The 123,196-nt window shown below is 38.5% G+C and overlaps 2 protein-coding genes across 5 annotated transcripts; one reads left to right on the top strand and one right to left on the bottom strand.

The window, feature by feature from the left end:
* Positions 1 to 540: 540 nt before the first annotated feature.
* On the bottom strand, positions 541 to 17,887 carry LOC18446706 (uncharacterized). The gene is made up of 3 exons (XM_088849745.1): positions 14,562 to 17,887; positions 14,030 to 14,162; positions 541 to 895 (listed from the first exon to the last, which is right to left on the bottom strand). The coding sequence occupies exon 1, from the start codon at positions 17,583 to 17,585 to the stop codon at positions 14,727 to 14,729; it is 2,859 nt and encodes a 952-aa protein (XP_088705871.1). The 5' UTR covers positions 17,586 to 17,887; the 3' UTR covers positions 541 to 895; positions 14,030 to 14,162; positions 14,562 to 14,726.
* Positions 17,888 to 46,252: 28,365 nt separating this feature from the next.
* Positions 46,253 to 116,303, top strand: SIK1 (Protein kinase superfamily protein). Of its 4 annotated transcripts, XM_006856819.4 has the most exons (18): positions 46,253 to 47,247; positions 47,919 to 48,007; positions 48,365 to 48,472; positions 51,450 to 51,557; positions 79,705 to 79,795; positions 80,485 to 80,537; positions 94,329 to 94,391; positions 94,782 to 94,826; positions 95,109 to 95,144; positions 101,864 to 101,919; positions 103,769 to 103,850; positions 109,732 to 109,866; positions 109,966 to 110,077; positions 113,415 to 113,559; positions 114,891 to 115,131; positions 115,233 to 115,436; positions 115,577 to 115,662; positions 116,101 to 116,303. In XM_006856819.4, the coding sequence occupies exons 1-18, from the start codon at positions 46,584 to 46,586 to the stop codon at positions 116,198 to 116,200; spliced, it is 2,418 nt and encodes an 805-aa protein (XP_006856881.1). In that variant the 5' UTR covers positions 46,253 to 46,583; the 3' UTR covers positions 116,201 to 116,303. The 4 variants fall into 4 exon arrangements, with proteins under 4 accessions (XP_006856881.1, XP_088705870.1, XP_088705868.1 ...); XM_088849744.1 differs by lacking the exons at positions 46,253 to 47,247; positions 47,919 to 48,007; positions 48,365 to 48,472; positions 51,450 to 51,557; positions 79,705 to 79,795 and adding an exon at positions 80,038 to 80,140; XM_088849742.1 differs by lacking the exons at positions 46,253 to 47,247; positions 47,919 to 48,007; positions 48,365 to 48,472; positions 51,450 to 51,557; positions 79,705 to 79,795 and adding an exon at positions 82,575 to 82,690 and having other exon boundaries at positions 80,511 to 80,537.
* The last annotated feature ends 6,893 nt before the right edge of the window (positions 116,304 to 123,196 follow it).

Below are 123,196 nucleotides of genomic sequence, written 5' to 3'. Positions count from 1 at the left end.
TGAGCCAAAGTACTCGACACTTCTAATATTTAGACACTGCCACTGTTCATATAGCACAACATGCAACAACGCCACATCTAACAAACAGAAATTTTATGGTTGTTAATGGGTATAGAAACAAATGTTCAAAATACCTAGTGTTAACTCCAGCTGCAGTGGATCTAATGTCAGTGTTAGAAGCAATGATATGTCATTTTCCATTGCACTTTTTTATCTTACAGTTTCTTCTTTTTATTTTTTATTTAACTTGGGACGTTACCCATCACCATGGTAATGTGTCTTACCAGGAGAAGAGGCCAAACCACAAGCAGGTACTCAATCCTTGTGCTTGAAAGCTCTAATCCAAGTCTCATAATGGTGTTATGGTCCCATATACACTGACCACCGAGCCAAAAGCTCAAACATCAAATTTTTATTTTGTGTGCACGCGTGCACACGAGAGAGAGAGAGAGAGAGAGAGAGAGAGAGAGAGAGAGAGAGAAAATGGCCTCTCAAAATCTGAGACTTGCTTGTAGCCACTCCAAGTAATTGCTTTCAACATTTACAAAATTTTCTTGCATTCGAATTTTGTATTCAAAAACGACCTACATGGCTTAGAGCCTTAAAACTTGAGAACAGAGAAATTAAACAATTTTTTTGGGGTAAATATAATAACAGAATTTTAATTTACAGAATGAAAAGAATTTGATAAATGGAGTGATACAAAATTGTTAATTAAATAAAAAATCTTACTCAAAGAATTCATTTGATATGCTTGCGCCCACAAACAATTCAATTGGTAGGAAACTGGTCACTTCTACAGTGAAGATGGTCCCTCCACCTTATTATTTGTTATATTCATTCGATGAATAATCCTCCAATGTAGAATACTTGGGTAACTTATACGAGTAAGGTCCTGCAAAAAGTATAAACGCAAGATACACAATGTTTAGACCATGTCCATGGAAAAGCCTAGCACTTGGGATCTACAACGAGAAATATGTAACCAGAAAGTTTACATGGAGAAGTGTGGACTCTCTCTCTCTCTCTCAAAGTAAGATACACAATGTTTAGATCATGTCCATGGAAAAGCCTTACTTAAACAAACAGTCTCTCTCTCTCTCTCTCTCTCTCTCTCTCTCTCTCTCTCTCAACCATGGTTGAGATAATTATTAGGCATGCAAGGGAAACCTATAGTACTGCGTTTTGAAATAGGATTTTTCGAAGTTTAGATTGAATCAGGGCAGTGGAAGGTGTTCTTTCACTTTTGGTAGCTGAGCATGGAATTTGGGCTTGGGCTTTATCGGCTGTTTCGGGCCAAAATAGCCGCTCTCTACGCTCTCCCTCTTGGACACAGGTGTCTTGGTGACTAATGCCAACAGATCCATTGCATCATTTGCTCCACACTACTAGGTTTTGATAGTATTGAAAACTATTATCAATATTAAACATTTAATCTATTATCATCATATATCCATACACGGTTTAAACAAAAGAAAATTTATCAAAAATACCCCATTAGAGATGCACCATTTAACGTTCTACCCATTTGCAACTATTCCAACACAAGATCATGTATTTTTCTATGGGTATTTTGAAATTAAATTAAATGATATGGGTAAGGTGTTAAATTGTTCCCCTCATAGGCAATTTGATAAATTTCCCTAAAATAAATAAGCAGAGATATTATTAGCAAGTAATTTCTTTTGGTTTTCTGATGGAATGGTTTTTCATATTAATAAAACCAAAATTTACAAGTATTTATTAATGAATGGAAAAAATTGTTATATTTGTGTGTGGTTTGTACAAAATTGGAACCAACAATTTCACTCCTAAGAAGAGGGGTCTAGTAATAAGAAGGTTAGGTAATGAGACTCCTTTGGCGAGGGAATCTGCTGAGGCATTTGCCTCTCTCCATGATTGTCTGAATGATACCTGTAGGAATCGGCAAATGTCAACGACCCGATCAAAAATAGATTCCAATCTCAAGGGGTGGATAAATATTTCCTTATCACAATTTAGAAAGGTGGTTCCCAACTTCTTTCGAACACATTTGAGACCAACGAGCTATGCAATTAGCTGCATTTGCAATGCCTATTGGGCCTGAGTAAGTGATTGAGGTCTCGGCTGAATGATTTGTGAAAATGCCCCTGATGCCAGCTGGTTCTGGATTGCCGAGGGAGCTATCAAGGTTGAGTTTGATGATGCCAAGCTCGGGTAGGATCCAGTAGGAAGATCTATAGTATCAATTCTTGAGCGCATTGATGTGACTTTTTATTCTCTCTCTCCCTCTCCCTCTCCCTCTCCCTCTCTCTCTCACATATCACTCTTAATGTAACAGACAATGTCGAATGCATCATAATTGATCTAAACAAATAGAAAATGCAGAAGGGAAAAAAAATTGACCTTTTAACCTCCCCCCCCCCCCCCCCCCCCCCCCCTCCCCTCCTCCGGGGGCAAGAAAAAGAAAAAGAAAAGGGGGCGGTTTGGAATAGATAAATGGAAGACTTTCCTAATAAGAAATAGATGACACCTCTAAGGTCAAGGGTTTCATAGAAAAACAACTCAAATTTACATGATATCTTAGGCCAAGGAAAATCACACTTTCGTCCAAAAAAACTGGGTTCATGAGGCAATGCATGACATTTTCTTTTCAGGTCAGTAACTTTGTTAAATGAAACGTTGGGGGCAAATAGGGTTGATTTCTCTTCCTCAAACATCTGTTCATTCAAATAGTTACACACTTGGGAATGTTAACCACAGGGTACAGCTGATTTAAATGATTCCAGATATGGTGAGCCTAATTGATTTTTCTACTGCTGTTTCAAAGAAGTAAAACATTTCCAGTAAGAAGTGGATAATGGTAGCACTATAAAATTATATGTCAAACCATAGAAAATCGCAATGATGCTATGTTATGATTCCCAAGTCCCAAGCGACATGTTAGTTCTTATCAGTCCTGTATTTATTTATTAAAAGAAAATGAATATTTGACTTGCATAAGTATTGGAATATTGAGGGAGATGGAATTGTTAGACAGAAAATGATCAGGAAAGACGTGTAAAACAGAATTCAGCAAAATAAAAAGGAAACAGCAAGGAACTGAGGAAATTAAAGTTGGAAGGCATGAGTAGTAGGTAGGTTCTGAAAAAAAAAAACCATATGGGTCGGTGACAATGTAAAAACCTAGAGAAAACAGCAGCTTACAGGATCAAAGACAAAGCAGAAGAGATTGAAAAGATGAACACCAATATTTACGAACTCTGTCACTGATGTGATGACATCCACAGGAAAAGAGGAACAATGGTTTCACTATGGAAGCTCCAAAAGGTACAAGACAACTCCCCTTGCTTTTTAAGTCTGGGTACCCACCCTAGGGCCCCTTCGATTCATAAGGCTGCCCGGACCGCCTAGTTGGCCAGGCGGCCGAATTTTTAATTACTGATTCGTTGCAATCTCTAGAGTACTATAGAGGGACCTTTTTCTATTAATTTTATTTTTATTTATTTAGTTTTTCTGTGTGTTTTTTGCAGGATGGTAGCTCAGAGTTGCCATATGAACTTAGGATGTAGAGTCACTATTGCCAACATTCACACCATCAATCCATGTACCAGATGCTCCAAATAGGGTATGTTAGCATGGTTTAGTTATTGGAACAAACTTCAAAGGTTTGAACCCTAGACTAAAGCCTAATTACATACTATAAATCGACCTTGAACCACGAACAATAACCTATGATTATCATAAGCCCCAATTCTCTTAAAAGCTCCTCTCTTGGGGACATAGAGTGTTATCAAGGAGCATCAACATGCCACTAAACTTGTCAACCGCTGAAGGGAAACAAAAAAGGAGAAAGCAACAACTTAACATGCAAATGTAGGGATCAACAATGATCCCAAAAGTTAAGGGGCACAGCCCAACAATTGATTCCCAAACCACGTCTTTATAAAATTAATGGCCAGCGGTTTCAAACACCTCAAAAAAAGCCCACATCACATAATCTCAGCAACATAGTGTATCGCCTCCACTCCCTAGCTACGAATCCAAACGCACTGAGCCTATGCTACCCCCCTTGCGATTTTCAATAGACCACCAACTTCTTCACATATGTCCTGTTTGAACATCCACTTTTTTAGGCTTAGGGATAAAATTCCCTTATAGTGGTGTTGGAATAGGCCACGTTTCTTGATGCCCCACCATTCATTCCCACAACTCCAACAATCAAACATAGTTTATCAGAAAAATGCTAACAATAGGGAGATTTCGTGGATAGTGACAAAAGCGAAAAAGCATCTTTTGCTGCTATTGACAAAAACAAGGATACCTTTACTGGCCTTTTCAATCATTTTCCCCTCCAAATAAGGGCAAAAGGTGTTGGGGGATTTTCTAAACTCCAAAATTTGTTTTGAGCCTCTAGAGACACCCAAAAAAAGAATAAAATAAAGTAAAATTCTGAATTTGATTTGATTGAACTTCGAATTCGAAGTTTCTTAAAAAGTTGATCCAAGCATCACCCGTTTGTTTGAGATTCAATTCTATCCATTTTGGAAGCTTATTAGAGGGTTATTAGCGAGCTTTTGAGATCGGTAAACATCTCAAATATTGAAGATTGAACATCGAGCATAAAAGTTAGTCAAGAATCTTCGTATTTGTGATTTTATTTGTTATTTCGATGTCTTCTTTGGGTTCTTCTAGAAGTAGTGATTAAGGTTGGCAGTATTGTTATAACCTGAATCTGAAGAATAAAACTTGTATAAGGTGTAAGAAAAAGATACTAATGGGAGTATAAACTGGTTCAAGAAACACCTTGCCGGTATTAGGGGTCATGTTGCCTCTTGTAAGAAGATTCTTAATGCTATTGAGGAGAGATTAAACACTATTTGAATTTGGTAAAACAACATAAGGATGGAAAAGGGGGCCCGCGTAGCAGATTTAAGAGCTCGGGTTCATGTATTTGATGATGTTAGTGAGGATGAGGAGGATATTGAGGTGGCTCAAGGGGCTTTGTCCTAGTCTAGAAGAGTAAAGGGAGTTGTCATCTGGTTTGGGCCCAAGAAGCCTCAGGTGAAGGGGCCTATGGATTGATTTTTCCCCCCTAACCCTAAGATTACAATTGAGATAACAAACAAGCAGACCATGATTGAAAATTGATTCAAGAAGGAAGAGAGAAACTGAGTAAATCAGTACATTGCTCGGTGGATGTATGTGGCGGGCATTCCTTTCGCCGTTCATATAAGCAGCTTCTACACCATGGTGGAAACAAGTGGCCAATTGGGGTGTGGGATGAGGGCCCCACCCCATATGCACTTTCAGAGCCTCTTTTGAAAAAAGATGTGTAACTCAAGAGGGGGTTAGTCAACATACATGAGGCATGGGCTAAATATGGGGTATCTATTATGACCAACTCTTGAAGCGATAAGAAGAGGAGTCTGATGAATTTGTTGGTCAACTGTCCTTTAGGACAATCTTTTTGAGATCTATTGATCCCTTTGATGACACCACGAAGTCTCCTATATACATAAATTGATTGAGATGGGTATTAAAGAGGTTGGGGGGCAGCATGTTATTCAGGCAGTCACAGACAATGCTACTTCTAATGTAGTTGCTTCTACTATGTTGTGCCATAACATATGTGGTCTACAATAGCCCCACCAAAAGTGCAACCTTTTAATTGGATAGCATGCCAAGAAAAAGCCCTCACAGTTGACCAAATACAACAGAGGGGAATTCCCATTCCCAAATCGTTGTGTTATGCGTCTCTGCGAAGAAGAGAGCAACTCCGACCTTTTTATCCATTGCAACCTTGCACTCAAACTTTGGCGCCAACTTCTCCATCTTTTCGGCCTCACCTAGGTTACTCCTGCTTCCCTGTCGGTCCTCCATAATTTCTCGATGGACTGTCCATGGCCAAAGGCGGGCAGGCTTTTATGGAAGGCCTCCATAGCGGCAACGATTTGGGTCATCTAGACCGAAAGAAACTCATGGATCTTCCAAGGTGTCAAGAGCGAAGCTTCGGCCTCGGCCCTATTCCACAAAATTACCTCTCAAGTCATTTTCAAGGCTTCCAACCACAAGGCCTTCACTGGCATTTTGGCTTGCAACCTTGCACTCAAACTTTGGCGCCAACTTCTCCATCTTTTCGGCCTCACCTAGGTTACTCCTGCTTCCCTGTCGGTCCTCCATAATTTCTCGATGGACTGTCCATGGCCAAAGGCGGGCAGGCTTTTATGGAAGGCCTCCATAGCGGCAACGATTTGGGTCATCTAGACCGAAAGAAACTCATGGATCTTCCAAGGTGTCAAGAGCGAAGCTTCGGCCTCGGCCCTATTCCACAAAATTACCTCTCAAGTCATTTTCAAGGCTTCCAACCACAAGGCCTTCACTGGCATTTTGGCTTCGTCATTCCTACAAATTTGGGAAAATGTTCCATTTCCACTCCCCTCGGGTCTCACGAGCTAACAACTGGTCTCCTCCCCCAAAAGCCCTCAATAAACTCAACTTTGACTGGTGTTCCCTAGGAAACCCAGGACCAGCAGGAGTGGGTGGGGTCTTCAGAGACCACCATGGCAACATCCTGGTCTCTTTTTCAAAGTACATTGGCCATGCCAACTCCCAGCTTGCCGAGTCTACGGCTCTCCTCTCGGGTCTCAAAATGTTCGACCCCATGTGGGGACTACCACTGATCGTTGAAGGAGAAGCCAGAAACATAATCACTTGGGCTGCTGGAAATGCCCCTCCCCCCGGTACCTTGCTTTGATTTATGATAAGATTATGCATGTTTGCAAGGATATAGCCATCTTATGGAGGCATACCTGGAGGACATCAAACACCGTGGCCGATCAAATGGCTAAGGAGGGAGCGGTTGCATGTGTGGCAGCTTCATAAGAGCATGGGATTTTTTGGCGCATCTTTGTTTTTCGGTCCCATCTTTTCTATGGACTTATGGAATCCTTGGATCCACATTTTATATGTTTATATGTTTTTGTAAATCCTCTGTAAATGGGCAACTGTTATAAGCCCCACCAATTTTTTGTATAGGGCTACTCTTTTTGGAAGCCTACTTTTTTGCCGAGAGGCCCGGCCTGTGGGCTCTCTCGATGGACTACTGTAATCTTTTCGTTTACTTAATACAATAGTTAACTTCATCAAAAAAACCTTGTTGCGCCATAACTACCCTCATATCGTTTGGACACCATGCACAACCCACTGCATAGACCTCATGCTTGAGGCTATGGCAGTATGCTTGAGATTGAAGGCACAACTAGTAAGGCTAGGTCAGTTACAACCTTTGTTTTTAGCCACACCCTCACCACCCTCAACATGATGCACAAGTTTACAAAAAAGTGGGTGAGAAATAGAGAGCCCAGGGTTACAAGATTTTCTACCCAGTTCTTATGTTTACATAGCATTCATAAGAGGAAAAAACGATTGAAGCAAATGCTTACCTTTGCCGATTGGTCACACTAAACGTGGGTCAGGCATCAAAAAGGGAAGAAAGGAGAAACCATCCTATCTAAGCATTTTTGGCGTGGGGTCAAACACGCTCTTTAGGTATTTTTTTCCACTAGTCAATGTCTTGTATATGGTTGAAAGTGACACACCCTCTATGGGCTATATGTATAAGAGAATGAAAAGTTGCAAGAGATAGATAGTTGAGAATTTGGGAAATGATGAACTATAAATCAATTTGGAAGATTATTGACGAGAAGTGGGATAGGAAGCTACACTGACCATTGTATGAAGGTGGTTATTATTTGAACCCAGTTTTTTTTTTATGTTGATATGGACATTTAGACAAATGACACAATAATGACTTTGAGTTTAATTATTGTCTTGAGAGGTTCGTTCCTATTTAGGAGATCAAGGATCATACATGTGCCGAGGAAATACTCCAATACATGTTTGCATTGACATCATTTGGGCCTACCATGACAATGAGGCAAAGGACCAAAATTGATTCACGTAATATATTTAAATCTTTTCCAATACTTTTTGTCTAAATCAATAAAGACCATCTAGAGGTTTTTTCTCTTCTCGCTAAACTTCTCAATCAACTTCCTAATTGGGAAAATAGACTCATTTTATGTCATAGTTATTGCTTAATCACTCTCCCACAACTTTGTAGTGTAGCTCATAAGTTTGATCCCTTGATAGTTCGTACAATTCTATATGTCTCCTTTGTTCTTATAAATAAGTACCACAATACCTTTTCTTCATTCACTTGACATTTTCTTTGTTCTCAACATCTTGTTGAATAGCTTGGTCAACCAAAGTATGTCAATTTCTCCCATGCACTTCCAAACTTCTATTAGGGTACCATCTGATCTTAAAGTCTTTCCAATCTTCATCTTTCTCAAAGCTTCCTTCAACTTTAGATATCCTAATCCTATGAATGTATCTATGGCTTCCGACCGCAACGCTGTGCTCCTACAGTAGCCACCATTTAACAATTTTTGAAAAAAAATTCTCCACATTTCATTGACCTCATCATCTTTCAATAAAACCCTCTAATACTCACTCTTAATGCATTTAACATAATCTAGGTCCTTATACTTCCTCTCTCTCATTTTCGCTAATATGAAGACATCTCTTTCGCCTTCCCTTGACCCCAATTTATCGTACAGATCATCATATGCCTTGAGCTTAACCTTACTCGCTATTTTCTTAGCGTTCTTCTTGACATTTTTATATTCTTCTAATTTTTTATAATTTCTACTCCATTGCCAAATCTTGAAATATAATCATTTTTTGTTAATAGACTTTTGAACCTCATCACTCCACCGCCAAGTTTCCTTATCTGGATGTCTTTCCCTCCAGATTCTCCTAAAACTTCGTTTGCCACTTTCTCAAGGCAGTCAGTCATCTCATTCCACATAACATTAACTTCATCCTTAGAATTTTAGTTTCCTTCCTTTATCATTTTATTCGTAAATAAGTATATTTTCTCCCTGTTTAAATTTCATCACCTAATTCTTGGACACCAATTAATTTCACTCCTCTTCCATCTCTTTATGCAAACATACATAACTATGAGAATATGTTGCATGGTCAAACTCTCGCTTGGGATAACCTTACATCGTTACATGATGGTCAATGTGCCTTCTTAACTAGAAAGAAGTCTATCTGGATTTTATATGATCCATTTTGTAAGTTATTAAATGTTCATCTTACTTTTTAGAGTAGGTATTTGCTATTGTTAGGTCGTAAGCCATAGCAAAATAAAAAATAGCACCATTGATCTCATATCTTTCCCTAAATCCATATCCTCCATGTACCTTTTTATATCCTCCACTATCTTTTCCTATATGACCATTTAAGTACCAACCTAAAAAATTCCTCTCTATTTGGCATTCCTTGGACTGGTCCATCCATGTCCTCGTAGAATTATATTTTAATTCCATCCTCTGGTCCTACCTGTGGTGCATAAGTGCTAATTACGTTAATTATCTCCTCCCTTAACACAAGTTTAATTAATAGGAGTCTACGACTTACTCTCTTAGTATCTACTACTTTATCCTTTAAATCTTCGACTACTATTATGCCTACGCCATATCTATTATAATCTTTTCCTATACACCAAAGTTTATATCCATCAATTTCCTCAGTTTTTGTCCCTTACCACTTAGTTTCCTGTAAGCAAGTATGTTACCTCTCCTTCGTCTCATTGCTTCCATTAACTCGATACTCTTCCTGTTAGAGTTCCTACATTCCATGTGACTAAGCAAATCCTATTTCTCTTGGACTAGCTTCTTCATCACGCTCGTCTAAAATGGCACAGGAACCCTTGCCTACTTATCACCGCAACTGGGTGTCATTGTGGCATGCCACTTTTAGGGAATGCCCTAGCTAACCCTCGCTAATTTCTCACTACACCCAGGTGTTGGTACAACGTGTTGCTTACAGGGAACTGCCGAGCATGAGTATATAACATCGCATCAGGATTCATGAAATAGATGTGGCAAAAGTTTTATGATGGCTGCCACCTCACAAAAAACTTCTCCTTTCTCCGGGCTTGGGACCAGCATATGACAGGCTTGTGATCGATCCTATATCGTAATTTATGATTATTTCATAATTAACTACAGACATCACACCCAATTTGCAACCTGTTGGTGGAGCCAGTATGGGTGTAATGCTCCAAACTTACAGAAGATGCCCATTATCATCTTGATCATAACAACTACCTCAACTGATTGTGAGTGGAACTGGAGTACTTTTGATATAGTATATTGCTTTAATTTAGTGAATATAACTTTATTACTTTAATTTTTTATTAACTTATTTACATATTAAGTATTTACTATTTAAAATTTAAGTCCTCAAATTATTTTTAGTTTATTACTTAGTAATTTAGTAATCAGTATTAGTAATAACAATGTAAGTATTACATTTTCATTTTATGTGCATGTGTTTCATACAGGTTCATACAAAGAAAAGAGACAAACTTTGAAGAAAAGAGGCTCAATGACTTAATTTATGTGAAGTTTAATCGAAGATTACAAGAAAGATTTGCTAAGCGTGATAAAAGAGCCTCCCCCCCACCCCCCCCAAATCGAACGACAAGGAGAATGCCATGGAGTAGTTGGTTGGTGAAAATGATGAAGTCCAAGAGCATGAGGGATTGACATTGTATATAGCTTTAGAGGCAACAAGTAGAGCAGCGGACCTTCCTAGGGCCACTAGATCATCTACACAGAGGAGGCAAATTCAAAAGAAACGGAGGAGGACCGGCATAATGTTGATGAGGGAGATGATTCTAATGATGGAGTCAACTCTGATGCATATAACGAGGCTGCCCGTACTTTTTTTTATGATGACTGAAGACTCTTGAGTCTTTCAGTCCATGGTTCTTTTCTTTTTTTTCTCTTCTTATGTGTATGGACTATGGAGTATTGTATATGGATTGTGAGTTTGTAACCATATCATATTTTACTTTTGGTTGTGCTAGTATTAGTAATCAAGTACTTTGGTTTGGAACTTTGGAGTTTTGGACTATGGGATTTTTAATACTTTATGATGTGTTAATGTGTTATTGTCAATTTGTCGTATATTGTTTTTTTGATAATCAATTTGTCACATATTTTGGTTTGGATTTGGCATAATTCCACATAAAAATGTATAAACAATGCCTGAACATGCATTTTTATACAAAAAATTTACCTAAAATAGGATTCATTGACATCCCTTGCCCCCCTTTTGAACCCGGGAAATCCCTGTCTGCCTCAGCGTTGTACAGCCTAGAACCCCTTGGACGCCTAGGCGCTGCGCAACGTTTTTTGAAACGCTGGTTGCCCATAATGGCATGTAACCATAATGTTGGGATATGGCTATCAGGATTTCCATATGGGCCTTAGAAGCCAGTGCCATTCGCCTCATATTGGACTGTTGGTTCCTTGTTATTTAGATGCTCATGCCCCTAATCTTTTGGGCTTCCACATATCCTACCAATCTCTAAGGCATTATTTATAACCTTGAAGCATGAAAACTCTTTGCACATGCTCCAATTTCACTAGAATGATATCTCACATCTCATCGTAACATAAGGCACACCAAAATATTGGAGATAGTAGATTTAACGAGTATAATTCTGCCACCAGGATGAGAAAGTGGTTCTTCCAAGGGGCTAGTCTTCTTTTAAACTATTGAATCAGTCCATAGGCTTCTTCTTAACCAATTTTAAGCAAAACTTGCTTTTGGGAGAAAAAGAAAAGCTTGAGATAGTTGTATGAAAGGAAGGAAGCAATATGTCTAAAACTACAATCCAAAGCCACAAGCTTATTCACCACATACAACCTGCAATAAGAACTCTTGTTTAGCCCAATCTTGAGACCCAAAAATCCTCATAGCACCACAAAATGAACCGAATACGGTCCAACTAGTGTACTCACAGATTCCTCACAAAACATTATTTGTGATTAACAAACTGAAGATGAGTGTCTAAGACCTCCAGATACTACAATAAACCAACTCAAGAGGATGATGCAGGGGCTTGTGTCCATCTAGCAAGTGCAAGCTTCTATCATGATGGTGCATAGAAATGGTGAGAGGCTCCACTTGCCTTAGGTCCTTGAAGCACGGGAAGGAACTTTTTTCCCTTTTTTTGACTAAATAACTCCCAAAGAATCCATCAAGAGGAGGAGATCCATTGATTAACACTGAGAACCATGGGTCAAAACACACGTGGCCATCTATTTCCTCCACTTCACACTAAACCCCATATACAGAAAAGTTAACCTGGAAATTCCTACTCCACATGATTGTACATCTTCTCCATGTCAACTTCACAGATAATTCCTAACAGGCATTTGGACCTACAATCTAGGAATTTGTGGAGATCATAGGAGGACTCGCCAAGATCATAACTTGGTGAGTCCTCCTATGAGGTATGTGATGTGTCCCAGCTAGGATTCAATTATATTGATAGAAACCAGCTGGAAGTTGATTTTGAAGTGAGAAGCAGCATGGGGATAGGACATGGGCAATCTACATATAATACAAAGAATTTTGGGTATTATTTATGCATATTATGTAGATGTGATATATGTAGATATCACACATATACATGTATACAATAACATTCACCATACATACATAACTAAGCGTATTCTTTAATTTTCAAGAAGCCAGCTCTTAAAAATCCATATTTTTGGGACCACCACCGCCCTAATCACTTAATATATTTCCAGAAAATCATATTACACAAGAAAATCTTATATTTTTCCCATAAGTCGTAATACTTGAGCTAAACAAACTATGATTTACCCAAATTTTTCTGGGGGGAACTGAAGTTCAGTTTTATGACTTGTATGAATCACATAATCCTGCTTCATGTAAACTTGACTTAGTCCAGCCATTTCCACAGATGAATAAATTTAACAATACTTCACAAACTTTTCTGTAATACAGTTATCATTCACTTCACATGTTTTACTTCTCCATCCAATTTTGGAATACCAGAAATCCTTATGCAGTCTTGTCATATTGGGATGCTTTCACTGTACCCTTATGCATGTCATGAGATTAGATAATCAAGAAACCCATGATGCAACAACTCATATAGGCCCAGCCATGGCCTCCTACTTCTTCTCCCCGGTCCAAGAATCTTCTTCTCAATAAAATGGTAGCCACACAATCAATCTTCTATTAACTTGAATCAGAAAAATAGAGAAAACCTAAACTTGCCTTAGTTTAAACACAACTTTAAGCTTCTGTAAGCAAGTTCCTAATATGGATATCTTGTATTCTGCATATATTACATATGGTGCTGACTATATGGCTATCTGTGGACACTAAGTGTTAAGTAAACAATAGTCCATTTATGTGATAAGGTACTAATCGTATATAAAAGAACACAGATAGATTACTTGATTTAAGGGGCAACCAGGCAACCCTACACTTGCATTAGATCCCATAGAACCATGTCTTTGTTGTAAATGTATGATTTTCATATCCAAGCCCTTTTACCAGGAGCACATGATTCCATTGTTTCTTTCCTTCCACATGCTCTGAATGGTGTCTAATAATCTACTCAGCCATTAATGGTCAAGTCTAATTTCAACAATAATTTGTAAATTCCTGCTGCCACTATACTTTGTGACATGCATGATCTATTTCACACTAGTTTTTCCAACATGGAAGAACACTCCTAATCTCCATATTTCATATTGTCCTAAGCCATCATAGTAAAAATATGAAGTGTGATGCAGAAGCGATCTAATGAAAACTGAGCTCATCTCCTCCATTCCCAATAAAATAAAAGGAAATTTAGAAACGAAATATCTAAGAATGACTACCGGAACCAGATATTTTTAATTCTAACTTGCACTTCTTTTGACTTGTAATAAAAAATTCTTGAAATAAGCAAAACAGAAAACCAAAATACCACTACCTTTATCTGACCAAAAAATCCATCAACAATTAAACGCAGTTATTGTAATTTGTAAGCTGGTATGCAAATCCCAAAAAACTCTTCAATTGATTAAAAGATGAAAAACCCAGAATTATTGGCATGAGTGCTAAATGGCAAATACTTATGCACCGAAAACTGTACCTAATATTTGGGATGCATTTATAGCATGCCTCTCATATTAACATCTAAAGCTTTGTCTTTATAAAGTTGCATCCCTTCCATATCTCCAGTAATTGTAAGCATCAAGTTTCAAATTTTCAATTATGTATTTCAGCTGCAAAGACAGGCAAAAACAATAAGTTAGGAATTAATTTCTATACAATCAATAAAAGAAACCATCACCCCATAGATATTTATTTTCCCAAAAGATTTATTGACTATCCTTTCCATGACAGAAACTATTGCCCATCAAATGATCCATTAAAAAAATTACCCACGCTAAGTATTATGTATACATGCACATAAAATTTGAGAACGAAAAAAGAAATTTAATCATATTTTGCCTTCTTACCATGTATTACAAGATATAGAAACTCTTGTTTTACATATGTAAAACAGAAACTATTGCCATCGAATGCTCCATTAACAAAATTACCCACACTAAGTATTATGTATACATGCACATAAAATTTGAGAAGGTAAAAGGAAATTTAATCAGATTTGGCCTTCTTACCATGTATTACAAGATCTAGAAACTTTCTTTTTACATATGTAAAATTCCCCACTTGCTTCCTCCCTTTAGACAGGAATTGGTTCCAATCCAAGATCAAATTAGAAGCAGCTGTTGCCTGTTCCATTCTGAAGGAATTTTATTTCAAACCCATGATTTATCAGTACTTTACCCAACGAGTGCAGTCTCATGTCTTTGCTTATTAGCAAGCAACTCGGTTTCAGGAAGCTTATCTTCCTTGGACATTTCCCTAGCCAGAATAACATAAGTCTGAAAGTTGGGGGTGCATCCCTTTTCTTCCATTTCATGAAGAAACTTCAAGCACATCTCTGAATTTCCTTCCTTCAATAAGCCATCTATGAGCACAGTCCAAATAACCTCATTGGGATTCCATTGCGCCCCAAGCATGTTATTGAACAAAGCTTGGGCCTCTTCTCCCCGATTGTCTTTGCAAAGAGAAAATAAAAGTGCCTTATAAATTGCTAAAGAAGGTTCAAAGCCATTAGTTATCATTTCATGGAACATTTCCAATCCAGATTCTACCCTCATCTCTTTACAATATGCATCGATTAAAGAAGCATACATAGCTTCATTCAGAAAGAAGCCATTCTCTCTCATTCTCCCCAGCACCTGATCTGCTTCATACAATTTACCTTCCCTACACAATCCACACACAAGAACACCATAAGTGTCGACAGTATGTTCGATATTGTTTTGGGATAATCTCTCTAAGAGACTGAAAATTAAGTCAATATTGCTACGTTGGATTGCCTTCTCAGAGCCCATTAACTGTTTCTCTTTCTGCAACCCCTTTATTAGCACCCCATAAGTTCGGTAATTAGGCTTGCAATTAGCATCTATCATTCTCTTAACTAGCTGAAGTGCATGGTCCATCTGACCCAACAAAACAAAACCATCAATAAGTGATGTATAAGTCACTTCATCAGGATTCAACCCGATTTCCTCAATCTTTTTAACCATCATCTCCGCCTCTTCAGCCTTTCCTTCTTGACATAACCCGTGAATGAGAGCACTGTAAGTGTGCAAATTGGGCAGGCATTGCTGCTTCACCATTTCATTGAAAACCCTAAATGCAGAATCGGTATCCCCTATTCTACAAAGCCCATCAATCCATGTTGTATAACTAATAACATTCGGTTTCAGCCCTTTTTCAACCATCTTATTGAACAACTTCTCTAGTTCAGATACCCTGTTCTCCTTACAAAAACCATTAAATATGGCATTATATGTCTGCAAATTGGGTATGCAACCATATCTTTCCATTCTCTCCATCAAAGAGAGAGCAATTTCGAGCTTCCCAGACTTGCAATGGCCATCAATCAAAGCAGTGTATGTAACCTGGTTTGGGTTCAGTCCATTTCCCAACATTTCATCCATTACTTTAGAGGCCTCTTCCAGCATACAAAATTTGCTAAAGCCAGAGATAAGTGCAGTGTAAGTCCATTCATCTGGTGCACACCCACTCTCTCTCATCAATTGGATCAATCTTTTGGCATTACTAAAATTACCCACTTTACAATACCCATTGATCAGTGTGTTATAAGTCACCTGCGATGGAGATGGACCAGCCTTGAGCATCCTATTGAAGAAAACCATGGCTTTATCCATCTTATTTACCAAGCAGAAACCCTTCATTATCTCATTATAGGTTTTGGAATTTGGCATACAACTATGCTTCTCCATCCTATTGAAAATGTCTAAGGCAGAGTCAACTCTTCCTTCACTGCAAAACCCATTAATCAATGCATTAAACGTCACCGTATTGGGAACCAAACCGTTGCTAATCATTTCTTTCAACAAATCACAGGCATCTTCCAGCTTTTTACATCTGCACAATCCACTGATAAGTGTTGTATAAGTCTGTACATTGGGAGGGCAACCCCTATTCTTCATATCCTCCACCAAATCAAAAGCTTCCTTTACTCGACCCAATGAACAAAGAGTAGTTAAAAGAACAGTATAAGTATAAACAGTGGGTTGGCAGTCTCTCTCTACCATTTGATTTAGCATAACCAAAGCTTCATCAATTCTCCCTTCTTTGCATAGCCCATTAATTAAAGTAGAATATGTCACAGAATTCGGAAGGCATCCTTCCTCTTGCATATGATTGAAAACCCCAAAAGCTGCATCTAAATTACATTTTCTACAATGTCCTAGAATCAGTGAAGTATACGTAAACGTATCAGGCCTAAAATCAGCCTGCAAAATAAGACCCAAAAACCCATATGCCTCCTCTACCTTCCCCTTCTTGCACAAAACATTGACCATTGTATTGAAGGTAAGAAGAGAGGGTTTAACCCCACTATCCACCATCTGATAATACACATTTTTTGAAACCGTGTCCATGTCGAACTTCCCCAAAGCAATTAACAAAGTGTTATAAACAGGAAGGAAAAGCCCAAATCCTCTCGATCTCAATTCATTCAAAAATTCAATAACTTTAAGGATTTCTGCCTCATCTGAACAAGCTTTGATCATAAGAATCTGTATTTTCTCAGCTTGTTTGAGCAATTGTTCCCTTAAAAGAGACTTCAACAATACGAAGAAGGTATCCAAACTGTGTTGGTATCCGGGCCTCTGTGAAATCCAGTAAAAGAATTGAAGAGCTGATTTTGCATCTTTATGTAAGCTTAAAACATTGGCTACATGGTGATGGGTCAATCTAGGGCACAAGTTCTTCAGTTCTACGCTGTGTTGCCATCCAAATGAACGAATAATAATGCAAACTCTATGAACAAGGTCCGAGAATTCTTCTTGAATAGGTTCATGGTCAGTAGATTGAGAAAAATCAGCAGAAATATCACTAGTCATCGGGTTTTTCTGAGACCCACAATTCGTTTCCGAGGAAAGAACCGAAGATTGACGAGACCCAACAAAGGAGTTCAGTTTAAAGAAAGAAAATGGAGATGGGTTTTTCAAATGATTCAAGAAAATGGCATTGGTAGGAGTGTTGAAGGCTTGCCTGTACATTTCGTTCATAGGTACGTGTCGTGGCCATGGAAACATGGATCGGGAGGTAGCTGAAGATCAACGCTTGATGGAAAGCTCGGATTTTGAATGCATTGTTGCAGAGGAGAGGGTATTTCTCTCTCTACCATGGCGAAGGGCAAGACTCTAAGAGTGGTCTTTGGGACGCCACATCTTGGGCTTTTCGAGAGAGAGGTGGTGCTTTTCTAAAGAGAAAGAGAGAGGTGAGTAGTAGCACATCACGAGAGAGGGAGATGAATGTTTTGATTCCACCAGTCTCTACACTGTCAAATGAATGAAGCGAAGCTTACGCAAAATAGGGTGAAATGTTTAGGTGGGGTAAAGGACAGTAGATATGAAAAACCGATTAATGGCTGGCGATGGATGGGACCTGACCCAGTACGAGTTGATATCAAAACCGATTAATGGCTGGCGATGGATGGGACCTGACCCAGTACGCGTTAGGCATGGGGCCAATTTTTGAACCTCCAGGACGGTTGTGGGTCCAAAGCTTGGACCCCAATATTGTTTAGGTCTAGGTCCGATTGGACTTGATCCGTATCTTAAAAATAGTTAGAGATAAAATATTTGAAACCCTATTCATTTGGATGGATTAAGGATGATTGTATATAATAAAAACTCCTACTCATTTTTAGCTATTAAAAGATAAATCATATCGCTTGAAATCTAATAGCAGGTGATTATGACATTGTTGCCAATAATATAAATATATGATGGTAAGAGAAGGGTAAAAAAAAAAAATTCATAGTGAGGGTGGCAATAGATCCGATCAAACCCGAGACCCAACAATATAGACTTGAGACTTAACGGGTACAAGTATGGGTCTAACTTTTGGACCCAACGAATTGGGTCTGGGACCAAAGCCTGTTCGGGTCTGGATCCGGTTTAAAGTCCAACTGCACCCGACCTATCACTAATTCTCAAATAAATGGGCAAGCTTTCTAGGCTTCCCCTACAGCATAAAACTTATATAATTCCCCTTATCCAACCCTCCATTCTGAATGGAGGGTTAAGATTGCCCCAATCACAATGTCACGTCTTTACACTGTTTTATTTTTATTTTTTTTTCTATAAACTATTTTAACACCAAATTTTGGACGTCCAATCCTCTATTTAACTCGTACTAACGAAAAATATATAAAAAAAAAATTCAATAAAATAAAATGATCAAAATACCCTTGAAAATTTTAAAGTGTATTTTGGTCATTATATTTTATTGAAAAAATATTTTTAATATTTTTTTTGGGTGTGCCCCCATGAGAAGATAGCACGTACCAAATTTTATATTAATATAATTTTTTATTAAAAAACTAAAAATAAAATATTTTGAGACGTCAGATCTAAGATCAAATGATGAGTGGCTCGCTTGATCAAAATTGGATGGCTGGATGGTAGGGGATGCATAGAGGAAGCATAGATCTTCTATGCTATAGGGGAAGTATAGAAACCCTTCCCCAAATAAATTACAAGGCGGCTGTCGAGAAAAGAAAATCATAATGCGACTTTAAACTGCAATTTAAGTGGAATGATTTCACGCCACCGTACACCATGTCATTATAATGTATTGAAACTGAAAATCATGTTTATGGCATTTGCACGATCCTAAATTTTATACAAACATTCTATTTATCCCAATAATTAATTTTTAAAAAAATAAAATTTAATTTGTGTCATAGATAGGTCAAAATGAGTGCCCTCCAACAATGAATATCGACTATCCATTTAGTAAATTTCAAAATCTAGGCATTTAAGAATTCAAAATCAATTTTTCTTTTTTTAACTGTGTTAATCTAATAATAATTAAGCTATCTAAAAGTTTTGAAAAGAAAAAAAAATTTTCTAAAGCCTACAACATAGAATATCATTCAAATGAACAATTTATATTCATTGGGGTTAAAAAATACTTTCTAGGGTATGTTTTCAAATTTTACTTTTTTTTTATTGTTCAATAAATAAAAAGTTATATTTAACAACTAGAGTCAAACACTTGTAACATGGTTTTTGGAATATAGACCCATTGCATGAATTCACTCCCTTTAAATGAATAGCGATGGCCCAGTGAGATCAGGATCAGAGTGTCCCGTGCCTGAGGCCTTCAAATCCATGTTATGTAACCATACTAGTGTTTTAAAACCCTTCAATTTGCAATGCATAAATCAATTTGTATGGGAATTGATATGGACCGAACCTGTTTGCAGATGGTATTAGTACCAACCAGTTAGCCTTATATATTCTTTTTCATCTTTGTGTGCTTATATGATATTTTCTTGGGTCGCCTGTATATCTCCACCCTATAAACCCCAATTTTAATTTTTTTTATATCATTAAAACTTTTAATACTTTTTGGATCATTAATTTGGACCGATTCAAATCTGATTCGAATTACTGATCCTTGCAATCCGACATAAATCTGTTGGTGAACGATTTGCACCACTGATTCGGGTTTTGAAATATTGGATCATACTACTAAGGAGTTCAGTACAATCAAATTCATCAACTTATTGGCCAAATTTGTTAGATTTGAATTGTAGAAATAACTAAAAAATCCATCATCATCACCATGGCCTTTTTCCAACTATTTAAGATCAACTATACTATTTAAGATCAACTACACTACCAAAGGCCATACCCTCAGTGAGACTCTAAATCGCCATATATTTTCTCATTATTACCAACCAAATCCTTTTGGCCTTACTATTTGCCTTTTTTTAATCTTCCACTAAAAACAACTCACACATCCTAATACGTTGTATTGAATCTGCATTGCATATGGCTAACACAACTAAATCTATTTTTCTTATAACCCAAGTTCTCTCGAATGTATTCATATGAAATTCTACCCTTCTTGTCTTGCCACTCATTCATCTCAACATCCTCATCTCAGATACACTAATCTTATGGGTATGTTATTTATTGACCTCCCAACATTCTGTCCCATAGAGCAAAACTAGTCTCACGTTACCCTGTTTTTCTCACCTTCTCATGTAGGGAAAAGAAGTCAATCGGTGAATCTCATTTTTTAAAGTATTTTCACTGCCATTGAAGCCGATTTTTATTTTACCCAAAGAAAAATAAATACGAAAAGAATTGAGAATAGGAGAAAGGTAATACTTCATTCTTGCATAATCTCAACAAGCCTTCTGTTAAGAACAACCAATCTTTCATGAATTCAAACTAAACTCTTTAATGTAAAACTTCGGTTTTCACTTTATAATTTAAATTTCTACCGTAAAACCAAAACCATATTGACTAAAACATGGCATTCTCACAAACTTTGCATCTTCAAAAAAAAAAATGCAATAAAAGTAGACTTATTTATCACTTCTTGTCTTCGGCATTTGAGAGAGAGAGAGAGAGTGAGTGAGTGAGCGAGTGATCACTTGAGGGGGTAAAGAGGAGAGCTCCTTAATCCTTGAGGCAAACCTGTTTCCACAGGAATTAACCAAAAAAAATACTAGCCCAAGCAAACAACCCAAAGCGATTTTTTCTCCCTGGAAACATATTTCCTGGTGATCAAACGTACCAAATTAGTAAATAAAATGAGGGCTATGACCTGATATCTAATTGAATGAGTTAAACCATGAATATACAATGAAAATGACATGCATAGATCCCTTCAACGATTGTTATTCCTGCCTCAAGCCCCATAGAGAACAGAGAGGAGCAAAAAGTGAACAATAATGAAACAATTGATCACATTTTCATAATCGAGATCATGAACGCCCCATTTAGGCTTTCAGGCTCTATTTGAAGAGCAAGAGGGGATCAACTTTCTCATTTAAATTGAGACATTCCCATTGAAAGCTCCAAAAAGAGTCACAGTATTCTTGGTATATTAATGCACTAGATGTTGACCGAGGCAAGCATCAGTAAGTCCTCAAAAAAAATGTCCTCATTGGCTTTGATTGTGAGAATCTTCCTTCCCATTTTTCTGCAAGAATGATAATATCAACATAAAAACCAGAAAATTGAATAACTGTTACCTACCCATCGAAACCACATTACCTAATTGCGATAGAGAAAACATAACATAATTGCCGCTTACAAGTTCCCATAATTAAGATCTCATAACATACACATTAACAAGGCTAATTGTGATAGAGGAAACATAATATAATTGCCGCTTACAAGTTCCCATAATTAAGATCTCATAACATACACAATAACAAGGGTTGAATTTATTGCAACATAAAAGAATTGCCATCACTCTTTTAAGTGTGAATTAGTGCTTTAAACACTGAATTAAGATTTCATCTGAACTTTTGACCCATTAATGCTAGGATGCCTTTGCTATAAGGCCAGGCTTTATGAGAAAAAGTAAACCCTCACCTGAAAACTTCATATGGAAAACACTTTTAGCATGGAAAACCCCTATGATGGCTCTAAAATCTATTTCCACTATACTGATTATGAAATTTGTAACTCAAAAAATAGTACAGATCTCGCTCTGCGAGATCTATGAATACTTGAACATGGATGGTCCAGATATGTGTTACAATATACATTATTTTTAAGGCATGAAATCCTAATCTTATTCATATCCATAATGATCAATATCGATATGATCGATTTGAAGGTTTTGGGACTCCGAAACTACAATTTTGTATAAGATTTGAGGAACTGCTTTATTTTTTTTTCATAAGGCCTAACCCTTATTTTAACCTTTTCCTTAATGCAATGGTCATATTGGTCATCAATGAATTTACAATTATGTATTATTTCTAATATGATCTGTGAAAGACTCCAGGTCATGCGAATTAACCATGGATTGAGGGGAAAAAACAGAAATAAATACATGCAAATTGTATGGGGATTTTAGCATCTCTTCTTAATCTACATGAATCATGGAAACAACACAGACACTCTAAATAGGAAAATACAAAGACAAATCCCCTACAACCCTCCAATTATAGAATTCCGTGCTTGCTACTTTTTTTTAAGAATAAATGACTTTTGTAATAATAATAAAAATGGATTTATAAAATTACACCTCGAAAGAATCTATGCCCAAACAGGAAGGGCAAAAAGCAAAAGTTTACAATCACAAAAAGAAAAAATATGCCCTGTTTCAGACAAAGGCCTGTTAATTACAAAGGTGCAGCTGGCAACCCTTTCCTTTGCAAAGGCGTCAAATCACCAAATTTGCCTCATGCCATATGTGCTTGTATGAGACTCGTATAGTACCAGAGCTAAAAAAAATTTGGTCAAACAAATGTCCCAAATATCAGGGGCAGGGGAGCTCCAACTCAAGAAATTGGCCCCAATTGCAATCAAACAGTTTTCAGGCCCTCCAACAAAGCTTCCACCTTCATGGAATCTGCCAATGGGGCCTGCATAGAGAAAAAACATCCCACCACAATGCTTCTAATAATGCCAAAATTCCCGCAGGGCCCGGGATGCATAGAGAGAGCAATCAAAATTGAGTATCATGACCTTGGGAGGCGAGGGCAACCGCTGATTAGATCTGGAAATAGCCAACGCCCTAGCACCTTGGATGATAACCCAATTTTGAATAAAACCCAATTTTGAATAAAACCCGAAGGAGACCAACCCAAGAATCCGTTATGATTGCGAGCACAAAAGGCGACAGTGGACCCTATCTTGTCCTCCAAAGCAACGAACCCCCTTTCCATGCTCTAAAAGATTTGAGAGTTGCCGTCGATACCAAGGACCACATCAAAATTCCGGGTAGCTTGCCAAAGGAAGAGCCCTACAATAGGGAAACCCATGTTGCGGTTGTGACCTTTCAAGGCCTTGACACTGATATTTTCCATGGTTCTTGGTCGCGGTGAGAGTAAATGAGAACGTGTGACTTACCAAATCTAGGCGAACTAGGATCCAGAGTTGGTGTCCATAAGGTCATAAACCCCAAATCACGAGGCTCAGTTTAAGGGGCATTGTATCGAAAAGGATTTTAGGTATTCCCTTGGTTAGGATCGGTAAGATCGCCCCATGATCAGTTTATTATTTTTGTTTCTGCGTATGATTGGATATGGATTGAGAATCTGAGATATGCGTATGAGAGATTTTGTGTTGAGACCTTGGGAGAAGAATCGACTATGAGAGGACATGAATCAAATCCCTGACAATGATCATACTCACATCATGTGCATATGACAGTCACAAAATAGGAAGCCGCTCTCACTCAAGAAGATCCATTGAGGAGAGAAAAGTACATGTGACCCCACATCCCGAGAGTGTGTCCTCGAGGGTCCACTTGCAATCCACTATACAGCCAAGACCTAGTCATCCATAGGGTTAGCTTTGATGAACCAAGCATAAGCCCTTACCAAAGACTGTGGGTCATGGGCCTTGTTAGGCTAATTTCAGGAGTGACTGGGGATTTCGCATCTAGTTGAGTGGAGTACCAAAATAGATGAGAATAACTTGTTAAGGATCCCAAAAGAGAATTTTGGTATGCCCTAATTTCATTGAGAAATATCAAGAAATACTGGAAATGATTTTTGGGATTTTTATATATTTTCTTGGATATTTTTACAAGGTAAATTCTCTCATATAGCCAACTTTCCCTGAATTCCACTTGAGGACACACTCCATGGGGCCCAAAATAGCCAATGGGCCCCACGGAGAGTCCACGTGGCTGATGACTTCAGCCACACATCTGTATTGCAACTAACGTGTGGGTGACGTCAACCACAAGGTGGGACACCCCACCTCCCCTTCTCTCTTAAGGATGATTTTGTAATTTTGATAATTGAGTGGGTGTTAGAAAGAAAGGAGTCACCAGAGGCTGTATTGACATAGTGAGAGATATGAACGAGGGACCGCTAATTAGTATGTAGACACTAGTGGAGATACAAGTGAATTCTGAGTGACAATGGGCCTACATCAAGGGTTAGCGCCGAGCCCTTATCTCTTTGTTTTGGTTATGGATGAGTTAACCAAGCACCTACTAGATGAGGTATCGTGGTGTATGTTGCTCGTGGATGACAGTTTTGATCGATGGGACTAGAGGCCGCACAACGGAAAGTTAGAATGTTGAAGGGATGCTCTACAATCTAAAGGTTTTAAAATTAGCCGGACTAAGACAGAATATATGAAATGCAAGTTTAATAATAATAGGAGTAGAAACGAGGAAGCAGTTAAGATTAATGGTCAAGAAATACCTAAAAGAGATTCTTTCTGATATCTAGGGTCAATAATCCAGGAGAACAGAGAGATTGAGGAAGATACCGCACATAGAATTAAACCTGGGTAGGCAAAATGGAGATATGCATATGGAATTTTATGTGATCACTGCATACCATTGAGATTGAAGAAGAGGTTCTCTATGACGGTTGTAAGACCAGCCATGCTTTAAGGGACAGAATGTTGAGAGGTCAATAAACAACATATATATAAGATGAGCATAGCTGAGATGAGGATGTTGAGATGGATTAGTGGCATGACAAGAAATGATAGAATTTGGAATCAATATATATAAGGAAACTTAAGTGTAGGTTCAATAGGCAATAAGATGAGAAAAAGTAGACTTCGGTGGGCTGCCCATATGCAACGACCTAATACAGTACGGGTAGGAGTTTCATGGATTTAAGAAAGCTCTAAAAGGCCAAGTGGAAGGCTCTAAAAGGCCAAGTGGAAGGCTCTAAAAAAGCAAGGGGAAAACCCAAAAGGATATGGATTTAAGAAGTGAGAAAAGATATGGTGACTTTTGGTCTTATAAAAGATATAGCCCATGATAGAGAAGAATGGAGGAACAGGATTCATGTAGCTGACCCCAAATCATTGGCATAAAGGCTGGATGATGATGTTGGTATTTTAACACGTGTGGGGTGTTAAAATGTGTGTGGGGCTTGAAACTTTGAAGTTGATATTTTCCTTAAATCATGGATTTTAGACAAATTAAATCCTAGATCTAAAAGGGTTTTACCTGGTGTTAATCTCTCAGTGCTCAAATGTGTGGAAATATGACATGAAGTGTCATATGACACCAAGTGTGTCTTATAACATACCACGTGTGAACGGCATGAGGTGTTGACAGAGAACACACCTTTGTTTCAAATAAAAATTTAACTTTCTAGAGATAAGAATTTTATAGAGAACAGAGGGGTATGCCTCCATATGATTTTCTCTTCACACTTAATTTAAAAAGAAAGGGCAATTGTGAAATTGGTTTTTGTTGAATTTATGAAATTAATTAATTTGGAAATTTTGAAGATGTTCACACGTGGGGTGAAGGTTGGAGAATTACAACCACCAAAAAAAAAAAGATTAAGTAGATATGTATTTAGATATGATCTTACCTCTCTCCAAGCCTATGATACTCAAGATTAGAGGTCTAGATTCAATCAATCAAAAAGGCAAACTCAAACCCTTGCTTATTCTAATAAATACCTTTCATTACCTAAACCCCATCACACGTTTGAAGAGAGACAAGACCCCAACATGAGGCCTAGATGGGCTTCTTAGAGAGAGAGCTAGAGAAAGAAAGAGAGAGAGTTTGTGAGGCACACCCCCCTTACTTCACTTAGCCTCCTACCCTTTCACGGTGCATGCATGGAGCTTCTTCCCTAAGGTGCAAAGGTGACTTCCATGGTGTTTTAGGCATTCTTTTCTTGATGTCTCTGAGCATTTACAGCAAGGTAACTTTTTATTTCAAGACTTATTTCTTGAGTTTAGATTAGCCTTTCTATGCCTCTCTGGTTGCTTTACATAATGGCCTATATATAGTATCATTAGCCCTAGTTTACATGAGATTTCTTTGAGTTTTAATGGCTGTAATTTCCTGCACTTTTCATCCATACAACAGCCAAATATTTAGCTCCCTTGTATATTAGAAGTTTGATTTACAAGGGCATATTATGCCAAAATTTACTCATGCACTGATGCACCCCATTGATAAATTCATGCTCCATAGTGCCTAAGTTAAGCTCCACACACCTCTCTTCAATCTTACTTTGACATGCTCCATCTATGTTTGGTGATGATATGAGGTTTGCCTTCGAACTTTATGCTCCCCTTTAAATTGGATTGAAATTAGACTACTTGTATCCCACTATCAGATTGAGCAATCGAAAGGGTTGTTACTAAGACCTTAATCGGCAAATGTTTGTTCATGAAATCAGCTTCCATTATTAGAAACTAAGTGCACAACTGTGGTAATGTGTATGTAGCTTGAGATTGGCCTACTTTGTGTGGTCAATGGTTATGTAATGTGCATTATTCAAATCTTTGTACTGGGGATCGATTCACATGCAATTTGTTGTTTTTGGCCAATCTCTATGTTTTAAGTAGAACTAGTAAGGGATCAATCAGGAGTCTTCTAAGTTGCAACTTGGAATGTATTTAATTATGTACTGATAAGTTAAAGGGACTTGTTTCTTAGCGTAATCTCAGTCTTAAGGTTGTAATTTTGGATATTTTGTTGAAAATTTTAAAGTTGTAATACCTTGAGCATAGAATCTTGACACACCAACAACCCACTCTAATTCAAAAGGACCAAGTATGAATACCCATACCTAGACTGCCACTAGGTAGTAGATGAACAAACAGTCCATTGTTTCCTCCTCTTCGTTACACATGACACATCGATTAGGTAATGGTGCTCCTCTCCTTTAAATCTGGTCTACAGTATGTGCTCTCTTAAAGATACCAGCCAGTTAAAAGCCCGAGTCTTTGGGTCTACAGGTGTAATCCAGGCCTTGGTGACAATGACAGGTCTATTGGTAGTGGATGTACATACATGCCCATGGATTCAGGGGTATTTTATCCCTACCCACTCAAGATATGAACTGGTTGTTAAGGAGGTCTAGTAGAGCCATCAAGGCAGGGATCTGCAGGTCACAAATGTTTCACCTAAACCTAGGAGGCCAAACCAGTTGCCCTCCAAACTCTGCATATGATTCCAAGATCAAAAAGTTTTGGTCTAGAACCATGGAAAAGAGTCTTGGGAACATGCTTTCAAGAGTACTATCCCCCACCCACAGGTATCTCCACAGTCTAATTCTTTCCTTTATCTTCGCCACGAAACAAGTTCAACAGATAAAGTCACCATCCATGTAATCAGCCTTCTATCAAACATTTCAACCACCCATCTCATTGTGCCTTTCTAAGCCCAAGTTTGGGCTTCCATCCCACATCGCCTCTTGGCCTACAATTGTTGGTCATTGTGACTAACACAAAACCCCATCATCTTTGTCCTAGATACATTAATCTTGAGTCATGTTGAAAGCTCAAAGCCATAGTCACCGGATCTTCTACAGAGGGGGATGCTCCAACTCCGGAAGCTTGATCCTACACTCCGACACATAGGATCTCGATTCCCGGCAATTCCTTGATATTGAGGATCTCAATCTGGGAAATCGTGGAACTCGATCCTAGTTAATGGCATCTAGATCTCTATGACAAAAACTAATGGTTCCAAGAGTAAGCGAAACCGCGATTCCACCAACTTGGAATTAAGTATCCTCTACTTTGGGAAAGAGTTTCACCGGCACATTTTTTGGTTCATATACAATGGAGTGTGGATCTCCAATTTTTCATGACCTACAAACTTTTTAAATGCCATGATTTCCTACATATTTTATTGCTCACAGCTTTACACACCTTGTGAATTGTGACTTATTCTCGTTTCACATAAATGCAACGAGAGGGCAAGGAGAGAGAACAAAGAAGATGGAAGGAGATACAAAAGTTAGTTGCATTATGGTTCTATTGAGGAATGTGAATACAATTAACTTCCTTGGTAATTCATTGGGTCCTGTCTGCCTCCCAAAAGATTTCTATCGCTTGAGTGTTTAGTACAAATCGAGCCTCTCATGGGGTTACCTTATGGGTGATGGAATAACATGTATGCATAGAAATGTCAAGTCTCTCTTGTGTATGTCTTTGAGCCCTAGGCAATATTTGACAGATAAGGGTTGTTGGGAATTATATATGGCAATGACTTCCCTTTTTTCTTGTTTTGCAAAGAAGAACCTAGTTATCACGACATTTCTTTTTTGGAAACAACCTATCACAATATCTTCTATGTAATAGTCAATCAATATTCAAGTGAGAGTCATCCAATCCAACCAATTGGTGCCAAAAATGAGGACGTGTGCACATGTAGGCAGACCAATGTAGGTAGGTGTGCAAGTTTTGTAATGGGCCCACATGAGTAAGTTTTATAGTGATCCTTGCTTAGGTAATTGTTTTATCATCCTCCATTCCCACCGTTAACATGGGATCGAGGACTTAGGTATTACATCACCATATTGGATTTTTAGCATCACAACTTGTGTGAAATCATACTCCAATGACAACAAAATGTCAAAGGGAATTTCAATAACACAATTCTCGTTCACATTGATACTTGGATTTGTGAATTTGGAAAAAAGTTGATCATATTTTTCAATGGAATTCACTCCCAAATTACAATACAATAAGTGAACTTTGGGAACCTTGATCCTAATCACGACTGTACGCGCTCCCATGTAGTTGAGAATTCATTCTTGTGCAGATTAGAACAAGCTCCCTGAAAGTCAAGGATGTCGATCTGCTTACCTGACCAGGTAAAGACCTCACTCCACCGACCACGGATCTTAGAGCCTACCTCGCTTCACACTCCCAATCCTGACCCCGGAGCTCTTGTCTCTCCCGTTCCCATTAACTATCCTCGAAACTCCTTCAGAACAACCAAAGTTTGTCCACTTGTTGAGGATCCACATCACAAAACACAAGTGTGTTGTAGACTTGCCCAAAATCTTCCCTAGTATAGCAAACAGAAAAGGGGAAAGGGGGTTGCCTTGGTAAAGGTCCTGAGATGAGGAGAACTACCCCCAGGACAGCCATTGAGAAAACTGAGAAGTGAGAAGATCAAATGCACCCTAAGATCCAACTTCTCCACTTACTGCCAAAACCAATTAACCCTAAGACCAGATCCAAACTGTCCCACCTTCTCCAAGTCCAGCTCGAACACTAAAACCTAGGGTTTGGACTGGTACTGCATATGGATAGATTCAGGTGATAACAAGTTACCATCCAAGGGCTCCCGAATACAGGGACACAACATAACCTAGCACATGCCAAATGAGGGTCATTAACACTTAAGACAGAATCATGTACAAACTGTTAAGAAGGCAACAGGCATGAAGTCCTTGAGCTCTACGCCTCCCTCAACTTTTCGAAACAGGTCGATAAATATAGAGTTCATTCCCCAATGAATGATACTCCTACAGTAGAACTCCGAAAACAGCGCCAGAACACTTGGTGCTGCTGGGTCCTACAACAGGTGGAACAAAGCCACTGGATAGCCATCTGATAGAGGCATCTTCTCGTGCCCAAAGATCAGTGATCGCCTTACAGATCTCCATTTCAGAGAAAGGGCACTCTAATCACTTCAGGATCTTGAAGGGGATGAACTAGAAAACCAGGTTCGAAATTATAGGCCTTACATCGGACGACAAAGAGAATATATTTTGGAAGTACCATTGCCTAAATTGACTTCAGTATGTTCATTCTAAGTCCACAACCGTCTCTAATCTGCACTATTTATTGGCTCTTTTTTACCTGCAATTTGCAATTCGATGGAAAAAGACTGTGTTATAGTCGCCTTCTTGAGCCATTTTATTCTGGACCTCTAGTGCTAGTAAATTTCCTCTTGCTTGAGGATGAGTAGATAATCGACTTTGGCCTCAAATCTCCTCCCTCTATTCAGGACTTACATCTCTCGACTTCTGTGTAAAATCGACCTTTCCCTTTTCTGGTAGTCACCAAAATGCTGGCACCTCCAGTTTCTCAGTTTAGACTAAAGGAGTTGCAACCTTTTGCTTAACCTAAAACCCGCCCAACCTTCTACACAAGCTACATCCTCTCAAATTTAAAGGGTTTCTAACCACCTAGAATAAGTGCTCTCTCTAATTGTATTGGGGTATGGATAAATGTAGCCATTGGAAGGGCTCTTGAATGAACTCCTTATTCAGGCTGTCTACATTGTTTGACCAAGTCAAAGAGGCAACATTTAGAGGAAGGTCAACTAGGTTATTGTCAACTAAGTTATTTCTAAACACAAAAGCAGAGAAGGTCAACATGCTGACATTGATACTGCTGTTCCTTTTTTCTCTAAAGTTAATCGACTCACATTGAAATCTCCTCCTAGGGACCATAGAGTGCAGTGAGTGAAGCTACCTCCTCTGGTTCAGCCCAAAAAGCATCCCTGGGGTAGTGGCTCTTAGGTCCATAATTTGCCATAAACTTCCAGCAACAATCGTCAAAACTCCCACAGAAGAAAGTTGAGACAGAGAAGACCTCAAAAGGCACAAAGGGTCCCATTGGACCCACATTCTTCCCGAGGCCTCCACCGGCAATTAGCGCTTCCCATTGGCATGGTCTTCTGTCCCTCAACTAGCGTACTAAGGCTAGGGCAGAGGGACCAAGCTCAGCTTCAAGAATTGCAAAGATCTCTAGGGAAAACTTGTGAGAGAACCCCAATACAGCACTTTTCATCAATGGGTGGCCAAGACGCGGAATGGTACATAACAGGATTTTCATTTCAGGGGAATTTGGAGTTTGGAGATGTTCTATGAGCATCTGTACATCTGTTCTTCTAAGGCGAAAGAGGCTTGGTTAGGAGCAACTGAAGAGGGTTCCCCAGACTTCTCATAATTAATAGAGCTGGGGAGGCTTTTTGAGCTTCCTTGAAGCTCTCCCAGCATCCCTGCTCCTCCGAGCATTGCTAATATCAGTGACAGGGTCATCGTCCACAAGGTCCATTACTCTCAACACTTGATCCATACTATATTCCAACCTATCAATCCGTCTAATCTCTGTTGGGTCCACCATCAAGAACAGCTGCATCCAAGGAAGAGGAGCCCTCTGAGAATAGGTGTTCTGGAATCGTAGAACTGCTAGCCGATGACTCTCATGGTCGTGGACGTAAGGGAACATTGGTAGGCAAGTCAAAGTTGGAAATCAGATCTATATATTGAGATTCACAGGGTCAAGATTTGGGGTACTTCTGGTCACAAACAAAAAAGTTAGAATTGATTCCCGTAATTTATTAGCTTTGGTTCTTTGAATTCATTCACGTAGGTTATGGAACATAGAGATAGAATTATGTATAAATATTTGTATGTACAAATATTTGGATAGTTTCCTTAATATTATATAAGATCAAGATTCTTGAATCATTTTATTTTATTCATACTGCTTTTTTGTTTCTCATCTCTATTCTCCTATCTTTGTATGGCACAATGCTATCTTCATAAGCCATATATCTGACATGTATTTGCGACACATGCATAATCCGCTAGTATTTTATGAAGAGAAACCTTAAAACAATAAAAACATCCAAAATAATAAAAGACATAATTGCTATTAAAATCTCTACAACACTAAATGACTTAAAACTCCCAAAATCTCTACAATTCTAACAGACCAAACTAACACTACTAATTCCTAACAAAACAAACACCATCCACATTAGAAAGTTAACCTTATCCATCATTCTCTCGGGTTTAGGAGAACCTTGTTCTTGAGCGTAAGAAATTTGAAAAATTTTCGTCATTGTCGTCTTCAATTTGTTCCAACCAGAAATATGAGAAATCTTCACCCTTTTTCTGTCTAACTTCTTGGATGTTGAAATTGATCCGACAAAGTTGTGATATGCCAATATAGCCATGTAACCGAGGGAGGTTGACCATGTTACTAGAGCCTCTTTCCAAGACTTGTACTTCATGCCTTACAACCAATTCAACTAATAAAGCTTGCTGTGGTGTCGGATTAATGCAATAAGCAGTGGTCAATTTGTTTTCTTCCTCCCTTTCATGTTTTTCTTCCATATTTAGCTTCGATCTGCCAAATAGTTCTTCCACTTGTTGCATTAATTTTGCCAAGGATCTCTCGCATGCCTTCTTGGCATTGCTCAAATATCTAATCCACGAGCTCCAAGATGGGATCTTTTTTGTCCACATGTGGTTTTGATGATATCATGCTGTATGGAACTAGAAGCTTTGATACCACTTGTAGGAAGGAGAGCAAAATAAAAAAATAAAAACCAAAAATCTTGATAGAATATACCCTCTCTTTGGGTTTGCAAAGGATATCACCCCAAAAATTGAGAGATTGGTGCTCTCTCTAGCCAGGTAAGGGAGTCCACACCAAATTTATTTTCACAAGACCTAAAATCGAACTTCTTCTCCTGTCTTTCTTTACAATTGTTCGTATATTTATAAAACCGTGAGAAGTCTTAAATAAGGACGTAGCGTCCTTGTTTATTGAGTTGTTCACATGAATGCTTTATTAGCACCAGCCGCAACAGCAGGGAACTATGACGAATACAGTCAAAACAATTAGCCACATCAGCACACAAAAGGAATGTGTATCTAGTTGAGGCTTTATTCGCAGGGTGTTTGCAGAGTCACTGCCTTCTGTACAACCACAAGGCCGGTCATGCTTGGGCTGATCCTCCCCTGAAAATCTCGAAACGCTAGATGGCTTGAATACCCATAAAATCTCTACAAAATAAAACGCCAAACTAACCTTATTGCTTCCTAGAAAAACAAATCCTAATCAAATCAGAAATCACTAACCACCTTAAAACATATTCACTTCGCACATTCACATTTTTCTTTTACAGTTGAGATTTCATTTGAATGTTTGCCGATCCCAAATAATTGGGATAAGGCTTGGATGATGATAATTTCATTTGAACATTTAATTTATAAATAATGACAAAATGTACAAAAAAAGTGACATGTACAACAAAAAGGTTAAAAATCGAACATGTAGAAGAAAGAACAAAAAGAGGAATAACACCAAGTAAGAGTGAAATAGACAGGATTAACAAAAGCCCCTAGCACTTAACCATCTAACTGCATTTTGTCGTTTGCCAAGCAATCAAAAACATTGTTAGCTTTCATACTGACATGGCAGAGAGTAACCCAAGCCAACTAGCTAAGGCAAAAGACCTTTCCATGAGGTTAGCTAATACCTAGAGCTATACCATGTCTCATATAGCCCTCATAACAATATTGAGTGATTCTCCCTTTACTACTGAAGGATATTGTTTGCACGCATTTGACGCACCACACCCCCCATGTGAATAATAGAGGCAATAATTGCAACCGCGGCTTTCAGGTACCAAATACACCTGAAAAAGCCATGGAAGCATGGATGACCTCCGCTCAAAATTCACTTCAAAATAGTGGTCCTCACTTTTCCCCGGTCAGGGACTCACCGGATAAAAGCCACAGCATACCTGGGCTTTCCAACCCCGAACCAACATGGAGTGCACAATATTCTGAAAAGCATAACAACGACCCCAATTTGATGCCAAGAAAGAGCACAAAGATGGGTCCTATTACCCCAAAGACACCCCACCACGTGTATTGGTGAAGAAGGTAAAGATTACTGTAAAATCCTTGAAATTTGATCTCGGATGGCCTCTAGACTGCCACGAATGAACTTGGAAGGCCGAAAAACCCCTATCCCCAAGTCCCGTGCCAAACGGGCCTTCCTAGGCCTTACTTCCCAAAAAAGGGATGTTTTCATACTATTCCGGATTTTGAAGTTCATAGTTATTATCAAAAATAGCAAAATCCTGCAACTCTCCCTAAAACTTGGGTAAACGTTACGCCCTTGAATCTCATGATCTGCGAATCTGATCAAGCTGAAATTCAAATATGACGTGCTCCTTGACAAGCACATTCTTTTGGTATAGGCCAAGATATCCTAAAGAAGTACGTAAGTTTTCATGTTTATGCAAAAACCAGTTTGCACGACATCTCTATGCTTCTCTGGCCATAACTCGCCGTCTGACTATCATCTCGGGCCCAAATAGGTGTGTTTCGATCATGACTCGAAGACCTTCGAGATGGTATAAACAAATTCACGATCGGGGTAGGAATCAAAAGCCGTTTTTGGGCCAATTTGTATCCGATACCATGAACATGGGCAATTTTCAGACTTTCAAAGAATCAAAAGTGTATTTCTCCCTCAATATGGGATCTTCTGGAGAGATTTTTGGTCTGAAATGTTTGTGGCACCACACTCTACCATTTTCCAGCCATTATCATAAAAAATCCAGCCAAAATCTGCTGGGATATGAAGACTATGCATATGAAAAAAGGCACATGATCCAAAAAACTATAAAATGCTCAAAACTCACTCAAATCTTTGAGTTTTTGAGTAAAACTTATTGCAAATGGATTGTGGTAGCCCAGCATACATTTCTACAACAAAATATCACTCATTTCGCTGTCGGAACATCAAGATTCAAGATCCCATACCATAGGTATGAGATGACGAACCTTTGGGAATGACTAATGGAGAATTTGGAACTTTCTCAACTCCAAATTTGGTCAATTTTCCATTTCACCGAAAATCACTTTTAATTTTCCATCCATCTTTCCCCTTTTCTTTTAATTATCCACCTATGTTTGTATGAAGCCTTTAAAAGGGGTTGAACCCTCATTTGTTAAAGATTAGAGGTTTGGAGTGCATTTTAATTAAATTTGGGAGTTTATTCTTTTAGCATGCTTGAGAGGAGAGAGAAAACATTCTGCAAAAGATCATCCCCCTACCCAAACCCTAACCGACCAAAAGTCACACCTTAGTTACCCTGACCCAAGCCAAACCCACCTTGGTTAAGTCTATACACTTAACCAAGGGTCCCAAATCCTAACCCTAACCTAACCACCCTCTCAACCTTACCAAACCCAACCTTGTCCATCTTAACCAAACCCAACGTAGTTCACTTTAGCCCAACCAAACCCATTTAGCCCACTCAACTCTAACCTAGCCCAATCGAACTCACCTAGGTCCACTTGAGCCTAGTCTACCCAAACCCACTCGAGCCCACTTGACTCAACCCCTATCCACACACTTAGGATAGCCCACTTAGGAGGCTCTTCCAAGGCGGCGCTCAGGTGGGCTTAGTCCCGTCAAACCCCAACCAACAGATTCCTCCAAGGTGCTTCAATTAATCCACCGAACACCTATCTCTTGTCGTCCATATCCAGTGTAAAGGGAAAGTGCTACCGAATTCTGCCGGATTGGGATTAGTCCTCTTCCCCTTCTTGCTCGTACGTACCTTGGCCTAATCAACCCATCTAGGTCCACCCGCCCATCCTTGCTTATACTTGCCTTAACCCTGTTAACCCATTCGAACCTAGTTAAACCACTGCAACCAACCCAAGCTTATTCAAGCCCACCTAACCCAAGTCCAATCGAAACCACTCGGACCCACCTAAACAGACCTAGTTGAACCCACCCAATTCAACCTATCTCAAACCAAGACCACCCATATCCATACAAGCTTACATGTAGCCCATACCGAGGTATCTTACAAATGAAATTATGACGAACCATCGTAACCAGTGAGTGTGAAACCCCTAAACCAAGTGTGAGTACGGCTGCCAATGGACAGGGCCCGGCCTGAGGCTCGAAAGCCCGGATCTTGGTTCGACCCACCCCAGTAAGGCCCTACCCGGAAATAAGCCCAGACCAGCCAGGTCTGATAAGGCCCAGAATTTTACACAAAAACCGGGCCCAGCCCGGTACGGGCCGGGAAACAGTGCAAAGGGCCCAACTCGACAATGAAGGCCCATTGGGCCTTGCCCAGTCCAATTTTTTTTGTTAAAATTTCTCTAGGGACTTTTCTTAAAAGAAAAAAAGTTGAAAGGCCAATTAGGCCTATTGGGCCTGGCCCAATAAAGAATGAATACACCTTATGCACTTTAAAAAAATAATCCTTCAAGATTGAAGAGACACTTCCCACTTTTTTTTAGTCAGAGATCAAGGTGTCAGAAAACTTAAAATTCATATTTTCTTGCTTTTGGTATACTTAAAATTCATATTTTCTTGCTTTTGGTGCTTTCTGAAATTTCGGATTAAAAAAAAAAAACTCTTCTGCCCGATGGAGTAGGCATTCAGTATTGGAGTAGGCGTACAGCATTGCACCTGTGGGAGCATAGCATAGTTTCAGAAAATGAGAATGATCGTTAAGTTAGTTAGGAAAGAGAGGATGGGATTTCGGTATTCCTTATCTCGTAGCTTTAATCTCTATCTCTCAATTATCTCTCTATCTCTCAATTATCTCTCTATCTGAATTAATTATGGGATTCTATCGAACAAATTTCAATTATCTCTCTATCTTGATTATGCGGGATATTATCACACGATTAAGTTTTCAAATTTCAATTTAAGTTTTCAAATTTCTTCAATTATCTCTCTATCTTGATTTCCTTTTTTTTCTATCTATGGGAATTCTATCGAACGAATTTCAATTATCTTTCTATCATCTTGCAAGTAATTAGGGGATTCTATCGCACAATGAAATAGAGAGATTCATGCTTGCATGAATTTAGAGAGAAACCAGTAGAGAGTTTAATCTAGAGCGAGAAACCAGTAGAGGGAGAGATAGAAGACTTCTTTGCTTGCATCAAGGAGAGAGAGAGAGTAGATTTTTTTGTTTTTCTTATTATAAAAACTTTTCTTTTGAAGTGAAATTAAAAAACAAAGTTTGGAGACTAAAAAAAAAAAAAACTACTAAATGGGCCGAGCCATGGCCTGATGTGGGTTCCAAGACCTGTCTGGGGCAAAACGGGCTTTTCCGAGCCAGCCCGTTACCAGCCCAACCTGTGCCCATATCGTTGTTTATGTTGTGGCCCGGCCAGGAGCTCGAAAGCAGGTCCGTCTAGGGCCCGAAACCAGGCCTGGCCTTGTCCATTGGCAGCCCTAAGTGTGAGGAAAAGTGCAAGGGAATGAGATTCAAATCGCACTCCAAGCGAGCATCATAAGCATTACGTGGCATCAAAAGCCAGGATCTAAGAGGCTATGGCCCGGGCACATCCAAAAACCCCTTTCTTTAGTTTCGAGGTAACTCTTCTAGTCCTCATATTTTGTCTACCTTGAATAATTTGGTTGGCCATTCGCACTGCAAGGCACGCCTTATCCACACACATATCGCACCTTGGGGTCACACCACACGCGAGCACAAATGTGCACGTGACGCGGGGCGAAGGACGGTGGGCAGCGACCAGACATAAAAACATGTCAAGTAATACCCTTATATTGGTCAGTAGGGTGGTCACATTACACCATAGAGTCTAAAATTCCAGCAAGGCCAGACAAGGTGTTCAGTATATTCTCAAAAATGCCATCAGCCATAGCAAGAATAGCATCTCAAAAAAAAACCTGCCATAAATGAGTAGAAAAGGGTACATGTGGTCCTCTAGAATTATTCATAGGTCAGGACCTTTCTCTTCCCCACTTATTTGTTGAGCAACGGGTAAACAACGCAAAACGCTCCCCCTATATCATCATTATCATCAACAACGCAAAACGCTACCCCTATATATAGAATAAAATTTTGAAATGCACTTATTCGAACCTCAAAGATAAACTGCCATAATTATTTAAAAAAAGAAGTGGAAATACACTTATTCATCAATATTTCTTAATAGCTATGTTGCGTTGAATCTTCATTTTAGGCTCCGTACCAGTGTCAAACACAGTTGGATACTGGTACAATTATGGCAAAGGCATTGACATAGCTATATTATCCATTCTTCTTGAAGAAATGATTCTTGAAATACATGGACACATAGAATCTGATACATCTGGGTTCTTCACAATATGTGTCAAATTCCTCTCCCAATAGAATATTGCAATATAATATTTTAACGTGTATTATCTGGTTGGAATACATACACAAACCCACACATGCATGTGTGCGTGTGAGTGTGAATATGCATGTGCATGTGTTTGTACGTGTGCATGTCCAACACTAAAATGCACTCATTTGTTAAATGATGAAACTTACAATGGCCCATGTAAAACATAATGCACATCTTCCAAAATTTATAGAGCTATCGATGATGTTCATGTCAAAATACATCACTATAACAGTTTCTAAATATGATCCCTTCAAATTTTTTGTGATTGTTAAATCATCGGTCAAACAGTCACCAACTTATTCTCACATCATCATCATCCGCACCTTGTCCCAACTATTTGGGGTCAGCTACACGAATCTTGCTTCGTCATTTTGCTTTATCAAGGGTCATATCCTCAATAAAACCATAAGTCACCATATCTTTTCTCACAACTTCCATCCATATGCTTTTGGGCCTTCCCCTTACTCTTTTAGAGCCTTCCAGTTGAATAAAGTCGCACCTCCTAACCGGTGTTGTATTGGGCCTACGCTGCACATGGCCAACCCACCTAAGTCTACTTTCCATCATCTTATCGCCTATTGAAGCCGCACCTAAATTCCCTCGCTATATTCATTCTGAATTCTATCCGTTCTTTTCTTGCCACTCATCCATCTCAACATCTTCATCCCAGTTACACTTATCCTATGGGTATGTTGTTTATTGACCGCACAACATTCTGTCCCACAAAACATGGTTGGTCTTCCAGCTGTCCTATAGAACTTCCCCTTCAGTTTCATTGATATGAGGCAATCGTAAAACTTTGGATACACATCTCCACTTCGCCCACCCATCTCTAAATTTGTGTGTGACATCTTCCTTAATCTCTCCATTCTCTTGGATTATCGACCCAAGATATCAAAAATAATCTCTTTTAGGCATTTCTTAACCATCAATCTTAACGACTTCTTCGTTTCTACTCCTATTATTACTAAACTTGCATTCTATATATTCTATCTTAGTCTGGCTAATTTTAAAACCTTTAGATTCTAGAACATCCCTCCAAAATTCTAACTTTACATTGATACCGCCTCTAGTCTCATCAATCAAAACTACATCATCAACAAACAAATACCCCACAGTACCGCATCTTGTAGGTGCCTATTTAACTCGTCCATAACCAAAACAAAGAAACATGGGCTCAGTGTTGACTTCTAATGTAGGCCTATTATCACTGAAAACTCACTTGTCTCTCCACTAGTTGTCTTCACACTAGTTAGGACTCCCCTGTACATATCTCTCACTATGTCAATATAGCCTTTGGAGACTCCTTTCTTTTCCAACACCTACCAAATTAAGTCTCTAGGTATCTTACGGCATGCTTTCTCTAAATCAATAAAGACCACGTGGAGGTCTTTTCCCTTCTCCCTAAACTTTTCAATCATTTGCATAAGTAGAAAAATGGCCTTAGCTGTTGACCTCCTTGGTATAAAGCCGAATTCATTTTCCAATATGCTTGTTTCATGGCCTAAGCAGTTGCTCAATAACCTTCTTAAATTGTTCAAATTCAAGTGACAAAATCCAAGAAACAACAGCTAAGATAATAAAAAGAGCATATTTTGATACGTTAATATAAAGCAATTTTCATTATATCATCTCCAATGTAAACATTCTATTCCATGTTGTACTCACATATGCGATCAACACATTATGTTGGTCAAGTATAATGGATGCATCACATTATTTAAGAAAGAAAAGATATCGCGGATCAATCGAGGAGAGATATCGCGGATCAGTCGAGGAGAGGGTGGCATTACCAAGTCTCCAGTGGGGATCCATATGCCTCAGGAAACTGAGGAAACAATTTCTCCTCTTGCCTATTGCTTTGCCCCTTTTTGCTTTTGTTCCCAGTTTCAGGCATTGATGAATATAAATTTGTTTGTCTATACTCTCGAGTGCAGCTTGACATTTACTCTTTCAACAAGAGAGCTTCTACAGTATCAATGAATGATTACCTCCCTCCCAATATTTATAATTTTTGCTGATTATATTTTCTCTACAAGGAATTTGTTCAAACATTTAGTACACTAACTAATACTCCATTTTTCTCCCATTCTAGAAGTTTAGTGAAACAATTAGGGTGAGTATGGATTCACCAAGTAGGCGTATTAGAACCAGCAATAGCATTAGATGTGACTGGAAACAAAACTTTTTTTTTTTTTTTTCTGAGGTTAAACAGATTTAGGATCCTATCTGCAGCATTTTTCAAACAAGCAAGTTTCAAAACTGGACATAGATAAAGGTGTTCTGGAGTGGTTCCCACATTCATGTGTCGAGAAGCCAAAAGTAGATGCATTTAGTGGTCCATAAAAGGCCTTGGTGCTGTTTAACAACCCCAGTAACACAGACTTATTTTATTTTGGGTTAGTTGAGATCAAACCTTGGTCTTTGTGCTACCTTCCACTCACGATCTAAAAACAAAAACAAAAACCACGATCTATTTTACAACCAAAAAATCACCTGGCTGTAATTGCAATATGGCAGTGGTTTCAATCTGCAGAGTTCGGAAACTTATATAAAATACTTCCAACAAGTGACAAACAAAAAGCAGGAGCTTACAGCAAAAAAATTATCGATGAGACACACCTCATGACTACAAATTTTATCAACAAAATTCAAGAACACCAAAATCATAACGCTATAATTCACATCAATCTTTTATCCGACCAAGCATCTGATTGTACAGATATGTGGTTCAGGGCATAAATCCACGCACCAATAAGAGATTACCCAATTTCAAAGAATAAAACCATACACGATAAATTTAGCAAAGAGTCTGCTGCCTCTAGAACTTCAACGTTCAAATAGAAATGAAAACAGTAATCCAGAATCCTGGAGAAAACGAGGGCAAAGAGGCATACAGAATGAGCACTGCGGCAGAGGGAGAGAGAGAGAGAGAGAGAGAGAGGAGTTGAGCAGCATACAGATTGAGCGCGGTGCCAAGAATAACCTCTGTAGACATTAACAGAGAAGGTGGCAGTGAGGTAAATGGTGGCGACGCCAAGCCCCGCCGAGAAAACCTTGAAAGCCACATCTCCTACCTTCCCCATGCCTGCTCTCACACTCACACTTCTAGAGAGAGAGAGAGCCGTTGTTATGGCAGTCTAGAGATTGTTATGGCAGTCTAGAGAGAGAGATTTTAAGCAGCAGGGTGGGGAAATTAGACCACGAGGCTATACAGAAACTTTCATAATAACGCCAGGCTCGAACTGCAGAAATGAAAACCAGCGTTTGAATTTTAATACTTTTTTAGGAGACAGATAGAGATGAAATATTTAAGGTGTGAATGACTCATTAGGGGCTTATGGCTTACGTGAAAAGATGTAAAAAATAATTTGAAATAAATAAAATGATCCAAGTACCTCTTAGAGTTTTAAGGAATTTTTTTTTTTTTTTGTCATATTTTATATGGATATTTTGAACTAGCGCTTCATCACGAGAACTATAAATGCGAAAAGTTGTGCTCAATCTCATGTATAAAAAAAACAATAAAATTGAAATGTTAGATGTGCTCTCAACTATCTAATCAAATCATTGGTTGAGTACAAAACTTTTTTTTACTGTAAAAAAATATTAGCCCTTTTTCAATATTTGGATTGGCGCTACCCCAACCACTCATTTATATCATATGGCTGGGAAAACCAGTTGCAAATCTTTTATATGTGGTGCCCTGTATAGAAGCTTTAATCTATTATTTTTAATCGTTTTCCCTCATTTATTCATTGGAAATCATGAAATTAGTGTCACAGTATTAATTTTTAGGGAAAATATCTTCATATCTCCTATTTTTAAGTTTCATATCTCCATGAACCAAAATTTCAAAACATATCTTTAGCCAAAGATATCCTAAGTTTTATATCTCCTAACCCCCCCCTTAAACTAACTTTTTTCACTTTGATCTTATTTTTTAACCCCAAACAAATTATAAAAGGACAAATATTTCTAAACCTATATTTTCACTCTCATTCCCAAACTTCTCCCTCTCACTCTCCCCAAGCCCCTTCTCTCTTTCTATTCCATGTATTACCCCAACTCTCTCTCTCTATTACCTCTCTTCCTGTCACTCCTCAAGCTCTCTCTCTCTCTTTCTCACCCTATATAGCCCTCTTTCTCTCTCCCTCTCCATTTGGCCCCCTCTCACTCTCTTTGACTCTCACTCTTTCTCCCTTGTGTTTTCCCAAACCCCTGTCTCTCTCCCCCAAATGCCGTAACTTATACCACACTTATAACTGAAAAAGAAAATGGCCCAAAAAGGATTGATTGTTGATGGGTTCGCTTATGGTGCTCTTGTTCAAGGTTTGTGCAAGGAGAAAATGACTCAAGAAGCAAAATAGGTTATCATTGAAATGCTCATGAATGGACTAAAACCTAACTGTTATATTTACAGTAGTTTGATTTATCGTTTGGTGAGAGTATAAGAAATTGAAGAGCCTTTCAGTGTAAAAGATAAGATGATGACCTCGTGTATTCAGCCCAGTGCTATAACATATAACATGCTTATTCGTGGGGTATGCAAAAAAGGTATAGTGACAAATGCTGATAAGCTCTTGGATGGGATGGTGAGGATGGGTTATACCCCAGATTCTATGGCTTATACTTTAGTTATTGAAGGGCATTGTAAGAATCAGAATTTAGCCGAAGCTTTCGATCTTCTTGCCAAGATGAAGCAAAGAAGAGTGAAACCATATGTATGTCGTAACTTATAGCATTTTGATAAATGAGCTTTACAAAGCATGAAATTTCCAGATGGTCTTGACTGGATTTACCAACCAAACCTCTAATTCTCCACTGCTAAACTTTCAAACCTTAATCAATCAACATTTCACCATTGAATCTTTTAAGCCCTAGCCAACCTCCTATAAAACCTGAGTAAGGGTTTCACATAGCATCAATCAATGAGACAACTGATGAGTATTTTAAGCACTAGGCAAAGATGGAAGGCTTTTCCCTTAAATTGAGAAATTTTGGAGTCGTGTGAGGTTCCATCGAAAGTGGTAGTACCTCTGCAAATGGTGTGAAATATCTACAAATGGAGATCTTTGTGGTTTGGAACCTCTACAAATCGACTTCTCTCAAAGAGAAGAGGGGTTTGGGGATGGGTTTGGGAAACATGGGGCAGAGAGAGAGTGGGGTAATACGGAGGGAGAGAGAGTGAGAGAGTTGGGGTAATACGCAGAGGAGAGAGCTTGGGGAGGGAAAGAGAGAGAAATTTAGGGATGAGAGAAAAATATAGGTTTAGAAAGGTTTGTCATTTTATAATTTATTTGAGTTAAAAAATAGAATTAAAATGAAAAAAGATAGGCTAGGGGGTTAGAAGATAGAAAACCTAGAATTCCTATGACTCAAAATATGTTTTGAAATCTTGGGTCTACGGAGCTATGAAACTTAAAAATAAGGGATATGGAGATATTTTCCCTAGTTTTTAAGTTCCTTTTCCTGTTTATTCAATGGTTTTTTATCAAAAACCAAAATATATGAAATTGAGAGTCCAAACATTGGGAGTTTTTCCAAATCCAAGCGATAAGCTTTGATTTCTTGCTCATTGTCTCACCGAATTCAAAATTAACTTACTTGGTAATTGTATGCACATTTATTATAGAGTCATCTGATTCTTTACTATCATTATTTTTATTTGAACCAATATCCATACCAATCTCTTGAATGCCACGTGTTGTTCAAACCAAGTTGTTATCGTCATTAAAGCCTTTTCTCAACTATTTAAAGTCAACTATACAAAGTAGATTATGCCTTATCAAGGGTCCCTCAGTGAGGCAATATGTCCTATATATTTTCTCACTCTTTCTAATCATGCCCTTTTAGCCCTACTACTTGTTATTTTTTAGCCTTCCACTTTAACCAATTCATGGCTCTCAACAAGTGTTGTACTAGGTTTGCATTGCAGATGGTCAGCTCAACTAAGTTTACTTTATCTCATCTTATCGCCTATTGAAATTACACTTAAGTTCTCCCGAATGTATTCATTTCTAATTCTATTCCTTCTTGTCTTGCCACTGGTCTATCTCGTCACTGATCTATCTCAACATCGTTATCTCAGATATACTCGTTATATGGTAATGTTATTTCTTAACAGCCCAACATTCTGCCCTAAAAAGCAAAGTTGGTCTCACATCTATCATTTAGAATATCCCTTTCAGCTTTATTGTTATACGGTGATCACATAAAACTCAAGTTGCACATCTCTACTTTGCCCACCAACCTCTAATTTCATGAGCGTCATCTTCCTCAATTTCTTCATTTTTCTGAATTATCGACCTAAGATATCGAAAGTGCGTTCATTTTGATATGTGTTGTCCAAACCATATGGCTATATTCAATAAAGCCAATGCATTCCAAAAAGAAGGCACTTTTTTATTTTTTGAAATCTTGTGTAGGTTATGTTTGTTTACGGGGAAAAACTTATAAGGATCAGACCCTTAACGATCTGCCTCCAAATCTAAAAGCGTGTCCTTCATGGATTCGTTTGCATGATATTTAGTTTAGGTTTTGTTGGCCGTCTTGAGTCACATGCACAAATGCTTAGTCCGAAGGATAGACTTTGAACGAATATCAATTCTATTTACCATTGCAGACCTCTCTAGTTACTTTTGGCTAAGTAATAGAATGTCACTATGGACCATGATGGTCAAAATTTAAGCTTTCGAGTTTTTTTTAAAGAAAAAAACCATAATGACATATTCAAGGTGGAAGATACAACTTTGGAAACCGCATCTCCCCTAGATTTTCCATGTGGCGAGAAAGCATGAAAGCTGTCGATCCTCATTTTCTAACTTCATTTTGGAAGCCACGAAAGTGGGAGCTTCCAAAACTGCATCGCACTTATTATCTATTTAGGAGATGAAAGTCAAAATTCAAAATTTGAAACTTAACAAACCTACGGTGGAAGAAAAAACTGCGAATCTCATCTTCCCCACTTCTACGAGGACGAATGGAAGCTACCAATTTCTTTTTCTAACATTACCTTCAAAGCCAAAAAGTGACAACTTCAAAAACAACATTGTACTTCATATGAAAGATACATTGTCAGCCTCAAACATGAAGGGGAGGTATGACCTAATTTTACCTCACATTTTTAGTGAGTAGAGAAAACAAAATGAAACTCATTTACAAGGGAAATATATTTACTGTGATCACGGCGAGGTGCCATGAGGAGAGAGAAAAACATTTGAATTTATTTAGAAAAAAAAAGTAGTTCATGCGTCAAGCGACAAATTTCTACATTAGCATCCCTTGATGCACAAGGTGGATGCTAGAAATGGTCATCTTACAAAATTTAAAATTGAGTCAAAATTCATATAAAAAATTTAGTTTTTGTTTTATTTTTATTTTTTTCATATTCATGCATATCATGATCATGATGGAGATTTTCATTCCTTAATATTGAATGCAAAATCTATCTCTAAAATAAGGTTTGGAGAGATGACTCATTTAAATAGATGAGCTGGCCATTGTGGAGACCATGTCCATCAGAAAATAGATGGAGAAGCAAAGAGAAAGATATGTGAAGATCCAAAAGATAGTATACTCCCAAGGGAGTATATTGTCCATTTATTCCCTCAAATAAAACCTCCTCTATGGTTAATTTTATGTGAAGATTCAAAAGATATTATACTTCTATTTACTCCCTCAAATAAAACCTCATTTATGATTAATTTTAGTACCCAAAATTTGGGAACGTAACCTCTTAAAGCATAAATCAACCTCAATAAATTTTTTTTCTTGATGGAATCTTTCATATACTTAAAGAAAAAAAAAAAAAAAAAATACAAACTCGAGCTTGAATAGTGACTGTCCAATTTTTAGAGGGTAAAAACTAAGTGTGTTACAACGCTTAAATTTCAACTTTTCTTGAAATATTGATTATGAGGTTGTTCCCAAAATTTTAAGATTGAAAAAAGAAGAAAATATTTCAAATAAATCCTCTGATTGAGGGAGTAGATGTACAGTACGCTCCATAAGGAGCATAATGTGAGATATGAGAAAAGCAGTGAAACACGATCATGACTCGAAGTAAATCAACTGCGACCCATATCAAAACAGGGATTCATTTCTTTTCAGAACTTTTTACGATCAAATCATAAATTTTTTGAACTTTTACTCCTGCTGGGGTGAACCCCTCTCTCTCTCTTCGCCTTCCTCATGTGCTCGGATTTCCATTAATGGAAGTTTTCAATGTTTGCCGGTGATACCTTCCTAGAGAGAGATGCAGCTGTCTGCATCTTCTGCGCGTCACGCGCGTTTTGTAAGTGAGTTCAGTTTTAGTTGAATTCTTTTGGTTTGAGAGCGAGGACAGAGAGAGAGCATAATGGCGAAGCCTAGAGCGTGAACACTGACACTCTGCGGTATGGCTTCCCCTCGTCCATTTTCTCGAAAATCCAAGTCCTCGAACCAGGCGGACATGTACTCCACAGTGGTCATCCATGGCGACACAGGAGACTCGGACCAGAGAGACCCCGACCCTCGAAAAGACGAGGAGGAGGAAGAAGACATCTATGCAACCATGATCACAAAAGATCATGAGGACCCATCTCTCCCTCCTCTGTTAAAGCGCCTCCCTAAGGATTTTGGAGCCGCCATTGATTATGAAGAAGAAGAACACAACTATTCGGGAAGTGTAATTGTGAGATCGAATCGATCTTCTGTCTCTAAATACCCTAGAAAACCACCAGGCATCGATCCTAGGAGTAGAGGGAGCCTGAGAAAGAAACCAGAGGTTGAGGATCCTTATTCAACGTTTCTGGTTAAGTCGAGTGTTCGTTCTAGAGGGGGAACCTTTAGAGGTTCGCCATTTGGGACTATGCTGAGTAGGACAGGGAGCAATTTCTCAACATCGATGAGCAAGGCAGTCGAGAGCATCAGGGGAGGAGCAGGCATGGAGTTTACGCCTCAGATGAGGGATTTCCATGTTGAAGAGGGGAGAAAAGCAATGAGGAGATCGGTTAGTTCACTTCCTGATAGTGTGACAAAGGAAGATCCTACAAACAAGTACGAATTGCTCAATGAGCTCGGTATGCATGCACTCTCTTTCTCTCAGTAAAAAAAGGAAATGTGGGTTATTCATGAATCACTGGAAGAAATGAAAATGAAAAAGAAAATGGGTTCTTCAGAGATTTGTTAAATTGTGGTTAAAAGCAACTTGGGTTCCTTGAAAATTATCAGAAAAAGAAAAAAATGCACTCCTTGGAACGATAGCAGCACGGTTCCATAACAATGATCAAAACTAAACAAAAGGTTTTCTCAGAACGCTATCATATGATATACTTTGTGTATTCTGCTATGTTGATCAGTGCTTCATGGCATGGAAAGAGATGGTGAAATGAATAGTGGGCTGCATTTTAAAAAATAAATGTGCCAAGAACTCTCAAATTATGAAGGAAAGGAATATGGTGTTCTATTCAAATTATCAAAACATGAAAAATGGGATTTCCTCATTATGCTACCATATGAGCTATTTAAGGTATTGGGCTATATTATTCAATGCTTTATGGCATGGAAATAGATTACTTATAATGGGATAGTGTGGCCCATTTTCTTGTTCAATTGAATATTTGCATGCTCTGGCCAAATGCAAATGATTAAATTGGCTGCAGATTGTCCTTGCTTGTTTTACTTGCTTACCTACCCAAGGTTGCACCAGATTTGCTGTAACGGTTAATAGACTTTTTCTTTGATACTCCAGGGAAGGGTTCATATGGAGCTGTATACAAAGCTAGAGACATAAAGACATCAGAGATGGTTGCCATCAAAGTTATATCCTTGTGTGAAGGGGTGCGTTTATGGCGTGTTTAATGTCCTAGTTGCTCTTGGGTCGATATATTGCTATTATAAATATTATATCATCATTGATTGGCAAATTATAAATACCATATCATCTGCTCCATCACACTTGTTTTGTTGCTTGGAGTTTATCTCTCTCCCAAATGAAGAGGTTATTGGGGGAAACATTCTTTCCTTTCAACATATATCTTGAAATACACGAGAAAAAAATAATATATCTTCAAAGATATCTGAACCACAAATTTCAACTGGCAGATATTCATAGATTTCAGGTTTGGCGAAGGGCAGACGGATATTGTTTTCCATGCCATGGATATGTGGTCTAACTTGTGCACTTATGTGAATCAGGAAGAAGGATATGAAGAAATTTGTGGTGAAATTGAGATGTTGCAACAATGTAATCATCCGAATGTGGTCCGGTACTTGGGGAGCTACCAAGGAGAAGATTACCTTTGGGTATGTGCCAGAGCACACATATGGCTTTCTTCTGGGCTTACAAGTTGACCCTTTATACTGCTTTCATGTTTCTTGTTGGCAAGCAGCTTTTTGAGTTGCATACGTAATGACTGTTGTAGAGAAATCTATGTTTTGAGGGTTGAACTCAACTAGGAATGATAATGGCACCAACAAAATTACACAAAATTAATAACGGCGTGAGTTGGATCTTTAAAGTTCACATGCACCTATGTGAACTTTATAAGTAAATGTACTAGGTGAAATTGCATTGCAAATTTACATAACATAAAGACGACATGCATTCATAGTCTGAGGTTCTTCTTCTCATTGCAATTTATAATTGTCTGCAACTAAATTTCTTTCTTCAAAAATCAAACTCCACTCTTGCGAAATAGCATGTGGAGGCTATTTCATTTTACCTTGGGGTCCTTCATGTTTTGTTCTCCATTTCTTGTCCTTTATTCTTGGCTGTAAGGTTTGATTTTTCCAATTCTTTTGACTTATTTAGATGTTTCTTGATTCTTGTTTGCACTTATTCCTTGTCATTCTTTTAATTATTGTTGCTGTTATCATTACTATTACTACTATGCTGTTATCATTACTACTACTACTACTACTACTACTACTGCTACTACTATAACTACTACTACTACCACTACTATTTATCCAATGACAGATCTCAGATACTTACCTAAATAATGTCCGATATCAGTTTCCTTTAATTTCGTATTCCTGTATTTTTCTTAAATGACTATGCTTCCGTGATAAATAAAACAATTAACAAAAGAACTTAAAAAATGACATTACATTGGCAAAAAATTGCACAAGCCTAACCCCCACTTTGTAAATTATCTCCACAAAGCCTCCCGAGTCTACATGGTACAGGACCATAACTGCGAACTAGCATTTGGCATGAAGGGAATTATACTTTCTGGTGATTGCTTGGAAAAGTTTTTCTATGAAAATCCATGTGGCAAGAGGATCACATGGAATATCACTCGGAATTATTCCATGTTGAAGCACTCATGCCTTGGTTGCCTCTGTTAAAATTTGTTTCCACGAGTTATTGATCGTAATCAATCAATTCTGACAAGAATTTGGATTTCGAGTGGAGTGCTTGTTAAATTTCTGCTCTTACGAGGATAGGGTATGAATTCCATTATGGGTCTTAGTAGTGATATCATAGAGCACATTTAGGGACCTATATAAGTCATACATCCTTAAACCTTCCAAGGGGTGTGGAAGTCATGGAGGAGCTAATATCTTGTTTAAGAATATCAATGAATCTTGGTTCGTTTGACCTTTTTCCTCCAAAAGTCTGGTTGTCATCCCCACCTATTTGATCATTGTCAGAGTGCATATCCACTAGACTCACGCTGTCTGATTTCATATTGTTCTTCCATGCCCAACGCTAAGAACCGCATAAGGTCTCACACACTTGATTGCAAACATGTCTAGAACATGGTTTAAAGATTTGCCACAACTCAGAAATCCCCCTGATTGACCGAACCCGCTGCATCACCTGGAGGACGCACTCATTCACCTTGTTTTAAACTCTACTATTTTTTTTGGTCAAAGTTATTTTGACCTTTTAAAGGTAAATAGAATGCTTACTAATAAGGTGCATAAATTATGGCAATCCTTTACATGGTTACCCCCTTATTTTTCACATCCTATTTGTGGGCATCTTGATTATTAGGAAACATCATCTCTGGAATTATCTTCCCAAATTCAGTATCTTTCTCACTCAGATTGGATGTTTCTCTTGCCAAAATTAATCTCTCTCTCTCTCTCACATACACAGATACACACAAACATTAGGCACACATACATACCTACACACATAGCCCTCCCCCTCTAGACACACATGCCGAGTCATTGTTGCTGAGTCCGGTGAACTAATATGTAGGCTGAGCTGAGTCTTCCTGAGTTTTGGAACTGTGGTTTAGAACACTTCCCGATGCTTCTGAAGTACAATCGCCATTCACTCTGACTTGCGGCATGAGACACGTGTTTAAATAGAGTTTGGTATTTTTAAATCATTGCAAAGAAACAGTTTTGGATTCTTGGCAACCTCAACTATCTAGCTGTGTTTCCTTTTTTTGGTAAGCCAGAATAGTTGGTTAGCTTGCTTTGTTTTTGGGACAAACTTGAAGGTTCCTTTGACCTCCCTCATGCAAACCGGGTGCCTTCACCATTTGATCTTTTCTTATCTATTGGAAGGGGTGTAAGAAAGAGCAAAAAGGTCAGTCGCAGATCCTGTGGAGAGGTTGCAAAACTTGGGTTGGAATGGGGTGCCATTTCCCATCCTATTAATAATCTTGCCTGAGGTTTCTTAACTTCAGAATTCTTATGGAATCAGCGTCTTAGTGCTGGTATGGCCACACCTTGACTTTCAAACCATAAGGAGAAAATTATGCTTCTTGCTTTCGGTTCTAGATGTGTCCAATTGCATGCTCATATTGGGAATATGACACGTACTGCGTATCATAGAGCTATTGTCTACTTTACTTAATTACTCGTTTTGTGTCTTGTTGGGTAAATTTAAATCTAATTTTGATGCATTGGAGCCTTTATATTAAACCTTTTCTTTTTTAAGGTGAAATGCATGGACACCCTTCTTAAAACTTCCTTTCTATGCGATTTTTCTGCAGTAGTCAAAATTTGCTATATATCAGTTTTGAGAATATGTTTTGGCATTCCATATATTCTTAATTGATCCAATTATGCATCATTACCTTTAGCTTTAGTTACATTATAAAGTGGATATTATCCTGTAGTCAATGGAGGTTTAAGTTGTTTAATAGTTTAATGCAAGCATGTATCAGGTTACTATGATCATATTTTCGTTTCTGAAAGTTAGTATTTGTATTTTTAGATGTTTTAGAGTCAATAAAGTGTTGCTATTTGATGAAAGTGCTTGATATGAAACTTTGTCACCATGGTCACATGTGGGAATCTTTACTTGTTAATGCAGATAGTAATGGAGTATTGTGGGGGTGGAAGTGTTGCTGATCTAATGGGTACTACTGAGGAGACTTTTGAGGAGCATCATATAGCCTACATATGTAGAGAAGCTTTGAAGGTAAGATACGTTCTGTTCTATGCCTCTCATAATGATTATGGGACTATAATAAAACACTAAAACATTTGTTTTTGATATGTTTTATTGGTTTAATATCAGATTACGGAGGTGCGTTAGGCACATGAATATTTTGGACATTGTCTCCAACACCTTGAGGGCGAATATTACATTGAAATTCCACTGGTGGACAGGGACGTGTCCAACAGTGACAGGGGCAGAATGATATTAGTATACTGTGATGTACATAGGATGTTGATTTAGGCTTAAGGGCATTGAGAATAGTCGTTTGGGGGAAGGATGGCACTTTCAGGCTGTTTGTGGCTATGAGTAAGGAGAATATGTGGATATAAGTGGTGTTCATGAGGGGTTCTTATGTGATTGTTTTTTTATTTGAAGGGTTTATTGGGTCAATGTTGAAAATAGAAGCTTTCTTATACACTTAAGGGGCAGTTGAGTGATTCAGTGGCAAGGGAACCTAAGTATAGTATAGAGAGTTTGGAGGGTAGATTGTAGAAATCATGGTAAAGAAGGTTGTGAGGGTAGTGTCTCTAGTTTAAAGAGGATGTCGGATGATGACAATGGCAGGTTCATATGTAGGACACTGGGTATAATTTTGTTTGATTTGGGAATTGGGGCAATTTTCGAAGGGGCCTATGGAGATGCAGCAGAAGGTCCAGCTGAATATTTTGTAAGGTTTGTGGACTATTGAGTTAATGGATTGGCCAGGAGGGGTATCTCAAGGGAGTGGGAGGGTAGTTGCGGGGAAATACACAATGTGATGTAGCCTATGATCAACCATTCTGTAATCTTTAATTACAAGACCTTAAAGCACTTCTAGAGAACAATTTAAATTGAAATAAGATCATATATCTACAATTTTAGCATGTAATCATCTACAAAACTCAATATACTTGTGTAAATCAACATGGGAAATGAAATTTTAAATCCATGATGGATTGAAATCTGTCTTAAAACAAAATCAGCTAATTAAAAATTGATCCCGATCAAATTTGAAGTTAAATTACAGCCTAAAAAGAAGAAGAGGGGGCTGGAACAAATGTTAATTAATTCCGGAGGGTCTCCACAACTAATTCTAGGATTTTGAAATTAAGGGTGTGAAAAGTAGATGCTAAAATAGGGTTAGGGTTTCAAGGGATATTATATGAGGTTAATTCCAGGAAGGACCTATGGGTTATTTTAAGGTTTTATTGAATTTTTTTAATAGGGAGTGTTTGCTGGCTTGGATGGTTAGAGCAAGAAAGTTAAAGAAAGAAGAAAATAGGAAAAATAAGGGAGAGAGAAATTAAGAAAGGAGGAAGAATACTGAAGAATTCAAGGAAGGAAGAAAAGAAATAAAAGAAAGGAGATGATGAAAGAATTTAGAGAGAGGGAAGAAAGGAGATGAAGAGAGTGGAGGGGAAAGAAGAGAAGAAGTTAAAGATTACCTTGGAAGGGAGGGACCTTGGGAGGTGCTACCAAGCATTCTCTGTGACTTCAATCAAAGAATTCAAGACGCACTTCTCTAATGGTTTTTCTTTTCTTCACAAAGTTCTCAAAATCAATCACCCAAATTGGCTGGGCATCCCTTACTCCCCTTTTATACAAGTTAACTTTAAACGAAATGATATAATTAATCTTAGCTAAAATAAAATAATAAAAGACTAAACTACCCCTGAATTCTCTACAATTTCAAAAGCCATAAGTACCCTTAGGTAACTAAAATAAATTAAAAGGTTAATAACAGTAGTTTGCACTCTTCAAAAATAAAAAGAACTAAAGCCCTAATGCATGATTTCCTCATCAATTCTTCTTGGGTTGGGAGGAAATCGACCTGGTCAAGTATGCCTTAACGTAAAGTTGATAGAGATCCACCCGCCTCCTTTGTAACTCATGCTCATCAATACACGAACAATCAACCAATGGGTGACCCTTTCAATGAACCAAGTATCCCCTGTATGAGCCACGATTTTTATCGACAAACATTAACCACATCTCTATCTCGTCGACAATGTCTCTTGGTAGCTTTGCAGTCTGTAGTGTACCAACATCCAAGTGTATTGATCACCTCTACACTCGTAGAGATAAGCAATATTGGAGATTAGGGAGATGTTAAGGTTCTCATAAAGGTCTAGGAGATAAGCATTATCGCCTAACTTCTTGACAATCCTTTGCTGCCCCAACCTTTGCTGATGTGACTTGATGTAGGTATCAATTGGAAACCTCTCTCTCCTCGGATGTACCATGATAATTTTCCCTAAGAGAATCATCTGTCATGTCGATGCTCATCTGCAATCTCTATATACTTCGCATTGTTGGCTCTAAACTTGTAGAGGACTTCCTTCCATACTTCATTTATGTGTTGGGCATAGTAATTGGCTTCGACACTTCTCCCCCATAAGGTAATGGAACACAGTCTCGAAATGGAACACAGTCCAGAATGTGTGAATTGGCATGACCATACACTATCTTGAAGGGAGACTTTCTAGTAGATTGGTTAACCGAGCCATTATGAGCAAATTCTGCTTGGGAAGACCCATATCCCACTAACTCGGCCTCTCACCTACAAGACACCTCAATATATTTCCCATGCTACAGTTGACTGCTTTAGTCTGTCCATCATTTTGAGGATGATATGCATTGCTAAGTTATAGAGTGGTACCTAGTTTTGACTACAATGTCCCCCCCAAAAAGGACTCAGGACGCAAGAGTCTAGTATTTCTATTAGAGGCGATTGACTTAGGTACATCATGAAGACGAACAACTTTAATGAAAAGACCTATGACATGAGATGTATAAAAGGCCTTTTGATAGAGAATGGAATAATCCATTTTCAAAAAACAGTCGACTACTACAAATAGTAAACAATACCCCCTAGCAGTTTTAGGCAAACCTAATACGAAGTCTATGTTGACATTTTCCGAAGGAGAATTTGGGATGTGAACTGGAGTGTAGAGGCTGGTATTCTGAGATTTGATGGGGTTTGTGGCCTTTAAAGGCCGTGAGATCATGTAAATAGAATTATAGTGAATTCTGCACTTCAATGGGAGTGTGCGCGTTGGTTGACTGACCTAGGGTTAGGTGGTTTCTAGCCGTGATCATGTCCAAAAATCCTTACCCCTTGGGCATATAGCTGAAGAGGGTTTTGAGAAGGTCATCCCTTATTGAGGTCAGAGAGATGCCCATAGATGGTTTGTAGGCCAGGAGAGGTTCGTGGTCTCCTGTGTGCAGAAGTAGGCATGTGAGAGCGAGGGCTAAATCTTTAACAAACATCCGCACGACATGTTCATATGATAGCTGCAATACCGGGAAGCAACCATGAATAGGGATATGTATGCATGTGCATAGAGAGTCCCCTTGTATTATAGTGATATGTGCATGTGTCATGCTCTTAAGGGGAGAGCTTGTAATTTACATTCTGGAAACGTGGTTCTATTATTTATTGGTCTGCTTTGACGAGCCAATCATGAGCCCCTGCATAAGACTGTGGTTCATAGGTCTTATTGCATTGGTTTGAGAAGATAGTCGTGTTTTTTAGACCAGGAGAGGTTCGTGGTCTCCTGTGTGCAGAAGTAGGCATGTGAGAGCGAGGGCTAAATCCTTAACAAACATCCGCACGACATGTTCATATGATAGCTGCAATACCGGGAAGCAACCATGAAAAGGGATATGTATACATGTGCATAGAGAGTCCCCTTTGTATTATAGTGATATGTGCATGTGTCATGCTCGTAAGGGGAGAGCTTGTAATCTACATTCTGAGAACGTGGTTCCATTATTATTGGTCTGCTTTGACGAGCCAATCATGAGCGCCTGCATGAGACTGTGGTTCATAGGTCTTGTTGCATTGGTTTGAGAAGATAGTCGAGGTTCACAATTACTAGGCTGGTTAGAGTGCCATGACAATAACTTATCTTGACCCATTGGTAGCAGTCTATTTCTAGATATCTTGTTTTCAATGTAAGAGATGTTTTTGTGGATTGTAAATTTTTGTTTAAGAATTTGTAAAATTATTTTCAATAGTAAAATATCTTAAAAGGACGTTTTAAAAATTTTTGGATTATGGAGGGGCCAGGTAGGACATGTGTGGGCCTTTGGATCTAGGTCACACATACACCACCCTCACATGTGTGGGGCATAGGTCCCATGGGGACCCACACCTCAGCCCCCTCCCCCCATTCTCTCTTTTTTTTCTTTTTCTTTTTTCTTAAACAAGAAAGTGTTTTATTAAATTGGGATATCTAATATACTCTTTGGAAAAGATTATGTCCTTATTTTATGGAAGAAAAATATTTATTTATTTGACAATCTTTTATCTTTTGAATTCCTACAATCTTGTGAGAAGTATGGGAGTTCTAGAAGATTAGGTTTTGATTAGTCTTATCCTTGTTTGACTAGAAGTTGATATGGGTTAAATATTCAAGGGTTAAGGTTCCTATATTCCTTCCTAAATTGTGATGGCTTATTCATGAGATGGATGACTCATGTATAATTCTCGCTCACCTCACAGATTTCCTAAAATCAGTCATTACTATTGGATAGGCATACCTGGAGCCCTTGATGCCCATATAAGGAGGGGACCCCTCACATTCTCATTACCAAGTTCTAGCCTCTCTCTCACTCTCTCTTCCTTCTCTCTCCTCCACACTCCACTCTCTTTTTCTCTCTCCTCTCTAGTCACCAAAGGATCACGCACACCACTCTAGGCTCCTAGGGGTAGCACGTTACTTGAAGATAATAAAGAGAGCCACACCTAGCCCACAGTAAGACCAAGGGAGGTGCCTTTCAAGGCATGCCCTAGAGAGGTCTAAAATGTCTATAAACCCTAATCTTGTTTATGCTCTGAAAACCCTAGATTTGAAAGGTATTGCTCAAGGAAGCTTCCCGACTCGGAAAATTCAGCAAGGCCAATAGGATTAGAGTGTGCCATGGGTTAGCAAATCGGGTGTGGGGTGTACCAAGTTTTAAGGGGGTGACCCTAGGCAAATTCAAGTAAGTCTTCCTTGTTGTTTGCTTTTATTTTTAGTCATTCTTTGCTTGTTCATTTGAATTTCTAAGAACATTATTTGTACTAAAATTTATAGTCAAAGCTTCTTTTTCAATCCTGGATTGTGTCTATTCTATTTGGCAGTAAAAGGAAAGATCCTAGTTTGTATTTGGGGTTTTATTTCTTGTTTACAACACTGTTTGGTGGCACTTGTAAGTGGAATTTAGATCCATTAACAGAGAAATTTTTTTATTTTACTTCCTTGAATTCCACGTAGCGACTTCTTTCAAGATTAATCTTTAAAAACTTTACAAACACAACAACAATCCACATATCGCTTCGCATCACATCTCAAGCTAGGCCAAAAATAACTCTCCGCTACCAAAGCAATAGTCTTAGCCCAACCAAAATGTCCACCAAGACCCCTACAATGCCAATCAAGAATCTTGTTCTTGTGAAGAGAACTCTTTGGTACGTACACTTGAGTGACATGGAACAAACAACTATCTTGAACAAACCTAGAAGTAGGATCTCTACGATTAGACCGACAAGACTTCCATATAGGACCACAAAATGAATCAGTAGTGTATTGGTCCTTACGAGACTCGAAACCCACCATTGTATGAGACAATGTTTCGAGGAGGAACGACCGACAAATCAAGGCATAAGCCACTTAAATGTAAACTCTGAATTTGTGTTTTAATGGAAAAAATGCATTCTTGTAAGAATGTGACCCATTTGGCATTTCGATTATTCAGTGTACGTTGAGAGTTACTGTCTTAATGCCTCAATAGGGTGAATATAGCACAAACTCCCTCTGAATCAAATAATGGCTCCATTATTGAAGAGCTTGAAGGATCACATAAATTCGACATTGTTGAGTAACCGGAACAAGCATCAGTCAACTTTTTATTGAAGAATGCAACTATGCATCCCTCCTAGCTTAACATAGCTTCTATCCTAGCATGGGAGGTATCACAATCCACTTCTAAAACCCTTTCAAAATCGGGAGGGGCTAGCACTGCTGCACTTGTCATTTTTGTCTTTACTAGTTGGAAACTCTATTATGCCTCTAGAGTCCATTTAAATTTCCCTTTCTTCATGCAAATAGTGATTAGTGCAATTGCGGTATTAAAATTATGGATAAATCTCCCATAGAATGAAGGGGCATCGTGAAAACTGTGCGCATCACAAATGGAACTCGGGGTCATGGCCAGCTCTTTATGGCTTCCACCCTTTGCTGGATCAACTTTATTCCCTTTTGACCAAACAAATAGCCTAGAAAAATGAAACCTTATTAAAACAGGTACACTTCTTAAAGTTGAAATGCAACTTGCCCTCCTTGAGGATCTCTCGTACTCGTTGCAACTATATTAAGGGATCATCCTGGCTAATATCATATATTGAAATATCATCAAAGTTCATGATCATAGATTTCCCAATGACTGGTTGTAAAACTATGTTCATACACAAAAATGTGCTCTATGCATTGGATAAAACAAAGGGCATGACTAGTCCTCGTAAAGACCTCTCACGATCTTGAAGGCTTTCATCATCTCCAAGTGGAATGTGGATTTAATGGTATCTTGAGGTCAATCTTAAAGAAAATCTGAGCACCATTGAACATATCTAGCATGTTGTCAAGCCTAGTATGGGAAATTTGTACTTGATAGTAATCTTATTGATTGCATGACTGTCAACACACATTTTCCAAGTACCATCTTTTCTCACAGTTAAGAGTGTAGAAACCACACATGGACTCCAGCTTTCTCGAATATGCCATTTTCTTGGCAATTCCTTGACTTGCCCAGGCAACTCGCTGTGCTCTGCTGGACTCATCCAGTAACGAGCTAAGTTTGGGAGGTTTGATCCAAGAGTGAGATCTATACAATGTTATCTATCTCTCATAAGAGGAAGGCTGTCAAGAACATTATATGGAGTTTGCTCCCTAAATTTCTCCAAAAGGAGCTGGACCTCTTTTGTAATTTGACTCTCCTCCTTTTCTTAGCCACAAGATGTAAGACTACTTGTATCTCTTTACTCTTTATTTTATCCTTGATTCGCTCTTTTCTATTGTCCTATTTTTTGGGTAAGTCAGTGGGAGAGAAGGCCTCCTACCCATTTTTCCATTAATAAAAGAGCAGAGAAAAACGATTATCGTACAACCCCATAGTAGGGCAATTGTGTCAGATCATGTAATAAAAGAGAGGAAAGAAAATCGGGTGGTCTATGGCACCACACAGTAGCACCGGGGTGAGCAGATGCCCTCTTAGCGAGGGCATCGGCAACCATGTTGCCTCCCAAAAAATATGTGTAATAGACCATCGATGAGAAGAAAGTCTGGTGCAACAATTATCTGCGATCGTCTTAGCCGCCATTGAGCACCGCATCGATTATGAATATGACATTCCCAAGCAAGGCCGAATCACTTTCTATCTGTATTGGAAAGCAATTCCTTTGATGAACCAATTGAGTTCCTTCCTCAAGTGCCAAAAATTCTGCATGGTTATTAGAAGCAAAACTAAAATGCTTTGCAAAAGCAGCAATGAAACCGCTCTTTATGTTCCTGATGACTGCACCACCACCTACTAAACTTGGATTTCTCAAGGAAGCACCATCAATATTGAGCTTGTAATTTTGAGCTTCAGGAAAAGACCACACCACCGTAATAGGGATTCTGACCTCTGCTGAAGCCAAGTTATGGCCTTTTCTAGTAAATGAAAATACCACTTTTTAACTTCTGCTACTGCCTGAACATGTAAGATAATCTGTTTCATAGTGCCTGAACATGTAAGATAATCCGTTTCATAATAAGCTCTCTCCTGGTGGGTCTTGACTTAAAGACTCTTCTTATAGAAACCAAATAGCAGTAAAAAAGATGGAAGACCAAATATTACGAAGTCCATGTGATTTAAACCTGAAAAATCAGGGATAGAAGTATCGAGGACAAACCGTTTTCCACATCTCCAAGCTAATGATCTCCATATTCCCTGCGCAAAAGCACATTGGAATAATAGATGGACAAGGCTGTCATCATGGTTGCTACAAAAGGGACATAAAGAGTCCAGTTGCATACCCCGCTTTTGCAATAAAAATGAGGTGGACAATCGATTATGCAAGGCCAGCCATGAGAACCATTTCGCCTGTAAGTGGCATTTAGAGGACTAAAGTGCACGAAAAATAGGCTGTGATGAATCTTGATGCCTAATAAAATCCCATGCCCTTTTAATAGAAAATAGGCCATCAACATAGTGAATCCATACCAGTGAATCCTTTTTGGGCTATAGAGGAAGAGTATAATTCTTAACCTCCCTCCATATATTTATCAAAAAATCAGATGTGGGATGTGGTAGAACTCAAGACTGAGGTGAACCTCTAATGAAGTCTAAAACCCTCCTCCTTGCAGTAGCCCCTAAATCCTCTTGAATGTCATTATCATGCAAATCTGAAAGTGACTGACCTGCTAACCATGGATCCACCGAGAAATCCATCTGACCATTACCAATATTCCACTGTACATTGCCTTTCAAGTGAAATAAGCCAAGTAAAATTCCCTTCCATGCATGAGAACATCTTCTTCTTCTCTCAGCCTCCCATATAGAGGAATTTGGAAAGTATCGATGTTTGAAGAACCGTGCCAGCAACGAGGATGGATTTTCCAAAATCCTCCATGCTAACTTCATCATTTCTGCGATATTGAAATCTGCCATTTCCCTTACCTTGAGACCTCCTTCAACTAGAGTGAGACACTGTTTTCCATTTTATAAGATGAACACCTTTTTTCTCTACTTCACCGGCCCATAAGAAGTTCCTCTGTAGTCTCTCTATCATATTTTTTTGAGAAAGGTTAACATTGTATTACTGTTTTAAGAAGTGTACAATAGAGAGGAGGCCAAGTTCACCCCCTAAGGGGTGGATTGGAAAAATACAGTAACTGTATCTTATACAAAAAGGCTTATAAGATCGCCCAATGTATTGTTTTACATGAAGCTTTCAAAAAACCAAAAAATGAGGAGGCCGAGAGAGGCTAGGTGATGTGCTAAGGAAACGAGCTGAGCCAAAGGTCTTGTACAAAAAAGGAGACAACCCCGGCTTGGTCTTGTAATTGCCTATTAGCTCCCTCTTTCGCCTAGTGATCTGCGTATACGTTGGACGTCCTCTAAGTATGCCGCCATAACACAGCCATATCCCTACAAAGGTGATCAATTTCATCGAATGTAGAGGTTAGGTACCCTGACCGAGATGAAACCCTACTAGTCCATGAGAGAACATCCTTTGAATCTCCTTCAATGATGAGGTGTAATCCCCAAGAGGAATTAAGCTTTTTCAGGCCTTGAAGGAGGGCCAAGGATTAAGCTATATGTGCTTCCATGATGCTAAGGTGCTCTGAGAAAGAAAGAAGAACATTGCCAAGGTGGTCTCTAAAGACCCCACCAGCCCTCGCCGGTCCAGGATTCCCTAAGGAGCAGCCATCAAAATTTAGTTTGATGGTTCCTACTGAGGGTGGTTGCCAAAAGTTTGATCTTTGTGGCTGTCTTGGATAGTGGAGTAGAATATTCTTCCATTGGGGTAGGAATTGGGTCCTTTGTATCCGCGAGAAGGTTTTCTGGTTTGAGGCCCAAAAGGACACCATGGAGATTACCTTGCTCAGGAGAGAGGAAGGCTGTAGTTTTGAACCTCGGAAGGTATGGTTGTTTCTTTCCACCCAAATGTTCCACAGGGTTGCCTTCCACATGGCTCTGCCAGCCATTGGCCAAGGGGTATGGACCTCATAGGAGATGAGTGCTTTTACCGTAGGTGGAGTGACCCATTCGATGCCCAAAAGTAGCAATATATTACTCCAAAGTTCAGAAAGGAAATCACAGTGTAAGAAAAGGTGACTGTTTGACTCCTCATCTTTTAGGCATAAAGCACATCTGTTAGGGATAGGGATCCCTTTCTTTTGGAGGTGGTCAACAGTGAGGGCTCTGTGAGAACTGGCAAGCCAGTTGAAGGTTTGGATCGTGGGTGGGGCCATAGTGGACCACACTTTTGAAACCGTCTAGATGGGATTGGCCGGAAAGGTGGGGGGCTGTGATAGGATTTTATAAAAGGAGGCCACCGAGAATGCTCCTGAAGGAGTAGGTGTCCAGAGCAAAACATCTCTCCCTCGGTTTGGAATAAAGTGAGAATGAAGTCCTGTTAAGAGCACTTGAAAATTGGTAAACTCCTCATCAGTTAGGTTTTTTCGAAAAGAATGGTTTCTGACTCTACGTACTTCTGTAAGAATCAATTCCTCAGCCACTGTAGCTTCTTGATTGATAGCTAGCGAATAGATGTCTGGGAAGGCCTCCCGCAGTGGTGAAGATCCTAGCCATAAGTCTAACCAGAATATCACATGGGAACCACCTCTCGGATGAAATCTAATGAGTTTCTTGAAATGAGGCAGAACCGAAGAGAAAGAATTCCATGCTCTTGAGATATTATGTCTTGGGGACGTCTCAGGCACCCAAGCTCCTTCTGGTATCCTATACTTGTTTCTTAAATCCTGAGCCCACAGGGAATCAAGCTGGGATGCCAGTTGCCACCACCACTTGCCTAAGAGGGCAAGGTTATACTTTCTGAGAACCCTGATACCTAAACCACCTTGGTGTTTAGGAAGGCAGATGTTATCCCAAGGAACCAGATGGAATTTATTCTTCTGAGCCTACCCTGACCATAGGAATTTTCGCATGAGCTGGTTCAAACGGCTGGCCATTAAAACCGGCATATGGAAAAGCGACATTAGGTAAACTGGAGAGTTAGATAGGGTCGCTTTAATCAAAGTCGACCTGCCTGCCATAAAAAGGCGACGACCTTTCCATCCAGCCAGGCGTCTGTCCACCCTATCAATGACTTGCGACCATTGACCTTTTTTGGGTTTGCTTAGTCCAAGAGGGAAGCTTAAGTAGGTTGTAGGGAGGTCCTCCACTTTACATTCCCAATTGGGAATGAGCCCTTTAATCTCAGCATTTGAAATAGCAACCCACATCATTTTTGATTTTTCCATATTGACTTTGAAGCCAGTTGCTTCTTGAAAGCATTTCAGGAAGAGATTCAGGTTATCGACTTCCTTAGAGGAGGCATCTAAGAACACCAGACTGTCGTCCGCATATTGAAGATGGGACACTATTGGGCCGTGTCTATTGCTCTTGAAGCCGGAGAGAAGACCAGCCTGAAACACCCGGGAGATAGAGCGGCTGAAAGCTTCAGCTGCAATTACGAACAGGAAAGGTGAGAGGGGGTCTCCTTGGCGAAGACCCTCGAAGAAGAAAAGATGCCCTTCGGGGTCCCAGTTATAAGGATAGAGAAGTGTGGACGAGAGTAGCACCCTCTCATCCACTGTCTCCAGCGATCTCTGAATCCCATTCTGACCATAGTCTCTTCTAGGATGGACCAATCGACATGGTCATAAGCTTTCTCCCAATCAATTTTGAAGATAAGGCTAGGTTTCTTGTCGAGGTGATGAGAGTGGATGCACTCATGAGCCACTAAGGCTCCATCAAGAATCTGTCTTTCTTTAATGAATGCGGTTTGGGACGATGAGATAATGGAAGGAAGGACCTGTTGAAGTCTGGATACTAGGACTTTGGCAAGAATTTTGTAGGAGGAGCTTAGCAGGTTGATGGGGCGGAAGTCCTTGATTTCATCTGTCCCTTCCACTTTGGGGACTAGAACTAGGAAGGTAGTGTTAATAGCTTTTTGCAGAGTTCCCCGTAGAAAGAATTCATCGAAGAAGAGTTTAAAGTCAGGTGCAAAAATGTCCCAGAAAGCCTTAAAGGGAGCTATCGGGGCCTGGGGCTTTATCTTTGGGTAGTGCATCTATGCCTTGCAAGATCTCTTCAATAGTAAAAGGTTTTTCTAACCACGAAGCTCTATCGTCCGAGAGGCTCAAAAAATCTAGGGAAGACATTCTAGGTCTTAGGCCAGGGGGAGCAGTGTAGAGGGATTTAAAGAAATCGACTATGGCCAGATCAATTTCATCAGGAAGGGTGAAAAGGTAGTTGTTATTTCTAATCATCGAGATAGAATTGTCTCTCCTACGACAATTGGCTATCTGGTGAAAGAAGGTTTTTTTTTTCTGCAAGATGTAACCTGCTCTTTCAAAGACGAGTAAGGAATAGGAATTCCACCGATTTTGGATAAGGGAGTGTAGGGATTCCTCTTGCAGCCAGAGGAGCTCAAATCTGAAGGGACTCGGGCCCCTCTTGACAGCCAGGGTATCTAAAAGAATGGGACAGTGGTTTGACGTGGGTTTAGGTTGTGCCTGAGCAGAGGATCTAGAGAAACGTTCTTCCCAATTCAGGGAGAGAAGAAACCTGTCAAGTTTAGAGAGGGTAGGGTTGGTTGCGTGGTTGGACCAAGTAAACTTGCTGCCTTGAAGAGGGACATCGAAGAGCTCGTTTCGCTCTCGACTAACAAAATCAGAGAAATCCCTCATTCCCTGGAAAATAGCATTAGAGGTGTTTCTGTCGTAGGACCAATAGATAATGTTTAAGTCACCACCCAAGCACCAGATGGGATGAGGCAGTGACGCAACCAGATCCAATTCTGATCAGAACCTATTTCTAAGAGAAGCAGGGTTGGGACCATAGACCGCTGTGAATTTCCAAGGTATTCCATCAGAAATGCTGGTTAAGAGAGCAGTGACAGAGAATTCCCCAATGTGAGAGGAATTGAGAGAGTGGTTTGAAGGGTTCCACACTATCCAAATATCTCCAGAGGCCCCATTCACTGCTAGGGAAACCCATTGGCTAGGTCTACTACCCCAGACTTGACGAATGAGTTGGAGATCAAGATCAGGTAGTTTGGTTTCAAAGAGCAAGAATGGCAGGTGAATGTTTAGGGGTGAGATCCTTGACTGCAACCTTCTTGGAATGGTTGCCTCGGCCTTTAACATTCCAGACTAACAACTTCATTTATTTAAACTATGAAGGGGGGAGGAGGCCAGTCTGGGAGACCTCCGCAAAGAATTTAGGTTTGAAATCAGGGGAAGACTGTCTGTAGGCTGACCCTCAAAAGGAATAGAGGAAAAAATATTACAAAGTACTCTCTGTCCTCTGAAATTCACCTACATTTTGCTTTGAGCGTCAACTGTTACGAACTTGTGGGCCGGTCCTTTAGGTCCATCATAGGCAAAACCCATAACTCTATACATATCGCGCATCCTGGCGTCGACCCTGTTTGACCCATCCCCGTCGACCTCCTCTGTCTCAACGAGAGCTAAAGGGGGAGAGATGGGATTTGCACCATCGTCCCTAATTGTCCCATCCCCGTCGACCACCTCTGCCTCAACAGGAACCAGAGGGGGAGAGATGATAGTTGCACCGTCGTCCTTGTTTGTCCCATCCCCGTTAACCGCCTCTGTTTCTGCGAGAGGGGGAGAGATGGGAGGTGCCTCTACCACTCTGTGTCCCCCATCCCCGTCGACCACCTCTGTAGCAAGAAAGTCCAGAGGGGGAGAGATGGGAGTTGCAGAGAACACTGGATCCTCGTTAACCAAATTCTCGGGAGGAGTGAAAGTGGGGTAAAGGTCTAGAGGAAGAGAGGGAGAGGTCAGTTGAGAGGGTGCAGGAGGCAGCTGATAAGGGGAGAAGCTAGAGAGGGTATGCGATTGGGTGGGAGAATCAGAGAGGTCCGGGGTAGCCTGAGGAGAGGGGAGGGCGAATAAAGGGGACTCATAGTAAACGGACGGAAGGTAGGCAATGTAGTGGTAGGTCTGGATCGAGGAATAGGTAGACAACACCACAGGTGAGGAAGGGGGCCAGGCCATCTGAAGGTTGTGCACACTGTGGATCTGAACCAGGTGAGGAGTAAAAGTTAGGTGAGGAGCTAGAAGGTTGGCTAAGGACGAAGGTTGGGGGGGAGTATGATCCATGGAATGGGCTACTACAAAACCTAAAGGATAGCCGTCCGGAAGCAGGGAAGGGGTAACAGAGCTATGATTAGGGACAGGTACCAGGGAGAAGGGGAAAAAATGGATGGAAAATGGAACTAGAGGGAGGCTAGAGGATGAAGGTAGCGATGGGGTAGGCAAAGGAGAGAGGGCCTCAGATTGCTAGGGAAGGAAAGAACAGGGGAAGGTAGAGAGGGAGTTCCCACTAGAGGGAGACCGGAGGTCTTTTCCATCAGGGGAGGACGGCGGCCGAAGAACTGCTGAGGCATGCAACGGCTGAAGGGATTGAGGCTGGGACAACTGGGGTGTCGGCAGTGGCTGTAGAGGCGACGAAGAGCCAGATGCCGCAAGGTGGTGTGTAGGCAGGTGCTGCGGAGGTGGCGAGTAGGTAGGTGGCCCAGGCATAAGGATGGCGGAAAGGGGCGGCGAAGGACAGACATTAAAGGCTGAAAGACCCTGTATCGGGGGAGGACGGGGCAAAGGCACGTGAAGGGGTAGGTGATCGCTCTGCCCGAGAGATGAGGTGACGGGTTCAGAGGGACGCATGGTGGCAAGGGAGGGGAAACGGGCAGAGGGGAAGACAAAGAGGAAGGGCCGAGTTCAACGTTGAGACCCGAGAGGGGAGGAGAGGGTGAACGGTCAACCCATACCTCTTTACCGAGCTGCTGATGATGAAGGGGAAGACCCGCTAGAGAAGGCACTTTACTGAGTACAACCGCTAGGGTCGGGTCTTCGGGACGCCTATGAGAAACAGGCTTCAGGGGATTTAGCATGTGCCTGCTAGCTCAGCTTCGTCCTTGTGTTTCGAACCTGGGACTCTTAGACACCTGAGCCGGGTTGGGCGGATGTCGGCGTCGCTTCTTGTGATGCCGTTTTTTCCTGTTCACTTCAATCCTGGGATGAGAGGAATTTTCCGATGAGAGCTCAGGAGTCGGAATAGGTCAGAAATGCACAGATGGTGGGGAGGCCGGGTCCCACGAAGTGTTGATTGGGTAGAGCAGACCTTCTACCTTCAGTCAAAGAGTTTGCCGAATTCGACCAGTGTCTAGGACTTCCAGTAGTAGTCGAATGGATCCCAGTGGAAGGTTTCGAGGGAGATCCAATGGATGGAGATAACAGTGCCACAAGCAGCGGCGACTCTCCTGAAAGTCACTGGAGACCAAGCATGTAGGGGAATGTTATCGAGAGTTTGTTTCTTGAATGAACCCTCCTTAGGCCACCATGGCCCAAGTCGTCTGCAAGTTGTTTCAGGCTCCTTCAGAGAGATTCTAGCCCAACTTTCGATACCGTGAATGCCATCCCTTGCGGGTTGGAAGCTCCCAACTAACGACGCCCGAAGTTTCGTCCTGTTCACCAAAACTTCCTCTGGAAGGGGTTGGACAATGAAGGGGAGAAAAGGAGAAGGTTCAAAAGGAAGGGGCCCTGAAGGGGACGACTGTGTAGTGGGGGAGGAAGAAAGGAAGGGATTATCAATGGGCAAATCCCTTCTAGCCGGGTTGCTGTAAGGTCGAGCAGTGACCTGAGCAAAAGAAAAAGGTTGACCAGAAAAGCAGGAGGGTTATGCTTAAAGGTAAGAAAGGAAGAAGAATGGTTGAGAGAGGAGGGAGGAGAGAGCACCGGGCGCAAGGGTCTGTGTCTATGGGTTAAAGGATACAGATTGTAGATGTCGTTCCAAGATAGGGGAAGGGGGCGCTGAAAGCGTCGAGCCATTTTTACTGCTTGTTGCTTCTTGAGTTCCTGATGCTGTTCTTTTTTGTTGATATTTTTAATAGAGAAAGGAGAGAGGGGGGGCTCATTTGAGAGTGAAGAGAAGGGTTGGTTAATGGTACAATGAGAGTGGAGAGAGGGCTTCTTGGAGGGGATAGGGAAGAGAGACAAAAGGTTCCAAAAAAGGGTTTTCTTAGAGAGAAGGGGAAGTGCATAGTGCAGAGTGCAGAGTGCAGAGAAGAAAGTGGAGTGGAGAAAGGCTCTATCATATTACATGTTTTCTTCGGAAGAATGAAAGATTACAACCAGAAAACCGTTGATGCTCTAAGTATAGACTTAAGCAACTGAAGTCGACCTACATATGAGAGGCATAAAGGCTGCCATGACCCAATCTTACCGAACACCTTACCCACTAGACTATGGCAATAATTGTGACTAAGATGTCTACGAAATAATGGTGGGCCCAAATAGCGGACTGGGAGGACTCCTTCAAGAAACTTTTAACTCCCTAAAGTTATTATAGAATCCCAACTTTTTAGACCAAATATGGCTCAACTCCATAGGAAGCTTAGTTTCCAATAAGAAAAGAAGACCAATGTTATGTTGTCCTTTTAAAACCCCAATATCCGATATTATGCCCCGGCCCAAAAGACCCTTGATATTCCAAGCTGCAATTGACATAAATAAAATTAAAGGTTTGATCATTTGGTAAGAGAAACCTTACCTTCAGAAGATGCAATTGACATAAATAAAATTAAAGGTTTGATCATTTGGTAAGAGAAACCTTACCTTCTTGTCACCAGTAGCTACTAGAGGTAATCCTCTCATATCACCTAAAGCTGATAAAGAATGCCCCTTCTTGTCACCAGTAGCTACCAAATAGGCTTTTAATTGTGATCTAGTTTGAGCTTGAGGGAGCTTCTCACTACTCGCATGTGCTTGCAATCGCTTATTTAAACCTTCCACCTTATCAACTTCCTTTTCCAGAGATTTCCCATCTTCTAGTGTGTTGGGATTGTGACCACCAACTTCTTTTTCCAGAGATTTGTTGGGATTGTGACCACCAACAATATTCCCCATGCCATCCTCTAGCGTGTCCCCCTGTGGCTCAGTCACTCCCTTCCCATTACCACAGGTTTTCGGATCCTCCATAAGCAAGGGATCCAAAACTGCCCTCAACATCATACTCCTCATCTTTCTCTATGTCAGGAGTGACGTTAACTTGCTTGAGACTGTACTCACATTCCTTCTGATCATGGCCATGGACTGAGGAATGCATGATTGTAGGTGTAACAACTGCTTTATCAGTCACCATAGTCGAAATGATATCAACAGGTGTGGTCATAGAATGGGCAGCATTGTTTACATCAGCCTGGTTGTCCATAGTCAACAACGAAGCTTCATGGTTCAGAATTGCATTCTGTGGCAAGAGCGAGGATTCGCCATCCTCAACTGGTGACGAAACATGCCCAGTCACTGGCGGCAGACCCTCGACATCACCAGACACATCAATATTATTGACATTAGTCATAATTGTAACCTCATACTCTTGTTGCACATCAGAATCACCCATAGGAATACGACTGTTGACGGTATTTTGCTCATAAGAGCTAACTGCCTTCTCAATAAGAGACACTTCGTTATTCTCTTGGACATTGACTAGAATTTCAAAAGCATTAGAAATGATATCCTTTGGGTCCACTTTGTTATTAGTATGAGAACCAACAGTGTGGTCGATAATCAGCACATTATGTTCCTTCGGCACATTGGAAAGGGTTAGAAAACCACCGTTCGATTCAGATTGAACAGCTAAGAAATGGGGTCGCATATAACCTATATGTTGTTGGGTCACAAAGAAATATATCCCTTTAAGTAATTAGCTATATACCACCAATAAAAAGGTATAAAAATCATTTCAAACAAACAAGAAATAAAAGGAAGTGAGAAAATATTTCAACCGTCATAGTTTCAACCGTCATAGTCGCCAAACAATGAAGATTAATGGACCGACACATTTTCAAATGTTTAACCAATCCGTAACTCGAACTCAATGTCATGCGGACTTCTAAACTAATATCACTAAATTCTTTAACAGCTTTTGTAATATAAGGAAATCACTTCTAATCATACCTCTTTGGAGATATCCATTGAAAACAACTTTGTAGGAATTGCTGAAAGCTGAAAGGAGATCACCAATCTTGCAATGAATTGATGAGAGTGCAATGCCTGTGCAAAGATTACAACAAAGCCCATATTTTAGAGATTTAGCATGGGCCTGCCGAAAAGCTTCCATTCTATATAATCGTCTTCTACACACTTTTTTATAACAATAATACCAAGAGTACATTGAGAAGACCAAAATCCAGAGCTTTTCATCTCTTGGAAATATTGTAATTCAACTTTAAAGATATACAATTCAGAATAACTAGAGATCAATGTTTTCCAAATCATGGTACCTCTCACAAACATCTCATCCATCATATTTTGTGCACATTGAAAACTACCACTACTGTGATTCAAGTGAGCAACACTATCGATCATAAATCCCTCCTGAAAAAAAGTCATCTCTTAGGATTCAATGAAATATTTTAACCCCCAGGCTTGTTCTTGCTAAATTTTATGAGGTCAAGATGCAAATATCAGGTTCCTTAGGTTTAGGTTTTGCTTTCCTTCACCCTCCTTTTATATACTAACTGCTGTCTCCCTTTGACTACCTTCCAAACCTCTTCCCCTGAGGGTAACTTAACAGAAGTACCACCATTAGGAACAATTGTTGCACTAGCCTTGATGGGAGCCTTTGCACTTAAATCTGCTCGACATAATTCAGGGTTATGGGCCACCCTCCGACATTTAGAACAGATCGAGGGTATGAACTCATAGATTATCTCTTGCCCATAATCCTTCCCATACATGTCCAGCCAAACTTCAGTCGAGCATATCGTATCTAGATCCAATGCAACACACACCCTTGGCTCAGCACTTGATCTTAATTTGTTGGTTTGTCCATGAAGATGGGCTTTCCAACACTGGAGGCAATACAAAACAGAATTTCTGGTTCCCAATACATTATTGGCAACCTTGGCAATTTGTTCCAAACTGGTACAATTTGGCGAGTATATTCTTAGAGGGTTGAACTGATGGATTCCATTCTTGAAGCACCAAACACTTTTTGTTGATAAACCATGGCCCCCCCGTACGGGCAACCTCCATCTCCTTCCTAGAACGGAATCGAAAAATCAAGAAGCCCCCATCAGCAGAGAGTACTTCAACATCACGCTCAAGCCTCCATATTTTCTTCAACATCTCTTTCATATAATTTCGATCGGATCGGTGGCCCAAGAAGTACCCCAATAAGCGGTTTTCCCACCTACTCTGACATGAGTCCAACTTCTTTTCAATTTTGACAAATGTTTTACCATTAATAATTTCAGTAGGTAAAGTATCCATCTCCTCAAAGTAAAACACTCTGTTTTGAACACCCTTGGCACCAAATAACAGGTCTGAGGACCTACCCAAGTCCCAACAGCTCTTAGCTAAGCTTCCATTCTTGTTCTTTGAAGCCAAGGATGGAAACTCCTCCCTTATGACACCTTCACCATGAGAACCTGAAGTAGATCCTAGGTTGTTCTTACTACCAAATTTTTTTTTTCAAGGAGTAACATCCACCTCCTTGCCTTTGCCAGAACCAACAATAGGTTGACTTCCTATGTTGCCATCTATGGCATGTTTCAACCCAACCACCAAGGGTGGAAAGGCCTCCCTTACAGAACTCTTGATGACCCCATCAAGATCAACATCAGTAGATCTCTGGCCAGGGCTGATACGAAGATTTTCAAGGTCAGAATCTTGAACAATCATTGTCTCTCGGTTCATGATACTTTGAGCAATACCATCAAGACCAGAATTTATGGACTCAGGAATATCTCCATAGGGAGAAAGAGCTGGCTGTTCAGTATGCTCACCCATAGCCGTAGGTGCATGCAACCCATAACCATCATGAATAACATAACTGCGACCTTGACCGTACTCAGCATTATTGGCAACCCCACCAGAGTCAATAACATGATCAATATCATTGTAAGGGACAGAAATTCGAACACCCAAAACTTTCCCAATCTGGGAAGCTTCACGACTATCTTCTATGGAACTAGAAACACAACCCAAAAGATCGTGACCCATAAGTTTAGCTTGCACATTAGCATGGCTAGCAAGTAAGCCATCCTTTTTTGATAAAACATTACCAGCAGGAGACACACCGAAGCAAGAACTAGAATGCACAAAAGAAGCATTCTGTGAATCAATGCAAAAAGAGATATTGTCCTTCGCAGGCATTAGAGAATAACCAGAATTGAAGTCATCACCATAGGCAGCTACCACAAGAAAGGCAGCACTATTATCCTCCTTCATATTATTATCCTTTGCAGGCATCTCTGCATAACCAGACCCAGATACCACACGATAGGCAGCACCAGAATCTACCTTTGAAACTAGATCACCAGAAACACCCTTAATACCAGTTCCATCTCGAGGTGCAGGGTCAAGGATTATAGCCTCTTCATCCTTTCTGCAATCTCCAGATCTCATGAAACGAGATCCACTATCATCCGCGTGCAAAAGAGTATGATCAGATCTGTTAGATCTAGGTTTATCTTCGCCATGAATATTGTGACCAGAAATTAATGGATCATAACCATATTCATCCCCATCAAGATGATCACCACCATTAAAAGAGGATCTTATCTTATCAGTATTATCCACATATAAAATAGCGTGAGCAGCTCTTTTAGAGCCAGATACATCTCCGCCAATAATGATGTCAATATCATCCGCATGTACAAGAGCATGATCAGATTCAAGATGATCACCACCAATAAAAGAGGATTTTCGATTATCAATATTATCCACATGTAAAAGAGCAGATCTTTTAGTCCCAGAACCATCTCTGCCAAAAATTTGTTGATCATAAATGAGTGGATCATAACCAGATCCATCCCCATCACTATCGAGATGATGACCACCATCAGAAACAAAGGTAATACGAGCAGATCTGGTCATAGCCTCTAGGGGACCAGCACCACCATAACAATAAGCGAGACTACTATCACAGAAACGAGAAAGAAGCTCTCGAGGATCAGAAGGTTCCCCCTCCACAGGGAGAGGAACACCAATAGGGGGTGAGGAAACCACCACTGATAGACGTGACTATCGATCCATTCCAAAGTGGTATGTCAGTGGGGATTTGGGCCCCTACCCTGGAGGAAGTGACGGGACTTTAAAATGGTGTGGAGTCAAATTATCCTCATACTGTCCATATCCTCCTCTTCTAATGTTTGTGTCCTCTCAAAACCGCTTACATTGGCACCTTCTTGTGGTTTCTGCAGAGGCCAGGAGGAAGCATTGTCCTTTCACGTATAATTTCCGTAATTCGTGCCAACAACTCCTTGATTTTCTGGAGGTAGTCATAATGATTAGCAAGTCTTTGTAGAATGGACTGGTGCCAACCACCCCTCCTTGACCACACCTATGGTCTTGGCCACGGTCACGACCACGACCACGACCACGACCACGACCACGACCACGACCACGACCACGACCACGACCACGACCACGACCACGACCACGACCACGTTGCCTTCATTTGCCATTGAATGTGAAATCACCTAGACACTCACTAGGATAGCTTATTTGACTTGGGAACTTTAAGGCAAGAAAACATGTAGAGCTATGCAATAACCTTAGTACAACACCTAAAACAGTAAGAAACATTATATCCTAGAAGACGACAGTAACAACAAAGGGATAGCACTTTAAAGACCTAATGGATACCATAGAACTCTAGGACAAACCATAATATAGACCTCTAGCCCTAGGGCAGAACTTGCTCTAATACCAAACTGATGTAACCATAGATTAGCCACTTACTAATCTTTGATTACAACACCTTGAAATACATTTCGAAACACTTTAAATTCAGATAAGGCTAAATCTTCTACAATTTCAGTCGGTAATCATCCTCAAAACTAAATAAATAGCCTTGTGTAGATCAACATGCAATTTTTAGGAATTTGTTTTAATAACCTAAAAATAAGATTTCAAATCCATAATGGATTGAAAATAGTCCTTAAGCAAAATCAGCTACATAAAAGTTGATCCCGATGAAATTCAAAGTTAACCTACAAATCCAAAAGAAGAAGAGGGTGTATAGAAACTTTAAATTAACTCTGGAGGATCCTCACCACTAGTTCTGAGGTTTTCCTCACCACTACTTCTGGGTTTTTTTTTTGATAACTGTTGACATTTGTATTAATAAGAGAAGAGATACAAGATTAGTCCAAGGGAGCCTTAGGACCGAGGCTCGTGGTAAAAAAGAATTGGTCAAAAGACCATATACAAAATGGGGTTATAAAATATCCCCTTACACAGTATTCAGCACATGTACAAAAAAGATACTAGAAAAAAAGGGAAAAACAAAACCCTGGCCGTGAGAAGCACCAGTAAAGAAGTAGATAAAAGGCCCGACCCAAATAAAGCAGTGGTAGGGCGGCCTATACTTCTTCTTGGGCCAAGGCTCCGTCCTTGCCTAGCAGATCGTCGAATCTGTTCAATGTCCTCAAGATATGTGTCCATGAGATAGGCGTTTTCCTGCAAAGATAGTCAATCTCATCATAAATAGGTGAAAGGTACCAAGGGGGGGGCGCAGTCCTGGAAGCCCAAGAGATAATGTTCCTTGCGTCGCCCTCCACAAAAAGGGAGTGTCCCCAAGATCAATCAAAACTCTGTAGACCTCTAAGGAGGGCCATAGATTCAGCAAACTGCGAGTCTTGGATGCCGAGGTATTCAGAGTAGGAGAAGAGAATGTTTTGATGGTGATCCCTAAAGACCCCTCCTACAACAGCGTGGCCTGGGTTACTTTAAAAAGCAGCCATCAAAATTCAGTTTGATAGCTCCTTGGGGAGGGGGTTTCCAAAAAGAATTAAATTTGTTTTGCTTTGGATTGTGTAAGAGGATAAGCTCCCAATTGGTGAGGAAAGAGTCCATGGGGATAACGTTGAAAAGGAGGTGTTGTGACACCCAGAAGGTTACTAAGGAAGTACCCTTAAAGAACAGCGCAGGACCAGGGTTGACCATTCCCCAAAAAATACGGGCGTTTCTTTCAATCCAAATGGTTCAAGTTGTTGTAGCCACAGTTGCTTTCCAGAGGATTTTACCCGCCTTCGGCCAGTGAGCAGCCAAGTTTAATACAAAGAGATCCTTAACAATTGGGGGTACTACCCAAAGCACCCCGAACAGTTGAAGGATAAGACCCCATAAGTCGTGTGCCACATTCCAATGCAGGAACAAGTGGTTATTAGTTATGGGGTTTTGAAGTTAAGAACGTGTAAAGAAATCAGGGTTTTGAATGTAGATGCTAAATCAGGGTTAAGATTCAATGGAGTTATAATCGGTTAATTCTAGGAAAGACCTATGATTACTTTTAAGGTTTTAGTGGATTCTTAAGGGTAGTGTTTACTGGTTTGGAGGTTATAGAAATAGTTAAAAAAAAAAAAAAAAGTGAGAGAAAAAAAGTAAGAAATGAGGAAGAATACTAAAGAATTCAAGAAAAGAAAAAGGGAAGAAAAAGAAAGGAGAGGATGAAAGAATTTAGGGAAAGAAAAGAGATAAACGGAGAGGAAGAGAGTAAGAGGGGAAAGGAGAGAATAATTTTTGAAGATTAACTTGGAAAGAATAGACCTTGGGAGGTGCCATGAAGCCTTAACTATGCCATCAATCTAAGAATTCTAGTAGCCCTTCTCTAAGGGCTTCCTTTTCTTCACAAAGTTTTCAAAACAAGTCACCCATAAGGCCGGACTATCCGTCTCTCCCTTTTACATAACTTTAAACAGAATGACTTAATCGTAACTAAAATAATAAGGACTAAACTTTACAACTCCAAAAGGCATAAATACCCTTAGGTAACTAAAATAAATTAACAGATTGACAACCTTAGTTTTCACTCTCTAAAAATTATAAAAAAATTAATTCTCTAATGCCATGGTGCTTTCATTACAGAATGTTAAGAAAATGAGAGGATGGGCAATGGAAACTGTTAAAAGTCATTTTTAATTAAAGCCACAGGATCCAAGTCTCCTAAGTCTATTTGTATGGGCAGTTTTGTCCATAACATATTCTTTGGGCAGTTTTGTCCGTAACAAACTTGTTGGGCAGTTTTGTCCATTACATATTTGTTTTGGCAGTTTTGTTCATAACATAATTTTTTATTAATAATATAAAAAGTTAAGAGGTGCATGAGGATTGATTTTTAATCCTTTCACATGTCTCTCATATCTCTCTCTTTTCTCTTTCTGTCTCTCGTCTCAGATATCTCTCTCTGCTTTTTCTCTTTTCTCTCTTCGCTCTTTAGATTCTCCGACATGGTATTAGAGCAAACTCCTTAATACTTGCCTCTATCATCTTTGTCATTCTTTCTCTGTCTTCTTTGCCCTAGTTTGTTTTTTATTTTTTTAATCATAAAACCCTAGGACTGTTCGATCTAAATCCTACTGTTGTTTCCTAGGGTTGTGTGTGTAGAAGGCCATGTGGATCTGTTGTTAGTGTGGTGATGCTGATGTGTAGACCAAAATCTATAAAGAGATCGTGACTCAGTTTCAAGTTACTGCTAGTCTATGTTACTGTGTGTGTTCTCTCTTTCGATATATACAGAGATATCGTGACCTAGTTTTAATAATGGCAGCCTAATGAAGGTCAATGTGTTCAATGTGGTGTTGCCCTAATTCGTTCAAGTTGAGAACGTGACTACATCTGGAATATAAGTATTTCTCTCCTCTTTAAGTGGTTCCTAACATTGTACTAGGCTTGTGGGAGCGATTGAAATTTGCCGATCCTGTCGTCCTCTTTCCCCTTTATTTTATATGCTCATGGACAAAGAAATTAAATCTAGAATCCTTAGTCTTCTAAAAAATGAAGAGGTACAAAGCACCTCGGTAAAGTTAAATGAATCCAATTATGTTGTATGGGCTCAATTTGTCAAAGTATCCCTTATTGCAAGGGGGAACTGAAATACTTGACTAAAGACAAGCCTAGTAAACCTGATAGTAGATATGAAGAGTGGATGACTGAGAGTTATATAATTGTGATCTAGTTGTGGAGTTGTATGGAATCCAGTTCAAGTGGTTATATTTGTGGCTGCCAACAGGGGATGGCTGTTGTGGCAACTTGATGTCAAGAATGTTTTACTCGCTGGTACTTTATAAGAAGAGGTGTATAGCGGGAGTTGGATGGATGTGTAAGTTGAAGAAAGCCATTAATGGCCCGAAATATTCTCCATTGGCATGGCTTGCAAAGTTCAGTGAAATTTTTATAGCATATGGATTTCGGGCGTAGTCATGCCGATCATTTAGTATTTATTTGGAAACTAGACTCTGGAATAATTGTTTTAGTTGTCTATGTTGATGATATTGTTGTTACTGACAATGATCAAGAAGGAATCAGTCATTCGAAGAGACATCTAAAGCAATATGTTCAGAGTAAGGATTTAGGCCAGCTAAGGTATTTTCTAGGAATTGAAGTAGTTAGATCAAAGCATGGCATTAGTTTGTCTCCAAGGAAAGACATGACCAATTTTTGATAGAAACTGGAATGTTGGGTGCTAGATCAGTGGATACGCTTGGCTGTTCAAGGTAATTGTATGAGGTTCTAGGAAGGTACATAAATCTGGTAGGCAGGCTGTTTTATCTGACCATCACCAGGGCTGATATTGTTGTTGCAGTAAGTATTGTGAGTCGATTTATGAATTATTTGAGGATTCCTCATTGGGATGCAGTTCGTAGAATTTTAAGGTATCTGAAGGGAGCCCTAAGTCAGATGAAGATGTTGAGATGGATGAGTGGCAAGATAAGAAGAGATAGAATTTGAAATAAATGCATTTGGGAGAATTTAGGCGTGGCACCAATAGGTGATAAAATGAGAGAAAGTAGACTTAGGTGAGCTGGCCATGTGCTGTGTAGACTCAGTACAACACTTGTTAGGAGGTGCGGGTTAGTTCAAGTAGAGGGCTCAAAAAGGGCAAGGTATGGGCCTGAAAGAACACAGTTGGTGAGAAAATATATGGGGACTTATGGCCTCATGGAGGGTATGGCTCTTAATAGAGCAAAATGGGGGACTAGGATTCGTGTAGTCGATCCCAATTAGTTGGGAAAAGGCTTTGATGATGATGATGAAGGGAGCCCCAGGTCGTGGTTTGAGTTACAAGCCAAATAATCATTTAGCCATTGAAAGTTACTCGGATGTTGATTGGGCAGGTTCACCATCTAATAGGTGGTCTACCACAAATTATTGTACATTTATTGGTGCAAATTTGGTAACATGGATAAGCAAAAGCCGAGTGTTATGGCTAGATCTAGTGCAGAGGCTGAATACAGAGCGATGTCACATACTATGTGCGAATTTTGTTCGGCTAAAAACGCTGATGCAGTAGATGGGGTCTACTGTTGTTGAACCTATGAAGATGTATTGCTATAATAAAGCTACTATCTCTATAGCTAGTAACCTAGTGTTTCATGTATGACCAAGCATATTATAGCAAACTGTCATTTTATTGGAGACAAAGTTGCTAGTAAGCAGATGGCTACTACATATGCGACATCTAAGGATCATCTGGCATACATCTTCACCAAAAGGCTTGGTCATAATGTGTTCCAAACAATTTGTTCCAAGCTGGGCATGGGCAACATTTATGCTCTAGCTTGAGGGGGAGTGTTGAAAATCATTTGTTCTTAAAATCCTAGGATCTAAGTGTCCTAAGTCTATAGGGCCCATGTCTAGGGGGGAGTGTTAAAAATCATTTATGCTCCAACATACAATATGTTTTGTCCATAACATATTTGTATGGGCAGTTTTGTCCAATAACATATTTTCAAAAAATAGCATATAAAGTTATGAGGTGAATGAGAGTTGGTTTTTGAGCCTTACGTCAACCTTTTCTCTCTCACGCGTCTCTCATATCTCTCGCTCTCTCTCACATCTCTCATATCTCTCTTCTTTTTCTCTCTCGTTTCTCATTTCTCTCTTTAGATTTTGTGTCAGAAACATTTGCAAAAGGGCTGGGGACATCAATAGAAAGGAGGTAACTAGCAGTTGACAATAGATTGTGGTGAGAGAAAGGAACAATACAGAAAGATCACAATAACTGTGGGAAAGAAGTGGAAGAAGATGGTTTGAGGATGTGGAGGAACAAGATAAAAACAGCATTATGGAGAACTATAGCAGTCTGAAAGCCCATCTGACAATATTTTGGAAAGGTTTTCAATGTTATACTGAACTAGTCCAAGCAGGTGTATGGGAGCATTTGCATCTCTAGATAGAGGTCAATACCCCCTCAGGAAGTGCCCTAATTGTATGGCAAATTTTGGCATATCGATTACGCCTTTAAGCTCTTGAGTACGCATTGAAGCAAGGATGTCATGTTATGCATTGTATTTCGTTGCATACACACATAGTGGGTGCGATCATGTTGACTTGCGAATGCTTCATCGAATGATAGTGGATAACATGTTGAGAAACTATTTCATTCTAGCTTTCAGGGCGTGCTCAGGTCTCAAAAGTATTAAAGTTGGTAAGGAGCTCTATGCTCATTCTATGATGACTGCTCCCTCATTGGACTTTCTCAGTTGGAAATTTCTTATTGACTATGTGTGCAAAATATGATGAGTTCGTAGTCGGATGAAAGGTATCTATTACATTTAATTGGATGCATGATTGGGATATCTCATGGATAGCGTGCTCGCATGCTATGTGGATTGGGTATGGGGAAGATGCTTTTTCTGAGAAGAGGAAATTTGCTCTGTGGCGTTCACAGTATGATTGAACATGTGGACTGGATGGTGGCATGGTGTAGCTTGTTTAAGTAGGAGTATGTTACCACAAATAGAATGGCTTAGGAGAGAGAGTGCTCGAACGTATGGAGCATGTTTGTGCTGGAAAATAATTTAGAATATGAAAATAACACTACACAGTCCATCTTAAGAATATGAATCTGGGAGATTTTCTTGCCAATATATGTTTCATCTTCTATCATAAAAAATGCCACTTTTAGCTAAAGCTTCAGCAAATGACAACTCACGCTAGGAGACACCATCCCAATGGTCCTTCCAAAAGCAAACTGATCTGTATGCTTTACATCAATCCGTATAATATTGCAATCCTTCACCCCTCAAAACCTTGTTACCATCCCATTGGAAAAACACATTTTCCTTCATGTGCTCATTGTGACTTCTATGTACCATTCAAACATAATCGATGGAAACTTAGTTGTTGATGCCTCTGTTATGTATAAAGTCCCTCTACATCCTTTCATTTTTCCATGCCATGTATGTATTAAATAGGATGGCATTAATCCAGTTCATGCTACCAAGTGACAAGAGACTAACGTTTCAAGAATGCTAATTACCCATTTTTCTTGTGTCAAACATATGCTATTTTCCCTTTTATTTAAAGCAAAAATATTTTAGATTTGGAGTGCTGAAATTTCAATTTTTATTATCCAGGGTCTTTCTTATTTGCACTCCATTTTCAAGGTTCACAGAGACATAAAAGGGGGTAACATTCTACTTACTGAACAAGGAGAGGTAAAGTTGGGTAAGCGTTTCTGCACAATATTAGCTCAATATTAACTGCTAGATTTGTGTAATGATTCCTTTTGATTTTATTATAGCCATAAATTTCCATGGCTTCTCAAAATGCTTGAATTAAGTCTTGTCCAATGAGTAGTAGTTGACTTCAAATCCTCCATGCTTTTATATTGGCCATTCTATTGTAGATTAGCATTGATTCGGCAAGGGATGACCTCTGATTTTTAGTTCTCATTTCAAATTCTTTAGAAAGTGGGATAATGATGTCCAACTAATGGAGGGGAAGTATGAGGAAATCAGGGGGGAAAGGTGCATCAATAGGGAAAGAGGAAAAGAGGGACAATAATTAGAGGTAATAGGATGCATAAGTAGTTGGTGCTATGGTCATCTTGCCTCAAATTTACACTGATACTGATTTGACAATTGTCAAATTCAGAAACAGAAATGTTTTGTAAAATATGATGAAAGTTAAGGTTCACAAAGGTCATGTGCATGAGGATTCGTATCCACAGTGTAATTGACATTAATCTACTACTCTACCCGAGAGAGTGGCTCCTGTGAATTGTTTTTCAAAGTCTTTGTTTTTATTTGATTGTTTACTGGATCATTCTTGTATGCTAACGTTTGGATTTATTTATAATGATGAAGACAGCTTTTTGACTTTAGCCGTTTCTTCTGTGTTGCATACTCAAACAGGTGATTTTGGTGTAGCGGCTCAGCTTACTAGAACTATGTCAAAACGCAACACGGTACATTTTCTCAAAAATTAGTTGCCATGGAATTTTTTTTACATTATTGAATAAAAATTAATTTTTGTTAACTGTTAACTGGTCATTTCTTGCAATCTTTCTTCTAATGTTATTTCTTTTTAGCTTCCCTGTCCCTATTTTTTGGCTGTTAGTACTGGTTATTCCTTGCTATTGCATACAATTATGTTATATTGAATTTATGATCTCTGCTTGGTGCTTCTTAAACTAGCAAAAACTGGTAGTCCTTGAGCTGCCTGCTTGATTAACTCCAATAGATTGCTGTACTGTCAGCAGAAAGTAAATCTATGATTTCAAGCTTGGTATCTAGCTTTAAATTTTTCAATTTTCAGCTTCATTATTGAAGCATACCGCTCCTCGAAGCCCTAAGTTTTTGGATGATATGAAGCTCTAATTAAAAATTTTCTTCAAGATCTACCATTCTTCTCTATGAATATTTCGAAATTTGGGCATCTCGGGCCTTAAGTCATGGTCTGCAGTGTGGTGAAAAAGTTAATTATATGTTTTACAATTTTTGTTTTCATTTGGGGTGGTGGTAGGGGGGGGGGTGGCGGGGGGTGGTGTTTTTTTTTCGGGGTGGGAGAATACTTGACTTGTATTATGTAGAAACTATTTCTTTTCCAGTGTACCAAACATATGCATTCCACAGGTTGGGTGCTCTTATAACTAAAGAAGTAAAAAAAATGGTCTATATGATAACTTCAGCTTTCCGAAATGGTAGATTCTGATGCACATCTACTAAATTACAAAATAATGGCTTTATAATCCTATCGTGGCAGAAAAACAGTAGACTACTACTATACTAAGTACCCCTGGGGTCCACCTGCTGCCCCCTTCTAGGCCAGGGAATTGGCCACTTGGTTGGCCTTCTGCAAGATGTGTGTGAAGGTGACCCGGATGTTCCTGGAAAGATAAACGATGTGATCAAATAGGGGACTAATCTTGAGGGGCATGGGGTTCTTTTAGAGGCCTAATATAACAGTCTTGGAGGCTTGGAGTCATCTTCAATGATGAGGGAATTATTTGCTTTCCCAGTTTGGCGTACCCTTTTCAGTCCTTGAGTAAGGCTATGGTTTCAGCCATTGCCAAGTCGACAATGCCAATGTGTCTGGAGGTAGAGAATAAGGTATTCCCCTAGTGGCCTCCTAGGATGCACCCCAAACTTGCTAGGCTGCGGTTCCGATGGAGCACCTGCCGATGTTCGACTGGATATGCCCATGGTCCTGTGGTCACCATAGGGTCAATCTTGAGATCGTTGAGGAACTGAAGTTAAGGACTTCACTCCACTTTGTGGCATAATCGCATGCCAAAAATCCATGAAGCCTTTGTAGCCTCTCACCCACAAGATGATAGTAGATGTGATTCAGTCACGGATGGATAGAAGGGTGGATTCTTTACGTTCAAAGATATTGGCATTCCTTCCTTCCCATGTAGACCAGACTGTTGCCAGAACCCAAGATCTCCATAAGAATCTTCCATCGGCTGGATACAGTAGCAGGAAGATTGCCTGGGACTGCTGTTGCGCTGTGCTTGGCATTATCCATTCCCAGCTGAAAGTTTGTAGTAGGCCCGCCCAGAGTGGGGACGCAGCCCTACAGTGTAGGAATAGGCGGGTGTTGGATTCTTCATGGTTCAGGAACTAGGCAACATTACTTTGAAGTTGATATGTTGTGAGTGCCCTATTAGATAGCACGATCTAGTTAAGTACTCATGTTGTGAAAGTGAATATTGAAAGCTCCTAGTTCTCTTTTAGTTGTGTTCAATTCTTTGAGGACTTAATTTATCCTTCTTTTCACTTAAAGGGCACTTTTTTATGTAATTAAAATTTATAATCAATATAATATAATAGAGATGTCTGTGGAGGTCAATTTGAACTCCATAGGACTCTCTCTTGCTCTGGTCTTTCAAAAGTGGCTCTCCTACTCTTTCTTTCTAACCAAGATTTTGATATCTTTTTATTTGTTGTTCTTTTCACTTCTTCTTTCCTTGGTTGTTACTATATTTTTAACATGGTATTAGAACAAGGTTGCTTCGAGAGGTTTCTTTTGAAACTGTAAAGATGTGATTTGGCCGTGCGAAGGTCTCTAAAAGCCATATGGTCAGAAATGCTAGAGCTGAAGGAAAAAATATTGGAGGTATGAATCCCTATATCTGAAAGAAGGTATGAAATGAAAAACCATAGTTTAACGGTTGCTTCATTGAGTTTAGATTTATTTATTTATTTTTAAAAAAGGTTTCTTCGTTGAGTTTGGATGCGAGATCAGAAATCCTAGACTGGTTGGTATGATTTGATGTTGTCTATTGTGGACTCTTTAAATGGATTGAACCATTGTTTGTGATTTGTGAAACTTAAAGTCTTTTTCATGATCTCTAGTATGGATGATCTGGGGTTCCTGTTCAAAGTGTTTTTGAGTGGCTGATTGTTGTGATCAACGTGTTTTCTTTGGTGTTTTTTAGGCTGTTTTGTGGTCAATATGTGTACGAGTGATTCAGGCTATTCTTCCAACTTCACTGGTACTCTAGTGTAACTTCTCATATGGGTATATCCATGGAGATAACCCTGGAATGCAGATTACTATTGTCTAGATCGATGGGATAAATTATTTAGAGTAGTCACAGACTGCTAATATGTTTATTCGTGGAAGAGGCAAGTTGGGGTATATCTGTGGTAAGATTAATGAACCTGATGAAACATATCCTTCCAATGAGAAGTTGGAATTGAAAATCTGTCTTTTTATATCTCGGTTATTACACTCGATGCAACCATCGATTAGTAGAGCTTTTTTTATTCTTCAAACCCCGAGTGAGATTTGGGATTCTGTACATCGAATCTCAAAGCAAGAATGTGGTTCTAGTGTACCAAGGTATGAAATTTCCCATCTTCAACAGTGAAAGAGGTATCTTGTAATCTATTTTTCATTACTTTGTAGTATGTGGGAGGAGTTGGACAACTATTCAAGGTCTTTTTAAAGAAACATGTTGGATCTAGTTGATGGCCAGCTACATTCAATCGTCCAGCTCAGTTTAATGCTCATAATGCTTCATTCGTAGGGAATTCAGCTGCTACTAGTAGAGATCAGCCAATACAAAATGCAATCCAATCTTTGCTTTTTACTGCAAAAGAGATGGCACTAATCCCTAACAAGGAGATTGAAGGTCTTCGCTATTGTTCTCACAATCAGATGCCCATCCGCAACCTTTACTTTATCCTTTACACTATTAGGTCCTCATGTTTCTGCTAATCCTGTCTCCCCTACTTCATCTAGACAATCGCGGATTATTGATTCAAGAGCATCAGATCACATGACCAATGCATATTCCTTGTTTTCTTCCCATTCTCTTTGTTTTGTTACATACAAACTTAGGATAGTTGATGGGTCTTTAACCTCTATAACTGGAAAAGGAATTATAAATATTTCTCTTCAGATGTCATTGTCATCAGCTGTTCATATTCCAGCTTCGCTACAAACTTAATGCCTATCAATCACAAACCAAGAGTCTTATTTGTAGTGTGACCTTCTTTCCTCCCGATCTTATTTTTCAGGATCTGGGTACAGGGAAGGTGATTGGTAGCAGCCATGATGTTGGTGGTCTTTACATTCTAGACTCGACAATAACTACCTCTCAAGCTCAACAGTCCAGCTCTAGTGTTAATAAAGATCAAATTTGATAGTGGCAATTGAAAGGTGTGGCTATGTGGAATTAAATGCTATATATTAAAAACTTTCTTCTTTCCTTCATTATTGAATCTGAATTCCACTTACAAGTTCCACAATTTGCTGTTGTACATGTAAACTAAAACCCTAAATACAACCCAAGACTTATTTTTTACTGCCAGAACAAATATACACAATCCAGGAATAAAAACCAATCTTCCAGTAACAATTTAAGTACAAATTATATTCTTAGAAAGTCACAATAAACATGGAAATATGATTGAAAAATGACAGCAAGACTTACTCGATTGTGCCTAGGGTGACCCCCGTAGGACTTGCTACACCCCACACCCTATTTCCTGACCGATGACACACTTTTTGTCCTATTGGTCTTGCTGGAATTTCAGAGCCAAGAAGCTTGTTTAGGCAGCACCTCTCAATCTAGGGTTTAGAGAGCATCAAAATGCAATTAGGGGTTTACTAGAACCCTTAGGAACAGATTAGGGCGTGCCACAAAAGGCACCTCTCTTTTCTTGGGCTGGGCATGCCTCACTCTCTCACCAAACCCTATCTAGGGTTTTATTGCATATGGCATGCCACCCTAAGATTGTTCCCTTTAAGGGTGGCGTGCCCTCTTAGAGAGAGAGGAGAGAGAAAAAGACAACAAAAGATGAGAGAGAGATAGAGGCTTGTTTGGGATGTGGAGGGGAGATAGAGTGAGAGAGACTCAATTGTGTAGAGAATTAGAAGGGGGGTTCACCTCCTTTTAAAGGCCACATGACCTCCCTTAGGTATATGCCTATCAAATGACTCTCACCTTGACCAATAGGAATTTAAGAAATTTTTGAGGTGAGAGAGAATAAAACCTGAGCCACCCAACCCTTTTCAACCATCACGATGGGAGGAATATTAGGAACGTTATCCTAATATTTGACCTATATCCACTTTTAGTCCAATTAGGATTAAAACAATCTAAAACCTTCTAGAACTTCCTAATATCTCTTTTAAAATTGTAGAAGTCAAAAGATAATATAATTTGGTCAAAACTAGCTCCCACAAAAATAGGCACATAATCTTTACTTTTAAAATATTATCTATAACTAACTTATCTTAAAACATAATGTTTTAACAAAAACTTATGGAAAAAGGAAGGGGGCGTGCCACCCCTGACATGGGAGCCCCCATGAACCCCACGCCCACCCATGAGGTATGGCACACATGTGGGGCTCTTGGATCCAACCCCACATGTTGCTTTCCTTTATCCCATAACTATGAAAATACCCTTTTCAAAAAATATACAGTAGAAAATTTTAAAAATTCTAAAAATTTATAAAATTCTCATAAAGATTTCTAATACTAAAAATAAAATATCTAGAAGTGGATTGTACCAATGGGTCATATCAAATGACTATAAGGGCAGTCCACCGGACCCTACTGTCTTCTCAAACCAACTCCACATAATCCATGACCCACATAATCAATGCAGGAGCTCATAATTGGCTCATCGAAGTTTGGCAATAAACAGTAGAACCACAATCCTAGAATGTGAGTTACAATTTGCCCCCCCTCCCCCTTAAGAGCAAGTCAAACACATGTCACTACAGTGGAAAGGAGGATTCTCCCTATGAATGTGTACATGTATCCCTTTTCAGGGTTGCTTTCCGATAATACGGATGTCATATGTACATGTCATGTACAAGTTTGTTGAGGATTCAGCTTTTGCTCTTACAGGCCTACCTCCGCACACAGGAGACCATGCAACTCTCTTGGCCAACAAACCATCATTGGGCATCTCTCGGACCTCAATAAGGGATGACCCATTATAAACCCTTTTTTATAGTGCCACATACTTATGGGTTAGGGTTTTGGACATGACCAGGAACATAGACCACCTAACTCTTAGTCAGCCAACACACACACTCCCACTCCCACTGAAGTGTATGAACCACCATAAGTGTCTTTTACATGCTCTCACAGCCTTTGAAGGCCACAAACCCCAACAACATTTTTGACTTGGTCATTTGGCTTTTCAGTCCTTAAAAGTTTTGTTCCCTAAGTTGTTGGTTTCTACTAGAGTGTCTAAGTTTCAATGTGAGGCTTGCGAGCTGTCAAAACATTGTAGAAACTCTTATTTACCAAGTAGTAATAAAAGTAATATTCCTGTCGCTATTGTTCATTTTGATGTTTGGGATCTTTCTCGTGTTACCTCTTGTTTTGGTTATCGCTATTTTGTTTTTTTTATGGATGATTACTCTCAATGCATTTGGATCTACCTTATAAAACCAAAGATCAAGTTCAAATATTTGTAAGGTCTTTCATAAGATGATTCTCACCAATTTGATACTAAAATCAAGGTACTTCGATCTCACCATGGTGGGAAGTATTGTAATGAAGATACTTGGATGGGCATGGAGTAATACATCAAAACTCTTGCACGTGTATGGTACAACAAAATGGTGTAGCTGAAAGAAAGAACGTACAACTCTTTTCTTAAGCATGAACATACCAAAGAAATTCTGGTCTGAAGCTGCGCTCACTGCATCCTATTTTATTAATTGGATGCCATCTAGTATTTTAGATTATGAGTCCCATATAAACTTTTCTATCCTGTTTGTCCATTGTTCAATGCTGCCCTTAAAGTCTTTGGTTGTGCTTGCTTTGCTCATTTTTTGGGCAGTTTCTTGGATCCCAAATATGTAAAATGTATTTTTCTTTGTTATCCATCTTTGCAAAAGGGTTATAAATGCTATGATCCAATGTCAGGGAAGAAAGTTATCTCAATGGATGTAGCTTTTTTTGAGTCCACTCTCTTCTTCCCGAGCTCTCTTCAGGGGCAGAACAGTGTGGAAGAAAGGTCCTTCCTCTTCCTATAACTATTATTTCTGATTCTTGAACCTAGGATGACAGTTTTTTGTTTGCCGGGGGGGGGGGGGAGATTTCTAATGTTGCTGAAAAGAAAGAATTAAAATTCTATACTCGACGAGAGCAAAAGGAAGTGGAGTTTATCATAGTTGACAAGGCTTCACGCCAATTGTATGCTTCTAATCCAACTAATATTTCCAGACCCTAGTGCGACGATTCTCATCTGCACCGATGCTGTATGCCAAGATAAATGAAGTCGCACTATACACCTGATTAATTTTGTTTCTTATGAGTCCTTGTCTCCTTCCTATCAAGCTTTCATGTCTTCTAGTCTTTTCCTTCCGGTGTTATAGAAGCGTTAGCTCATTCCACCTGGAAAGAAGCTATGTGCGAGGAGATGAGGTATTAATGAAGAATGGTACTTAGGAGCTGATAGATTCTCCTAAAAGGTAGAAGCTAAGCTGGATGGTTGCAAATGGGTCTACATGATAAAATACAAGGCTGATGATATAATTAACAAATACAAGGCGAATATTTGCCTAGGGCTTATGGAATAGACTCTCAGGTGACTTTTACTCCTATGGCTAAGATGAACTCCATTTGGGTCCTTATCTTTGTATTTAGGAAAACGCTTTGACAATGATGATGATATCTTTGGCGGCTAACATGGAGGGGCCGTTACAACAACTAGATATCATGAATGTGTTCCCTTATGGGGAATTATAGGAAGAACTGTACATGGTTCCTCCACCTGATTTCAGGCTCCTAGATATGAGGGAAAAGTGTGTAGATTGAGAAAGGTCATTTATGGACTAAAAAGCAGTCTCCCTGAGTGTGGTTTGAAAGGTTTAATAGTGTTGTCCAAAGAGTCAGTATAGTCAAAGTCATACTGATCTTACCTTATTTGTGAAACATACCAAGGTCAGTACCTCTGCCTTGATTATATATGTGGATGCTATTGTTGTAACATGTAATTGTCCTTAGGAAATTCAATAACTCTAGAACTTTTTGGCAAGGGAATTTGAAATTAAGGATCTAGTCCCATTGAAATATTTTCTTAGAATAGAGGTGGTCAGAGATGAAATTTTATTTCTCAAAGGTATGGCTATGTAGAACTTTAAGTATAAATTCAAATTTTTTCTCTTTTTCATTATTAATAATTGGAATATCTAGTTACAATTGCCACAATACAATGCAGAAATAGAAATGAAACCTACTACAATCTAGGATCTTCAACTCTTGCTGCAAAACAAAATTCATTCAAAACTATATTCATACTTATAATAATATAAATATGAATACAATTAGGTGTCCTAGTCCAGGTAGGAATCCTAATTCAAACTGGACTCTTAATGCAAATAGGGCTTCTAAACAAAAGTATGAATCAAGAACTGAAAAATAAAATTAATAAATAAAATTGGGAAGACTCATTGAACTTTTGCCTAGGGTTACCCCCTTGGGACTTTGCACACCCCACACCCGATTACAAAATGATGGCGCATTTGATCCCTAGGTCCTGCTGAACCCACTACTGGGAAACCCCTCTAGAATACCCTATCACAAAATTATGGGGCTGAGAGCATGGGCTACTACAATTAGAGTTTCTTTAGACCCTTTTGAAAAACATTGGGGCATGCCTCTATGTGGCACCTCCGGTAACCAATACTAGGGTTGGGCATGCCCCCTCTCTATATCCTTAGTGCTGTGTATCACCCTTAGGTCTATATTGGGGGGGGGAGGGAGTGTGCCACCTAGAGAGAGAGAGAGAGAGAGAGGTCTGAGAAACAAGGGTGAAAAGAATTGAGGGGTGCTCCTTATATACGCCATAATGGCTGAAGGTATTGCACTTAGATTAGGATTCAGTTTGATTGAAAGAGTTTCTGGTAGTCTATGAGATGAGAGAGAATCAAATCAGAGCCATCCATCCTCGAAATCACCCATCATGATTTAGGAACTTTGTCCTCTGAATCTTTGATCCATATCCACATCTAGTCAATCAAGGATAAGACTAGTCAAATCTTCTATTTTGACTAAAATTTCTTTTCTCTCACAAAGACATTGTAGAAATTCAAAGTCCAAGAGTCTTGGTCAATTCTCAAAGTCATAAGAATATTTTACAAAACACAATATTCTCTTCTTCCAAATAATATTCTTACGAAATCTTTTCCAAATCTTGCTAGATTCCCCACCAGATCTCCCAACTCATTGGGAAGTATATGGGGCATGTGGGCCACGTGGGCCCCATGTTCAACTCCATGTGGACCCCCACATGTGGGAGCTCGGTCCTTGGCCCCCATTGTGGGTCTCACGATGCCCCTACCAAATTCATAAATATAAGAACTACCCTTTAAAAGGGATTTAAGCCATAAAATAATTTATAAATTTTTTAAAAGATATTTAAAATCATAGCAACATTAATAAAATTGAAAGCAATATTTTTGAAGATCTTAAAAAAAATCTAAAACACTCGTAAAATAAATTTAAAAGTGGATTGGTTCTTATGTGTGCTAGAAACGCTGATTCAATACTATCTTCTCAAGCCAATCCAATGGGACCCATAACCCAAAGTTATGTGCAGGGATCGTGATTGATCCATCAAAACTGGCGAATAAATAATGGAAGCATAGACTCAGTATGTGGATTATAGGTTGCCCCCCAAGAGCAAGTGACATGCACATATCACTAAAGTGCAAAAGGTACTATCTCAATGATTATAGACATGTATCCCTTTGTAAGGTTGTTTCCCAAAATACATGTGTCATATGTATATGTCGTGCAAAAGTTTGTTGATGATTTCACCTTCACTCTTACAAGCCTGCAACTGCATACAGGAGACCACAAAGCTATCTTGGCAACCTTGTAGAAATCATCAATTGGAAGATTTTCATGTTTTCATCCGGCTTGACTTGCACAGCCTCGAGTTCGCAAACTAAAGCTCTAAATTGCTGTATATGCTTGGTTAATTTGCCTCCTTCATTCATCTTCAAATCTGAATATTTTTTCATAGCCGTTGTTTTTCTAGTGTGAGAAGGAGTGGCATAATCTGCCTCGAGTCGTTCATGAATCCCCTTTGCTGTCTTCAAGGGCTCATACTAGAGAGCATGGGTGTCATCCATGGTCATAAGTAGAACATACTGTGCCAAAGTGTTTTTGCACTCCCACTGAGCTTAAGAATCCCTAATGAACTGCCTTTCATAAACATTACCTCTTGGGGTAGTTGGGGATCATCAGTAAGCATTTAGCTAAGTCCTTCTTTGAAGAGGACATAGCCTATTTTTATCTTCCAACTAGCATAGTTCTTCCTATCAAATCTTTTAGACTCAATAAACTCTGCCAGGAAGCTTTTTGTTGTCATGTTTCTAGACTCAAAAATAAAAAAAAATCCTAGACTGACAATAAAATTTAGAGGCTTTGATACCAATGAAAGGAGTGGCTATGTGGTACTGCAAGTTAAGAAATTTAGCAATTTTTTATTTTTCTTTTATTAATATACCTGAATTTCACTTACATGGGCTACAATACACTGCTGTGAATTTAAAATCCTAAACACAACCTAGGATCTTTACTTTTCAAAACAAATGGATATCATCTAGGAGCAATAAGCAATCTTCCACTATGATTTTAAGTACAAAATATGTTCCTAAAAATTTACAAAAAAATATAAAATATGATTGTAAAGTAATTAAATAACCTGAAAAGACTTACTAGAAGATGCCTAGAGTTACCCTCACAGGTCTTGATACACCCCATATCCAATTTCTTGACCGATGATACTTTTTTGTCCTTTTTTTATCTTGCTGAAATTTTAGAGATGGGAAGCTTTCATAGGCAGTATCTCTTACTATGGGGTTTTGGAGAGCATGGAAACATAACTAGCGTTTGTAGGAACTTTAGGAGCAAATTAGGGCTAGGCTTGCAGGCATAGAATCCTCCTATGGCTGGCCATAGTCTTTTTTCTTATCCAAACAGCAAAACCCTAGTTAGGGTTTCAATGTGGCACCCTTGTCTTTTCAAATTTTGGGTGGCATGACCCTTTTTAGAAGGGAGGAGAGAGAAAAATAAATTTTTTATGAGAAAGATTTGGTGCATTGAGGAGAGAGAAATACATGTGTTGACAGAGAGGGGGCTCAGTGGTGTTTAAATAAAAAGAATATCTTCTCCTATGTGGATTAGAATTTCTTCCTTAGGTATTGCTTATCCAATGACACAACTTGACCAATAGGAACTTAGGAAATCTGTGGATTTAGAGAGAACAAATCTGAGCCATCCATCCCATAAATCAACCATCATGATTTTGGGTGGAAATTAGGAACTTTATCCCCTTATAATATGACCCTAGGCCAACTTTTATTTAAGCTAGAGTTATAACCAATCCAAAACTTCCTACTATCTTTCTAAAATCTGTGGGAAGTCAAACTAATTAGAGTTTTAGTCAAACCAAACTCCTAATTAAAACAATTTTTTAATATTTAAAAGATTTCCTTAAATAACCTTTAACCAAGAAGAAAATATTTCACAAATAAAAGCAAGAGGACGTGCCACCCAAGGGAGATTAAGTGCTCCCCACATCCCATCCGTGGGGTGGCACACATGTGGGGCTAGATCCTGGATCCCACATGTGCCCTTATAAATTTTAAAAATTATGAAAATGCCCTTTTGAAGGATTTTACAGCAGAAATAAATTTTTAAAATTCTGAAATTTTTTGTAAAAATCATAAAAACACTTCTAATGCCAAAATAAAATATTTTAGAAGTGGAATGGTACCAATGATCAAAAAATTAACAACAATAAGAGCACTCCACTTGACCCAAGAACCATGATCCACTACGGTTTTCATGTCCAACCTTACAAAGACCTATGACCCACGGTTTCAATGTAAAGGCTCATGATCGGCTTGTCAAGGTTGATTAATAAACAATGGAACCATGATCCTGGATGTAGATTTCAGTATCCCTCTTTAAGAGCAAGTCTAACAGTTGTCACTATAGTGCAAAGGGGGCTCTCTCTATGCATATGTACACATGTCCCAATATAGGGATACTTCCCAGTGATGCGGCTATCATGTGTATATGATGTGTCGAAGTTTTTTGAGGTTTTGGCCCTTGCTTTCACAGGCATACAACCGCTCATAGGAGACCACACCATAGTTGCGGGACCCTTGGGGGAAGGCCTCGGTCTCACCTTAGGAACTCGATCCCATAGTTCCTCTAAAGGATCTTAAGAGGGAGATGGATTTAGAAAATATGGATCTCGCTCCCTATAAAATGAGATCTCGGTCTACATGCTTGTAGGATCCAAGGAGAGGAACTATACTATTAATTGAACTACTGTTCCTCTCCTTAGTATTATAGATTTATTTCTTTAAAATATATTAAGCTGTGGTGCATATCACATTGTATTATGCTAGAAGTATGTATTAATTAACTATTGTTTAATATCATAATAAGTCAATTTATGATATTATTAAACTGTATTATTGTTAGCAAATTGGAGTATTATAACTATGGCATTGGTAATAAGCTAAGGTGTGTGATAATGGATCGAGCGATCATTGGCTCATTCCTGATTTATTCTATTAATTGATCTTGGTTTATGTATTATGGACTATAGATCCCTCCTGGTCAAAAACTCAATCCCAACGTCATGGGATATTGATCCCAGGTATCCTAGGATCTAGCTTCTTAACTTGTTGAATATACAGACGTTGATCCTAACCCAAGTTGCTTCCACCCTATAGCAGTTTGGTGCTCCCCGAACTGAACTTGCTCCCGAACCTGCTCCTGCCTCCAACAGCTATGGACCACATAGTCCTCCTGGCCAGCAAACATCATCTTTGGGCATCTCTTTGAACTCAATAAGTGATGACCCACTCTAAACCCCTTTCGGCAATGCCACATGCCCAGGGGTATGCGTTTTGGACATAACCAGGGCCATAAATCACCCAATCCATGGTCAATCAATACACACACTCCCACTGAAGTACATATTCCACTATAAATTATCATTTTTTAAGCTTTCTAGGTCTTTCATCATCATCATCATCATCATCATCCCAATTGATTGGGGTCGGCTACACGAATCTTGGTCTGCCATTCTGCTCTATTAAAAGTCATACCATTAGTGAGGCCATAAGTCTTCAGATCTTTCCAAACTACTTCCAACCACGTTCTTTTTAGCCTACCCTTTACCCTTTTAAGCCGTTCCACTTGAACTAACTCGCACCTCCTAGCAAATGCGAGTTAACTTTCTAGGCCTTTGAAGAATAGAAAACCCAACAGAAAGACCACAAAGGCCTGAGTTAGAGATTCTCCTCCGAAAGGAATTGGGCTTCACCACTTCTTTTTTCCTCCCCTCATCCTTTTCCATCTCAACTACCAATCTTCTTCAAAGTTTAGCTGCTGCTCTTTGAGCCCTACCCAAGTGCAACATTCAGTTTTATAGGTTCTACCATCCGTGTTGCGTAGAAAATCCTAAGAAGACCAGACATCCATCATCCCAAAATCTCTTTTAAATACCTTCCATCCCTAGTCCTTTGAATCCCAAACTCAACCCTAGTTGCACCCCTTTCATCATTGTTATCTTGCTGAACTGTTGAATTCCAGCAATTCTAACCATGATTAAGCCCTTTAAATTCAAACCTTAAACTTCAACTCGACCTTGCCAAATCCTCCCCCATAAAGCTAGCTTAAGTCCAACCTCATTATTATTATTGTTATTATTACTATTATTGGGTAGTTCAACGGCCCGCGGGCGTAATGGAGCTCAAGACGTCATCTTGTGGTGCCCTGCCATGCTGAGCACTTAGCCTTGTGCCCATTTCTACTTCATTCCTTAATAATAGAAGAGACGAATACATCCAAAACCCACTGTATGGAGTGTTTAGGAAAACCTGAACCCTTTAGAACTTCTAAATCCTAGCCTAAGCAGAACTCCAGATCCTACTCCAAACCATTTCTTTCATGCCCAAAACGCATGTTTCGCTTGTGTAGGAGACAAAGCCCCTTGGTATTATAGCAATTACTATGCGTTATTTGGATAATGTATCTTCTCTACTCTTTTCCTTTTTACAGTTAGATTGATTTAGAAGTGATATTTGCTCAAAATTTCCCTTGGATGTTATCCATGAATTTGCAACCCTGCTACTATTTATTCATTGATGGTCTTTTTTGAAATTATATGCATTGCGAATATGCTTGTGTGTTTATGCTATGGACTATTGTAAAACATTTGTACTTCTGTTGCTTTGTTGTGTAGTTCATTGGCACTCCTCATTGGATGGCTCCGGAAGTGATTCAGGAAAGCCGATACGATGGAAAGGTAACAAAGTCATATTGTTCATTTTGTTATTTGGTATCTGCAAGTACATGTTTTAGGTGAATTTATATATTGTAGCTCACTACCATGAACTGGTATTCTTTCCCGACAGTTACATGCACTTCTTGTGATGACCTTTTCATCTCATTCTGCTTGTAGATTTTCATGCATTTAGATTTTTTGATTGAAATACTTTTGATGTGTTATGGTTATCTCAAGCTGTATGTCAATCTGGATCTATACAATGAGCATAACTTCCTGCTAGCTTCTCATATTTTTGTGTAGATGTTACCAGACTGATACAACTGACAATGTCAGAAGGCCATGGAAATTCTAATTAGTCAGTTCTTTTTCCTCTGCTCATGAAATGCAATCTAACAGCTTCCTTTGTAGGTGGATGTTTGGGCTCTTGGAGTGTCTGCAATTGAAATGGCTGAGGTACTATCTTAAGAACTATGGAAACATTTGTCCCTGTTTTTTATTTGTGATGGGCAACTTTATTATTATTATTATTATTATTATTATTATTATTATTATTATTATTATTGTTTGAACTTAACTTGAAATATTAGCCGAATTTCAGTGTCCTTCCTTTTGTCTCTAATTTTGATGGTTCTGTTTTAACTTTGAGTATTTTTCCCCTCTTTCTTTTTTGTACCTGGGATCTAATAAGAGTTTCCAGTGATTCTCTAATAGTCCATTTTGTCTTTTCATTCTCAGGGGCTACCACCACGATCGACCGTGCATCCGATGAGAGTCAGTATTGTTCTGGAGAACTCAAGTTCTGATTGTATGCATGGAAATCACATTTCAGGATTGTTTGTGCTTTAATGTGAAGCAGTTTTTCTATTTTAAAATAGGATATCTTAGATATGATGCTCTGTTTGGAATACTTTTCTCTAGTTACGTATATATGTGACTTATTCTGGAGATCACAATATAGTGCACAAGTTTTGAATAATGTGAGTGATTTGTCTTGGATGGAAGACCTCTCTTTATATCTACTAGTTTATCTGCTATCTATATCTGTCCATGTACACACATGCACTTGCATGTGGTCTTGTGTCTTTGTCATTCTAGATATTAAGAGGTGGAGACATTCATGTTTTCATAGCTTCGTGAAACTATTGTTTCTCCAATAAAATTACGACTAATGTTTCTCCAATAATATTACTTCCATGAATTTGATATAATGCAACATAAAGGTTCTCACTATGAAGTCCCTCTTGCCCATTTCTAGATTGAAAATTTTGCAGGACCTTGTGTTTCCGCACCTGCATTTTGACATACATGTCCAAAACATGAAATTGTACTGTCCTCTATTGCTTTTTATTCAAATTTTGAGATGGAAGTAGTTGGGAATTACCTATCTCTACTCACCACAACTGGCAAAATCAGCAATAAAGAAATCTAAACATAGATTCTGATGAAGGACTGCCTCTTTGTTATTATGAAGAAGGGAGCAATTTCCTCAAAGGTACATGGCTTCTCAAATTGCCTTTTAAGAGGTTCATCATCATCATCATCATCGCCAAAGCCTTTTCGCAACTAATTGGGCTCGCCTACATGAATCCTGGTCCGCCATTCTGCTCTCTTAAGGGTCATATCCTCAGTGAGGCCATAAGTCCCCATATCTTTTCTCACTGCTCCCAACCATGTCCTTTTTCACCTATCTATTGCCTTTTTTGAGCCTTCCACTTGAACTAACTTGGACCTCCTAACAGGTGCTATACTGGTTCTGTGCCACACATTGTCAGTCTACCTAAGTCTACTGTCTTTCATCTTATTGCTTATTGGTGCCACACCTAAATTTTCTAGAATATATTCATTTCGATTTCTATCCCTTCTTGTCTTGCCACTCATCCATCTCAGCATTCTCATCTCCGCTAAACTTATTCTGCGGGTACACTATTTTTTCACTATGGAACATTCTGCCCCATAGAGCAAAGTTGATCTGACAACTGTAACTTGCCCTTCAACTTCATTGGTATGCGGCAATCACATAAAATTCTAGTTGCACATCTCCAATTCGCCTACCCAACTCTAATTTTATGTGTGACATCTTCCTCAATCTCCATTTTCTTGGATTATCAACTTAAGATATCGAAAGTGCGCTCTTTTTAGTATTTCTTGGCTGTCAATCTTAACTACTTCCTCGTCTCTACTCCTATTATTACTAAACTTGCATTCCATATACTTTGTCTTAGTCTTGCTAATTTTAAAACCTTTAGATTCTAGATCATCCCTTTAAAGTAATACCTTTGTGTTGTTGCCGTTTTGGGGCTCATCGATCAAAACTGTCATCTTTGAACAACATGCACCACGGTACCTCATCTTGTAGGTGTCTAGTTAAGTTTTCTATAGCTAAAACAAGAAGCTACGGGCTCAATGCTGACCCCTGATGTAGATCTATTGTCATTGGAAACTCACTCGTTTCTCCTCTAGTTGTTCGTACATTAGTTAGCTCTCCATTGTACATTTCTCTCACCATGTCGATGTAGTGTCTGGAGATTCGTTTCTTTTTCAACGCCCACCAAATTAAATCTTGAGGTACTCTATCATAAGCTTTATCTAGATTAATTACCTAATAAGGAAAATAGCCTCGGTCGTTGACCTTCTTGGTATAAAATCGAATTGGTTTTCTGATACATTCGTTTCATGACTTAGTCGTTGGTGAATCACTCTCTCCCAGAGCTTCATAGTGTGGCCCATAAGTTTGATCCTTTGATAGTTCATACAATTATGTAGTCTTATTTATTCTTGTAAATAGGTACCACAGTACTTTTCCTCCATTCATCTGGTATTTTCGTTGTTTTCAACACTTTATTGAACAACTTGGGCAGCCAGATAATGCCAATCTCCCCCATACACTTCCAAATCTCTTTCGGGATACCATGTGGTCCTAAAGCCTTTCCTATCTTCTTCCTTTTCAAAGCTTCTTCCAATATCCTAATCCTATGTATGTATCTATAACCTCAGCCCTCATTTATGCAAACTGTTCCTTCTACCGCTATGTTCCCATTATGTTTGTCATTTAATAATTTTTTAAAATAAGTTCCTACCTTTCGTTGACCTCTTCATCCTTCACCAAGATCCTTTGATTCTCACTCTTAATGCATTTAATATGGTCTAGATCCTTTCATTTTTTCTCTCATTTTTGCTAATTTGAAGACATCTTTTTCACCTTTTCTTGTTCCTAGTTTACTGTATAAATTATCATATGCCGTAAGTTTAGCCTTACTATTTGTTTAATGTTTTTTTTAGCATTTTCATATTCTTTGGAGTTTTAATCATTTCTATTACGCTGGCAAGTTTTATAACATATGATCGTTTTTCGCTAATGGCCTTGTGAACCTCATCACTGCACCACCAAGTTTCCTCATCGGAATTTCTTTTTCCTCTAGATTCTTCTAAAACTTCGTTTGCCACTTTCTTAGTACAGTCAGCCATCTCATTCCACATAACATTGACCTCATGTTCAGAGTTCTATTTTCCTTCTTTTGCCTTTTAAGAGGTTAACTCTATTATCTGCAATTTAGTTGAATGTAATCTTCAATGAGAGGAATGAGAGGTTTAAAGTACAGTCTTCTACACATAGGAGAGAAAGTGGTAGGAAGGTTGTAAAATGTGAGAGCCAGTTTGGAGATTCCAATTGTTTACGAGTTATTCCATTCTTAAGTCCCATCATTCATGATTACCAATAGCCATATTCCTGTAATATCCGACTGTACACGAGTAACCCACTTTTTCCACCACATATTTGAAAATAGAAGAAAAACTTCCCACTTATTAAGATAACATATGTTCCCTAATTCATGAATATCCCCATTCATGGATATAATTACAGGTGCATCCCAACCAAACCTGGAAGTGGAAGCTAGGGTTCATTCACCTTTCATTCTAATATGTAGGTTTTTACAAGTATCTACAATCTTCATTCCCCTATACCAGTAAACTTACTAAAATTTTTGATGTGGAAAATGCATGGTATAGGTCCAGTTAGAATAACAGATGTACCATCTAAAACTCCCCATCAAGTTTAGAAATGGATCTGCTTTTTTTGTCACTGCATAGATGCAAACATCCCTAACTTCCATAGAGTAGCAGGAAATAAATACAATGTCAATTTGGTGGAAATGTCAGCTAGTTTTATCTTCAATTTCTGATTCATAGATATGAATAACCTGCTCGTGATTTATTCAGGGTGAAGTAGTAATCCACATGAAGGTATTCTATTGGCCATGGGAAACAGGATTATTGGCAGATTGAGTAGCAACTTGATTGGCAAATCCGTAGGGAGTCTAACTGTCAATTCTACTTTCCCAAAAAAATGGTTTAAGCAATATAAGCTCATATATGTTTCTCTAAGTGCTTGGTGAACCAACCACATTATTTTCTAGCTTTTCCATGTTTCTAAGTTTCCATCAACCATCTTGAAGTTGTATGTTGTAGGTAGACAGAATTGTGCATTTGGATGCCCTCAAATGTTCTCAGACACAAATTTCTTTGCCAGTTGCTGACACTAGCATTTAAGTATCATCAAATCTGTGTAAATCCTTCCTTGTAAGGTCTGTCCTTAGAATGCATTTTGGCCCACCGTATTAATTACATGTATGATATCTTGTCAAGCAATGGTGAGATATTCAACCAACAACCAGTTAATACACGCCAATATCGATAGGAGTTTACCCATAGAATCAATTGGAGAATTGTGCATTTGGATGCCCTCAAAAGTTCTCAGATACAATTTCTTTGCCAGTTGTTGACACTAGCCTTTAAATATCATCAAATCTGTGTAAATCCTTCCTTGTGAGGTCTGTCCTTAGAATGCATTTTGGCTCACTGTATTAATTACATGTATGATATCTTGTCAAGCAATGGTGAGATATTCAACAAACCAGTTAATACATGCCAACATCCATAGGAGTTTACCCGTAGAATCAACTGAGCTTTGGATAATCTTACCCATTCTCGATGAGATCAAGAGTGCCCTTCTATTCAGGGATGGAGATACTATTCCTGGATTTGGCTACTTTGGTCCCTTGGAAAAGTACTTCAAGTGCCTAATATTTGATGTCAAACTTCTATGATAAGTAGTCCTTGAGACAACAAGAACCCATAGCATCATCTTCTTTGAGTACTGTATCTTCTACAAATGCCTAGAGCTTTGCAATTCTTCCAAAATGCCTCTAATTGATGTCGAATAATCGATTGCTTACCCGGTGAGCCTACGTACGGCAGTGTTACTGGCAGGGCCTTGGGATACTTCATGCATGCAATCTGACATCTAATTATCTCTGATATTATTGGGAAGTTGGTCATAATGAGTTGTATATAAAATACAAAAGGTCTACTATCGTTACTAGAGAATGCCTTTTGTTCATATAAATAGCAAGAGAGTTGAGCCTCAGATGAGCTAACAAGCATAAAAAAGAAAAAAAACACTGAAAGAAAAAGTGGGAAGATATTGAAAAATGGAAATGGCTTTGTATATAAGGAATGGAGAAAGGGATCAAGGGAGGGAAATGACATCCCAGGGTTGATATGCTTATTGGCTGTTGGGATCTAGGAATGATTTCTTCATTGGGCCACGACTTGGTCATAAAGTGTGAAACACCCAAAGGAAGAGGTGGGCCACTCACGTCAATGAACTATCAATCTGGTGAAGTTCAGGAGATTGATATTCAGTTATAATTTTCACTCATTAAATGCAAAAACAAAATCATGTCGACAAACTCTGGTGAATCTGCTCCCTAGCCCATAAACCCTCCAATGCTGAGGTATATATACCTCTACAGTACTTGGGAGAGTTACTGTGCCAAATTTCCTGAGTACTGTGAAATCAGGTGAGTTTTAGATGGACTCAGCGAGTCATCAAAACTAGCCTAAGTTCGACATTGTTCTTTAATATACAGGGGGGCAAAAATCTGCACCATTCCCCCCCCCCCCCCCCCCCCTTTCTTGTTCTTCTTCTTTTTTTTGTTTTTGTACCAAAAACACATCCATTTTGAGCTCAAAATTTTGGCCATTACTCCGTTTTGTATGATCTTTCCGCTATGTAGATCAAATTTGACCAAAAGGCACAAATTTGGCCATTACTCGGTTTTGGATTGACCTAGGAGTTGTCCAATTTCAAAAAGTGGCAATTCCTTTGTAATGATTGTTCCCTAAGGCTATTTTTGGGTACTTCATCCAATCAAGGCTTTTTTCCGACAAAAAAAATAAAATCGCATTTATGTGATTTTAGTTTTGGACTTTGCTATTTATTTGACAATCTCAAGAGCTCAGATCGAGTAGATCCGAATTTGAAGCCTAAATCTGTTTTAGGAGTTTCGATTGGGGTTATTCGAGGAAGCTTTGACAAGGATTTGTGGAGGATTGATTCACCGAGCACGAAGATTGGGGATCACCCTCAAAATTTTGGGTGAATTTCATATTTTTTAATTTAAATTCATATGATTGATTTCTTTTGTTGTTGTAAATTTCATTTTCAAATTGAATTCATGTAATCCATATTGTATATTGTACGTTTTTCTTTTCTGATTTTCCCTTTTTGGAGATTTTTTTTTTCGCCTCATCAGCAGAGTTGACTCAAACTGTCTTGAGCCGCTTGGGCTAGCTAGGGTCTGAATTCTGCTCCCGAGCCATTTTTTCAAACATTGAGAAATATAGAAGCAATCCATTTGGTGTTGAATGAAATGTTGACCAAGAATATTGCATGGGTCTGAATTCAGCTGCCAAGCCACTTTTTCAAACATTGAGAAATATAGAAGCAATCCATTTGGTGATGACTCTTTATTGTTGTATGAAATGCAAGACAAGAATATTGCTTCCAATTTCACATCAGGTAGTATGGTTGTTGCTAAAAACAGAAAACCATGGCATCTTGGACTTTGTCTATAAAGCGTTATGATTCTTTTGAAATGAAGAATGTCAGTGGATGTTTACAATCACATTCTGTTTTTTCTTCTGGACTTTGATTATAAGTTTTTTGTGACGTGTTAATTTTTGTACTGGAGACTTAAGTTGTTACCTTGAGGTTTGAAAGCCAAAAGTATTTTTGTTACATTATATGATATCTAAGAAATCTGTCTTATGGTTCCATGTTCTAAACCTAATTCACTAATGTGAAGCTTACTCTGGTCTCTAGAATCTACTTTACGTTCATCGATATTGTCCTTCGACTTGCTGAATTTAGTTTTACTTGAACCAGAGTGTAATAATGGTAGATATGGCTCAGTTTATTTGTGTAGTAGCTTTTCTGTTCTTCTTATTTCTATTTGTGGGATAGTTTATTTTATTAATTGTTTTTAGCTGTATTTATGGCATAAGTTATTCTTTTCTTAATAATCTTCCTTGTCAGGCAAGTGGGTTTAAATTTTGGTTGGCATCATTCAAAAGCTCATGGCATCTTATACTATGTTTTCCTTTTGGTTACAAGCATCATGTATTAATGATTAACTTTCTTTTGATAGGTAATCTTCATGATTTCCAGTGAGCCTGCGCCAATGCTTGAGGATAAAGAAAAATGGTTTGCCTTTGCCTTTTGACTTTCAAAGTTCTATATACTGAAAATTCACTTACACTCCAAGTGATATTTGTTGGTTGGGACCCCAATCCATAAGAATTCCTCCACAGCTGAGCGACCTTCCAAATTATCCGACAACCTTTCCTTAGATTGCACCATGAGTCTTGGTTGGTCCAGAATACTCCTTGAGTGACCATCAAATTTTAGGTTTAGGAACACACACACACGCACACATGCACGCACAACTCTTCCCAGCGCCTATAGACGAAAAACTATAGGCAAAAAAACTCTTCCCAACGCCTATAGGCAGAAATGAACACACACACACAACTCTTTTTTTTTTTTTGAGGAATGTTGACATATGTATTTCTGTAGAGAGAAGGAGTACAAAATTGTGTTTATCCGAGAGTTCCCTCTAGGCGGGATTCTCAATAAAAATTAGGTCAGCAGACCCAGTGCAAAAAATTGGGTTATAAGATTACCCCCTTACACACACACAACTCTTCCCAACGCCTATAGGCGATATGAACACACACACACACACACAACTCTTCCCAACGCCTATAGGCGAAAATGAACACACACACAACTCTTCCTAACGCTTATAGGCGAAAATGAACAGTGATTTCGCCTACCCTCATCACCATCCAAACTTCATCGCACAGTTGTCCGGTAGTGTTTCAATTTCCAATTTTTTTCTACAAATCCAAATTGCTTGAAATTTGGAGCGTGTGTACATCTCAGTGAGGCGCACCTAATAAAAATATGAAAAAAGTAATTCGTAAAATATAAAATTAATTAAAATACCCCCCGAAACTTTATGAGGGTATCTTGGTCAATTTATATTTTGCGAATTATTTTTTTCATATTTTTATTAGGTGCGCCTTACTAAGATGTACGCACGCGCCAAATTTCATATCATTCCAATTAATAAAAAAAAATGAAAAATGAAACACTACCGGACAGCTGTGACCGTGCGATGAAGTTTGGATGGTGATGAGGGTAGGCGCAATCACTGTTCATTTTTGCCTATAGGGGTTTTGTAGTATCTTCCATATATATATATACACACACACACATAGAGAGAGAGAGAGAGAGAGAGAGAGAGAGAGAGAGAACTCGTGCCAGATTGGATTTTTTTGGAAAATCACTTAAAATGGTTTTGCAATTAATCCACTTTGGGGGCCTAAATGCAATTGGGAAAGAAAATAGACACGCCTTGAGGTCAAATTGCAATTGAGCAAATGACAATTTGGTCGAAATTGCAGTACAGCTCAGAAATCAAAAAGTGCCTTAGTTGAGAAACCACCTCAAGAATCCAATCCCTTTCTAACAGAAACATATTCCCTTTCGGGGGGCACTCCCCTTCCTGAGATGCAGTCGATTTACGATGCTTAACTAACAAACTGGAGATGGAAACCCAACACAATTTTGATGCTCAGAAATTTGCAACCATGATCCTTACTCATTTCAGCTGTCACTTTGAAATGTTAAATCAAGTCTAATGTATATGTCTTAACTATGATCAGGATTTAGGCTACTTAAAAGGCATCATTACTTTTATCTCTTTAGTCATATATTTTTCTGTGCTTTTGTATCTCCTGCTTTCTCTTAATAGTGTTTTGTATTTTTAAAAATTTTCCAAAAGTTTATGTTTTTTAGTGGTTTCTGTTCCATGAATTTAGTGTTAACCTTGGACAAGAGTGTGAATGAGGGAGCTATATACATCATGATAGTGCGTGTGAGCTATGTGCAACTAGCTCCATCTTATTTTCCATTATTTATTATTCGACATACGGCATTTTGTATTAAACTTCTCAATAGTCCTTAATTAGGTTGGTCGCAAGTGCAGGTCACTAGTCTTCCATGATTTTGTTGCAAAGTGCCTCACAAAAGAGCCTCGTCTACGACCTAATGCCACTGAGATGTTGAAGGTAAAGCTAGAACATTCCAAATCAAGGAATGATTCTTTACTTTGGCTCCATTTTTATGGGGTTTACCCTAAACACTGTAGATTACAGAATCATCTCTCAAGATTGTTCATTTCTGAGGAAATTATATTCTTCTGAATGGGTCATTATCATACATAACTGTAACTGTTTCCAAAATTTGGCTGACAATGGCAATAGCTAGAAAGTTATTATTTGTCAAGACAATCTTGTCCCTCGTATATATGAGTTTATGTGCCTATGTTTTTTTTTTTGTATATACTGTAAACTGATCAGATTCTCCTACTAAAATTGGGAAAGGAATAGCAAATAGTTTCATTTGAGGTTCCTGCTTCAAGCCACATTGATCTCCTTGTCTGAAGGCATGCATAGGTTGGATGATGACTTGATATGCATGTTATTGGATTCCTTGACATTTGGTTTTATTCTTCCTCAAGAGTGGGGCAAAGCACTTGTGCTGCATGAAGAACTAACTAGAGAACTTCCAATGAAATCATGATTAACTACCAGAAATGAAAAAAATTATTCTTGTAAAGCAATCATTGTCAGTAAATTGAGACAATCATATCCGGCAGACTTGTATGGAATGAAATTCTGGCAGTTTCAAGATTGACTTTACTTGATTCGTTCTTAGTTCATGAACTGGGCAAGTACCATTAAGATCCAAATAGGAAGTGGCTAACAGGAAAGTGTCTACAGTAGAAAATTGCTGCAGACAACCTGTATTGATTGGTATGCTAGGTCCAATTAACACTGATAAACTTATATAAGAAACAAAATCTAATAAGACGATAGAGTGCTGCAAAACATGAGTTATCACTTGAGGCTTCTACCAACCAAAAGTAAACTGTGTTGAAACATTTAGACTAGCATGTCAATGGTCATCCATTGGCTTCTTTTACCTAGCAACAGCGTAAACTCATTTAAATGTTATTCTTATTTAGGATAAATATTTTAACTTAGGGCATCTTACCTATTGTTCTATGTTGATTCCACTCATCTTTTTATGTAAGCTACACAGAGTGACCCCTATATGGCCAGTCTTTTCGGTTGATCTCAGTTTAATGAGGTGTTCGCAAAATCGAACCGGAACGGTTAACCAGGCATGGGCATGGAAGCGGTTTAACCGGCCTAACCGGTAAATAGGCCGATTCAACCGCTCTAACAGGGCAAGTCCCGGGTGGTCAAAAAAGTGTTGAAAAAAATAAAAAAAAATACCAAAAAATCTGATAAAATATGAAAAACATATAAAAAAGGAAAGAGTTTATATATCCATCGGAAAATGTTGTTTTAATGTTGAAAATCCCTCTGATTGTTGATCTCGACATCGAGATGTATGACTAAGAAAATAAATGGATTTTGAGTCTCAAAAATGGTGCATCTTACAACATATTATCTAGACCGTCCATTTTCAATATTTTCATATGTTTATAGATCTACTTGATTTTAACTATTTTTGGAGTTCAAAATTTAGAATTAGATATAATAATAAATTTTGAGATAATCCTAAAAATATTTTACATAAAAATTATATGTTATGATAAAATTTGAAGGTGCGCCTTAATTGGATTGTTTATGGTTAGAACCTTATGGAAACCACACCCTATAAAAAATGATTAAAACAAAACACATTCAAATGAAATTGAAAAATAATGAAAAAAAAATGGATTTTAACCCATTTTATATTTTCCACTGGCTATTTTTAAAATTTTCTAAAAAAGATGGGAAAATATAAAAGTGAGTATTAATGACCAAAATTTTTTTTAATCTTTACCATAATGTAAAGAATATTTAAAAATGCATTACAAATCAAATTCCTTATTTTTGAGAATTTATATATATTTTTGAATTTTTTTTTTAAAATACTGGTTGATCACTCTAACCGCCCAAAACTGGAACCGGCCACTGGCCGGTTCCGATCTAACCGAGCGGTTAGCGGTTAGATCGGGCGATTTTGCGAACAATGGTTTAATGTTATCAGATTATTACCATTGCATGTGGATTACTATCCAACACACTTTTAAAGGTGCTGTGGGCTATGATGCACACAAATTTATGTAATGAAAACCAAAATATGACAATGTATTATGAAACTTCTTGGAAACGATGTATCTGAAGTTCTGCACTTTAATTGCTGATAAAATTCAACTTTAATATGGATTTTCTGGTTATCCTTCATATAAAATGTCTTATTTATTTTCTGAGTATTGAATTCTCGAGATATTCCTCTAGTTTTGTCTTTGTGTACATAGCTTTCATTGGAATAACTAGTCTTGCCGAGCTAGATGATGTTTTACATACCTAGTGTCCTTTTGTTGAGCTTAAGCAATATATGAAGTATCTTTATCTGTTCCAGTGCAATACAGGCAACTTGTGCAATGCCCTCCAACAATGGTCTGACTTATAAGTTGCAATGAATTTAGTCTACTAAATTAAGATAAACATGGGGAATTGTTTGTAGAAGCTACAAAACATGTCTTTTTATACATGGGGAATTGATTGTAGAAGCTACAAAACAAGTCCTTAGAACAATATTACATTTACTATCACAGTCCGAAAAAATTTACTTTTGCCGATATAAGATGGTTTGTGTCTAAATGGTCAAATGATCAACTGCTTCATATGGGGATCTTTTTGAGTCCTATTCTCATGCGGTCAGCAAAAAGTCATTGATTGTCAAATGTTAGTGCCAAAGCTGAGTATCATACGATGTCATGGCAGCTTGACTTGGTTTGGGCATCTTCCCAGAAACCTTCACATTCGGTTTTTGTCCATCTATCATGAACTGTGAAAATAGAATTGCTTCTCAAATGGTCGCAAATTCAATATGTAATGTTTGTACCTTCAATTTTCATCTCTTCATCGTCATGGCAGAGATCAGTTCATGATATGGTTTGATAGTGGATTAACTCTTAGCTATGTTTTACCAAGCATCTTTGTTGTGATCAACACATCTCCTTTTGTCATCAAAAATTTGAATTGGTATAGTGACTTTGCAACTGGCTTGAGAATGTGGCTTGTAAACTTTTTTTTTTTTTTTGGGTAATTCAGTGGGGAAGACAGGCCCCTACCTGGTTTTTTCAATAGATTAGGGAGTTTCATTTTGAAAGTGTTAGTTAGGGGTGTCAACAGTAGGAATGGATACCACGATGTGGTAACTGGGTGTGGGGATGCTACCACCACAACGCCAGCCCCTTTCCTGATGTGGCTTGTAAACTTCTATAGCCAAACTACATAGGGTTAAGGTTCAAGTAATCGTCAATATGAAAGTATGAATAACATGAATGGACTGAAAATATCAGGAATGGCAATTAATAGTACTAGTATTATCAGTACCAATGACCAATATTATCAGTGTTTATTACCAACAAAAAAGAGTATTATCAGTGTTGACACAAACAAATTCACTTAAATACGAGGCAATTTGTGCTGCTATGATAATTCTAAAAGGTGTGGCTATGTAGAATTCCAAGGTATAAATTCAAAAAAAAAATTCATTTTCTTTATTAATAATTTGGATTTCTACCATACAATTTCCACAATAGAATACAGAAATAGCCTACTACAGTCTAGGATCTTTAACTCTCTCTTTGTCAAATAAAACTTTTATATTTATAAAAATCGGAATTGAAACTTACAATGGTAATTCTAATTATTTATTCAAAAACAGAATTCAAACTTACAATAAAAAATTAGGCATTCTACTAGAATTAGGACTCTTACTATAATTAGGACTTGTAAAACAAGTATAAATCAAGGATTGAAAATAAAACTGGGAAGACTTATTGAACCTTTACCTAGGGTTATCCCCTTAGGACTTAGCACCCCCCCACACCTGATTACTGGACCAACAATGAACTTGATCCTTAGGTCCTACTGAATTCTTTGTAACTGAGAAGCACCCTTGGAATATCCTCTAACTAATTTATGAAGCTAAGAGATTGGGCTACCATGATTAATGTTTCTTTAGACCCTTTAAACTTTTGGAGCATGTCGCTATGTGGCACCTCCCCTTTTAAACAAGATGGGTCTGGGCGTGCCCCCTCTCCTTGAACTAGGTGGGGTGTGCCGCCCTAGGCTCCTATGGGTGGTGCTTGCCACCCTAGAGGGGAGAGAGGAGACTAGAGAGAGAGAGAAAGAGAAAGAGAGGAGAGAGAAGGCTAGAGAGAGAGAGAGGGGGAGGTTCGAAAAACATTAAATAGAATGAGGGGAAGACCCCTCCTTATATTGGCCTTAACGACCCTAGGTATTCCATTGAAATTAGGGTTCAGTTTGACCTTAGGATTCCTAGGTAATCTGTTAGGTGAGAGAAATAAATCAGAGTCATTCATCCTTGAAATCAAGCATTATGTTTTGGGAAGAAATTCAGGAATCTTATCCTCTGAGTCTTTGACCCATAGCCACTTCTAATTTGACTAGAACTAGATCTTCTAGATTCCCATGAAATTTGGACTCTTGCTCACATAGAAATCAAAGTCAACATAAAGATCCAATTCGAAGTCCAAAACTCAGGGTGAAAAAAAATAAATCAACATCATAAGAATATATTTTCAACCAAGAATATCTCACAAAATCTTTAGTTAACATTCTCAAAAAAATAAAAAAAAGCATATCACAAAATCTTACCCATGATTTCCTTTAACTACATTTTTTATAAAATTTAAGGAATATGTGGGGCGGCGTTCCACCTTTGTGGGGCGTGTGGCCCATTTGGGCCCCATGTCCCACTCCATGTGAATCCCCTATGTGTGGAAGCTGGATCCTTGCCCCCCCCAGGTCCCACCATGCCCCTACTAATTTCTTAAATTTTATTACTACCCTTTACAGGTTATTAAGCAATCAAATAATTTATAAAAATTCTAGAAAAAAATATCTAAAATCATGGAACTATAAAGAAAGTTGAAAATAATATTTCTAAAGTTCTTATAAATTCTATAACACTAAAAAATATCTTTAGAAGTGGATTGGTACCAATAGGTCAAGAAAAGTGACTATTAGGCACTCCACCTATTCCACGATCCGTGCTTCTCAAACCATCCCAACAAGTCTCATGATCCACGGTAATGCGCAAGGTCTCATGGCCTGTCAACGTTGGCCAATAAACAGTGGAACCATGATTTTAGTATGTGGATCAAAGGTTCCCCCATCCCTCAGGCACAAGTCACATGCACATATCATGATAGTACAGGAGGAACTCTCTATGCATATGTACACATATCCCTCCATAGGGTTGCTTCCCAGAATATGGCTGTTATATGTACATGTTGCATGGAAGTTTGTTGAGGATTTGACTCTGTCATAAGCATACAACTGCACACAGGAGACAAGAAGCTCTCTTGGCTTACAACCATCTTCTCTGGGCATCTCTCCGTCCTCAACAAGGGATCTATGCTTAGGGGAGAGGGTTTTAGACATGACCTGTGCCATAGACCACCCAACCCTAGGTCAACCAACATACATTCCTACAGAAATGCAATATTGACTATATTTACTATTTTCTATATGCTCTTACATTCTTTAAAGGCCATTGACCACAACATGTTTTTTTTCTTCTAAACGTTTCCAGTTCAATTTTCTTCGGGTTGCTTTGATTGCATCTAGGGCAATTCGCTATTAGCCTAAAATATTGGTAAGATTGGGATTAAACTAATGGTATCAGATAGTGCTAGGCTATTATTGGCATAATCATACTTTTAAATGTCAAACAGCACATGCATGCCTTGACAGAATCATATCACGAGTGCTTATGGCTTACTGTATGTGTTCATGAAACGTCTTCCTTCTTTCTTTACAATCTTATATGTCACACATATTATTCAATAATTATGAAATAAACGCTTTTTTACGAATTACATTGACAATACAGCATAAGTTCATTGAGAAATGCAAATGGAATGCTTCTGTAATGCTACCGAAGATTGAAAAAGCAAGGATCATCAGAGCTGCAATGTCTGCCCAAGCACTCCATCAAGTCCCAGGAACCTCTTTTCCGGGAGGCAGTGTCAGTGTCATATACCGCTTGTAGCTTTTACTTCTCACACTACATATCTGTATCTACTGACATATTCCCTATTTGGCATGCCTGGTCCTCCTTTCTTAGGATATCAATGAAAGTCATGCAGACACAGTACCAACTGAACCTAGTAAAATTCCAACTCATGAAGTTCGAGATGAGACCAGCAAGGTCCATGATGAGGAACCACCAAGAGAGGGTATGCCTAGGACCTTTCTGAAATATTTTTGTTGCTAATGTTCTATTGGTTAAATGAATGTTTTGGGGTAGTTTGCCTATTGTAGTTTGGATGATATTAGAACCTGATTCATCTCAAGAGCAAAGAATACTTGAAAGAATGAACTGCACTCCATATAAATGCATTATTAAGAAAGGATATTTGCATACCACATGCACTTTGTATTGTATTATGATTGTCTTTGTATCCTAGAGGGTGTACTTCTCCATTATGTTCCATGTGGATGAATGTGATTGTTTGTAAGACATGCACATCTTTGTTGTTAGATAATTATTACTCATTAAACAGAACTTCCTTCTCATTAGATTCATGGTTTGACCTGGAATCAGAGCAGTGTGGGGACCAGCACAGGGGCACTAGAATTTGCATCAAATACGAAACATAGTTTGGGGAAATTGTGAATTTGTTTTAGCATTAGTGCAACAAGTTTCTTCACAGTTTAAGAAAATTTTGATTCTACTGACTCTCTTGGAGCCACTTTGGTTTCAAACATTGGGCTTTATTTGTAGTTGATCAAAAAGATCAACTCCAAGGTAATAACGTAGGTAACAAAAAATGATCTGCATTTTATTCGCCCAAAAAAGTGCAAGAAAGGGACCATTCTTTTTCCAATATGCAGGGAGTGTCATATTCAAAAAGAATGAATTTCCTTCACCCTGAAGTGCTCTACCTATCCCTAAAGTTTTCCAAGGTTTCAAAAAACGCTAGGCGGCCTGCCTAGCGCCCAATGCCCAGTGCCTAGGCGGGCGCCCTGCGGTGCAAATTGTTAGTTTTTTTTTTATATATTTGCTATCCAAATGCACATATATGCATATATTTGTTTCAAAATTTATAATTTATTCCATTTGAAATTGAAAATATTGCAAGTTCGCAACATACCTTTTTATATACAAACATATCACATGTCTCAGCCTCTCAGGTAATCAGGTTGAGAATAAACTTATTCAAAATTTTGAACCATTCAAAACATTTAAAAGTCTAATAGGCTACTGTAAGGTCTCCAACTCTCATATTCTGCATATTCCATATCCATAAGGTATAAAATAAACCATAATAACATCCAAGTCTCCAACTCTCCAAGTCATTAACAAACTGACTTCCAAAACTAAAAGGGTATCATGCTAAGGGTAAGTATGTGACTTCCAACTCTTTAACATACCTTTTTTGTAAACTTGTGCATCATGCTAAGGGTAAGTATGTGACTGTATATGAAGATTGTAACCTCCTTAGCTTTAAAAATAATTCCTTTAATAGGAGGCAATTCACCAATTGCCTCAAGCCTAAGATCTACGCAATGTGCAGCGCAAGGAGTCCAAAATATGCGAGGCCTCTTTTGTCGAAGCAAATGGCCTGCAGCTAGATTGGGAGCAGCATTATCTATGACTACTTGAATTACATGTTCCTCCCCAACCTCCTCAATACCCTTATCAATGAAAGAAAATATATAATACGCATCATGAAGATCATTGAAAGCATCGATTGAGTGCAAAAAAACTGTACCCGTGGGACAATTTACTAATAAATTCATGTTACTCCTCCTCCTATCACTCCACATATCTGTCATTAATGAAACCCCAAATTTAGCCCACCCCCCCTTATGAGTCTTGAGATATTCATTAGTGTACTCGACTTCTTTCTTCAATAGTAGCTCTCCAATATTATAAGGAGTTGGAGCTTTCAAACCTAGCCTAAATTGCCCAATTATTTTCAACATTGTATGGAAGCTATTCAAACGAGCAGTGTTAAAAGAAATAACCGCATGGTAAAACCACCGGGCAATATACTGAATCACCCTGACTCTATCTTCTTTTTTAAACCTGTTTTCAATTGCTACCTGTTTTTCCCCCTTTCCCTTGCCTTTCTCAATTACTGTCTCAGGGCTAGGTGTAAAAACACTATCTATAGGCCCTCTCGTACGAGCCTTCTTAGACCCAAAAGCCCTCTTGGTCTTAGAACTCTGAGTACCAACCATGGCTACCTCTTCTTCTCCCTCTTCTTCAGTTTCAATATTATCATAAAAAATATAAGCCCCTGACTTTAATTTTGCTATATCCTTTTTTTTTGCAACTTTTTTACTCGTGTCAGCTTCAACTTTTTTGCAACTCATGGCTTCCTTCACTTATAGTACGGGCACTGATAGTATGGGATCAACTGGTGCAGTTTATCAGGCCTACGATTTGGTCCAAGTTTGAGTGCATTGTAACAAGCCATTTATGCATCCTGATGATTTCATCCTCCCTAAATTTCTCGTTGTAATAGGTAATAGGTATTTCATCTTGTATATATCTGGCTATATCTAGAATACCATCTATCTTCAGAAGAAAAGCCAGTGTTTATTCCTTTTACAGATCTGTTCCCTATTGGTCTGGACTATCCTGCTGGTAATGTCCTTTATTAGGTAGATTGCCTCTGGTGTTTGGTAGAAAGTTTCTCTATTAGGATATTCTATTTTTTGTGATATTGGAGTTGGAATATTGGAAGCATAGGAGAACAGAATTAGATGGCAAGAATTATTGTTTAATCATTATAACGTCCCATTGATAGCCCAATAAGGCCTGGTATTATCATTTGGAGAAGGAAGTTGTCATGATTAGTTCACAATTGTCACTTAGAAACTACATGTGCTCTCTAGGATGGAACCCTTTACCAGCTTGGATTTGAAACAAGGATTTTTTATTATCTCAATTGAAAGTGGCATTGATTAGTAATGGTATAAACTGCTGAATTTGAGCAGCTTAGAGCATCTACTTTGCATTTTTTTGCCCTTCTGCCACCTGTTGAGAATGCTTTATCGGGCCTGTGACATGAGGTGATCAATTTGACATTTTTTTTGTTGCCTGTTACATATTGTTAAGGAGTCGTACCCAAGGGAGGTCATAACCAAGGATATGTGGTAGAGATGTATTGTCCATTGTGTGTCTCTGTGGTCTTACACTCGAACCCAATCATTGATTGTAAAGCTAGATGGAGAATAGCTAAGAACTAAACTGTGCATTAGGGCAGCTGTAATAGAAACTCCTTGGATGGTTCCATCTTCTAATGGCTTCGTCTTTTAAATCTCTGCATCTTGACTTGTACTCTATTAAGGGTTCATGTTGAGCATCTTATCCCAGGTGTCAAAATAAAGTTGGAGTCTATTTTTTGAATTGCTGGGGAAAACATGTAACATATTTAACCATAAATTGATACAATAGGGGATCATAGAATAGTTACAAAGTCTTTTATCTGAACATAAAGCCGTAAGCATTTGGTTTACTCTTATATATTCTTAACAATGACATATTTAAAATTTTTTCAGGAGAGTCTGGAACTTTCATTGTCCATATGCAGTTAGAGCGGGAAGCTAAGGAAATAGCGCCTGCTGGTACGAAAGATATGACGACTTCCATGGATGTCAGAATTCCTTCTTCTCATGCTTTAGAAGATAGACAACCAAAGTTTGAGTAAGTTTTACTTGATTGTTCTCACATCTATGTCAATCTGATATTCATTTTTTCTAATCTTCTGACAGGTCTGTATGCAGTTTTTTCCTATTAAGTATTTATGTTAGGTCCTGAAATCATCTCAACTTTCTAATAGATTGAGAAAACAAGTTATAGAAATTAATGATTTACAGTCTTAAAATCATGTTGTATATGAGCTTCCTTGAAGTCCGTGGAATATTCTATCCAACTGAAATGGCTAACGAAGGACAATGTACTGGGTCCATTTCATTCATTTTAATTTCTGATGCTCTCTATTTGAGACCCGTACTGTATGCAAAGCTGGTTCCTTTTTTTATTTGGGTTCAAAACCAATCACAATATGCATCTAGGTCGTTATTTCATCTAGTTGATTTCCTTGAGATGTTCCTCAGAGTTACTGTATTCCTTATTTTGGTGCGTTCTCGTTAGTGATAAGGTTTGAAGTAAAACATTAGCAAATATACTTTGATTCACTCAGAACCACATTAACATGCCTGCCATACTTAAATGTGTCACCATAAGTTAAACAATCTCTAGAAATGGTCATCTATGGATCTATATATAGAAGGTATCTCAGTCCCACTAGACTTCAGCATCAGACACTTCTATATTATAACTTAAAGTTTATGGAGTTAAAAAAGGGAACCAGAAGTGATCTTTATTTGACATTTTTGCATTGGACAACTCTTGCTCATCATAAATCCCAGACTCCATTAGAATGGAAATGAATTGACTCCAGGGGCAGCAATTTAGGATTAGAATTCCCAGCTGGATTGGCCAGCAATTGTAAAGAATAAAAAACTGACCATTGGATGGATTGTTAGCAAAAAATGACCAACAAATTGAATATGATGACTGTGGTAGTAACCATGCATGGGAAGCAAAAAAGAAAATACGGTTGGAGCAAAACCATATGGTCCTTTCATTGACGGTGGCAATTTTTAAGTGCAGAAAAGTTCTATTTGTGTGGTCCCTGTTTGTGTTAGAAAGGGGGCTTTGAATCTAGTGTGCATGAAATACAGTGCAGCCACATTGGAGATAAAGGGTTTGGAGTTAAACATATGAAACAATGATATTCTTCAACTCTGAAACCATGCAAGAAAAACTACTTTTATGGCAACATAGTTGTATTTCATTCATTACATGTCTGATGCCTCTTATTTGACCAAATACACAAGATCCTAAGTACTCATGATGTGGTGGGGTTTGAATAATGGTCTCAAATGCAACTAGAGAAGAAACCAATTGGTCAGATGTTCCTTATTTGTTTCTTATAAATAAAAATGCAATAACTTGTGGTATCCTTGAAGGGTGGACATGGAAAGAACTTCACCTGGTGGTGTTCCAAGCGTGGCATCAAGTCATCTACCACAAGACATAAATGACTCATTCCCTTCTCTAGACACTTTTCCTGAAAAAAGCATGCAAAAAGAAAAGGCTGCTCCATTGCAAAGAGACTCTGGTGACCCTCAGATGGGGGGTGAGAGCACTTCAGGCAGCACATTGAAGACTGCAACCATTGGTCGCCAAGGCTTTGCTCTTCAAGATAAGGTAATCCCCAACCCATTTCATATCTACTGCCCATTCCAAAGGAATTATCACTTAAAATTTTTACTCAAGTCTAACAGAAGTTTCTTTCTTTTTATTTGTAGTTGTGGTCCATATATGCAGCAGGAAATACAGTGCCCATACCCTTTCTGAAAGCAACAGATATATCTCCTCTTGCTCTAATATCAGACAATGACAATGGAGATAGAGATCCAGATGGTAATGGCACCACTGCTTTGGAGGCCATTCAAGAGCTATACAGTGGAGATGGAACAGCAAGAAAGGGGAGGAGGGCCCAAAATAATGAGGTTTCTTTGTCTTTGTTTCTTCCTGCATCTTTTTTTCTTTTGATGGCAACCTTGTGTGTTCCAGTATCGAGTGATCCTTTCCATTGAACTCAAGATTGCAGCTTCTGTTTCATCAGAATCTATACATATGTTTTCGGCAGGTGCCTTTACCTTCGAGTGTGCATAAGAGATTGACAACAAGTTCGACACTATTCAACCTTGCACAGGCTTTAGCGTATCATAAAATGTATGATTCCAATGGATTTCCAATTAACTCACCTTTTTTAATTCATGAACTGACATTGATATATGGTATCTTTATGAAAACTTTTCACGTACGTGTTCTTTTTGAGTTTTTGTATTTGAGATCTCTATAGATCTGGATGGTTTACATTATGCCAGCTGCCTTTTTGGTATTAGTTTTTTCATTTTATTTTGTTTTAAATCAAGTTCTTTTTTCTCCATGCACCTTATGACAATGATTGGTTTTCCTATTCATGGTTTCTTTCCATATTCATGGTTTCATGAAGTAAAAGTGAATTCTGAGACCTATCTTAAAATCCCTGTCAGTACTTGATTTATTTTTATTTGGTGGTGGGTTGACTGCTGTTTTCCCTCTTGTTTGCTTTGAGTGCGATTGACACTCATATTATGTCATCTGATATCCTCGTGTTTGATGTGGCAGGTGCTATGATGAGATGCCATTGCAAGGTTTGCAAGCTGCACAAGAGCAGCGCACCATTCAGAACCTTGGTGATACTCTAAGGACTATCTTAAGATTGTAACAGTTTTTCTTGAAAGAGATAAATTTGGGTCTAGGGTATATGCATTATCTTTCATATTTAAAATGTGGTTTAGGTAGTAAATATAACTGAAATTTTCATGGAATCATGGTTCTTGACCTCTATCTCGCACACACACACATCAATGCCAGTTGGTTTTACCAATTTGAGTTGACAAGCTGATATTTGATGATTTTAAATCCCAAGTAACTGGCCTCAACAACCAAACCGGCTCTGACCAGGCCCTTACTACCCAACAATCAAGGCCAAAAGAAACAAATATAAAGAAATAAAAGAGAAGGTTCCCAGTGGATTGAATCATTCGAAAAGTAAACAATTTTATATTGTTTGGCACCTTTATTTTGGTGAGGACAGGCTATTCTAAGTTAGCATGCTTGTCCTTTGTGCTCCAAGACTAGCCAACCGAGCAAAAGAATAAAAAATATAATGGAAATATAATATCTGATCTATAGTGTAATCAGTTGGGCCAGATGATTTTTAAAGTTAGATAATTAGGTTGTTTCAATTGGATAAAACAAACGCAATGATTTAACGACACAGTACGTAATTTTTAATAATAATAATGGCACTAGTAATAGATATTTATATAAATATATGTATTTCATATTTTAAGCTGGAGTCCCACTTGTTTAGGGTGTATGGCTTATTTTAATTTTTATATATTTCTATACATTGGATTAAGCTCAAATTTAGGGTATTTGTAGTTCTCCCTATTATGCACCAATGAAAAATACAAAATAAATGAAATTATCAAGATGCATCTTACATGCTAACTATATAGCATTTTACTCTTTTTCAACTATTGTAACTCACGATCATGTATGTTTTGATCTAATTTTTGAAATTAATCAAAAGAAATAGGTAAAGTTTTAAAATTTTAAATAGTTCATCTCTTGTTATCCTGATGAATTATCCAAAAAATTTATTTTAGAAGAAACTAAATACCCCTTAATCTTAAAATGGTATCTTACGCTTTCTCTTATGGGTGTAATTTCTATAAGGTTGCAACCTTAAACAATCCAATTAAGGCGTACCTCCAAATTTTATCGTACCATGTAATTTTCATGTAAAAAATTCTTAAGATAATCTGAAAATCTATTTTCATATCCACTTATAAAAATTTAAACTCCAAAAAGGGCTAAAATCAAGTAGATCTATAAACATATGAAAATATTTAAATTGGACGGTCTCGATAGTGTTTTACAAGATGCACTATTGTTGGGATTGAAAATCTTCTTTTCTTTTCTTTTTTATATATATTTATACATTTTGATGTCAAGATGATCAATTAAAGGGTTTTTCAACATTAAAACAACATTTTTTGATGGATTTTTAAGGTGCATATGTAGTTCTACATTTTGAGGTTGCAACACTTATATAAACTTTTCCCCTTCTCTTATTGAAATATAGAGATTAATTTAAATTTTCAAAAATAAAATTAGGATTTTTTGTAAATTTTTAAATAAAAATAATAATAATAATAACCACAACAACAACAGCATTAAGAAAAAAAAAATGACGACAGCAAAATAATGTTTTAAGGTTTGAAAGAAGATATAATGAGAGAAATATGGAGCCATGCTTCCTAGGAGTGATTCCTGAAGGGATACAACAATGTTTTGAATAGAGATGGTCGCCTCCTTTTTCAACTAATGGAATATATTTACATAGGATCACAATGGCCAATGTTTTATGGAATCTTTGGAAAGAAGAAATGGCAGGACCTTTAAACGTATATTCAGAGAGGAGGAGCAATTGTGCCATGCTATAGCTTCAATTACTACTTGGGCACTACCATGTTTTAAATACTACTTGGGCGTTAGCATTTTTCAAAGAAGTAACCAAGGAATTCTTCTTGTCCAACTATAGGGACTTATTGAATCACACGAAAAAGAGGGTTATAAGGGATGGTTTATAAAGAGATCATTTATCTTATGTACATGGAGGTCACAATCATTTTTGTCCTTAAATTTCGAGATGAATGGTTGTAAGAATGTCATTGAATAGACACAAAATTCTAAAAAAAAATATTCTCAGACTTCGTGACTCACTTTAAACCATCTTATTTCATATCTAAAGAATGAGAACGATTGTGACATCCACGTACAAAAGATAAATAGTCTCTTTATAGACAATCTTGAGTTATAAAGCTATCTAAATGGGTCCCCGCTAATGAAAATTAGGTGAGGTTTAACTTTAACGGCATTGTAAAGGATGATGGCCGAACAACTAGTTATGGAGGACTACTAACAAACAGCTATGGATAAATCTATGGACTTATCAAGGCAGGCTACAACCATGCTCAGTTAATGAGACAGAACTTCGGGCAATTAGATTTGGAGTCACAAGATTGGAGGAAAACACATCAAGAGCGATGGTAGAGAGATTCCATTAATGTTATTAATTGGTGTAAGGAGCTGGAGAAGGGACCATGGCTATGGAGCCAAATTATGGAGGAGATTCTATATGCCCTGTGAGGTCTTCAGGTGGTCTTCAATTGTATTAATAAAAATAAGAAAATATATCTCATAATGTTACAACCTTACAATATGGCAATTATACCAAATCATGAAATAAGAGAAAGACATAAAATCTGACGGTCTAAAATGCCAAACTATAGCATTAGATAAAAATGTGGCTTTCTTAACAAGTGTATCCATCACAATGTACTCGAAACGTTCAGATCCTTAATGATACCTTGTCAACATTAAAATGAATAAATAAATGAATAAATAAAATAAAATAAAAATCCTAGGAGTGAGGGTGTGCTTGGAAACCACGTTCAACTTGTTTTTTAAGTTGAGGCTCACATGAATGAATACTATGTTGACCCATGTATGTTTAACATGTCAACCACATGCATGTTTTGTACGGGACTTGTCATCATCATTCATTGGAATTGGAGGCCTGCTTCAATGGCTACTTTAATAATTAATTGTCAATGGAAATTCAAAGTGGAGTAATTAAAAAAGGTTGCAGCTCGTGGGATGCATTGAACGCTCTGAAATATATGGTTCAGCAACTGAGGTCACACCAATTTTTTTCAATTTAAAAAACTTGCTACTCTTGTGGGAAAGAGTTCTTTAAGCTGCAGTTGAACATCAATGAGATTCACAGTTAAAAAGTTGAGAGAGAGATGTTTGGGGAAGAGTCAATAGGGAATCTCGTTTGTGTTCAAATTATATTCTATGTTTAGAGATTGGCATTCCCCAATAGGAGAAAGTTTATATAAGATTGCAACCTCAAAAATCTATCAGAAAATGTTGTTTTAATACCTTCTAATTGATCATCTCGACATCGAGATGTATGAATATGAAAAAAAAAAAAAAAATTGAGTCCTAGAAATAATGCATCTTGTAATGTATTATCTAGACCATCCATTTTTAAGATTTTCATATGTTTATAGATCTACTTGATTTTAACCATTTTTGGAGTCTAAAATTTTATAATTCGATAAGAAAATAGATTTTGAGATAATCCTAAAAAAAAATTTCACCATAATTACATGTTATGATAAATTTTGGAGGTGATTGTTTAAGGCTAGAAACCACACCCTTCCCAATATAAACTTATTTGACATGGGGAGAGATTCAACAATCTCGAAGATTAACTTTTCTCACTTCTAAACAAATGCTTCTCAACCATTTCTCCACAATTGCATTGGAATTGGGGCCATAAAAGGACAAGAAAAAATACATTGAAAAGGCTCCCCAAGAAATATTACTACATTAACTAAATAGTACAAGTACTAAGCTCCCCCGGAGCATACAATGTATCTTCTCCATCGCTTAAAACATCTAATTTTTTTAGTCTAAAATATTGGAAAATACATAATAATTACTAGATTATCTTTAAAAGAAAGAAATTTGAATTTTAAGTTTTGTGACACTTAGATCTAACCCTTCAAAAATTGAATGGTCTCTATTCAATCTTTAGACATAAGTTCTTTCTAGAAAGTTTATTTTGAAAAGAATTTGGCCTAGATTATTCTATGGGTTATAAAGATCAATATGACACACTTCAAAAATCTACTAGAAAAGGCTATTTTGATGCTAAAACATCCTCAAATCAGTCATCTCGACCTCAAGAAGTATGGACATGAGAAAAAAAGGCATTTCAAGTATGGAAATAGTCCATCTTGTAATGTACTCTGGGCCGTCAATTTTCAAGATTTTTCAGGTGTTCATAGATTTGCTCGATCTATACTCTTTTTGAAGCTTTAAATTTTATAATTAGATATGAAATAAAGTTTCAAGCCATCACAAAAATTTCAATACCGAAAAAAATATATTCTGAGTATTTAAAGGTGCGCCTTTGATTGTTTGGAGCCTCAGCCCTATACAAACCACACCCTTAATATATATATATAAGGGTAGAAATAAATTTTTACATTTTTACATTAATGCTATGTGTTGAGGAGTGGTAGCGTATGTAAACCTAAATTAAAAATATATTAACTTTATTAAATGCTTAACAAAATACAACTTTGTAAGTTTACTATTATCAAGGGTAAAGGATAGCAAAGGCTTTGTCAACTGCCAAGGCGGTTTTCTAGAACCAATGCGAATAGTTGTTCAGACCACAAAGAACCATGTATTGAATTCCAAATAATTTTTGTTCAGGGTTTGGTTCATATCCTGCATGGAGGCATTTCTTTAATTTTTTGAGAATAGGAGGGGCCTCCATGGAGGCATTTCTTTAATTTTTTGAGACTAGGCAGGGACCATCCTCACCAAAAAGTAGCGGACAAAATCCCTGATCCAATGCAACTGTTGTTTCATAGTATAATGAAACGACACTTCTAAAAAATCATGTTTGTGGTAGTTGTATGACTTCAAATTTTGCACACACACTCTCTTCATCTCAATAATCAATCCCCCCTCCCCCTCCCCCTCCCACTCCCAAAAAAAGTTCAATTTGAACCTTATATATGATCAAAATGAGTCCCCTCCAAAAACAAATCTAGACCATTCATTTTGTGAATTTCAAGATCTTAGCTTTTATAAACTCAAAATAATTTTTTTCTTTTTTAACATTATTCATCAAATGATAATAAAGCCGTCCAAAAAAATTGGAAATGAAAAAATACTTCTAAGGCCTAGATCTAAGCATCTCACCAAAATGAACGGTCTATGTTAATTGGGCTAAAAAAATACTTTTTAAATTATATTTCCATTTTTTTTTCTTTCTTGTGATTGATGATTAGAATGAAAAGAGTGCATATTTCAAATTTTGGATCAAACAAATGGCCATGAGATGGTTTTTAAAATTGTTGCATCATATTACTATACAACGGTTGCATGAAATCATATTACCATACAACAGTCGCAAGTGTGTGTATGTGTGTAAATATGTTTGGGTCGGGTTGACTTGGACCCAAACTCGACCTAGATCCAACTGAGGTCTAGTGTTTTGGACTCGGGCCCAACATAGATCTGACTTGGGTCTAAGGTTTTGGACCCAAACTCAACCCACCAGGTCCAAAAGTTGGACCTGGACTCGAATCCAGATCTATTTGAGCCGCTGGATTGTCGGCTCGACCCAATCTGATTGCCACCCCGAAGAGTCATTTTTCAAGACCTTTGCCATTTCATTCTTTTTCATAGTTTTTCTGACATATTGAAGTTGCCAAAAGTCCAAGCAAGACCTTCCTTTTGCAAAAGGATCTCGTTACATCAATGGGCACATGATATATGGTCTAGAGAGAGAGAGGAGCCCATGATAAATGGTCTAGAGAGAGAAAAAAAGTTGACACATTTATAGGCTTGAGAGAAGAAAAGGTTGGAGTCTATATGAAACGAGACACATGCCGCAATAGGGAGAGGGATGATCCAGCCAGCTCAATTCCCTATGCAGTTTGTATAGAGCTGAGGCTCTAAACAATCAGCATACTTTCAATTGGTGTTTTAAAACTAAAATTTTTTATAATAGCTTTAAAATATATTTTTATTTTTATTTATAAAATTTAAAGCTTAAAAGATAGTGCAGATGAAAGAAATCTATAAAACTTGAAAACTTTGAAAATTGACGACTTAAAAATACATTACAAGATGCACTAATTCTAAAACTTGGAATTATTTTTTTTCTTATGTCCATGCATCTTGATATCGAGATGATCAATTCGAGGATATTTAAGTATCAAAAAAATTTCTTTTAGTGAAATTTTTGAGGTGGGCTGTAATTTGATTGTTTAGAGCCTCGGCTCTATGTAAACTTTTTCTTATAAGGATTGCCTCTATGGGAGCATAGTATGTATTTATTTCCTCATTTAAAAGGCCCACTTGGTGAGTACTTTTTTAATCTGAAATTCAAGAACCTGAGAATCACTAGATGATTATTTAAAAATAAATAAATAAAATAAAAAATATTGAATTTTTATTATTTTGATGCTCCCATTAAAATTGGATGGTGTATCTTCAATTTTGAGACGTCACTTTTTTTCGTATGTAGAGAGCTAACTCGGAAACGCTTTGGAGGCCAGTCTACAGGTTGAAGAGGTTACAACCCTAAAATTTGGGGTCCTAAACGTACTCCTCCATTGGTTTTTTACCCAAGGGAGTAGGTAGAAAGCATACACCTGCGGGAGTATAAAAACCTTTGGGAGTTTTTTCATGCTTAATACCTATGAAATCATTCAGCTTTAAAAGACCAGGCTGTGTTTCTTTTTCAGGATTACCCAAAATTGCGTAGTAAGGTTTTCTGAAGGTCACAAATTTAGGGTGTTCATAATGCTCTTTTAGAGAAAATACATAGACCATTTACCATTAGTATCGGGGAGTTACAATTAATGTTGACCATTAGATATGAACTTGGCTGGCTGCATTTATTTCATCAACAATGCTAAAACTTTAAAAGAAAATTTCTCTTATACCTCAATTAATCAGAGATTTGGTTCCAGCTTTTCATCACTAAGAACGCGCTTTTATACCTCAATAGATTTGAGGCCCCTTTCATATGAAAATGGATATAATCCTGATT

This window comes from Amborella trichopoda, chromosome 10 (assembly GCF_054954075.1).
Source record: "Amborella trichopoda isolate Santa Cruz 75 chromosome 10, AtrichopodaSantaCruz75HAP2 v2.0, whole genome shotgun sequence".
Classification (NCBI taxonomy): domain Eukaryota; kingdom Viridiplantae; phylum Streptophyta; class Magnoliopsida; order Amborellales; family Amborellaceae; genus Amborella; species Amborella trichopoda.
The sequence above is the reverse complement of the archived record's forward strand: the minus strand, read 5'-3'. Positions and strand labels throughout refer to the sequence as shown.

What these genes read in the sequence shown, in the direction of transcription:
- SIK1 (XM_006856819.4), top strand. Translation starts at nt 46,584, where the DNA reads ATGGCTTCCCCTCGTCCATTTTCTCGAAAATCCAAGTCCTCGAACCAG. An exon ending in TTATATCCTTGTGTGAAGGG is followed by an intron (nt 48,008 to 48,364) that starts GTGCGTTTATGG and finishes TATGTGAATCAG; the next exon opens with GAAGAAGGATATGAAGAAAT. An exon ending in AAAGCCGATACGATGGAAAG is followed by an intron (nt 94,392 to 94,781) that starts GTAACAAAGTCA and finishes CTTCCTTTGTAG; the next exon opens with GTGGATGTTTGGGCTCTTGG.
- LOC18446706 (XM_088849745.1), bottom strand. Translation starts at nt 17,585, where the DNA reads ATGTTTCCATGGCCACGACACGTACCTATGAACGAAATGTACAGGCAA.